The 142,413-nt window shown below is 50.1% G+C and overlaps 1 protein-coding gene and 3 long non-coding RNA genes across 8 annotated transcripts; 1 reads left to right on the forward strand and 3 right to left on the reverse strand.

The window, feature by feature from the left end:
- Positions 1–4,347: 4,347 nt before the first annotated feature.
- LOC145542236 (uncharacterized) lies at positions 4,348–10,484 on the reverse strand. Its single transcript, XR_014079701.1, has 4 exons — positions 10,357–10,484; positions 8,176–9,435; positions 5,031–5,527; positions 4,348–4,441 (listed from the first exon to the last, which is right to left on the reverse strand). It is a non-coding gene; the product is annotated as an uncharacterized LOC145542236 (long non-coding RNA).
- A 1,270-nt stretch (positions 10,485–11,754) lies between these two features.
- VWA5B1 (von Willebrand factor A domain containing 5B1) lies at positions 11,755–81,706 on the reverse strand. Of its 5 annotated transcripts, none has more exons than XM_081580652.1 (22): positions 70,184–70,361; positions 62,839–63,003; positions 60,219–60,371; positions 58,753–58,972; positions 54,326–54,471; positions 53,304–53,435; positions 52,607–52,731; positions 48,316–48,492; positions 43,704–43,814; positions 41,335–41,537; positions 40,285–40,399; positions 38,668–38,853; positions 36,294–36,477; positions 35,125–35,315; positions 30,471–30,672; positions 29,740–30,054; positions 27,292–27,429; positions 22,457–22,588; positions 20,255–20,323; positions 19,349–19,418; positions 18,326–18,443; positions 11,755–13,321 (listed from the first exon to the last, which is right to left on the reverse strand). In XM_081580652.1, the coding sequence occupies exons 2-22, from the start codon at positions 62,975–62,977 to the stop codon at positions 13,295–13,297; spliced, it is 3,153 nt and encodes a 1,050-aa protein (XP_081436778.1). In that variant the 5' UTR covers positions 62,978–63,003; positions 70,184–70,361; the 3' UTR covers positions 11,755–13,294. The 5 variants fall into 5 exon arrangements, with proteins under 5 accessions (XP_081436778.1, XP_081436775.1, XP_081436777.1 ...); XM_081580649.1 differs by lacking the exons at positions 11,755–13,321; positions 70,184–70,361 and adding exons at positions 16,246–16,849; positions 81,540–81,706; XM_081580651.1 differs by lacking the exon at positions 11,755–13,321 and adding an exon at positions 16,246–16,849 and having other exon boundaries at positions 36,294–36,408.
- Positions 81,707–91,637: 9,931 nt separating this feature from the next.
- Positions 91,638–101,727, reverse strand: LOC145540890 (uncharacterized). The gene is made up of 3 exons (XR_014078616.1): positions 97,665–101,727; positions 92,601–92,748; positions 91,638–92,103 (listed from the first exon to the last, which is right to left on the reverse strand). It is a non-coding gene; the product is annotated as an uncharacterized LOC145540890 (long non-coding RNA).
- Positions 99,773–111,394, forward strand: LOC145540891 (uncharacterized). The gene is made up of 2 exons (XR_014078617.1): positions 99,773–100,751; positions 110,417–111,394. It is a non-coding gene; the product is annotated as an uncharacterized LOC145540891 (long non-coding RNA).
- Positions 111,395–142,413: the final 31,019 nt, after the last annotated feature.

Below are 142,413 nucleotides of genomic sequence, written 5' to 3' on the forward strand. Positions count from 1 at the left end.
AGCAGTGTTGATTATTGTCCCTTCCAAGGCATCTTCTTGAAGTGCCTCCCAAGGGCAATTCAACCCAGAGGAAGAAAGGGAACTGTCCCAGGTGTTGGAGGAAGTCACTGAGTCTTCCCAGTCCCCTGGTGTGGTAGCCTCGTGCCAGTGGGGGCCTGGAACTGCTCAGGTCTTAGGGTTGACCTGGAGGAGCAGAATCAAAGATCAGCAGCTGGGGGCCCCTCCCCACTTTGTTCAGATGGCAAAATGACTTGACCCATACAGGCCAGGCGACTCGTTTCAGGCCACAGTTAGTTGGCAGCAGAACCAATGGAAAGAATCAAGTTTCCTTTCATCGTGTTGCACAGCCTCCTGGGCACAGTGCAATGAGTCCAGCTGCTGTTTCAGTCCAGAGCAAAAAAAGGAAAGACTTGAGGGGCTGTGGGTTAGTTTCTGGGAAGATGGGTTGGTTCTGCATGGTTCCCAGGGGAAGCAGTAAATCTTAAGTGTTAGGAACATAGATTTTGGCACCAGGCAGGGTGAAATATGAGTTCTGACTCTGCTATTCACGTTGCTAAGAGCTTGGCTGCCAAGAGGCTGGATTTCTTCACCTGCACAGTGGGGCTAATAGGGAACGCTGACTCAGCGATGTCGTGAGTCAATAAGACAGCTAGGAGCATTATGGACTTTGCTCCTTTTACAAAGACCACTTCAGCTCTTTGTCTCTGCACACGCTAAGATGTTGAATGAGAAAGTGAGGAGCCAGGAATAGCCAAAACTGTATGCAAAATGGAAGGTGCAGGCATCCAATGATGAAGCTACCTGTGTGATAGTGAGCTCCCCATCACCAGAGGGGAGCAAGCTCCTGGGGTGGGTGCCCCCGAGAAGATTCAGGCATCTGCTGGAGAAACGGACCAGCACCTCTGCGGTTCCATGATGCCCACTTTCCCCCTTCTCACTTCTCTGGCTCCAGCTCATCGGGGGCCTCTGTTTTCCAAAGCAGCAAGCAGCCTGCATGGTAATTACTTTTGGACTTATTAAGCATAATTATCCCCTGATCGCATACAACCAGTAATTACTGTGGCTGTTACCAGGGGCCTACCCATGCGGTACCGCCCGCAACCCTGGGGTCCAACACCCAGCTGGGGCCTGAGGTGGGGCTGGTGCTCCCTGCCACGGGGCTGGGGGCTCAGCAGAGATGGGGCCGCCGCATCCCCCATCTGTGCTTCTCCAGCCGAGGACCAGGCTGCTGAGGAAGCCGCAGACATACCAGCCCCAGGGCTTTCCGTCCAAGTGTTTCCCCATCCGGCTGTGCCTGCCCAGGCCACCCTGCCCTCACCCGTGCTGCCCCCTCCTCCAGGGGCTGTCTCTCCTCTTTTATTCCCCTTCCTTCCCTCCCACTAGCTCCACACTGTTCTGCCTTTCCTTCAAATATTTTTGAGTCTCTTTTAGGTACCTGGCCCTTTGCAAGGTACTGGAGACACAGCACGGGAGAGGGGTAAGGACCAAATCCAGGCTTTCACGGAGCTGACTTTCTACCCGGGGGAGAAAGAGAGGCAGAGAACAAGATAGTTCAGTTACGCGGCACATTAGAAGGGGCTGAGTGCTATGGAGAAATCGAGCTGAGTGTTGAGGACAGGTAGCTGTCCTTTGTGGTGGCGGGGAGAGAGAAATTCACAGTTTTAATGGAATGGTTGGCCTCATGGAGAATGGGAGATTTGAACAAAGACTTGAAGGCTTGCAAGTGATGGCTAACCTCTGATGGTGTGTGGGGAAAGAATATTCCAGGAGGAGGGACTAGGTAGTACAAGGATCCTAAGGTAGGAACAAATTTGGTGTGTCCCAGACACACCAAAGGAGGAGGCTGGGCTGGCTGGAGCAGAGGGAGTGAGGGGGGAGAAGTCGGGGAGGTCAGTGCCAGGATGGGGAGTTGGAGGGTAGATGCTTCGGGCCTGGTGGGCCGTTGAAAGGATGTTGACTTTTCCTCCGAATAAAACATTCAAGCAGAGGAGTGGCTTAATTTGACACAAACACACACTCATATACATATTTTAAAAATTTTATTTATTTTTTGATAGTTGCCATTCTGACCAGTGTGAGATGGTACCTCATTGTGGTTTTGATCAGCATTTCTCTGATAATGAGTGATGTTGAGCATCTTTTCATGTGTTTGTTACCCATCTGTATGTCTTCTTTGGAGAAATGTCTGTTTAGCTCTTTGGAGGGTGGGATGATTTGAGAAAATAGCATTGAAACATGTATATTACCATATGTGAAATAGATCGCCAGTCCAGGTTCCATGCATGAGACAGGGTGCTCAGGGCTGGTGCACTGGGATGACCCTGAGGGATGGGATGGGGAGGGAGGAGGGAGAGGGGTTAAGGATGCGGGACACATGTATGCCCATGGCTGATTCATGTCAATGTATGACAAAAACCACCACGATATTGTAAAGTAATTAGCCTCCAATTAAAGTAAATTAATAAATAATTTATTTATTTGGCTGCGCTGGGTCTTCACTGTGGCACACGAGATCTTTAACTGTGGCATGCGAACTCGCAGTTGTGGCATGTGGAGTCCAGTTCCCCAACCAGAGATCCAACCTGGACCCCTGCACCGGGAGTGTAGAATCTTAGCCCCTGGACCACTAAGGAAGCCCTGTATGTTGCTTTTAAAATCTCCATTCTGTCTGCAGAGAGGCTGTTGGGGTTGAGGGAGCCCCATAAGGAGAAGTTGTTACAACAAGTGGATGAGAAATAATGGGAGTTTGGGCTAACGGGGTGGCCGGGAGCTGGGCGGTGTGGAAAGATTCCAGAACCCTTTTCAAGGTAGAGAGGACAGGATTCCCTGATGGGCTAGATCGGAGGTGTGAGGGAGAGGCAGCCAGGGTTTTTGTCTCAACAACCTGGAAGGAGGCAGCTGCCACCGACCCACCTGGGGAGAATTTGAGGGCAAAGGGGAGGGCGGTTTGCGGTCTGGCCGTGTGACAGTTTGGACATCCAAGAGGCAGGTGAGCCAGGGGCTCAGAGGAGACAGGTCTGGCTGGAGTGTGGTGGGAGGCCTTCACCCAGGATGACAGTTAAAGCCTCCAGATCAGATGCGCTCAACTAGTGACCAGGTGAGGAAGGGTAAGAGGCCCTGGGATTGAGCGCTGGGGGCCTCCACGGTTGAGCCCTTTGAGGCCAGCAGAGGACCGAGGAGGAGCCATCAGAGGGAGGAGGAGAACCCAAAGGGAGAAGGGGCTCCCCTCTACACCCTGGGGCGCTCGATCCCGCCTCTGTGACTTCTGTCCTCACTGCCCTTTGCCTGATTTCTGTCCTTTCCCTCTCCCCTCCCTGCTCAGCCCCTGGGGCGCGGGGGTCCCCCCAGCCGCCAGCACGTGCCAATCTCCCCGCGTCTCGGAACCGCTCGTGGGCCCCCGCGCCGTGCCTCCTGCCCGCGTAATGCGCTCTAATATTTATTTACATGCCGTTCAGACTATTATTTATTAAGGTATCGCTGCCAACTGTGCGCGGGCTAATTGCTCTTAATGTGCCCCCTCCCGGTTCCCACGGCGACGCCCTTGTGGCGGAGTCAGCGCCGCAGCAGCTGGGAAACCGAGGACCGGCGCGCAGAGGGGGCGTGGGGTGGAGGCGCCCGCGCGGGGTCGGGGCGCGGGGCCGCGCGAGGCGCAGCGGGTGCTAAGGGAACGCGCGTTTGAAGGGCTGGGGACCTGGGGAGCGCGGGGTGGGGGTCCCCGAGCCAGGGCGCTAGAGGCCTGCCTGAGCGCAGTTTGGAGTCTTGGGAGTGGGGTGGGGGATGCGGGAGACCCAGCTGGGTGGTCTTGGAGCAGGTGGGTACTCTGAGCGCGAGGCTGGACGGGACTAAGGTTCGGACGGGCAGCGCTTGGACCTTGTGAGGTTCACCTGGATGTGGGCGGACTGACGGACGACCGCGGGGGCCGCGGGGGCGGGCATCGCCTCTCCGCACCCCACCTGCGTAGGCGTCCGCCTTGCCTCGCCTCGCCTGGTTCTCCAGAAGTCAGCAGCAGCCGCCGAAGCCGGAGGGAGCGGTTTAATTGGCAGGATTTTGGGTTAAGGACAGATGTGGCTTCGCTGGGTTTGGAGGCTGGGCGCGGGCGAAACGGACCGGGAGAGACCCCGGCTGGGCGGCCCTGGAGAGAGGAGATAAGACAAGGGGAGGCGACGACTGGGAGACAGAGGCAGAGGAAGGGGACAGAAGACACAGCTGGGCCCAAACTGGCGAGATGGAGGCTGGAGAGTCAGCCAGGAGAGGGGGCTGCCAGGCCGGCTTCTGCCCGGGACCACCCCCTCCCTGTATCAGCCTAACCCCACCCCAGGCAGCGGACTTAATGCGGAGGACAGCTACTTTGAGGACCTTTATTCATTTACTTGTGTTACTGGTACTGTGGGTTCTGTGCTTAGTCGGGCTTCTCTGGTAGCTCAGCTGGTAAAGAATCCACCTGCAAGGCAGGAGACCCCCGAGTGGATTCCTGGGTCGGGAAGATCCCCTGCAGAAGGGATAGGCTACCCTCTGCGGTATTCATGGGCTTCCCTGGTGGCTCAGACGGTGGAGACACCACCTGCAATGCCAGAGACCTGGGTTCCATCTCTGGGTTGGGAAGATCCCCTGGAGGAGGGCATGGCAACCCACTCCAGTATTTGTGCCTGGAGAATCCCTACGGACAGAGGAGCCTGGCGGGCTATAGTCCACGGGGGTCACAAAATGGTGTCTGCCAACTCTCAGGCCTGAAACTGTGTCTGCTGGATGGGACCTGCAGTTGAATAAAATCCAGGGTACTGTGCCCCAGCCCTACCCCAAAGACTGATTTAAAGGGGCAGTGCAGAGATCTCTCAAGTCCCTCTTCTAGGCTGCAGTGGGCCAAGTGCATTTCCCTCTGTGAACACCGCCCAGGTAGGTGTGATGCTGTTCCAGAAGCACACACAGCATCTCTTAGAGGTGACATGACTCCCACAGCTAGTGACAGGCAGAGGCTGGATGGAGTGGCTAGCCCAGAAGCTCACGTTTTTTTCCACTACCCAGGGCCAAACCTCTGATTGATGGTGGCTGTAATTTCATCAGGCTTCTGGCCCTGGGGGACGTTGCGGTGGCCGCAGAGCCTTCTGGAACCGAAGCTGGTCGATCTGCCTGGTTGGCGGTTGTGGGAGGCTCCGGGCATGCTGTGCACACTGGACATTCCCCAGGCCCCTAGAGCACGTTTCTCCATGCCTGGACCAGATGTGGACTTGCCGGGTGCTGCCACCTGAATGCTGGGGGCCTTGTGGTCCGTGGGGAGGAATTCTCATCCCCAGGAGAGCTGACCCAACCTCATAGGGGCTGAGAGTCCAGGGCTGGGGGGGAATCCCTACCACCCTTTCATCCTGGAATGTTCTGGAGTCTGGGATCAGGATGTTAAACTCACAGGCCTCAGAGGTGAAGGGAATCTTGGCGCCTATCCAGTCCTCTGTCACTGCTGTCACCGAATGATTGCTGGGAGGTGCGGATGGCCCTGGGGCTTCCCCAGTGACTCAGCGGTTAAAGAATACACCTACAGTGTAGGAGAGTAAGAGATGGGAGTTCAATCCCTGGGTCGGGAAGATCCCCTGGAGGAGGACATGGCAAGCTACTCTAGTATTCTTGCCTGTGGAGCCTGGTGGGCTATAGTCCATGGGGTCCCAGAGAGTCGGACACGCCTGAGTACACACGTGGATGGCCCCTCCCCCATCTTATTTCAGCCTCGGGGGTCTGGGTTTTACTACAGATTGGGGAGGGCCACAGAATTTCTTTCCTGTATTTCCCAGTCTTCTTTCCAGCCCTTGTTCCCCCTCACCCAGTCCTCTTGGCGGCCTAGGACCTGTCTTCACTGGCCTAGGTTTCTAGCTTGTGTGTATTGTCCCTCTGAAATCACCTGTCTCTAGCTCTGATCTACACATATATATTTTCCCACACCCAACAGGGGCAGGTTTTGCAGGACCTGAGTGACTTTGGTCCAGGCTCTATTCCTCTCTGGGCCTCAGTGTGCCCATCTGTAAAGTGGGGATGCTGTGGACATTTGGAGCTTCCTAAGCACCCTTTGCAGCTCTTCCTACTCAGGACTGACCATGGGAGGAGGAGCAGCTGGGGTCTGGGTCCCAGGCCAGGGCCTGCCTGCTGCTTCCTGTCCTTGTCAGGAGGAGACGTGGGTCATGGAGCAAAAACAGTGGAGGAAAGACAAGGGCCTCTGAGCCCCAGGAAGCAATGTGACGAGCAGGGAGAGGCAGGAGGAGCTGTTACTCATTCTGTTCCCGTGTCTTGAGCTTTCTGGCTCCTGGCTGCCGCCTGGAAACAGACAGCAAGAGCTGGGCTATGGTGGCCTTCTAGGGATGGTGTGGACAAGAGAGGAGTCAGTGGGCAAAGGAGTAGTGAGCCTGGAGTCCCAGGACCTGAATTCGGAAGGGCAGTCCTTCATCTAATGCAGAGGAAGTGAAACGCTCTGAAACAAACACTTCCCTCTCCTACTTGGCCTGGTGAGCCTAGCCTTGGGGTAGCTGGCACTCAGTAGACATGGAGGAGTGAATGAATGAATGAATATCTTAGAGTAAAGAGACCTGGCCCTAGAGTTGGGCAGACTTGGGTTTGGGTCCTGCCCCACCAGTTCCCGGTGGGTGACCTTGAGCAGATTCCTTCATGTCTCTGAGCCTCGGTTTCCTCATCTATAACATGGAAATGGTACTTCCCAGGGTTGTGAGGAGTGAACAAGATGAGTCAATGGGAAGGTCTTAGGATCAGGTCTTAGAATCCTTCTGACATTTAGGATTCCCCAAATCAGAGCTTCTATTTATTTTCACTAAAGAGACAATGACTGGGTCACCCTCTAAACTTGCACTTCAATCTGCAGTTACTGAGGCTGTATGATGTTCCAGGCACTGCAGAGGATCTAGGCGTGGCTGAGGCCCAGTCTCTGCTCTCAGATTGCTTATAGTCTGAGAAGGGAGACATCTGAACACACAGTCTTGAAATGTCCCTGAGAAGTGCACATAACAGCTGTTACCTGGAGTACAGAGGGCTCTGGGAGAGGCTGAGTCTGCTCTGGGGTGGGGGAGTGCAGGTCGGGGAAGGCTTCCTGGAGGAGGTGTGCTCTGCACTGAGCTCGGAAGGACTTTGCTTTTGGTAAACCTCCATCATAGGCAGAGAAAACATGGCAGGCATGAATGGCTTGCTTGGGGAACGCTCAGAATCCAGTCTTTGCTCTTATGTAACTTTCCCAGGAAGTCTTCTCTAATTGGGCTTGAATACATAGCATCCTCCCTTCCCCCATACTGCTTCATTTTTCTGCCTTACCTTTTGCTCCAGTATATGTTTATTTGATTTTGTGTTTCTTGTGTCTCTTGGCACTAGGACATCATCCCCAGGAGCACAGTGCTATGGATTTAATTGAGTATCCTCCCACCAAAAACATTTTCAGATATTGAATTCCTAACCCCCACTACCTAGAAATCTGACCATATTTGAAGACGGGCTCTTTACAGAGGTAATCAAGTTAAAATGAGGTCATCATGGTGGGTCCTGATCCGGTATGATGGGTGTCCTTATTCAAAGGGGAAATTTGGAGACAGGCGTGTACAGAGGGAGGATGCCGTGTGAGGATGGGGGTTATGCTCCCCAACCCGGGGAACTGCCAGACGCCGGGAAAGAGGCCTGGAACAGACCCTTCCCTTGGCCCTGAGAAGGAGTCAGCGCTGCAGACACCTTGAAGTTGGACTTCTAGCCTGCAGGGCTGTGGGACGACACTTTTCTGTTATTTAAGCTCCTGGTCTGTGCTGCCTTTAGGGCAGCCCAAGTTCTTCCCCGACTGTATCCCCAGTCTAGAGTGCTGCTGTTCAGTCGCTCAGTCGTGTCTGACTCTTTGTGACCCCATGGACTGCAGCACGCCAGGCTTCCCTGTCCATCACCAACTCCCGGAGTTTACTCAAACTCATGTCGGTTGAGTCGGTGGTGCCATCCAACCATCTCATCCTCTGTCGTCCCCTTCTCCTCCCGCCCTTGATCTTTCTCAGCATCGGGGTCTTTTCCGATGAGTCAGCTCTTCACACTGGGGGCTTCCCTGGTAGCTCAGACGGTAAAGAGTCTGCCTGAAGTGCGGGAGACCAGGATTCGATCCCTGGGTCGGGAAGATCCCCTGGAGAAGAAAATGGCAACCCACTCCAGTATTCTTGCCTGGGAAATGCCATGGATGGTGGAGCCTGGCAGGCTACAGTCCATGGGGTTGCAAAGAGTTGGACACGACTGAGCAACTTCACCTTCTTCACATCAGGTGGCCAAAGTATTGGAGTTTCAGCTTCAGCATCAGTCCTTCTAATGAATATTCAGGACTGATTTCCTTTCGGATGGACTGGTTAGACCTCCTTGCTGTCCAAGTGACTCTCAAGAGTCTTCTCCAGCGTCATACTTCTAAAGCATCAGTTCCAGTCTAGAATGGGGCCAGGATTTAATAAGTAACACATAGTTGCTCGTGGTTCTCGAATGAATGACCTTGCTTGTGACATGCGGTGAGGAGGACCAGATCCTGGATGACCATGTAGCTGGAGGAGAAGACCTGCAGGACGGGACAGAGGTGCGGTGCAGACCAGGGGGCTGGTGGCTTCAATCCCTTACAAACGTCCTCTGCCCGCTTTTTGTCGTTCTTTCCAAAGTGGCGATCTCTTACTGATCAAATTCCATCGTTCTCTTGCCCAGTGTGCCAAGCTCATGGGACTTGGGGGCAACTCAGATGCCCCCACCTTGGGGACGTGGGGGAAGAGAACTGGCCCCAGTCTGCTCAGCATCTGTGAAGAGAGTTCTGAAACGGGGGCTGCGGGCTACACAGGAGTTGCCTGAGAGAGTGCAGAATCCGAGGGCGGAGACAGAGCCCTGTTTGGGAAACCCCTGGTCTGATGGAGGAGATAGGATCTGTGCCCTTGGAGAGCCTCCCACCTGATGTGGGTGCACAGCCCCTGCCCTGGGGGAAGAGATTCTAAAGGACGATGGGGGAGACAGACACGCATACATGCACTAATAAAATAGCCCATAAGAAGCTGCTCCCGGGAAGCCTGGAAAGGCTTCCTGAGAGAAGTGGATTTGCACAGAGTTGGGGGGCAGGAGGGGGTTCTGTGCGGTGGGGAGGGGGAGGCGTGGGCAGAGCAGGGAGGGGCCAGGGTGTCGTCTCCTTTCCAGCCCCAGGTGAGCTGGTCTGCTGTCTGGACACACGGGTGAATACGTGGCCGGCACAGCCTTTCAGTGGGCTTCTTGGCCATCACGAATCACCCATTTTTAGGAGAGAAAAAAAGACTGTTGACAGGGGACAGGAATAGCTTCTAAAGCCTCTCTTCATCCCTGCTGCTCCTCTTTTCCCAGATGTCTCCACAGGCCTGGGGGTCTGGAAGGCAGTGCATGCCCACAGCACCCTCTGCTGGACAGCCAGCCTCTTGGTTTCTGGCACTGGGGGAGAAATTCTGAAGTCAGGTAGGAAGGACAGACAGGCCCTGGGTCGAGGTCTGGGAGGATCTGCAGCCTGGAGGATCTTGGGGGCTCGAGAGTAGTGAAGGGAGAGGCTAGTTTGGCTTGGGATGACTGCGGGAGCCATCAGGGTAACTTGTCCCCCAGATCCCATGGGGGGTTCAGGAGCTGGGGTGGCCACCACCCTGGGTATCCAGGACTCCTTCTCCACCCCAGATCACAAGAGGATCCCCTCCCAGCAGATCTCCTATGTCTCGTTACATCCCGGGGGACGTGTGTCCCTTTCTTCCTCCAACCTGGCATCTGGGGCGGCTGGCCTTTGGGTGGGTGGTCGGGACGCTTCCAGGAGGGATTGACGGTAGGGAGGCTCAGATGGGAATGAGAGTAAGTGTGCTGGATGGAAGAACAGGAGAGCTTGGCAGAGCCAGACTGGGACTCAGTGTTTCCTCTCCGTTTCAGGAGAATGGAGCCTAAAGGAGCTCAGGTGGCATCTTGAGGGCTTCCCAGGTGGCGCTAGTGGTAAAGAACCCTCTTGCCAATGCAGGAGGCATCAGAGATGTGGATTTGATCCCTGGTTCGGGAAGATCCCCTGGAGAGGGCATGGCAACCCACTCCAGTGCTCTTGCCTGGGGAATCCCATGGACAGAGGAGGCTGGCGGGCACAGAGTCAAACAGGACTGAGTGACTTAGCACAGGGAAGCTCAGAGTGGACCGCAGTGGACTGGCAGCCATAGGACAGAGGACTCAGAGGCTCAGAGGCCACGGGCTTCACTTCATCCTCCCCTGTAGAGCTCCTGGGGAGACCCTGAGTCCCTGCTTCCCTGCGCATGCTTTTTCCCGGTGCGAGGGGCCAGGAGACCCTGACTGTCATCCCAGCAGGATGCAGGTTTCACACACACACACCTGTCTTTCTGCAGGATGAAGAGGACAAAGCAGGCAGCTGCAAGTTTCCTACAGAGGTGAAGGTGGTGCCTGGCTCATGTTAAGTCAGTGAGGTCTGAGAGGACTCCGTGTCCTGCAGCAGCTTGGAGCTGTGGTGGGGAGCAGAGAAAAGGGTGGGTCTATCTTAGTGAAAGCCGTCAACCTGGTTGAGAAATCACCCATGGGGGCTGCCGGTGAACAGTGTTTCAGTTGACCGTTTAAGCTCAGCCTCTTGGCTCCTGGAATTGTTTCCATGAGGGGCTGTTGGCATGTTGCTTCTGGCCCATTGGGAGTTCCTGTTTTAATCAACTGTTCTCCCTGGACTCTGCAAAGCGATGACTGATTTTGAAGAAATGAGGCCAGCTGCTAGAGGATTTCCAAAGGAGCCTTAACGTTTTGATTCAGGGGGTCAGTGTGAATGGATTCCCAGACAATATGATGGCTCTCAGAGAAATATATTTTGTGGGATCACCAATGGCTGCTGAGAAAAAGCAGAAATGAAAGCAGCTCTGCAGAGATGCTGCAGCAGGTGCTGCTGTCAGCGCCTCTCAGGGTCAGTACCCTCTCTGCTCCGTTCAGCTCGGCGCACCGGGGCTGGACACCCACCGGCACCCATCCTTTGCCAGGCGGCTTTCTCCAGCTGCAGGTCAGCTTGGCCGGTGCACTGGTGCCTGGCCATGGATGCCGGGGAGTGAAGGCCCCTGGGAGGGACCCTCAAGCAGTGGCTGAGTGGAGCTGGTGCACCGGCTCCCTTTCCTTCCCTGTGAGCTCTGAGATAGGCATCCACTCTCCTTCTTAGAGAGTTTGAAACTCAAAGTCCCACATCCTGGGAGGACCCCCCCACCCCCAAGTTCCAGACAACCTGGGGGACAGTTGGCCACCCGAGAGACAACCCAGATCAAGACAAATGTAACCGTACTGAGGCAGAAAGATCACTGAACATAGTTTGAAAGCCAAGCATGAGCTCTGAGAACAAAAGAGGGTCCACACCCAGCCTCATAACCTGGTTAGTAACTGTCCCTTTATGGGTGTCCTCTGTGTTGTTATTTCAATTCCTCACTTGCTTAGGGTGTTTCCTGGGAGCACATGAATACACTGTTTGCACTGAATCCTCATCTCAGGCTCTGCATCTGGGGGAACTACTGTGACCAACTTGTCCTGATTTTCCTGGGGTTGTCCTGGTTTTGAAACGCAAAGTCCCACATCCTGGGAGCCCCCACCACCACTCCTAAGTTCCAGGATATCTGGGGGGATAGTTGGTCATCCGAGAACCTGCATTGAGAGAGATGTAACCGCACTAAATGAGGCAAAAACATCACCTGAACCTAGTCTGAAAGCCAAGCGTGAACTTCAAGAACAAACGAGCAGACTCGAGTGTAATTTTTGTCACACTGTCAACAGTTTTATGAGCTAAAAGCCTTTAAGAGAACAGTAGCCACCATGTAATATACAAAGAAGCCATTCTGCTGAGAACAGGCACACGCATACTGCTCCAGGGTGGGATGTACTAACTATTGGTGGACATTGGACACTGGTGTCCAGGATTCCACAATGTCTACATAACTGGCTACCGGGCAGAAAGGTGAGATGTGGTCCAAGAACGAGAAGTGTGAGCAGGCAAGGGGGTGGGGGTAGCGCATTGTAGGCACTTGAGGCTCTGGGGTGGGGGAGGACAAGCACCGGCCATGCCACTTGAGCTAAAGCCATCTGGGCAAGTAGTGAGACGACACGGCAGGTGCGCCCGCGTTCGGCCACAGTGAGACGAGGCGCTTTGCCTTGGGAAGCGGCTGTAGGCTCAAGACAGCTGGCTCCTAGCCAAGGAGATTTGCAGCATGAACAGGAGAAATCCCACTTTCTCAGGTCAACTGGAAGGCAGTGCTGTCGAGAGGCTGGGGGCTGGGTGAACACGTGGGTCAGGGAGCTCCATCATGGGGGCTGGAGGCCTGGCTGGGAGATGCTGCCAAGTTCCTGACCTTGGGACGGATCTCTGGATCCGACTATCCAGCTGCAAAGTGCCGCACCCGCCCCTGCCCTGGTTATTTTTACACTGGCTCTGCAGAGTGTGCCACAGCTGAGCCACGTGCCTGTTTTTGTTGTTTTCTCTAGTCCCTGCTAGATTGGTGGGGGGGGGTGCGATAAAAAAAGATGCCATGGCGATGCCATGGCAGTGAACACACAACCTACTTCCTGGGGTAGCAACTCCCTTCTCTTTCCCTCCCCAGGGCACCGTAAGGTTGCAGGATGCATTTGTGTCTGGGGACCACCTACATTCCAATACGCAAATAGCTTGAGGCAGTATTTGGGCCCCACAATGGAAGTTGCCGGGAGTGTCACGCAGGTTCCAGCTAGGCAGCTGAGCTGGGTGGCCGGTCCCCTGGGGTAGGCTGCTCTCAGAGCTCAGGAGACCCCTCCAAATAAGGGTAGGGACAAAACCCGGGGCAAGTCAGGATTTAGAGGAAACTTCCAGAGGCCTTTCTGAAAGCAGGAAGAGGAGAGGAGGAAGCTGGCTTTCTCAAACATCTGAGAAGCAGAAGAAAACCCACCAGCAGCTAGTTTGGGAATCAACTACTCTTTCCATCAGTCACAGTAGTGGAGGGCAGTTGGTGACACTGGTTTGGTCCACAGGCAAGGGGCAGGTTGGGAAACCATGAGTGCTGGCTGGAAACCTCCCAAGTCCAGTGTAAGTCTGCCTATGTGAGGGGCCCAGTTTTCCTGGGATCTGGAGTTGGTCTCCTCGGATGAGGGGTCTCAGAGGGCTCTGTCTCTGTGTGTAGCAGCAGGTTGGACCCTTGAGGCAGGGATCCTCCTGCTTCAGCGGACAAGGAGGACCCAGTTGTTACAGTCGGCTGTACCCACACACACACCAATGAGAAAGCAAGCTGAGGGACGTCTTCAGGGCCTGGAGAACCTGAAGGGAGATCTAGTAGCATGTTCCCAGCTGAATAACCTGGGGAGAGAGACCCGAATCACCTCCTGGAGACTGACAGTGCATATTTATATATTCATGGGATTGAGTTGTCCTGACTTCAAGAAATCTGTTTTCTTAGTGTTTCCCTAACATATTTGCCTGCTGGACAGTTTCTCATAAATTGCTAATTCACCTATCCACCAAGAAATAGTGCTGGAAATGCTGAGCTAGTGTCACCTCCTCCACCTACAAAAGATGAAATGGGGCCCAGAGAAAGTGGGCAACTTGCCAGAAGTTACACAGCACGCTAGTGGTGGGGTTCAGAACAACACTTAAATTCCCCAGCTTTCAGCTCCGCATTCTTTTGAGCTGTGTCATTAAGCATTTGTATTCTCCTAATTCTTGAGCCAGGTAGGACATAAACGACCTTCTGCATGACCTAGAAAGCAAGGGCCAGGTTAACAAAGAATCCAGATTAATCCACATCAATCCTGATTACAGGGGCAATGGTTCATCTACACAAGAACTTTTGTACTATTTACCTAAGGTTCTTCCCTCTTCCTTAGAACTAGTCCCTTTGATTTTTTGCTTGGCAATCCTGGGGGCAGATTTCTGAGACCCATGTCCTGTCAATACCACTGGAGTTCTTTAAACAATGTCTCTTATCCATATGTCACCCAAAGCCCTTGGATTATCTGAAGTCAAGGAGGATTTGTTCCTCTGCACCTTTGGGTGCTGGGTAGGGGAAGCAGGAAGTGCAGAGGTCAGCAACTTGCTTGTGCATCAGAGCTGTCCAGGGCTCCACAGCTGCTACTGGGGCAGGGTCTGCGGTGGCTCCCTAGAGAAGGGGGTGGTGTGCCCACCACCCTGCTGGGCTTCTCAGTTCCTCCTTCCAGGGGTCTTATAGCACTGGTTTTATACTGGGCAGGTACTGGGCCACCTGAGCCCAGGTCATCGTCCGCACTGAGCTTAGAGACCCAGAAGCAGGCTAACAGAGGAAGTTGGACAGCCCAGTCCCAAGCTGGTCATGGTAGAGGGGGAAAGAGGCCCAGAAAGCACGTGGGACTTGTTCAAGGTCACACAGACAAGCATGGCATGGTCACCATCTCAGAGGTGGAGAATCTGGGACTGTAGGAGCAGGAGAAAGCCCCTGCTTCCTGGCTCCAGGGCACCCCGAGAGGGGTAGCCACTTGCCCAAATGAGTGCCAGGCGTTTCAGCTCTCAGTCTGACAATAGTTCCATTCATGCGGGATGGCACGCCCCGTCCTCCTTCCCCTGAAGCTGGGGCTGCTGGATGCGCTGATGAGGAGGTCCGGAGCTGGCTCCCAGCCCTCATCCCCCTTCGGGTGGGTGACTGCCTGGCTGGCTTCCTCCCCAGCGGGCGGGTCTGAAGCACAACGGCCAGCCAAGGGGCAGATGGGACCTGATATGAAATCTCCAGCCCCGTCCCCGCCCTGGGGCATGGGTCACCAGTTTCTAGGGGAGAGCCCTGAAGGGTGGGTGAGGTGAGAGCCCGTGTGGGAGATGCGGCAGCTCAGCAGGAGGACAGGGAGGGCTCTGCAACCGGATGGGGCAGGCAGGGCGGGGAACCACATCCTGGGGGCGGTGCCTTTTCTCTGTGTGCGATGGCTGTCCTGAGGACCCTGCTCTCTCTCACCCCTTGAAGACTGGGCACTGAGTCTTCTTGGGGCTTCGTGAAGGTGTCTGATCCGTGGGGTCCCCCTGAAGGGGGACATCGAGCAGGGGCAGGCTTCGCAGGGTCCTGGGCCAGAAGGGACCACTTGGCGGGGAGAGGTTAAGGCCTTGGAGACGGGGTCGGGTGGGGTGGGCAAGGGTGTGGACTCAACCTGGGGTCCCAAGCTGGTGGGCTTCCCAGGTGAGGTCCAGACCCGCCCCCAAGTGAGTTTGCAGGGCAGAGGTGACTGGGCACCGGTCATGAGGGAATCCCAGGCTGGGACACACCTGTCCCCACACGGCAGGCCTGAGAGAGGGAAGTCCCCAGGGGCTCTCTGCTTTAAAGCTTCAAGAGTCTTTCATTTCATTGACTAAATCATGGCCCCCGGCTGAAGCCACCATCCCCAAATGCACTGCAGCCAAGCATGGGGCTCTGTTGCAAAGAAGGCCCCTGTCTCTCTCACCGCGTGCTACGGCAAGAGAAGGCCTCCACTATCCCAGAGTGCAGCTGACACCGGGTGCCTCTCTAGCCCATCAAGACAAGTGGATAGAGCTCGCATTACATAATTCCGGAAAGTGTATCAATTACTTAAGAAGTCCGCTGGTTTCTCCACTGACTTCTGTGGCCACGGCTCTTCTTTTGGGACTGGTTTTGGGATAGAATGTGGCTTTATGCTAAACCTCAGCTTGCAGGGAATCTTCCCTTGTCCTCTTTTTAAATAGGAAATCACAATCTGAAGACCAACACTAAAATATAGGAAGGGCTTCCAAGCCAAAATAAAAGTTCCCCGGGTGACTCTCGTACAGTGCTGGGGAGGATGGTTCTCCAGGCAGTTTGTCGGTGGGATTTAGGGTCCTGGACTGTCACCATGGAGTCAAGGGCCTGTCCCAGAATGCAGCTCGCGGCGTTGTTCTCCCCCTGCCTAGATGCAAGCTTGCAGGTCTGGTTACTTTCAGGTTTTGGGTCTGTTCATCCATCCTTTATCTGGGTTGGGGGTGGGGGGTTGTCTGCCCATGTGCTCCTCCTCCAGAGAGAACTGAGATTTAAACTGTATATAGTCTTTCCCTACCCCCCAGTGGCAGTCAATTCCACAGCTCCCCAGAAGTCCAGGCAGAAAGGAATCTGGACATTCTTGAGACGTAGTCCAACTCCCTCATCTTGCCTACTTCTTTTATGGGTGGGGACACTGAGGCCTGGAAGGGAGGCAGGGGCTGGCCTAAAGTCGTACAGGTAGGTGGTAGCAAAGTTGGCGTTGAATTCAGGCCTCCTCATCGCCAGGCTAGGACTCTTTCTAGCAACGGGTATATTGACTTCAGTTTTCACATTCACCATGCCGCTTACCAGGCCCACGGGGTCCCCTCGCTTTCCCACGCCACCCCAGCCTCCCCACCGCCCCCCTACACGTAATTCGGGTTATAGCAGAGCATATTGAACTCCAGGTTCTCGTCCCAGTGCCGCAGGAGCACAAACAGCTGGCGGGCGGCAGCCTTGAGCGTGCCCCGCGTGCGGCCCTCAGGCACCTCCTGCTGTTCCAGCCACGAGCTGGCCTTGGCGGCCACCAGCTCCCACTCGACGAAGTAGGAGGCAGAGCTGTGCTCCAGCCATGCCAGCGCTACCACGGTGGCCCACAGCTTCCCCATGTGCTCCATCACGGCCCTGGGCTCCTGGCCCGGCCTGCTCTCAGCCAGGGGCTCCGGGGAGAGGCCGTCGTGGGAGGGGTGCAGGGGTGCGGGGCTGGCACACGGCTGGGGACTCGGGGGCTGGCGGGAGGTTAGCGACACCCGGTGGCAGGTGAAGGGCGAGGTCCACTTGAGCTTTTCCATGGGGACGCGGATGGCCTCACAGAAGGCTTGGTTGAGCAGGAAGGCCCCGGAAGCCAGCTGCAGAGACACCTGTGTGTGTTGGCGGGGGGGGAGCCCCTCAGTGGGCTTCACACTTTTCAGCCCACGGAGCCCCAAGCCACAGCCAAGCCTGGGTGCACGGAGCGCACCCGTTCACCTCCCCCGGCCAGCTCACCCTGCCCAGCCGTCACACTGACGGCTGTTCCAAGTTCAGCTCAACTTCGTCGAATCCAGCTCAAACCTGCCTCTTGTCCTGGGCAGCTGGACCGACCTCAGCCCCTGGGACCAGCCACTGTGGTCCAGGCAGCTCACCACCGCTTCCTCCCTCTGCCTCCACCGGTTTCCAAGCCCCAGTGAGCCCACGCTCTAGACAGCTCTGTAGTCCGACGTCTGCCACTTCATGCTGTCCCTGACTCTCCTTATGTTCCCTGTCCGCCCCCCCACCCCATCCTTTCCGCGTCCTGAGGGGTCTCTGTAAGGCACAGGGCACATCACTCTTTGGAGGCCGTCCACTCAGTAGTTTCAATTTTCTTCCGGGATAAACCCAAGCTCTAATCCCCAGAGCTCCGGTTTGTGCTTGACTCTTTCCCCTCCCCACCGTTCTCCAGCCCCCAGGCGCCCTCTCTTGTCTGTAAACTGTCAGCCACAGCTCTGCGCCCTTCAGATGCAATGCTTCACCAAGGCATCCTGCCGGAGGTCACACCTCATGTCTCCTCATCCTCAAGCCTGGAGCCGTGTCCCCTCCTTCCCTCATGCTCCCCCACCAAACCCCTGCTCCCATCACAGCACCCAGAGATCAGAGCTGCCTGGTTCCTTTGTGGTGTCCCCCCTAGACACTGAGCGACTAGGGCTCAGAGACAATGCTCACCTGGTTCAGGGCTGTCTCCCAGGGTCTAGCACGGTGCCTGACTCAACAAATCCTTGTGACTACACGCCTCCTGCTCTGTTGTCCAGGATATTTGGAGACTCCAAGTGACCGCGGGCACTTGGGTGTGCAGGGGCTGGGATATGGGCAGGGAAGCTCCCACCCTGTCCATCCTTCCAGCACCTTCTTTCCCCAACTTTGCTGAGCCCCAGGTGTGGCAAGACCAGGCTCCCTTGCTCCTCAGTTCAGAGACACTCACTCCAGGCTGGGGCTCCTCACCCTGCCCCGCAGGCTGGCGTGTCTGCAGAGCCACTTGCTAAACACGGTACACGTCCCAGGGGTGTTCTTTTTACTCGCTGGTGACTCATTTTAAGCCTTTTTTTTTTTTACGTATTGAAAAACAGACACACAGGTGGTGGAGTAGGATGCAAGATTCCCGGGAACTTTTAAAGCCAAGATGGCAGATTGCAAAGAATGGTTGTACTGCTGACACTGGTTTTTAGCAACCCTCCTCGACCCCAGGCGGGGGACCCAGGCATACTCCCTCCGCCCTGCTGCTATGCGGGTAGGAAGGCCTAGGTCTTCTTCCCTTTGCAGAGGCAGAGGGGTGGGTGACCCCTCTGCTGAGTGTGGGGCTGAGGTCTGGGGTCTAGGGCACTCACCAGAGGGATGTAGTCAGAGTTCTGGTTCCCTGGGGCTGACTCCGGAATCTTGCTCAGCGGTTTGCCCAGGAAGCCCTTGGCCGCTCGTGTCAACAGCCTGGACTTGTTGAGACTCAGCCTGTGTGGGCAGAACCGAGGAGGAGTGACCGCTGCCGTCTTGGGGGTGTCCCTGGCCGTCCCCCCTCCCAGAGGCCCCTCGACAGCCTCTGAAAGTCCTGGCCAGAAGGGGGCTGACAGATGATCTCCTCCTTTGACAGCGAGGGAAACCGAGGCCCAGGGAGTGTGTCTCCCCAAGGCACTCACTCGAGGGGCGAGGTAGTACTCTTCTTAAGACCCTCTTTATTTAAAAAAAAAAAAAAAGTTTTTAGTTGGAGGATAATTGCTTTACGATGCTGTGCTGGTTTCTGCCATACGTCAACATGAATCAGCCACAGGTATCGATCTGTCCCCTCCTACTCGAGGGCTTCCCAGGCAGCGCAAGTGGTAGAGAACCTGCCTGCCAATGCAGGATCGTAAGAGATGTAGGTTCGATTCTTGGATGGGGAAGATCCCTTACTGGAGGAAATGGCACCCCACTCCAGTGTTCCTGCCTGGAGAATCCCAGGGACAGGGGAGCCTGGCGGGCTACAGTCCATGGGGTCGCAGAGTCAGACATGACTGAGCACAGGCACACCTCTCTCTTGAACCTCCATCTCATCCTGGGACCCTCTTTTGAGAGCATGTTCTCAGTCAGCCCAGTGGTCAGGCAGTCACATGCCAGCCCTCTCGGCGGGGGGAGTGGGGGCCTGCATTTGTAAAGAGACCGTGGAGGTGTGGGAAGTGAACTTGGGGTTGGGGGAAGGTTTCAGCAGTGTGAAGCCTGAAGACGGTGCTGTCTCTGGGCAAGGGTCCTTCTTGCCACCCTTCAAAGTGTTCACGTTTGTGCAGCTTCAGGCTGGGCCTACCTCTGGCCCCCCAAACCAGGGGCAATCCCCTGAAAATGGTTAGTGGCAGAGTGATCCCCCAGTGGAAATCCCCACGTACCTGGATCCAAAGAGAGTGTCTGAGGCCTTCAAGGAAGAAAGGGTGTTGGTGGCCAAACCTCTCAGGGGACCTGGAGAGCCACAGAATGAAAGTTAGGACCTGAGAGATGACCTTGTCCCACTGCTCACCGCCCTGCTGGGGAAACAGAGTCCCAGAGAGGGGCGGGGGCTTGCCTATATCCCTAGGGATCCAAGCTAATGATGAGGCTGCAGGGCTGTTTCTGACCCAGTGGGTGTGGGGATGGGTGAAAGATGTGGGTTCCTCGGTAAAGAAGCAGCCCTCCAAGTCCCCTTGGCTGGCGGCCCTTGCATTTTCTGGAAGTTTACCTGTGGGGACAGTGACAGCTGCAGGTCAACCCCTTCAGCCCCAAGCAGGGACACTGAGTCTCTTCTGTGGGCACACTGCTAGAAGATTCTCAGCGGAGGGATGTGGGAGATCGGTCCTTCCGGGGGAACTGGGAGGCCTGATCCCTGGCCTAGCTCTGTCACCAACTTGCTGTGTGGCCTTGGGCAAGTCATTTCACCTCCTCTGACTCTCACTTTCTTTCCTTTGAAGCTTTAATACTACCTATCATGCATGGAGCTGTCTGGAGACTAAAAGAACCACCAAGGACTTTGTTGGGTTAAGACACTCTCTCAGCCCAAAGATCAATTACTATTTTAACTCAAGGGGGAGCTGGCAGGGACTTCCCTGGTGTGGTCCAGTGGCTAAGACTCTGCACTCCCAATGCAAGGGGCCCCTGGGTTCCATCCTTGGTTGGGGAACTAGATTCCATGGGCCGCAACTAAGCGTTCACATGCCGTGACGATTGAAGATTCCAGATACTGCAACTAAGACTTGGCGCAGCCAAATAAGTAAATAAATATCAAAATAAAAACCAGGAGCGCTGGCAGACTGCGCGCTCACCTTCAGGAGTAGTGTACTTCTCGTGGGCCGTGTTCTCACTGAAGGGCGCCGGGGCGCTTTCCTCCACGTCTACAACAGAGGAAGCCGGTGAGCCCTGAGCTACCCGGCCCTCCGCTTCGCACCTCCCAGACCCCCCAGGAGGATGCTGGTCCGAATGCACGGTACCTGGGGAGGGACTGGGAGTGCAACGTCCGGTTCCCATCCCCGCTTGGATGGGTCCTCACCTCCCAGAGACACCGCCATGGCTCTACCACAAGAGTCGGACACGCCTGGGATCAAATCCTCCCAACCCTCCCAATAGGTAGCTGTGTGACCCCAGGGAAAGTTACTTTATAAGCTTCAATTGCAAACCAGGGCTAATAGTACTGCTCTGTGTGGTTGTAAGGATGAGATGAGATAATACACAGATAGTGCTCAGTGCCTGACCTGTGGTATGTAATCAATAAAGCCCCGAGCTATGGACTCAGGCGGTTAGTGGGAGCAGGGTTAGAGGCCTGATCGTGGTGGTTGGAGGTGGTGGTGGTGCGGGGGAGGTAGGTTCATGTCAGCTCTTCAGGAGGCACCAGAACATGGCATTCACTTGTCAGAGGGCCCTGAGCCTCAGTTTCCCCACCTGTAAAATGGGGATACTAATCGCACATATTGTTTATTCAAAATGTGTGTTGGGGTGATTATTCTTATGATTATTATTTAACGGCTGGAGAGTGATGGGCAATGTACTATTTGGGAATGATCCAAATTATGGGAAAAACTTCACGCACAGATATATTCTGCAGAGCCTCTGTCTCCCCTCGGAGACTGTTAGCAGCTCTTTGAGGGCAGCTCTTTACTGCTGGGTGCATGTGGGGGGTGGGGTAAGGTCAGCACAAAAGTGACCCAGTGGCTGAATGACTGAAGCAACCAGCAGGCAAAGGACATGGTGGTGAATTAATCTCATGGACTCTGGAGCCAGACAGGGCTTGTTCACATCTTGGCTCTATTGTGCCTCTGCTGTGTGCCCTTGTGTTAAGTCACTTAACCACTCCGAGCCTCAGTTTCCTCATCTCTTAACGTGGAAAAACCCATCTCTTGGATGGGTATGAAGAGTCATGGATAATTAAAGTAGTGCTGAGCACCTAGAAAAAACCCTCCATGAGTGTTAGGCATTCCCTCCTTTGGGAGGGAAAGGGGGGGACGGGTGTGGGGTAGAATAACAGTTTAGAAGCCATACACAGCGGGTATGAATTAGAAGACAATTAGAAAAGGAGGGATTTGTGATTTTGATGGAAGTCATGGGCCACCAAGAGCTGAGCTACAGAGGATGGAAAGGGTAGACCAGAAGTTTTTTCTAGACTGGGAGCCCAGCGTGACTCAGGGGTAGAGCAGGCTCCCCTTGGTTTGGGAGGCTCTGAGGGACCAAGGAGTTGGCGAAACTCCTTAAGCTCTGAGGAAATCCTCGGATTTTTCACCCCATCTCACACTATTCCTTTGTGAACCCATCAGTGTCCGTGAGTACTTTCTAATCCCTCAGGCACAACAGCGCTATTGTCTGGGTGTTGGGGCCAGTGGCCAGGTGGGAGCTCTGATGTCCTTCCCACGCGCAGAAGAAGGCAGGAGATGCTCAGGGTACTCGTGAGGGCACGGAGGAAGGGGTTAGGATGGGTGCAGCAGCTAGGCTGTTTTGAGCAGGACAGAAAGACACGCAGACCTGCAGGACCCAGGCTATCCTGTGAATGTGTGCAAGGTCGTCAAACGATCAAATCACGGATCTTCAGGGACCCAAGCTTCGGGCACAATGAAATTTGGTGACGGTCGAAAGGAAGCTTTGGGGAATCCTAGAGTCAGCAGATGGTGGGACCCGAACAGATGGAGCTGCCTTTCCCCTTGACTTTTAGGTTTCTTGGCATTCGGTGCCTGGGAGGACTCAGAGGTTGGAAGCAGGGGACAGCCACTGGGGTCGCTGGAGCTTGAAAGGGGAGAGCTGGGGTGTGGTGTGGGCATGTGGGCAGGGAGGCCAGTCTGCTTTCTGGTACCCAGAGGCATATCTGGGCCATGCTCAGCCCCTCTGCCCGTCTCAGGCCTCAGAGAATTCAGGAAGCCTGGCCTTGCTCTAGCCCCGTAAGATCCAGAGTGGAGACTCACAGAGAGTCCGTCATGGCTTTGGACACGAGAGTGCAGGGATCCGGACACCCAGACTTCAGAACACACCGAGGCAGTTCTTACTTAGATTTTGATATTTGCTGTCTCCTGAAGCCGAGTCTTCTCCAAGCATGGTCTGGGACCGCCCGAAACCTGCAGAAGTGCCCTTCCACTTTCGAGTCAGGACCCGAGAGCTGACCATCCTCAACGCAGCACCTTTGCGAGGACAAGGAGAAGGTGGTCAGGTGGGTGCAACTGTGCCAGACTTTTGCCTCGTCCCCAGGGTTTCCCTGGTGGATCAGATGGTAAAGAAACTGCCTGCAATGCAGGAGACCCGGGCTTGATCCTGGGGTCGGGAAGATCCCCTGGAGGAGGAAAGGGCAAACCACTCCAGTATTCTTGCCTGGAAAATCCCATGGACAGAAGAGCCTGGTGGGCTACAGTCCGTGGGGTCGCAAAAAGTCAGTCATGACTGAGCGACTAACATGTTCAAGGCTGGCAGGAACGGTTCTAGCTTCAGCCTGTCAATTATCTAAAACGAAGAAGGCATTGCAGAAGGCGAGACCATGAGCTTTGGAGCCAGAATGACCTTGGTTTGAACCCCAGCCCCATCTCTTACTAGCTGGATAGAGTGCTGACCACTCTGAGCCTCAGTGTCTTTACCTGGAAAATGGGGATAATAATATTCACCTTGCCAGGTAAGTACTATTGCTGAGATAATGTTCAGAAAGCAGCAGTGTTAGTTAGAAAAGGTTGGTTTTCTCAGAAGCACCCCGTTTCCCTTCCTCCCACTCTGCCATCTCAGAAACTGAGATCCCAGTTTTCCCTTCCCCAGATCATCACCAGAACATCCCAGAGCATCACCATCAGGGATGAAGCTACAACACCCAACAGTGTGTTTTGGGGAACTCCGTTCTTGGAGAACACTCATTTGTAAGTTGTTCCTTAAAAAATGAAGAGTTCTACTGAAGAACAAATTTTGAAGAAGTTTCACACTGTTAGTTGCTCAGTTGTGTCTGACTCTTTGCAACCCCACGGATTGGGGCCCACCATGCGCCTCTGTCCATGGGATTTTCCAGGCAAGACTACCGGAGTGGGTTGCCATTGCCTTCTCTAGGGGATCTTGCCAACCCAGGGATCAAATTCAGGTCTCCCACATTGGAAGCAGACTCTTTACCATCAGAGCCACTAGGGAAGCTTTACTGACTACATTAAAGCCTTTGACTGCGTGGGTCACAACAAACTGTGGAAAATTATTAAAGAGATGAGAATACCAGTTACCTTACCTGCCTCCTGAGAAATCTGTATGCAGGTCAAGAAGCAACAGTTAGAACTGGACATGGAACAATGGACTGGTTCCAAATTGGGAAAGGAGTGTGACAAGGCTGTATATTGTCATCTTGCTTATTTAACTTCTATGCAGAGTACATCATGCAAAATGACAGGATGGATGAAGCACAAGCTGGAATCAAGATTGCCAGGAAAAATATCAATAACCCCAGATACACAGATGACACCACCCTTATGGCAGAAAGCAAAGAGGAACTAAAGAGCCTTTTGGTGAAAGTGAAAGAGAAGTGAAAAAAGCTGGCTTAAAATTCAGCATTCAGAAAATGAAGATCATGGCATCCGGTCCCATCACTTCATGGCAAGTAGAAGGGGAAACAATGGCAACAGTGAGAGACTTTATTTTTTGGGGCTCCAAAATCACTGCAAATGGCGACTGCAGCCATGAAATTAAAGGATGCTTGCCCCTTGGAAGAAAAGCTATGACCAACCTAGACAGCATATTAAAGAGCAGAGACATTACATTGCCAACAAAGGTCCATCTCGTCAAAGCTATGGTTTTTCCAGCAGTCATGTATGGATGTGAGACTTGGACCATAAAGAAGGCTGAGCACCAAAAAACTGATGCTTTTGAATTGTGGTGCTGGAGAAGACTCTTGAGAGTCCCTTCGACTTCAAGGAGATCCAACCAATCCATCCTAAAGGAAATCAGTCCTGAATATTCATTGGAAGGACTGAGGCTAAAGCTGAAACTCCAATACTTTGGCCACCTGATGTGAAGAACTGATTCCTTAGAAAAGACCCTGATGCTAGGAAAGATTGAAGGTAGGAGGAGAAGGGGATGCCAGAGGATGCGATAGTTGCATGGCATCACCGAGTCAATGGATATGAGTTTGAGCAAACTCTGGGAGCTGGTGATGGACAGGGAAGCCTGGCGTGCTACAGTCCATGGGAAAGAGTTGGACATGACTGAGTGATTGAACTGAATTCATATTGTAGTCCATTCTCTGGGCCTCTTGACGTATACTAGCACCCTAAAGGCTCTGAGAATTCCTGCAGTAAAGAAAACTTTTGAGCTTTATTTAACCCAGTGGTTTGGAAATGTTTTTCCCCAATCTGCTATTTCCTATTTTATTTTTTGCGCTGAATGGCCATTAACAGGACATGAAACTGGAGTTCCAGTTTCCTGGAACACACTTTGGGAAGTGCTGATCCAGACCTCAGGGGGCTGTGAGAATTGGGTTAAGATACAGGCCTGGTCCCTAAAACTCCCACACTGTGTTTTTAGCTATAGAGGCTAAAAAATGGTCAGAGATGAGTGGGAGTGGGTGAACATCATTCAGGGTGACAGTGCCCAGTGGGTGAGAAGGCCAGGGGAGTGACAGCTTGGGTGGCTGGTCAGAAGCTGAAATCAGAGGAGGTGAGGCAGAGAGAGAGGGAGGGAGGGAATGGAATATTGAATATTTTGGTGCCATAGATTTTTAAAAAGCAGGGCAGAGGGGCAAGAGGAATGAGAAAAGGCGTATTTTATTTCCAAATTCAATTCTGTCAAGAGGTCTGCTTTAAAAAGAAAAAGCTGCTTCAAAGGACAGAAAATGAAATTTAGGAAAGAAAAAGTACATAGAGTTTATAAACCTATGAAAAGCTTTCAACAAAGAAGCGAAAGAAATTCCCCAAAGATGTTTTCTTCCCCTCTCAGATTATAGGTTTAGAAAGATAAACGATTTTCAGTGTTGGTGAGAGTGGATAACACAGGATAACCCCGGAAGGCAGGGCTAGTTTGATAGCTTACATTACAATAATTTAAGATGGGTCAGGACTTCCCTGGTGGTTCAGCAGTTAAGAATCCATGCTTCCACTGTAGGGGGCATGGGTTTGATTCCTGGTTGGGGAACTAAGATCTCACAGGCCCGTGCAGAGTGGTCAAAAGATTTTTTTTTTTAAAAGGGTCAATCCTTTGATATGCAATCTTAGTTCTGAATGTCGATTAACCCTGAGGAGATAACTAGACCATGTACAAAGATGTTCTTTGCAGCACAATTTACAATAATCAAAAGGGGGAACAAACAGAAGCTTTAATAATAACAGCGTTAGTCACTCAGTCGTGTCTGACTCTTTGTGACCCCATGGACTGTAGCCCGCCAGGCTCCTCCGTCCACGGAATTCTCCAGGCAAGAATACTGGAGTGGGTTGCCATTCCCTTCTCCAGGGGATCTTCCTGACCCAGGGATCAAAGCTGGAGGCTGGTTAAATACGCTGAGATAAACCTTAAGAGGCAGTGGAGAGGGAGAGCAGTGGGAGCAGACTCTGAAACTGGGTCGCTTTAATTCCTGACTCTGCCCTTCATGCTGTGTGACTGTGGGCACGTGCCTTACCCCCTTTGCCTCTGCTTCCGCATCTGTAAAACGAGGGTAACAGTGTCTTCTCTGCAGAGCTGTTTTGAGGATTAAATGATTATATATATAAAGTGCTGTGGACACTGTCTAATTGGCTGTTAGGATGATTGCTCCCTGCCACGTGCTCAGTCATGTCTGACTCTTTGTGACCCCATGGACTGTGGCCCACTAGGCTCCTCTGTCCATGGAATTCTCCAGGCAAGAATACTGGGGTCAGTTGCCATTTCCTACTCCAGGGGGTCTTCCTGACCCAGAGATTGAACCCACGTCTCTTGCATCTCCTGCATTAGCTGACAGGTTCTTTATCACTGTAATTGCTACAATTAAAATGAAAAGATGGAAACATATTTCCCACACCCAGAGTTTGTAAGGTATAGCACATATTGGTATGATTCAACTCATGAAAAATGATCTATCTTTTGATTTCTCTACATGTAGATACTCATAGAAGTCTGGAAGGGTGATCAGACCAAGGGGGTCATTAGTACTCATTTCGGGATGACTGTCAGTTCCAGTCACTTTTACATGTTTAATGTCTTCCTATATTTTATTTTTATTTACTTTCATTTGAAGTATAGTTGATTTACAATGTTGTGCTAGTTTCAGGTGTACAGCAAAGTGATTCAGTTATACGTATTATGTCTATTGCATTTAGGTTATTATGAAATATTGACTATAGTTCCCTATGCTATACGGTAGGTCCTTATTGTTCACCTATTTTATATACAGTAGTGTGTATCTGTTAATCCCCAACTCCTAATTTATCCTTCCCCCACTTCCCCCTTTGATAACCGTAAGTTTGTTTTCTATGTCTGTGGGTCTGTTTCTGTTTTGAAAATAAGTTCATATGCATCATTTTTTTGTAGATTCTACATATAAGTGATAGCATATGCTATTTGCCTTTCTCTGTCTGGCTTACTTCACTTAGTATAATCACCTTGAGGTCCATCCACATCTTTCTATATTTTAGAATTTTCTACAGTGACACATACTAAATGGAAAAAGAACAGTAAAGTCAAATTCATTTAGTAGAAAAAAGAGAGTGGGATGGTTTCACAGCCCTCTGCAGAGCAGTAGGATGGGGCTCGTGAGCCCCCCACCCCCTGGCAGTCAGACCCTCTGCCGGGGGCGTTTTCGCTTCTAGGCCTTTCCCTGCACCCCTTCCCACCAGTCTAGGCTCCTCTGCACCCCAGCCCCCTTCTCCGGCCCACTGGGAGGACCCTGCAGCTGGCTTACCGGAGCTGGGGTACCCCACCACGGTGGGCAGGTAACGGCTCTTGTTTATGTCCACGGGCACGAAGGCTGTGTACTTGCTGATGACGTTGCAGGCCTTGCTGGTGTGCACCGCGTTCACCTGGTAGCGGCGGCTGGACCCTGCAGACGGAGAAGCCGAGGTCACGGTGTGGACTCGGAAAGTCCTCCCTCCACAGGGAGCTAAACGGAGGGCTAGATCGGTGGTCCCATCTTTGGAATTCAATCAGGCCTTACAATTAAGGACTTACCAACTTGCCATTAAGGACATTAAGAAAAAACTCTCAAAATTATTAAAATCTGCACCATCATTTCATAAAATAAGGATATTTTAATGTAAAAGAGGTAAGATAGCTAATAAAATGACAGTTACTCTCCTTAAATAACTTTAGTGTTATTAAAAAAAACCCGAATCTTTGTGTTGGCAATATTTTCTATTTTCATTTTGCAGCTGTGTGCTGAGAATCTTTCTGCAGGGTTTCTCAGGTCCCCTGGCTGCACAGGGACCATAGATCTGCCTCATAGAGACAAACCAGAAAGGGGGAGTGGGAAGCACAGGGTCACACAGCAAGTTAGGAATGGACCTGAGATCAGGATTCAGGATGGCCTGACCCCAAAGTCAAGACTCATCCTACTGAGCAAGTGAGGAGTCTTCTTGGCATGAATGATGGACAAATGTCCTGTAAACTATCAGGAAAAGTGCTCATGGGAAGAAAAAAAATAACATATACAAAACTACAAATAATATAAGACAAAAACCATGTAGTATTATTATATAAATAAGGCATAAATTATAACAAATAATAGAAATATTTTCTATGTATATCTATATCTGTTCTCCAAATGTGCTTCATCAAGAGCTCAGTAATCACTTTCTTGAAAGTTTGCCCCAGTTCCTGGAGTAAATGAGCTCCCCCACCATCCCTGTTATACATTTGCTTGGATTTCTGTGTTTCTTCTTAATAGCATTAGGACAAATGCACTCAATTAATGGTGTGTATAATTGTTTGATTCATGTCAGCCGCCCTCCCAGCTAGTCTGTGTCAAGCACTCATAAGTAAGGACGGGGATGACGGTGGTCACTGTGCTGTTCAGCCTGACCCCCAGCTGATCCGCACTCAATAAATGGCCTCAAAGGGTGACTGGGCTGACCGATTAGGCCTAGAGGGTTCTGTGGGAGGAGAGGTGTGGTCCCAGACAAGCCAGGGAGGTGGAATAGGGCAGTCCTTATGGTAGGGTCTCCGGAGTCCTACAGTCCAGTTCAGTTCAGTTCAATCGCTCAGTCGTGTCCAACTCCATGGACTGTAGCATGCCAGACCTCCCTGTCCATCACCATCAAACTCATCAAACTTGAGTCGGTGATGCCATCCAACCATCTCATCCTCTCTTGCCTCCTCCTCCCGCCTTCAGTCTTTCCCAGCATCAGGGCCTTTTCCAGTGAGTCAGCTCTTCATATCAGGTGGCCGAAGTATTGGAGTTTCAGATTCAGCATCAGTCCTTCCTTCCTATGAATATTCAGGACTGATTTCCTTTAGGATGGACTGGTTGGATCTCCTTGCAGTCCAAGGGACTCTCAAGGGTCTTTTCCAACACCACAGTTCAAAAGCATCAATTCTTCGGTGCTCAGATTTCTTTATAGTCCAACTCTCACATCCATACATGACTACTGGAAAAACCATAGCTTTGACTAGATGGACCTTTGTTGGCAAAGTTATGTCTCTGCTTTTTAATATGCTGTCTAGGTTGGTCATAGCTTTTCTTCCAGGAAGCAAATGTCTTTTAATTTCATGGCTGCAGTCACCATCTGCAGTGATTTTGGAGCCCAAGAAAATAAAGTCTGACACTGTTTCCACTGTTTCCCCATCTAATTGCCATGAAGTGATGGGACCGGATGCCATGATCTTAGTTTTCTGAATGTTGAGTTTTAAGCCAACTTTTTCCCTCTCCTCTTTCACTTTCATCAAGAGGCGCTTTAGTTCTTCACTTTCTGCCATAAGGGTGGTGTCATCTGCATATCTGAGGTTATTGAGGGACCCATAGCAGAAGGGAAGAAGGGAGGAGAGAACAGGTCACCGGGGGCAGATCAAGCAGGGGGTGGAGCCCTCGGCCGTGTGTGTGTGTGTGTGTGTGTGTGTGTGTGTGTGTGTGTGTGTGTGCGTGTGTGTGTGTGTGTGTCGGTGTGGGTGTGTGTTGGGAGGGGGACAGTGGGGGTCAAGGGAGGCACCTGGAGGCAGCGATCGGGAGAAGTGGAGCACTAGTCTGTGGCAGGGCTGCGGAGAGAAGGAAGGGGTGTGGCCAGGAAAGAGGGCGGCCCTTGGGGGAGAGGCAGGGGGCGGGGCTTCACGGAGGGGCGGGATCGAGCGGAGGCAGCGGTGAGGGGCGTGGCTGCGCGTGGGGCGGGGCCTCGCGGAGGGGCGGGCCCGCGGCGCTCACCTTGCTCGATCTCACCCTCGCGCTCCGCCAGCTGCTCGAAATCCCGGATGATGGCGCGCGCCGCCAGGTGGTGGAAGGTCTCACTCCACAGATCGGGCTCTTGGGCGCCGCCCCTCTCGGGGCCGGGAGGCCCCAGCTCGAAACTCACTTCCCACTGCAAAGGCTGGCTGTCCCGCAGGCCCTTGACCACGGCCTTGCCCAGCACGGGGCCTGGGGTGGCGGGCCTGCTGGGGCTGGCCCGCTCCTCGGACTCGGCCGGGGGCTCCCAGTCCGAGGACGTCTCCGTCGCGAAGGCAGAGGGGTGATGGGACGGCTCTGCGGGCGGAGGGGCAAGCGGGACAGAGGGTCCACTCCAGGGGACATCACATACCTCCCCGGGATACAGACCCTCCACAAGGACAGCCCCCTGTCGTTCCTCCCGCCCCAGGGAACCCGCAGCTCTCCTTAGGAGCGTAGGGTTGGCACGAGCTTGTCCCCAAGAGTAGGGCAGACCCCTCTCCCAGGAAGCTAGTACCTGAGGGGGCCAGAGAGTGGGGAGCACTCTGCAGGGAGGACGTCTGGGAACCTCGCAGGTAGCCCAAAGGCCAGGTTGATTGGGAAAGAGGGGTTGGTGAGGTCCCTGGCAGGGATGGGCGCAGCAGACACCGCCCCCCCTCACCCCCGCCAGGCTGGGCTCCAGCCTAGGATTCCTCCCTGCCCCCAGTCAGGTCTTGGACCCTGTGGACACTTACCCAGGTCCCCAGGGCTGCGGGTCTCTGAGGCAGGCTTCAAATTGGACCCAAGATCCAACTCTTTCATGGGGCTCCAGGCCTGGGTCTCCTGGTTGGAGGGCAGGAAGGGCTGGCAGCCTTGGGGCAGCAGAGATGGCCTGCGGGCCCCTGGACCCCGGAGTTTGGGACCCTGGCTCAGGTCCGGGCCACCGTTCAGCAAGGGCTAAGAATGCAAGAGGAAGAGGAGAAGGCTGAGCTCCTGGCGGTGGGCCCCCTCCCCTCTGCCCCCAGCCACAGCTCTTTCCTTGGCACATCACAGCTCCTCCCTGGGGACTGCCCCTATAGCGCCCAAGGACACGTGACCTGCTCTCCACTACCCATGAGAAACATGGACACAAATAATCCCAAGTCGTGGATAAAGTCCAAACCACAGAAAACCATGGGAAAATCATGTACCATGGATAATATTCTAAACCCACTTTTTTTTTGTTTTGTTTTGTTTTTGGTCGTAAAGTATAAAACTTTGTGTGTGTGGTTATAATTATCAACCTTTCCCCTTATGTCTTCCCATTTGTCATGCTAAAAAGTCTTTACTAATAGAAAAAAAAATTCTAGAATTTTTGTGATTCTGTTTTTGTTTAAATCTTTGATTCACACAAAAATTATTTTGGTGTAGGGAAATAGAAAACAGCCTTTTCTTTGATTTTCTGAATAGTACAGATGTCATCACCACTTACTGATGACCGTTCATTCATCGAGTCCCTGCCGTTTAGCAATTCTCCACCTCTATCCTGACAAACCTGTCATGAACATTTGGTTTTATTTCTGGACGTCTGTTTTGTGGGTTTAATCTGTCCAATGCTAGGACAAAACACTTCAAAAGGCAAGAAATCAACTGGGAAATATATTTGCAGCATGCATGACAAAGATCATTTTCAACAAAATGCTTTTATGAGGAAAGTGTTCTATAAGCCTGTGAAAAATGCTCAGTCTCAGGAGTATTGCTCTAAATTGGAATAAGTTATGATTTTTCCATCTATGGATTAGCAAATATTTAAATGTTTGATGACACCCATAGTTGCCAAGGAGGAGACAGGAGTTTCTCATGGACTGTTGATGGGACGCTGCGCTGAAGCACTCCTTTGGGAGAACGATTTAGCAATGTGCCATCTGTCAGCACCGAAAATGCACAAGCTCCTTTGACCCAGCGATTCCACTTTTAGGAATTTAATTCTGTGGTAACACACAAGGATGAAAATATCCATGTGCATGTACTGTATATTTATTGTGGGACTGTTTGTAAAAGTGAAAATCTGGAAACTTTCTAAAAGGCCATTGATAGGGGATGGTGTGTACATCATGATTGTTGTGGTTTAGTCGCTAAGCTACGTTGGACTGTTTTGCGACCCCATGGATTGTAGCCCACCAGGCTCCTATGTCCATGAGATTTCCCAGGCAAGAATGCTTGAGTGGGTTGCCATTTCCTCCTCCAGGAAATCTCTCTGACCCAGGGATTGAACCTGAGCCTCCTGCATTGCAGGCAGATTCTGTACCACTGAGTCACCTAGGAAGCCAAAATACGTTATGGTGCATCTGTGCAATGGAACATCATACAACACTGAAATGAAAGTGGTGGATTTTTTCCATACCAATACAGGAAGATGTCCAAGATAAAATTATTTTTAAAAATTTCAACTGTTCCATATTTTGATTGTGGAGAGAGAGACATGACTACCTGTATTTGTCGAAACTCATAGAGATATTCAACAAAAAGGGTAATTTTTACTGCATATAAAAAGTGTCTTTTAAAAAGACATTTAAAAAGTAAATTGGAGAGCAGTTTGTGTATGTGATTATTCAAAGCATATACGTGTGTTGCAAATGTGTTTTCGAGTGTGTGTAGTACTTCTGGAAGGAAACGCCCCAAACCAAGTGGACACAAGGCACAAGAGGGGGTACTTTTACTTTATATTCAACCAAACTGTTTGAGGGTTGTTTTTATTGAGAACCCTAAGTATGTATTACTTTTGTAATTAAAGAATATTAAATTAGTTAAAAATAAAATTTGTACCTCTGGGAACATGTACACCTGCCTGGAAGGAGGAGGGTATGGGGGAACAGAGGCACTTAGGTGTAACAGAGAGAAAAACTGCCCCTTAGTTTTTGGGCTAATGGTTAACTACAGAGTCTTTCCCATCTCTATCAAATATTTACTGGAAAGAGGACTGTGCCTCCCCAGCAGAGGGGGCTTCTTGGGGGCAGGGGTTAGAGTTGTCCTTCCTGTTTCCTCTGGGCCTGAGGTCCTGGGGATGATACAAGGGTATGGGAGAGGAAAGAGACTGGTCCCTCTTAGGATGGCCTCAGTGGGAAGGGGTACCCAGACAAGGCTGCTGAGGCCCAGGACGTCCTTAACCCCTTTCTCCCCATCATAGACTGGGATTCCCCCACTCTTGCTCCACGATCACCACCACACTGAAAAACAGACTGCTACAGTTTCCACAGCAACAAATTAGTCTTAAGATTCAGCCCCCTTCACCCATCCATAGGCTGCAGAGTGTGTGTGTGTGTGTGTGTGTGTGTGTGCATACATGTGCATTCATATAAGGATACTAGGGATTATCACATTGTGGAAGAAATCAAGAAGGGGATAGGGAACAATGAACAAAGATGGGCCCGAAGTGAGCAGGAGAGAAGCCAAGCTGTCCAGAGCTCTCACCAAGCAGAACTGTGTTTAAAGGATACCATTTCACCCAACAATCCCACTACGGGGCATATACCCTGAGAAAACCATAACTTAAAAAGCCACATGTACCCCAAGCTTCACTGCAACACTATTTACAATAGCTAGGACATGGGAGCAACCTAGATGTCCATCGACAGATGAATGGATAAAGAACTGTGTTACATATACACAGTGGAATATTACTCAGGTGTGAAAAGGAATACATTTGAGTCAGTTCTAATGAAGTGGATGAACCTAGAGCCTATAATACACGGTGAAGTAAGTCTGAAAGAGAAAAACAAATGTTACATAGTAACATGTATATGTATGGAATCTAGAAAGATGGTACTGATGAACTTATTTGCAGGGCGGCAATGGAAATGCAGATGTAGAGAACAGACTTATTGACACAGGCAGGGAAGGAGGGGGAGGGACGAATGGAGAGAGTAGCCTGGAAATGTACCCACTACCGCATGTGAAATATACAGCCAGTGGGAATTTGCTGTGTGACTCAGGGAGCTCATACCAGTGCTCTCTGACAACCCAGCGGGTTGAGACGGGCTGAGAAGCAGGAGAGGTTCATGAGGGCGGGGACATGTGTACACCTGTGGCTGAGTCATGTTGATGCATCGGAGAAACAAACACAATATTGTAAAGCAATTACCCTTCAATTAAAAATAAACGCATTTTAAAAAAGAAACTAAAAAAAATAAAGGACACCTACTGTGTGCCAGGTGCTGCACTAGCTACTTTATCTCTTATCAGCAGATGCTGCAAGAGTCTTCCACCTACGGTTGGCTCCCAGGAAACATCTGTTGCTGAATCTTAGTCCAGTCGTCTGACAGGCTAGTCTCTCCTTTGCAGGGATGAAAAGTTGGGGCTCAGAGAGGTTAAGCAACGTGCTTAAGGAGCAGAGTCTGTCTGACTCCAAAGTCAGTGTCTTCTGACCACATCGAGTGGTTCCTGGGGAAGCACCGAGAAGCACCTTCAGCGAAAAGGCGGCAGTGTCCCCACTGCTGGGGAGCACAGAGGGCTTACGTGTATGTGGAGATGGGGAGGGATGGGGTTACTGGGGGGAACGGGAGAATGAAAGGCTACTTTGATGGAACCACAGACTCACAATGACAATGCTACGTAAAGCCCATTTTTAAGAAAGTGGGCTAAGGCATATAGATAATAGCAAGCATCCATTCGGGTTACCACGGTGTTTCTCAAACCTGGTGATTTTGCTGCCCTGCCCTGGGGACATTTGGCAGTGTCTGCAGACATGTTTGGTTGTCCTGACTGGGGATGGTAGCGTTACTGGCAACCAGTGGATAGAGGCCAGGGAAGCTGCCCAACATTCTACAATACATAGGACAGCCCCACAACAGAGAGTTACCACTTCAATAGTGTGGGGGCTGAGAAACCCTAGTCGAGCTGGACACTGGATAACTGGTCCTGCTGTGCCTCTAACTCTGAGATGATCTCTGCCCTGGATGAATGTACAACCCTTGAGGTTTGCAGAGGGTGCAGAAAGGGATGAAGAGGGGAAAGCAAGGGCTTTGCAGGCAAAAGGTCCTGGGTTGCAATCCCCTCACTGGCTGAGTGACCCTAGGTAGGTCACTTTACCTCTGTGACCCTCACTTTCCACATCTGTACAGAGTAGGAGTGGCTAGCTCCTACATTCCCTCCTTTCCAAGAGGTACTGTAAAATCAAATGAGAGTGCAAGTGGGGTGCTGTTTGACAACTGGGAAGTTCTATGAGAAGAGAATACGTGATGTCATGGACTAGTGGGTATCATTATTAGGAAGGTGTCAATTGGAGGTCAGGTAGGCAAAGATTCAGAAACAGGAGGAAGTGACTCATGTCAGTGTAAATTGCAGTCAAGCTCCATCCTTCTGACTGAAGCAGGAGACACAGCTCCTCCAATCTACGGCGACCCCTAACTCCAAAATTCCCTGCTAGGGTACCTGCAAATCAATCTGCCACCACGGAGCATCCAGGCTGGTTTGGTTGGTGAGGTCCTGCAGCTTGGTTTTCCGCAGTGGGTGTCTCCTGGTAGCCGTTGTGGGGTCACTGGCTGTGAGGGTCCTTGGGGTGGGCTTATGGTTGGTGATCTGGTTGGTGCTATATGCCCGCCGTCGCTGGGAGAGGTCTAGACCTGGGCAGGAGTGGTGACAGAGAAGCAAGCCCTCAGGGTGGAGAGAGAGAGGGGGGCTTATTGACCCCTTGCCTGCTTGGATACTTCTTGAGTTTTCCACTGCTTACCTATTGGGTTGGGAAGATCCCCCGGAGAAGAGAAAGGCTACCTACTCCAGTATTCTGGCCTGGAGAATTCTACGGACTGTATAGTCAATGGGGTCGCAAAGAGTCGGACATGTCTGAGCGACTTTCACGTTCACTTACCTATTGGAATGTGTGTGGGTGTCTCAGCCCACTTGGCGTCCAAAGCCCTGCCTAACCTGGCTCTAATCTGTCTGCTCGGCTACTCTTTCTACTCCTTTTTCAGGTATTCCGTGCTCCAAATACACCGGCTTTTCCCTAGGCGCGACACCTCGACGTCTTAGCTCAGGCAGTTCCTGCTGCCTGGAATCTCCTCTCCCCACTTCTGAGAACTGGTGCCCTCCTTATGTCTTTGCTAATATTCTCTACTGGATGTTCCTTTCCCTGGGATTCCTACAGTTTGTTAAACTTTCCTATGGTCCTTGTCACTCTGCTTTCTAACAGAAGTAAGGACAACTGTGTCTCTCTCAAAGTCGGAGGGCTTGAGGGACAGGTGCCACGTTTGAGCCATCTTTGCTTCCCATTCTGTGCTCAGGACCTAGCCTTCGTAGGTGATCAGTAAATACCCTACGAATGGAAACGAATGCCATAAAGAAGTTTTGGAGGAAGACGGATATAGGCTCTTTACCTGTACTCTCCCTCTTTCAAGTTCCACGAGCTTAGCTGAATTGCTAAAATTCTCCAAGTCTCAGTTTCCTCATCTGTAAAGTTGATGTAATAGTACCCACCTCCACAACTGCTAACCATTCACTGAGACTGGTAATAAGTACTTAGCCCATAGTAGGTGCTCAGTAAAAATGTAGCGGTCATGGCTTCCTTGGAGAAGGGCGTGAAGCACAAACAGCAGCCAACTAACCAGGATTGGGGGTGGAGTCTCCGCTGGATGGCTGGGCATATTTGGCCCGTCTCAGGTTGAACGGTGCCCCTTCGCTCTTGACACTGTCCCCGTGGTCTGGGTTGGGCTCCTCATCCTGTGAGTGGTAGAAGACAGAGCTGCCGGACTCCTGAGAGTGCAGCTTGCTGTATGGTCTTCTCTCGTCCTGGAGGGATGGAGAGAAAAGAGGACTTAGACTGAGGCTAGGTGTCAAGAGGACATCCAAAGGGCAGCAAGGGCTGTAAGAGGAGATGGTGGAGGCTCAACCTTTGAAGAACCAGAATAATAGGGAAGGGTTTTTCTTGCTTGGGGAATTTAGGCAGACTGCTGTTTAAGGGATGATGAATGGAAATGGTTTTTCATATCATTTATGCTGTTAATGTTTATAATTATATTCTTTATTAAATTAAAAATGTAATTCTAAATGCTATTGCTGTCTCCACATAGACAAACAAAAATAACAGCATGAACCTTCTGTTGCCCTCATTCCATTCCCCATGATATAAACATAAAAAAGATAAAGGTTTTTGTGGTCATCTTGTATTACAAATGGAGAAGGCAATGGCACCCCACTCCAGTACTCTGGCCTGGAAAATCCCGTGGACGGAGGAGCCTGGTAGGCTGCAGTCCATGGGGTTGCGAAGAGTCAGACATGACTGAGCGACTTCACTTTCACTTTTCACTTTCATGCATTGGAGAAGCAACAGTGTGCTTGCCTAGAGAATCCCAGGGACGGGGGAGCCTGGTGGGCTGCCATCTATGGGGTTGCACAGGGTTGGACACGACTAAAGCGACTTAGAAGCAGCAGCAGTAGTATTACAAAATCTGGACCATATTACTTACATTTTGTCAGTAGCTTGAATTTCACACTTAAAACATGTTGGAAATCTTTCACATCAACTACTCTTTTAAACATTTGACTACGATATTGTACCACCTCTTATTATGAAGCATTTGCTTTGTGGCCATTTATTTTTTTGCCACTATAAAAAATATTACAATAAATTCTTGGCCATAAATCTATTACATCACTTTTGTTTCTATGTATTTGACTCTTAGGAGGTTTTGCTGGGTTGAATAGTTATATATGTCTAATTTTATTAGTTATTTCTAGATTGCCTTTCAGGAGGGTAAATCATGATCACACTCTTTACCCAACAACTCTTCTAGTAGGAGGAGAAAGCATTGCTAGTCTCATGCGTAAGGACAAGAGAATGGATTTGATCATCCCTGCTAGGAGTAGAGTCTGTGGATGACCTACTATCTCCCAGACCTCCAAGAAGGGCCTAGTCTGTGCAAAGTCTCACCAGTGTTTGGTTTAGCATGTTTTCTCTGCAGTTGAACACCCCACTCTCCAGAATACACTTACCATTACTGACCATGGTTCTTAAGAGATTCTATAGCTTTCTAAAATCTTAAAATTTCAAATAAAATTCTAACTTTTCTTGAAAGATTAGAAACATATTTAACACAAGGTCTACACTCTTCCATGGCAACCCTTTGTTAGATCTGAGTAGGGGCTGACAATTTAGACAGGGTGTGTGTGATCCAGTTTGCTATATTCCTCACCACCACTCATTTCTTCTATCAGGAATGTCTGCTATCCTTCATGATATTTCCCCTTCAATTTTTATAACAAGTTCATTTCATTCATTTTATACCTGCCCAGTCCCTCTGGGCATTGAGTTCGTGACTCTGGTTTAAAAACAAAATAAGATGACAAATCCTTTAAAGGGGAGTTGAGAGACTTACAAAAGAGTAAAGAGGGAAGCTAAGAGAAAATAGCTGAGAAAATAGCTTCTCAGGCAATCTTATACATTTTAGCATTTAGGATTTCACCTCCCTTTGAGAAGTTCCTCACTTTTATCCCACTTCTGCCACCACATACAACAGAATTATCCATGTTAAGAAATAAAACACAAATTCTTCTAAGGACATACGGCTGGATTAAAGTGTTTGGGGGAAGGAAACGTGAGTGCTGTTCTGAACTGAATTGTTCATCAAATATACCCATAACCTACTTTGGGTCAATTATGTAAAATGCATGTTCTTGGGCCTTATTTGCTAAGTTTTATTCAGCAGACCTGGGTTGGAGCAAGGGCTCTACATGTTAAACACGTTCCCCAAGTTCTTCAGCTGCAGGGGACCTGGAGAACCACAGACTGAGACAGCAGCCTTTATCCAAGCGGTCACTTCTTGACTGAATGTCTATGGCCTAGCCACCATACCCCACAGCAGTAAACCCAAATCCAATTGGCTCCTGGCTGCCACAAATAAACAGTCTTTCCGGCCATGGATGGCTTTGTGGGCAGGGTTCTGGACCCCCACCGACTCCTGGAATTTCTAAAATACTTACAGTTCTAGGACTGGAGATGTATAAAGAGGCATCACAGACAATGCCATACCCCACCAGCCGTTCTCCGGGGAAGAGGGAACTGCTGCTGACAGGTGAGATCAGGACCTCAGCTGTCTCAGGGAAGACCCACTCCACAGTCACGTCACTCAGCACCGGGGCCATAGCCTTCTTCAGGGATTTGACCATCTGTTGGGCAAGGTCAGAACACAGGTTGGGGGGGATGTGTGAGCGCAGATATGCACACGTGAAGAGCATGAAGACCATGTGAGTGTGAGCGTGAGGAGAAGCAGCAGAGAGGAAGTGACAAGAGACCTTGGGGCGACTCATTCAGCAGTAAATACGCGTCCACACTTCTTAGACTCCTAGAATGTCAGAGCTGGGGCAGGTCTTTGCTGTCACTTCTAAGCTTAGCATTTTATAAATGAGAAAAACCCAAGACTCAAAGTAGGATTATGATGAGCCAGGGGCGTACAGAAAGTTGTGTCAAAACATGGACTGAATAGTGATTTTGAGCAAGTGAATTTGCCTTCCTGGGCCACAGACCGTCCTGGGTCCCTATCTGTTAAAGGGAGTCAGTAATTCTCCACTCTCAGGGTAGTTGAGAGGACCGCCTGGGATACTGCATTTGAAGTATCTGCCACAAGACAAATGACAGCTAGTTTAGCACTTAGTGGCTTAGCATCCCCTAGAGTGATTTCCTCAAATGTACTGCAAAGGTGGAGAAAAAATGATCTGGGGAGTATGGCAGTCGTAGAGATGCACTTTCAGTTTTCCCTTTGAGACGGACTGTGCTCTTTTGCTGCAAGGAATGCAGTTAGATGGCAGTTTCCACGTGCAATGCCTCAGCTTTCAAACCAAGACCACACCTCTCCCTGGAAGCCCCCAGGCAACAAATGAGCAGTGCCTGGCCTTTCCACCCAACACAGATGACCTAATGGGCAACTCTTGATCCAGAGATCCCTGGGGGGTTGGTTAAGACCTTGCCAGATCTGCACTGACGTCCGAGGGTCTCCCTGCTCAATTCTGTTTCCCTCCTTCCCTTTCACAAGTGCTGCATCTGCACATGGACTAAAGAGTTTTCCTCCCTGTTTCCTCTTCCCTTCTACAGATTTTAATCCCTCAAGAAACCTCTTGCTCTTGAGCTTTGTTGTTTCTTATCCCTGGAGGGTATGGACCAACACAAAGACTCTCTAAGGGCTGGATTACTTGTGCCAATTATGCGGGACCTGGAGAAAAGACTAATTGCCCTGATTTCTTCTGGGCCCTTTAGATTCTTCTGAGCCATCATTTATTATCATCAGGAGCATGGCCAGAAAGGACCCCAGACACAACTCATATCCAAGAGGCAGTGATTCCTTTGGCAGCCTCAATCCTACCCACCCAGGATGGATGGAACACATGACCCAGTGGATGGAGACAAGGGCATCTAGTGTCCTATACTATCTCCAGAAACTGCCCACTCTGTGCCTCCACCTGTGATTCTCCCTGGGGTGCAATGTGGCCTAGTGGAGAGCTCAGATTTGGGGTGAAATCCCAGTTCCACCACTGAGTTGCTGCATGGCCAGTCTGGGCTTCTGAGGTTCCAGCACCAGAAGAGACTGAGGTCCTTCTGCCTACCTTGGGTTGCAGCCGCTCCCCCTCCTCCAGGAACTCAGCACTGCCCTTGGACACAGTTGCCAGCCCTTTCACCAGTCTGTGGCAGATGTTGGGTCCAATTCCAAAGCTATAGCACCTGGGAGAGGGGGAGAAAAGAGACTGGTACTTCCCACCCTCTCTGCCATTCTTGTCCCCTGATAGGAAAGGGGCAGATCATGAGCTATCTCAGAGCTGGCCCTGGCTTCACGCAGAGGGTGAGGGAGAAGGAAGAGGGGCATCCATGGACACTCATTCACACATGGACAGCGCATCACCTCCCACCCCAGTGCAGAGCCAAAACAAGAAGGGCTTCCTCTGCTGAGGCTGCTCTTTGGGACCTGGATGCAAAGTCATGGGTGTCTTATCCCTCCTGAACCGTTGTGGGGAAAAGGCAAACTTTGAAGTCAGCCACACCACCAACAAAGGTCCATCTAGTCAAGGCTATTGTTTTTCCAGTGGTCATGTATGGATGTGAGAGTTGGATGATAAAGAAAGCTGAGTGCCAAAGAATTGATGCTTTTGAACTGTGGTGATGGAGAAGACTCTTGAGAGTCCCTTGGACTGCAAGGAGATCCAAACTGTCCACCCTAAGGGAAATCAATTCTGAATATTCGTTGGAAGGACTGATGTTGAAGTTGAAACTCCAATACTTTGGCCACCTGATGTGAAGAGCTGACTCACTGGAAAAGACCCTGATGCTGGGAAAGACTGAAGGCGGGAGGAGAAGGGGACAACAGAGGATGAGATGGTTGGATGGCATCACCGACTCCATGGACATGAGTTTGAGTAAACTCTGGGAGTTGGCGATGGACAGGGAGGCCTGGAGAGGTGCAGTCCATGGGGTCACAAAGAGTCAGACACGACTGAGCGACTAAAATGAACTGAACTGGACACTACCCCGGAAGCAAGGCACTGGAGGAATTGTGGATCCTTGCTTTTCCTTCTGGCATTTTCCACGTTACCCCAGGTCTGGCATCCCCAGCCCAGGGCAGCCCAGAAAAACCAAGCCCTAGACCTTCAGCCTGTGCCCACCTGGTGGAGAAGGCATGGTTTCGCACCAGCTCCAGCACCTTCCCAGTGTTGTTGACGGCACCATCTGTGATCAGGAAGAGAAGCCTCGGGTAGCCTCGGAGCACTGGCTGCCGGATGACCCACTTGAGCGGGGAGAGGATGTTAGTGCCACCCATGTCAGCTCGCATTTTCTGGATGTTATCACAGGCCGTGGCCAAGTTCTCCTACAGAGAAAGGTCAAGAGCAGGGAGGTCATCCCCAGGGCTGTCCTATGGCATGGAGGCACCCAGCACCCAGAGGATGAGTCCTTTGTTTCCCTGAATTTTAGTTCAGCCTCCCTGGAGTTGACTCCTCTTCTGGTTTCATCTCTGCCCCTCGTGCAGGAAGAACAGGTGGTTGTTTTCTGGTGTGAGCTGCCTAATAACACCATCTACCAATGTCCCAGCTGCCACCACTCACGATGTATTAGCTTGCTGTTGCCCTTTCTTTGTTCCTCTTTAAAAATGTAAACATCCCTGGAAAAGGTGGCACATCAGATCCTGATTGCTCAGCACAGATGAGGTTTCCTTTTCTGAGGAGTGAGGCAGGAGGTGTGGTGGAAAGACCACTAGTCTAGAAATCTCGACTCGAGTCCTGGCTCGACTGTGGCACTAAATTCCTAGGATGCTTTGAGGAAACCACTTCCCTCATCTGGGCTTCAGATTTCCTCCCTTGTGGACCAGTACTGTGAGACCCAGTTGGCCAAGGGTTTCTGGCATTGGATGGATGTCAATGAGCAAAGACAGATCCCTGCTGGATGTCACATGCCCTCCTGATCCTGACTCAGGAAGCAGCTCTTCCAACATGCACACTTGGAGCGATGGAATATATCAAAATCCCTCAAATGTAAGGTACCCTTTGAGCCAGCAAGGCTAGAAATTTATTCCAAGGGAATCACTAAGGATGGATGCAAAGCAGCAGCAAAGCCTTTGCTGCAAAGATAACTAAATAGAAAAAAATGGGGACAGCTTAAATTCTGGACTGTAGGGCTTTAGTTAAATAAGTCACAATCTATCTGTATAGTGAGATACTAGGCAACTATTGAGATTATGTTGCAGATTAATACTTACTGGCATGGACATATGCTCAGGATAGGCTGTTCTGTTAGAAAAATAGGTTATACAGACAGTATGGGAGGTCTAATCCTATCTTTATTGAAAATGTGTGCAAATGCTTAGAACAAGAAGGGATTTATACTAAGCTCTTAATAGTGGCTTTTTTTCTCTCTTTTTTCTGACTAGTGATGGGAGATTTTCAAATTTTTCTTTTCGACTATCCAGGTTTAAAAATCATGAAACAATCAATATATATTATTTCTGTTTTGAAGAAACCCATAAAGAAGTTATTTTTAATTGAAAAGTGGTTCCTATGTCCCTCTTTTCTCCTTTCCTACATCTTCTCCCCCTCTTTCTCTCTCCCTCTCTCCCTTCATTTCTTCCTTCCTTTTCTCTTCTTCCATCTATCCCTCCATCCCTCCGTTCCTTCTTCCCTGTGTCTGGACCTGTATAGGGTCGCCCCCCCTCCCCCTTTTTTTTGGCCTTGCTGCATAGCTTGTGGGATCTCAGTTCTCCAACCAGGGACGGGACCTGGGTCACGGCACTAAAAACCCAGAATCCTAACCACTAGGCCAGCAGGGAATCCCCTAGATGCTCCCGTTGTGAGCATCCTGCTGGGGCCAAGGTCTTCTTGTTCCAAACTGTACCTTGTGGTTTGGAAATCTTAAGATTTCTAGACTAGTGGTCTTTCCACCACACCTCCTGCCTCACTCATCAGAAAAGGAAACCTCATCCGTGCTAAGCAATCGGGATCTGATGTGCTACCTTTTCTAGGGATGTTTATATTTTTAAAGAGGAACAAAGAAAGGGCAGCAGTAAGTTAACACACCGTGAGTGGTGGCTGTATGGAGCTGTGTGGAGCGCCATTCTCAGCCCCCTTGCCCACCTATTCACTCCTCTGCCCCTTGCTATTCACTCCTTCGCTCAACCTTGCATGAGTCCATCATTCTAATGAGAGGGAGGCTTCAGCGAGTGGGAGGCCTAAGGTGCCCTCTCCCTCCCTCTTCCCTGCGCTCCCTCCCTGAGCACACCCATCCTTCGCCCCACGTGTTCCTTATTTTATGGAGGAGGGAGGTCAGCAGATGGCCTGCAAGGGGAGAGCCTCCCCTATGGTTCTCTGCTCCTGGCCTCACCAGCTAGGTTCTACACGGGGTAGGGTTAGGGTCCATGAGGGCACGGGGTAGGGTTAGGGTCCATGAGGGCAGGCCTTGAGGTTGCCTCCTCTTTCCTTTTCCTCTCTTGCCTCTGCTCCTCACCACCCAGCCTCTCTTGGTCCCAACCATACCCCCTCCTTACCTCACTGTAGGTCTGACTGGAAGGGAAGAGGGTTTTAAACGTGGATCCAAACCCAATGACGTTGAAGAGGCAGGTTGGCATGAGGCTCTTAAGAGCCACCAGCATGGCATCCTAATAGGGAAGGAAGGAATTTTTAGGGTTCCAGAAGGGGTTCTTCCCTCGGCCATCACACAGCAGTGTTCTCATGCCAGCACAGAGGCAGCCTCCCGGGGAACCTTTCGCCCTCTGCCTGCACCCGACATCGCTTCCTCCCCCAGAGCAAGAAATTCACTGATGCTGACCAGAGCCTGGGCCAAAGCCATCATCATAAAACTCCTCATCCGTGTAGCAAGTCTGATTTCTCAAAGCCGTTCTATTAGTTTGCCAGTTCCATTTCACCTCCTACCGACCCTGAGCGGTAAGGAGAGCCGGAAGTATGCATTCCCTTCCGCCAAAACAAAATTGACATCTAAGGGAGACACATGGCCTGGTCCCGCTGGCGATGGAGCAGGCTTCTGTCTGGCTCTCATCCAGGGCCTTTTGTATCAGAAAGCCCCTACTCTCATGAACTAGGGATACATTTCTTAGGAACAGTCTCTTTAGCTCGTATCTGGTGAATGCCCAGAATGTACTTTACATGCATTATCTCACATAATTTTCAGGATAACTCTTTGAGGCAGGCACAATAATAGCCTCATTTTATTCAAGAGAAAGCTGAGGTACAGAGAGGTTTAGTGATTTGTTTGTGAGCATCCGGATTGTAAATTAGTGGAGCCAGGACGCCAATGTGTCACTTTGACTCCAAGCCTGTGAACATTAAAGGGTCTGAATCTATTTGACTAGGCAACACCAGGAGACCTTCATCAAGGTATATTCTAAAAAATAATGACGCAGAGAGAAGGTGGAGATGACAAGTGGGAAAATGATGGTATTGATGACGATGATACAGTGCAATGATCAATGTCAAACAGTCACTATGTGCTAAGCACTTTATATTATCTCATTTCATCTCTATCATATGTATTATAGCATAGTGGTTAAGAAGATACACTTTGAAGTTAAACATATCTGGGTTTCAATCTCACCTTTGCTAACTTGACCTTGGGTTACTTACATTATTTTTCTGAACTTCAGCATGGTACACAGGAAAACATTCAGTAAATGGTTATTATTACCTGCCTTATGAAATACATATTAATAAACATGCCTCTATTTTACAGATAAGGAAACTGAGGAGCTGCACTGGGTATAAACCCTAAGACCAGGGCTGAGTCTTTCAAAGCAGAGCGCTGAGACCTTTAGTCATGTTGGCTCTGCCCTGGCACAGAACTCAGGAATGAGGGGCTTTTCCCTGCCCTCACAGGGTTTATTGATGGCATCCCAGGGATCTCGACATAGCTTCACAGAAACAAACTGTTATACTCCAAAGTCTAGAAGGAAACAGTAGCAAGTAGATCCTGGCAACTTTCACACCATATGGTCTTTCAGGCTCCACAGCCCTGCAGCCTCTCTCCCACCCCGCTTTGTAAGTATTAACATCAATGTTCTCTCCATCTCCTTTTATTACTTGCATCAATTCATTTTGTTTTTCTGCAAAAGAAGTCAATATTTGTTTATTTTTTCATTAGCTGCTCATGTGTATTGCTGCTAGCAGGAGACTCTGCTGATCCATACAGATTGTCTCTGCTCACACCTATTACAATTTTTAAAGCCATGCTTTTGGCAGCAATTGCTAGCTGAAGAAGGAGACCAGCTGCAGGAAATTAAATTGGCTGAACTTTGCCCTTTGGCGTGACTGTTTAGATTTCTATTCTCTCTTATATCCCAAAGCCTAGCTTTTCCTAAAACTTCAACCTAATGGGCCACCTAATGACTTAAACAACCCCTCAAAGGCCTCATTGTCAGTGGGGAAAGGGACCTGTGGCTTGAGTAATTTCTGTGAGTTTTTCTAAAAGGGGCACATTTAGCAGAATGGGTTGTGCCAACACAAAGCCATTTGTGAAAGGATGACCTTGAGCTCCCTGAGCTGAACTGGAAAAGAAAGCATGAGCGACTCCAAGGGGAAAGGGACTGAGATACGAGTCAGAGCTAGAGAAAGCTACTGTCAGGGAATTCTGACAACAGGCCTTTAATTGAGGAACTGGATTTCCACTCATCAACAAACTCCATTGGACTGGTAGTAACTGCCTGGAACACCAAGCTGAGAAGGATATAGAGATTGAGTCCAGGCTCAGCATTGAAAAAAATGTCATGGGCAATTATCTTTTTATTTTTAAATGAAACAGAGATGAATATTTTTTAATGATAAAAGGTACAATTCACAAAGAAGATAGACATCATAAACCACTAGATATCATGGTCAATTATTGATGTCTGTCTGGGCTTGGGAGAGGGGAATGGAATGATGTGTGACATATGCTTGCCCTCCCTGCATAAATCCTCCCCTCTCATCGAGAATAAATGAAGCCCAGAGTTGAGAATCAACATGTCCAAAGCCACATAGCAAGTCTGTGGCAGAACTGACCCTGCAACTCAGGCATCACTTTTCCCACAGAGCTATGCAGCAAGAACAACAATCAGAGGAGAGAGCTTTTCTTAGTGGAATAGTCTGTATAATTCCCTGCCAGCAACGGAAGGAAAATGAGCACTGAGTCAAGACGCAGAAGGCTCGGGTTCTTGCACCGGCTCTGTGATGTTGGGAAGAACACTTAGCCTTCTGTCACCTCAGTGTCTTTACTCGGAAATGGCGGGAAAAGGGGATTAAATGCTCTCCAAGAGATGTTTTAGGTATATGATCCCATGATACTCCAGAGTAACTGAAGAGATGTCTTACAAATTGATACAGTTGTGGAATGGAATACACACGGCCACACAGGCCTGCAGCGTGCTTCAGTACTCTAGCACTGTGGACAGCTCCTCATTTTGCTGCTTGCCTTTGATGGTGGGCAGGGGTGGGGAACAGGTACCAACCAGTCCTGCACCCGAGTGTCAAGAGGCCTCAAACAGGAACTTGGATCTGATATATGACTGCTCTGTCATACTTCAAAAGCAAACCCAGTCTTAGCAAGGCTGAGGAGACAGCTGACATCATGGATCCCACTTAACCCCATCCCTCCCTGCTGATCCTGTTGCCCTGGAAACAAGAGTTTGCTCCAAGAACAAGCTAGGGGGAGGGATAAAATTTCAGGTGACAGCAGAGCCCTCTCCTTGGTCCCTCACCCTTTGCTCTCTTGAACTATAATCCTTTACCCAGTTCAATAAACAGCGACCAAGGGCTCTTTATGCACAAACACAGAGCTAGACCCCATGGGGAGAAAGAGACGAGGAAGATCTGCTCTTTCCCCCCAATAAGGGAATAATTCCAGAGAAGGAGGCAGACATCTACACAACTGAAAATACAAGGACGAGTTGGATAATGCCATAACTGAGGTGAATGATCTCCTGAAGGAGACGGACTGCTTCTGGATGTGTGGAGGGAGGGTTTTATTCTTATTTCACCTGCACTCCTTCAGAACTCTCCAAAGCATCAAGACCACGCTCCCAGGAGCTCTTGGTTAACAGGGTTATAAGCCTCACTTGACTGTGAGCTTCTTGTTTTTTTGTTTTGTTTGGCTATGCCACATAGTGTGTAGGATCTTTGTTCCCCAACCAGGGGTTGAAACCCATACCCTCGGCAGTGTAAGGGTGGAGTCCCAACCACTGGGCCACCAGGGAATCCCACTCTGTGAGCTCCTTGAGGGCAGAACTACATTTACAACCCGCCCTGTTTCCAGACAGGAAAGAATCTGCCTGCAATGTAGGAGACCTGGGTTTGATCCCTGGGTCAGGAAGATTCCCTGGAGAAGGCAATGGCTACCTATTCTGGTATTCTTGCCTGGAGAATTCCATGGACAGAGGAGCCTGATGAGCTATGGTCCATGAGGTCGCAAAGAGCTGGACATGACTGAGCAATTAACACTTTCACTCTTTCTGGATGTCCAAGCATCGGGCTTTGCACATATTAGGCATTTGAAAAAAAGAAAAGATGAACCAAATCATTTCACTGGATTCGACACATTCCTTGATGGCAGGGGCCATATCTAATGAATCTCTGATGTCACATGGTAGAAACAGACAGACAGATAGGGGTTTACCTTTAGACGATGACCTTGGGTACATTACTGAAACTCTCAGGATGGGTTTTCCCATTTTGGAAAATTTTGACAACTGGACCAGCCTCACAGGATTACTATCTGGATTAAACACCAAGCTGTGCATTAAGTGACTGCACAGAGTCTGACTCATAGCAGGTCTTCAGCAAATGCTAATTTCCTTCCTCTCTTCTCTGTACCCTTCTCCACTGAGTACTTAGTGAGGCGTTTTAGCCAGAGCAGGCACCCAACAGAGCTGTGGAGAATTCCAAGGGAAGCTACTGATGACTTCATCCCTTGAAAATGGACAACAGTTAATAACTGCTCATATCACTGAGCAGAGAGATCTCTGTCTAAACTGATACAAAAAAAAAATTGCTCATCATGTCTCTTAGCCAGAGATAGTCACTTAAAGAAGTGGCTCAGGTGTGGAAGGAGAAAGTGCCGAGAAGCTGGTTACCCTGGAACCCTAGATCTTATGGGTGGGGTCCTCATAAATGTACCTTGACACGTTGGATGTTGGTCCCATTCATACTGCCACTCCTGTCGACGAGGAAGATAAACTCCCCACGGGTCTTCCTCAGGTTGGGCTGGACTGATTGGAGGTCGGGGCAGAAGTTGAGCATGATGACGGAATGGTGGGGGATGTCCTTGTGGAGGCGTTTCCGGATGATTTCTGTCTGGAGGAGAAAGGAAAGCTCTCTCACTTGAGCATTCAAGGGGCCCAGAGCTACTCCTGGGGCCTCACCCTGGTGGCCCCCATCACTCTCCAAGTTTGATCAGAATCCCACTCATCCTCTGCATATAAGACTTCCAGGTTAACCCTACCTGGCTCCTCTGCTAGACGTTCACAGGTTGCAATAGCAACAGGGACTTTGGAGGCAGGAAGACCCAGGTTTGAATCTCAGCTCTCACCGTCCAGCTGTGTGATGCTGGGTCAGGGTCTGTTGCTTCTTTGGAAAATGGGACAAATAAGGTCCATCTCTCAGAGTAGTTCTGAGGATGAACTGGGCTGGCATGCAGATGGGAAGGCCCTGACACATGTGCAGATCCTCAGCTGAATAGCGGTTTCTTTCTGTTTCACATCCAGGGATAAGTCACTCTCGGGCTCACCTTGGCTGTGAACTTGGCTTCTCTGGTTTACCGATTCTCTCCCACTGATAAACTTCCTACTGTCGCTTCAAGTTTTGCCTCTTTGGAAATCCTGCCTCCATCTTAGGTGGACCTGACTACTTAGTTTCCTTGCCGTTGAAACGAGGACAAGAGTTGTATGGGCTAAATGCAGCGCTTGCAGGGCGCCATGCAGCAGAGCAACTGTTGCCGAACAGCAACTATTGCCACTCTTGCTGTTTGCCGTGGGGACCCACGCATTTCTCACACTGCGAGTTTTTTTGCTCCTCTCTCTGTCTCCCCTCTAGTTTGGGGGCTACTTGAAGGCAGACCATGCTTGAGTCTCTTGCATCTCCAGGGCTCCACATAGAGCATAGAGCTTGGTATAAAGCTGGGCTCAGGAAACATTAAAGGAAGGACACCACCACAATTCTATGTCTTTTCATGGATTCTCTTAGCTGGCCTTGTCCTGCTGCTACCGAACCGTCTTTGACTCTTGCAGTCACCTCTGCACCAAATCTCATGTTCTCCATCCTCACTGCCACCCTATCTCACCACCCCATCTTTCTCTGTCTCTGTATCTGACTGTCGCTGTGTGTACACGTCTCTCTGTCTATTTCTCAGTCTGTCTGGGTCCCTTCCTCAGTTCAATAGATGACATCATTATCCGCCCAGGTGTTTAACACAAAGACCCAGCAGTCATCCTTGACTCCTCCCTCTTCCTCATCCTATCGATACCTACTCCCTCAATAGAGGACCACCAGTTCTGTAGCTCAAATACCTTCTGAACGTGCCCTCTTCTCTGTCCCCACTGTAAACACCCAAGTTGGGTTTCCCTGGGGGCTCAGATGGTAAAGAATCCACCTGCAATCCAGGATACCTGGGTCTGATTCCTGGGTCGGGAAGACCCCCTGGAGAAGGGAATGGTAACCCACCCCTATACTCTTGCCTGGGAAATCCCATGGACAGAGGAGCCTGGCAGGCTACAGTGGATGAGGTTGCATAGAGTTAGACGCGACTGAGTGACTAATATTTTCAATTCACCTTCTTTTTTCAGGACGTTTGCCTGGACCTGTGTAATAGCCCCTTGCTGGCCTCTTTCCCTTCCTTTTCTCTTCCTGTGGTCTATTGTATACAGAGCAGGCAGTGTGATCATTCTTGTTATTCTCTTGCTTAAGCACCAGTGTCCTCTCATGCCCGTACCAGGGCTCATGAAGCCCCTTATGGATTGACCCCTGCCTACCTGTCCACCTCGGGTTTGCCCCACATTTCAGGCCACAGGGGGCACATTTCTGTCTTCCAAGCACATCACCGTTATTCTGCCTGCAGTTCTTTGTACATTCTCCCAGGCTTTCACAATCCACCAGGTCTCATTCTGAGATAAGCTTCCTCTAAACACTTGGCAAAACAGCGCCCAGGACTCATCACTCATTGTCCTGTCATGCTGTTTTAGGTCTTTCACAGTCCCTAGCCCTTGCTTAACTGATCTTATCCATATGTTTGTTTCTTGTCTGTTTCCCTGTGCTAGAATCTAAGCACCAGGGGGAAAGGTCGTGACATTTTCAGTCTCCCCAGTGCCTAGAACAGAGCCTGATGCCTACTGGGCACTTCCTGTTTGCTGAATGAATAAATGAGAAGATGAATCCCTGTGGGATTTTCTGTCTGCTGCTGACCTGTGTGCATCATTTTGCTTTTTTCAGTCTGTCTGTCTCTCTCTCGTCTCTGCTTCTCTCTGCATCTCCATCTGTGTCTTCCTCTGTGTCATTTGCTCCCACTTTGTTAAATCACAGTTTTTGACAGCCCAGCCCACCCAGCTCTTCCTGATTGATGCCTCTGGGTGCTCACCTCCCTCCCTGGTGAGGGATCATCTCCTCCCTCCCACAGGGAGGTCCTTAGCCAAAAGCTACTGCCCAACAGGGCTCTCTAGATGACAGAGCCCGAGGCAGCAACGGCCACATCAGTGACAGGAGCCTGATTTTTGCCTCTCGGAGGGCTGGGGTAGGGGTCTCAGGATCAGGATTCTCTGGTGTCTCCTTGAGCTGCCATTATCCAATTACAACAAACTCATCACTTCTTAGCAGCTGCGGGTTGATGGCTGTCATCCCTGAAGCTCAGGAGAATACAGGGTATTTGCATAACCAACCCAAGGTGGCAAATTCATTCTCATTTGCTCCGGCGGTCCCAGACCTAATTGATTTAAGGCTTGGCAGGCAGGCAGGGAGGGAGGCTCACTGCTGACTCCTCCTGCCCTCACGCTGTAGTTCTCAGAGCCCAGTGGCACCCCTGCATTGCCACCCTTACTCAGGGAACCCGGCTCCAGCCTCTTCTCCCAACTGACTCATCTGGGGGCACCTCTGGGAGGGCAGATGTTTCCAGCATGGTCTCCAATGTGGGGGTGGGCACTGAGCCATCTGTACCTTCCCTTCACCATCTCCCCCACCTTCCGCCAAGCAGGGGCCTTTGGGTGGGAGCTCTACCAAAGGGAAGGATATCAGCTGTAGGTTTTCTCTGCATTCCTGTCTGTTCCTCTCCACCGTCCTCTGCCTGTCAGACCAGCAGGGGCCAGAGGGGCCCTTAAATTCGGCACAACTGCCCCACATGAGCGGGGCGAAGTCCTTAGCCTCAGCGTCACAAAAGCCAACTCTCTTTTCCCAGCTCACCAGTTATTGTGGGTGCTAAGCCGCAGTTTTCTCATCTAAAAAGGGAGATGATAAAAAGCAGTGTGCCCTGATTCTTGAGCCTACCTTGGCCCTCAGGACCCAGGGCGGTGTGCGGTGACACCAGCAGGAGGGAGACTGCGGGGGTGGCTTGTGGCTGAGGCTCAGCATCCTCTTACCCCCTTCCCCACCCCCAGCCCCTGCTGAGGACCCCCTTATCCTTTAACTTCATGGAGGAGGGATGGGCAGAGGGAGAGGGTTTCCCTGGCTTCCCTGGCTCTGCCTTTATTCTTAACCTAATAGCAAGCAATGATCCCAGAGGAAGGCAAATCAAGAGACCCATTCAGCAGGTGGGTAAAGGGAGACCCAGGAGTAGAGATGGAGCTGGGAGGGCACCCAGCCGTAGGGCCCTTGGTGCCTTTTGGGGGCAGACTATCCTGAAGAAGACCAAGGTCGTTTTTGCCAACAGCCTAGAACTTTCCTCGCTTAGGCACCTTGATGGGCTTCCCTGATAGCTCAGTTGGTAAAGAATCCGCCTGCAATGCAGGAGACCCCGGTTCAATTCCTGGGTTGGGAAGATCCGCTGGAGAAGGGATAGGCTACCCACTCCAGTATTCTTGGGCTTCCCTGGTGGCTCAGCTGGTAAAGAATCCGCCTACCATGTGGGAGACCTGGGTTCAATCCCTGGGTTGGGAAGATTCCCTGGAGAAGGGAAAGGCTACACACTCCAGTATTCGGGCCTGGAGAATTCCGTGGACTGTATAGTCCATAGGGTCCCAAAGGGTTGGACGTGACTGAGCAACTTTCACTTTCATACTTTCAGGCACCTTCATTCACTAGGAGCAGGTGACCTGGCAGGAGGAGGGATCATCAGCTTGCTGCGTGACCTCAGGCAAGTCACCCCCACCCCCACCCTGCGGCTCAGGCTTCTCACTGGTCCAGCAAAGACCCAGTGCCCAGTGCCCAGTGCCCAGTGCCCAGCGCCACCCCAGTTCTGCCACCGCTGATGCTGCTCAGTCAGCCTCACCTTTCGCTCTGCACGGCTGTCCTTCTTCATCCCTTTAATGAAATCTGCTCTTCCCTTCAGATGCTGGTCAAACTCTCCCAGGGTCATGTCCCCTTTCTCCATCAGGACATGTGGCATGTGGGGCTCTGCAGAGATGAGACAGCACTGTCCCAGCGTGAGGGCAATGCGGGGGACCTTGGTAGAGGGGTGGATCTTCACTGTGGGGAGGACTCCCAGGTGGAAGAGGGGGATGTGATCCCTGGCTGCTTGAGGCATGTGGGGCCATGAAATGACTCCTTAGCTGGGAGACAGGAGAGTGCATGACTTGACTTTACCCATCTGTAAAATGGGAGTGATCCTGGGCTCCGATCTTTTTGCATTTTGACATACTATGAATTCTTAAAGAGATAAAAGATTTGCTCCCTGGGGGTTTGGAAATGTTGGGGTCTCACCAAGCTTAGGTGTTCAGCTGGCCTGAAAGCAAAGTGCACCAATAGGTGGATGAGACACTGGGGCCTCAGGAGCTGAAATGGGGCAGGAGACAATTCTGCCAACTAGAGCTACGTTTACATGGAAGCATGTAGTTGGTCTCCTCTCTTCTGCCACGCAGCCTGCCCTCTCCCTGGCCAAGGGGGGGGGCAGGTGTCTGTGCGCTCTGGGATCAGCACCTCCTCCCTCCCACCGGCAGCCCCGGGGGTCCCTGGCAGGTGCACAGTACCGCTGGGGTGGATGAGGATCTCCACGGGCCGGTCGAAGGTGTGCCTGTTGGCCAGGGTGACGATGATGCTCTCAGCCGAGCATGCGGACGGGGCGGCGTCAGCTCGGATCTCGTGGGTGGGACTCTCTACCCCTGAGTGACACAGCAAGGTGGGATAAGTTCAGGAGTCCCCAGAGAGAGAGGGGCTTGGTGGGGGACCCGGAGACTCAGGCCGGAGATGACTGCCACTCCAGCCCCATCAGGGGCTCCTGACCTGCTGGTGTGCAAAACTGTGGACAGCCCTTCTCAGTTTCCCCGTCTGCAACATGGGAGCTCAGCTAGACAGGGTCGGATAGCCTCTCCTGCCATGACCTCGGGACCCAGTGGGGGTTGGAGGGGTGGCTTCCTCTTAGGGCACAGAGACAAAAGGAGCTGCACGCTCCATCGGAGGGCACTCTGTAAATGCCTCCCGTGTTGGGATGTCGGCTTGCTCTGGGAGAACACTCATGGACTGAAACCACTTCGTTTAAAAATTTGACTGGGAGGGGGAGGGGAACCACCAGCACAGTGTGCCTGACTCTGGCTCCCTGTTAGAATCACCTGGGAGCTTTTCAATGTTTCCGGTGCCCTGGGCTCTCACCCCAGACCAGGATCATCATCGGAAGCTCTGGGGTGGGATCCAGGTGGCGGGATTTGGAAAGTCACCCCACTGAGCGGGAGGCCCCCACCCCCACCCCAGGGGAGGACCCGGGAAGCAGCTGTGTGGCTGTGGCATCCAGAAGGGACCCTGGACCTCCAACCTCGGACTTTGGACTGCTAGGCCCTTGTGGACATTTCCCCAGGGGAGCCTTTGGCAGGGGTGGAGGGTGGGGTGGGGACTGTCTTGAAATCCGTCCTCGGGAAAGAGTCCTGTTGGGAGGCAGGTTGGCCGCAGGCTGTCGTCCACCTGGGCTGGCCAGCTTTCTCTCCCTCCCTTCCCGTCCCCACCCCGGGACCTGGAATGTTCTTTCCAGCCCCGTTGGAGTCTAGGCAGCTCCTCTCACCCGCGAGCAGGCAGGGCCCACGAATCTCCAGCTGGAAGTTGAACTCGTATTCCATGGGGTTGGACACGTCGGTGTCCAGGAGAGTCGACAGACACAGTCTGTTCCAGGAGTCCAGGGCCCGGCTGCCAAGGCAGTGCTTGTCTCTGCTGGGGAGGGGCCGGGAGGAGGGGCGAGAGGAGGAGACTCAGCAAGAGGGGAGCACTAGCCTCAGTTCCCACACTCACACTTGGCAGAGCGTACATCCTCACCCGGGTCCCTCGAGTCCCTCGGGTCCCTCAGACCGTGCGACAGTTCACATCACGTCGCGTCACATCTGGAATCCTGGCTCTGTCTCTGGGAGCTGGGGACCCTTGCCTGAGCCACTCCTCCTGTGAGTCTTGGTTTTCTCGTTGCATAGGGATCATAATGACACAGCTGTCTCTCGTGGGTGCTTAGCAAAGTGTCATCTGCTCACCCGCTGTCTCTGGCCCTCTGTCTGTGTCGTCCCTCACCCAGTCTCTCATCCGGCTCTGCTCAATTTCCCTCCCCTCCTCGGGCTTGCCCTCTGAGGTTTTTGTTATGCGTTCTGAATATGCACATAGCATTGTAAAAGACACCAGGACATTTGGTTGATAAGATGGCATTGTGTTAGGAATCTCATTCAGCTGCTTCCCCTTTTTTTCACCCAATGCTGTGTTGTAAAGGTTTTCAACCAAAGTTTTTGCTGCTGTTGTGGTTCAGCTTGTTTCCCGGGTGGCTCATTGGTAAAGAATTCGCCTGCTGATGCAGGAGACTGGGTTCGATCCCTGGGTGGGGAAAGGGCAACCCACTCTGGTATTCTTGCCTGGGAAATCCCATGGACACAGGAGCCTGGCAGGCTACAGTCCATGGGGTTGCAAAACGTCGAGCACGACTTAGCTACTAAACAACAGTATCAGCAATGGTACGACCTGAGGGCATCTGTCATACGGTCCTGGTTTCTTCCTGCCTCCACCTCTCTGCATCCACAGGCCACCCCGTGAAGATCCTCATCTGTGTTCCCTTTTTGGACTTTTGGAAGGATTTCTCTGGGATGCCTGGGTCAAAGGGCACACATCGAGTATCGCCAGATTGCTTGGCAAGGCGACTGGGCCAATGTTCACTTCCGCCACCAGGGAACGAGAGTTTCTCTCTCTCCTCATCCTCACTAACGTTTGCTACGATCTATTTTTCTGATTTTTTCTCATGTCACTCTATCTAAGCCACTTTTTCATTGGATTTGATGCAGGCAGGTGTCTGCATCCCCTGCAGTCCTAAGGATGCTTCTGTTAACTCTTTCCTGCTGGAATGGGCAGGAATCAAAAATTTATCAGGGCCACTCCAGGGGAACTGGGCCTGCCAAGCCTCTCGTTCCTTGACCCACTGAGGTCTGAATGTCCCCAGCTACGCTAGGTCCTGCCTCTCAAATGTACCAAGCCTGCATTTACAGATTATTTTGCATTTACAAATGCACTATGGCAGCATTTACACAGATGACACCCAGGAGCTGGTGCTCCCTGGCCTGAGACTGGATGGTGCCACCAGCTTCTCTGCTGTGCCAACAAGTGTCCTCACTTTAGATTTCGAGGCCCTTCGTGGTCTGACCCCAGCACTCCTCTCCCGTTCGCTATGTTCACACGAGCCTGCCTGCTGCTCTTCAAACACACCAAGCCTGGCGCTGCCTCAGGGCCTTTGCACTTCCTGCTCAGAATGTTCTTCCTCCAGATAATTTCCATGGTTGCTCCCTTCATTCAGATCAGGCCTCAGACGTTGCCTCAGTTCAGTTTAGCCACTCAGTCGTGTCTGACTCTTTGTGACCCCATGGACTGTAGCACGCCAGGCCTCCCTGTCCATCACCAACTCCCAGAGCTTACTCAAACTCATGTCCTTCAAGTCAGTGATGCCATCCAACCATCTCATTCTCTTTTGTCCCCTTCTCCTCCAACCTTCAATCCTTCCCAGCATCAGGGTCTTTTTCAATGAGTCAGTTCTTCACATCAGGTGGCCAAAGTATTGGAGTTTCAGCTTCAGCATCAGTCCTTCCAATGAATATTCAGGCCTGATCTCCTTTAGGATGAACTGGTTGGATCTTCTTGCAGTCCAAGGGACTCCCAAGAGTCTTCTCCAACACTGCAGTTCAAAAGCATCAGTTCTTCGGTGTTCAGCCTTCTTTATAGTCCAACTCTCAGATGTTGCCTAAGCCTTGTCTATTCCAAGTAGCACCCACCCCATCCTATCCCTCTCCAGCCTCAATAGCATTTATTTCCATAGAACTCATCACCTAACATATGACATAATTATGGGCTTATGTCTTTCTTGTCTGTCTCCTCCATTAGCATGCTAGCTCCATAAGGGCAGGGACCTTGCCTCTCTGGTTTACTGATGTATTCCCATCACCCAAAACAGTGCCTGGCCTATGTGTGTGCTCGGTCCTGGCCCATGTGTGTGCTCGGTCCTGGCCCATGTGTGTGCTCAGTCCTAGCCCATGGTAAGTGTTTAATTGTTATTTGTGGAATGACTGAGGAGTGCCCTCCAGGCTGGCCCCTTATGAGAGGCTGCAGTAACCCCTCCCCACCCGCCTGGCCATCAAGTCAGTTCAGTCACTCAGTCGTGTCCGACTCTTTGTGACCCCATGGACTGCAGCACGCCAGGCCTCCCTGTCCATCATTAACTCCCGGAGTCTACCCAAACTCATGTCTGTTGAGTTGGTGATGCCATCCAGCCATCTCATCCTCTGTCGTCCCCGTCTCCTCCTCCCCTTTCCCAGCCTAGTCATAGATCAGCCCTTTAACCTGCAGTGTTTAGGGGTTTGCTGGCATTGTCCTCTGTGACCCAGTGGGCACATGCTCCCAGCTGTCCCCAGAGCCCTACAGGGTATGTGTATGAAACTCCTGGATATGTACAGTGTTTACATCTTCCCAGACTTCAACTTGGCTCAAAGATTCAGGACATGAGTAGGGGAGGGGGAGTTAAGGAGTTGGTTGTTTAGTCACTAAATCATGTCTGACTCTTTGCAACCCCATTGACTGTAGCCCGCCAGGCTCCTCTGTCCATGGGATTTCCCAGGTAAGAATATTAGAGTGGGTTGCCATTTCCTCCTCCAGGGAATCTTCCTAACCCAGGGATTGAACCCATGTCTCCTGCATTGGCAGGCGGATTCTTTACCGCTGAGCCACCAGGGGAGACCAAATGATAAAATGTATCAAAAGTCATCTCCCGTATGCAGCAGGCCTCTTAAACTGGGCATCCTCTCTCCCTGTGGAGGAAACGCTGGTCCCCCTGGGTCCACAGGTGGGGAAATAGGATCCCTGATCTCAGTTGCAGGTGTCTCAGGCTGTGACCCCCTTTTCTCCCCTCCCCACCCCCGGGGAGAGTACAGAGAAACTGTGCTTCAATGTCCTACCCGACCCTGCTGAAAATCCTTGTTAATGGCTCCTTATTGCTCTGGGGAGGAATCCAGAGTTGGCCAGGACCACAGGGGCCTGTGTCTCTGCAGCCTCATCTCATGTCACCTGTGCTTCGGTTCTTCTCTGGGTCCCCATCCTTGCTGCCTCGGGGCTTTTGCCCCTGCCGTTCCCACCTATAGGAATGTTTCTCTCTGTGCCTTATCCTTCTGCCTCCTGGCTCAGCCCTCAGCTGAAATAGCACTCCTCAGAGAAGACTGACCTGGCCCTTGGACCCCAGGGGTTCGGTCCCTCTTTTATATTCTTAGCCAATGAATGTCTCTTCCATCGCAGTTTTGCATAATTAACTATGCATGCAAGTTCACAAACAGTTCACATTAGTTGTGTTATCGGCTGGATAATGATCTCTTCCACCGAGTTCCGAAAAGTTCAGGAGCCGTGTGCGTTTGTGCCTCGGTGTCCCTAACACCCACCCCAGTGTCCAGCACATAGCGGGTGCTAAGTCCTGCCAGTTGTGTCTGACGCTTTGTGACCCCATGGACTGTAGCCCGCCAGGCTCCTCTGTCCATGGGACTCTCCAAGCGAGAATACCGGAGCGGGTTGCCATTTCCTTCTCCACTAGCACATAGTAGGTGCTCCAAAAATGCCTCTTGAGCGCATTAAAGTATAAAGCCTGGAATTCTGATCCCAGTTCCAACACTTCTGGTCAGTACCAACACCAGGCATTTCAGGGAGATTCTTTTTTTTTTTCCCCCCCCCTTGGCTGCACTGCATGGCTTGTGGAATCATAGTTCCCCAACCAGGGATCAAACACACACCACCTGCATTGGAAGCTCAGAGTACAGCCTCTTGACCACCAGGGAAATCCCAGGGAGATTCTTAGGCGCTCTAAAAGTGAGCCGGGGAGGGACATTGTGAGGTGGCAGCTACAGAGCTTAGCATCCCCGCCCATCCTTTATCTCCCCCACCCTGACCCCCCTCCCCGACCCCACACGACTCTGGCCTTGTCTGGCAGGGGCTCCTCACCCATGGACCTGCTGGCCGGGGGGGCTGGTGCTCTCCGTGCAGAACTGGGGCACAGTTGGGGCACAGACAGCAGGCAGGAGGACCCGCACGGCCCCGCTGGGCAGCGTCAGGAGCTCTGAGGAGGTGCTGATGAACACGGTGACGTTCTCCATCGGGGCGATGGTCCCCAGGTTGACCACAAAGAGGATCCGCTCCAAATCCTCGTCCAGAGCCACCTTTCCTGGTTGGCAGGGAGGAGGGATAATGGAACGTTTGCAGAATGGTTCCTACATGCCAGGCCTGGAGGCAGGGGCTGTGGGCCCCTTCTCTCTCATCCCCTCTAAGCTTGCTGTGTGTTGGGTTAGAGGAGCTTGTGCACTGATGGGAAAACTGAGGCTCAGCGTGGGGGTGCAACGAGTTCAAGTTATTCAACAAATAACTAATTTATTGAACCAGGATCTGAACCTACTTGGGCCTGACGCCAGGCCTGTGTACTTTGCACTGTGCCCTGCTGGGAGTGGGAGGCTGGGACCCACTCACCCCCGATGGAAGGTCACATCTCCATCCTCAGACTCTACGTCTCCCCAGGATTTACACTGGAGTTTCTCACCTCCCCCAGAATCCGTGCTGTTTCTTTTCATCTGAAAGGCCCATCCCTCACTATTTCTTAGCCCATCCAACCCCTCCACGAAAACCTCCCTGGTCGTTTTCCTCCTCTGACATGATCTGGACCGCTTTTGGCACGGCCACTTTCAACTTCCTGTCGTGGTCACTGCCTGGCATGCCCTAGCTGTTCTTCCAGGCTCGGGCAAGTCCTAAACTCTTGGGGGACAACTTTGCGTCTTACACAGCATGGGTGTTCACAGATTCTTGAACATCGATGATCAGGTGAAGAAACTTCATTTCCATCACAGATGCAGTGGTGAGAATCTCTTATACCATATGATCCTCGGCCTCAAGCCTTGGCTCTGCCACTAACATGCTCTGTGACCTTGGGCTGGTCACCCACCCTCTCTGAGCCTCAGTATCCTCCGTAGCAGGAACCCATAGCCATTGTGTGAGTTCTGACTGCACCAGCGACAGTGATGAGCATTCTGCAGGCTCTTTGCTGAGATTCCGGTGGATTATTAGCTACATTCTACACAACAAGGCTTCATTTCTTATCTAAGCTTGCAAGAAACAGGACTGGCAGTCAAATCTTGGTATGACTCATTCCACAACCTCTGAGCTTAAGTGATATGCTTTTCTGGTTTTTAGAGATGTCTTAAATACCCTTCGGTTGCCTCCTTTGACCCTTACACTCTTTCCAAGTGAGAGGAGAAGCAATGGCCTGTTTCACAGACAGTAAGGTGAAGTTCAGAGAGGTTAATTATTGGGCCACGGTCACACAGGATTCCCGACTCTACCCGATCCCACTGCTCCCCTTTCGGTCTGCCCGAGACTCCAGCCACGCCCAGGTCCTGCCGCAGCCGCTCCAGGCCTCTTACCTGTGACCGTCGAAGCTCGAATGCCGGTAGACTCAAAGTGGCCACCCTCTATTTTGGCTTTGTCCTTGATCTGTATCGTCACGACGCGGTCCGCGATGACCGCCTCAAAGCCGATCACCGTGGTGTGCTCGTCCAGGGGGTACACGAAGAGGCCTGGCGGAGCAGGGCCCGGCGTCACGGGTGACCCAGCGCCGCTCGGCATGCCCACCTCCCCGGGACGGAACCAGAGCCCTCGGTCTGCCGTTTGAGTGCACCATGGCGTTCACAGCCGCTTAGAGGGCTCCCGAGGGGACTCGGGCTGGGCAGCCCCGGCCCGAGGGCTGGACGGGACGCATGGAGTGGCAGGCTCTGCGTCAGTGGCGGGGTAGCTAGAGGGGCAGATTCTCCCCCGTCCCAGCCACCTCTTACTCTGCGCGTGCCGCAAGCTCACCAGGACCACCCAGTACTCCGCTCACCTGCCCCGCCCCTCGCAGCTCCAGGGAGTAGAAAACAGAATGAAGAGACTGGACCTCTAAAACGGGGCAGCCTCATCCACCGGCTTTAGGGAGGAGCGGGACTCACCGCGGGACAGGTGCCAAGATTTGCCCCCCAGGGGCCCTGGCCTGGGGCTGGTCTCTGCTGAGTCTTTGGGAGAAGGGGCACTGGTGCGGATGCCTCCGTGGACTCTGGGCCTCTGAGAAATGTCCTGACCACCTCCTCCCCAGAGATTCTGCCTCCACCTTCATCCCAGGTTTTAGATTCCCCCATACTTCTGGCTCCACTGGTGTGGCCAGGGTTTCTGATTTTTCGAGAGAGAGCGGCAATCTGGATTTTTATGTGACCTGTTGTGTGGGTCTAACAAGACACCTCTGTGTGGTGGATTATCACCCGTGGTACCCAGGAGGTGGGCCTTTGAACGAAGAGGACTAAGGTTCTAATCCAAGCCCTGTCCCTTCCCCAGTCCAGTGACCTTGGATAAGACATTCAGCATCTCTAAACCTCAGAGCCCCATCTGTAAAATGGGGATGATAGAGTCAAACTCGGGGTCATTATGAAAATGGGAAAAATAACCACCATTTACTAGGCTCTGTCTCCCAGAGTGTGCGTCCTACATTTTTATGTCTCAGTGCAGTACTTCTCTGAAGAAGGCAATGGCACCCCACTCCAGTACTCTCGCCTGGAAAATCCCATGGACAGAGGAGCCTGGTGGGCTGCAGTCCATGGGGTCATGAAGAGTCGGACACGACTGAGTGACTTCACTTTCACTTTTCACTTTCATGCATTGGAGAAGGAACTGGCAACCCACTCCAGTGTTCTTGCCTGGAGAATTCCAGGGACGGGGGAGCCTGGTGGGCTGCCGTCTATGGGGTCGAACAGAGTCGGACACGACTGAAGTGACTTAGCAGCAGCAGCAGCAGTACTTCTCAAACTTTAAGAAAACATGAGTCACCTGGAGGGTCTGGCTAAAATGCAGATTCTGATTTAGTAGTTCTGGGGCAGGGCCCGAGATTCTGCGTTTCTAACCAGCTCTGGGTGATGCCGATGGCTGGGGGACCACGCGTGGAGGATCGAGGTCCCATCTCATTTAATCAGCCCACTAACACGGGGGCGGCACACTGCCAAGGACCACGGCGAGCTCTCCATAAATCCCAGTTTCCCATCCCTCTGAGCCTCAGTCTCATCTATAAAATGGGGGGACTTGTTTTTCCGCACACGGAAAGCTAAAGGACTGTCTGAAAGGTGTTCAGTAATATAGTCTCCTTGGTTCCCCGTGAGTCTCACGTTAAGCCATCCTCTGTAGGTTTCCTGAAACAGAGGGACAGGATCTTTGTTTTGCCCAGAAGATTTCTGTGGGGGGGAAAGTTTCCCTTGTGGGTTTCTTTTGGGAACTCAAAGGATTTCAGACACTCGGGTCAGGTTGGAGGGTGGGTGCCCCAAGACGTGAAGTTTGGGAGTTAGGAGGCCCCCATCACTGTGAATGAGAAGGGATGCAGAGCATATCTAGCCTTTTTACATAACCTTCCTGGCCAGGCTTCCAGTAACTCCCTTCCTTAAGTGCAAAGACAAGAGTGTAATTTACAAACAGCTCTTGCAGGGGAACGTCGGTACACATTCCTGACTGCCGCACACGGGTGACTCACATTCGCAGACTGTTTTCCATTCCACGCTGCCCTTCCTCACGCATTACCTCATCGGCCTCTCCCTCAAACCCTGGCGTCCAGACAGACACGGGAGCATCCTGACGTCGAGAAGGACTGCAGCTTCCCCAGGGTCATGGGGATGAGAGCCACGCTTAGCACTGGGAACTCCTGGCTTCCAGTGAGTCCGGAAGCCTCTCCTCCTGTGAGACTCCCTGGGGGATGTGGAGGACTGACTATCTGACAGGTGGGCGTGTCTTGTGGACATCGATAGGGCTGCGACAGCGGGCTGGGGCAGAGCCCAAACCTGGGTTCAAATCCTGACCTGACTTGCCACCAGCTTTAAGACCTGTTGGGCAGAAATGGTATTCCTACTTTGCAGGTGGGTAAACCAAGGCTCAGAAAGGCGACGTGACTTGTCTGATGTCAGCTGGCTGATGGGTATCAGGACAGGGGATTCAGCATGCAGGTGGCCCTGGGGAAGCCCCCTCAGGGACCCTTACCCTGGAAGGGCTGGGCTTCCAGGTTGCCATAGGTGAGGGAGGCGGTGAGCCCCAGGGCGTAACCGCTGACAAAGGAGGTGACGTCAGAGGCGGTGAGGGGCAGGGCTGCCCCTGTGATCTGGTTCAGCAGACCCGGCATCTCGCTGGCTACTCGGCCTTCAGGACCTGCAAGAGATGGCAAAGCAACAAGTGGGGAGAGGCCCCCCATGTCGCCCAGCTCAATTCTCCCCCTTCAGCCTCCACAGGCAAGCAGAGCGTCACTCCATTTCCCCCCAACCACTTCCCACAATGATGCTCGACCACCCCTTGGAAGAGAAGGCGTGATTATGCCCTTTGTTTACAATTCACAGGCCTGCAGACACACGACCTGGCTGGATTCACGTGTGGGTCTCCTAGCTTCCACCCCTCCCTCAGATGTGACCTGTGTGCTCTCAAACCTTTGTCCTTGCCACACTCTACCTGGAAGGCTCACCCCGTGAGCCAAAATAAACCAGCCACCTCCCATTGCCCTTAGGGGTGAACACAGAGTCCCCTTTGCAGGGAAGCCAGTCCACCTGTGCCAGGCTTCGCACAGAGCCTAGCTTCTCTCCTTCCAGTAGGTCTGTCGGGACTCATCCTGTTTCCATGAGACTACGGTATTCATGTCTATCATCCCCTTTAGGAGAAGGAAAAGGCAGCCCACTCCAGTATCCTTGCCTGGAGAATCCCATGGACAGAGGAGCCTGGCGGGCTACAGTCCGTGGGGCTGCAAAGAGTCGGACACGACTGAGTGCCTGAGCAGCAGCAGTATCATCCCCTTTGGAGAGCACGCTCCTGGTCTATTGTTGCTTTGCATGGCATCCTAAGTGCCGATTGAATAAGTAAAACCGTGGTTGGGAACTTCCCTGGTGGTCCAGTGGTTAAGAATCTGCCTGCCAATACCGGGGACGCAGGCTTGATCTCTGGGCCAGGAAGGCCCCACGTGCTGGGGAACGACCAAGCCCATGGGCCACAACTACTGATGCCCACCTGCTCGAGAGCTCGTGTTCCACAATCACAGTGAGAAGCCTGCAAACTGCACCAAAGAGGAACCCCGCCCTCGCTGCAACTAGAGAAAGCCCGTGTGCAGCAAAGAAGACCCAGCACAGAAAGAAAAAAAACAAAGAGATGACTGTCATCATTCCAACACCAATGACTTCGGAGTGCATTTCAGGGCAGGGTGCCGATTCTCTATGAGGTTCCCGAGACCCTCCCAGGCAATCACCTGCCTTCGAGAGGTGGGGGTAGGAGCGGGAAGAGAAGCTGACCAAAGGGTGCGGATTACGAACTTGAGGTCCTTTTTGGGTCTTCTTCTCGATGGATGCCCCAGGTGAAGTCGCAGCGGGCTGGTAGCCTGTTGCCGTTTATTTGTGAGGCTGCTCGGTGAGTGCGGATGACCCTGTCTTTTCTCTGAGAAGGGAACGCTGTGCTTTTACATCCTCCTTGTGTTCCCAAGCAAGGATCCTCGGGTGCTCCCACCCTCTCTGACAGCCCAGGAGTATTGTTTAAATTATGTTCTCTCTGTGGCTCCAGCCCAGACAGCTCTCAGCCCCTAGGCTTATCTGCAGCAGGCTGACTGACAGCAGGAGGCAGATAAGGAGCCAGGAGAGAGGGCTGGATTCCCAGCCGCCTTCTCCTTCTCCGGGAGTTCTCTGTCTCAAAGCCCAGGGGGAAGCCGGGGGCAGAACCAGATGGTGGAGCTCCTTTGCTGAGAGAGTCACGTCCCCGCCCTCCACCTCCTCTTCCTGGTTGCCTCCTGTCCAGAGTGTTGACCGCGAGTCAGCCTCCAGATGTGTGGGGGGCTTGGACTTAAGCTTGGGTTCATCCTGGGGTGGGGCTCCCGTGGGTAAAGAATCCGCCTGCGATGCAGGAGACACAGGAGACTTGGGTTCAGTCCCTGGGTCGGGAAGATCCCCTGGAGGAGGACATGGCAACCCACTCCAGTATTCTTGCCTGGAGAATCCCACAGACAGAGGAGCCTGGCGGGCAACAAATCCACGGGGTCGCAAAGAGTTGTACGTGACTGAGCAATGAAGCAGGCATGCTCAGCGTGGAATCTTGCTGAGGACACCTCCACCAGCCCAGTCATGCCACACTGCATTCATTCCCTTTTCCCTTCCCTCTCACCTCACCAGCCCATTTTCCAGATCCTGCATCCCCAAAGTCTGGGGAAAGACAGGTGTTCTGGCCGATCAGGAAGATGAGGAGGCTAAAGGCCTGGTGAAATACTGACCCACTGAGATCAGCCCCTGTCGCTCTCCGGACCAGTTCACACCGCTCTGTTCCTGAAGCCGAGCCTGGCTTCTCACACTGTCCAGGGGGCGCTGGTGGCTTCCTGCCCACGAGGTTGCTCCTGGGTGATGCCCACCGGAGCCCCAGACTGAGATGGTTGGAGGGATGATGCTCAGCGTTCCTGGTGCTGGTCCCCATCCCTAGCAGGAATGCCCCTGGGATCCTCCAGGAGAAAGTCCCACCCACGAACCCCTGGAACCCGTATGTCCTTGGGGGACCCCAAACTCATGTACAAAACAAACACACCTCTTTGAGGGAATGAATGGACTGGCAGAAGGAATGGGAGGGGCCCCTTGACCTTAGAGGAGCCATGAGGAGAGTAGCGGGTGGAGAGAGGGTAGCAAAGAGGGTTTCTAAGAGAGGGAGCCACTTGAATCCCTGGCTATTCATTCCCTCTTTTATAAAACCAGGTGAGGACTTCCCTGGTGGTCCTGTGGTTAAGACTCCGTGTTTCCAATACAGGGGGCGTGGGTTCGATTCCTGGTTGGGGAAGTTCCCTACGCTGTGCAGCACAGCAGAAAAAAAAAAGGGAGGGGGGAATAAACAAAAGCAAAAAATCCCAGGTGAGTGGAAGGGCCAATAGGTCCTCTCTCACTGGCACTGAAGATTAAGCTTGAGTCATGTTAAAGTACCCAGCACAGTGCCTGGCATGTAGCAGGTATACAATAAATATTTGTAAAGTGAAATGAATGAATGAATGTGGGCAGTATCCCAGGGACACCAACCTTTAGTGCTCACCTGTGTGCTGGGCAGAGGGTGGAGGACAAGGCAGATGTGGGATATGAACTAACAGAGGTCACAGATACCAAATAAAGCTGCAAGCCAACAGATTCAAAACCTGACTCCTTGTCTCTGCCACAGTTGCCACCCGCTTGTCCCCCAGGGAAGTATATTCCCAGTAAAGCAGCCAGAATGGTCCTGAGAAGTCAGGGATCCATCATGTGGTTCCAGAGGTCGACCCCCTGCCAGCTCCCCACGCCCCTGGAGGCCCCCGATCGGGGCCCCGCACCAGTTTCCTCTCTGGTTTTCCCACTGGTGACTCTGCTTGGCTTTTCTCCCACCATAGACGTTGGATTTAAATCCATCATTTAGGCTTCCCTCCCAGAGCTTATCAGTCAGGGGCCCAGATACACCCTCCTGGCCAGCACGGCGGTCCCGCCCATCTTTGACAGACCATCTGCTGGTCCACAGAGGATGCTCTGTTGTCCTGCCCTGGAACCAACCCCCGTCAGCCTCTCCCTCTCCTAATGGCCCACCACTTGGCAGCCAGCAGGCTCCTTGAGACGCTCTCTGTGTCCTTGTCCGAGGACCTGCTTCCCTCCTTCCAGCAGGGGGTGCTTACTTCTTGCACCCCCCAGGGTGGGGGGCTGACGTCTCAGCTACATCCCCCGGCTCCGTGTTGCCATCTTCAAGGCTCCAACCACGCCCTCCTTTTTAGCAAACACTTGGCCCCTGGCTCCTGGCTTCCCTGCTCCCCAAGCCCTGCCATCGCCCAGGGGGACTTCAGCACCTGTGGGAACCGTGCACACAGCTTCTCGGGCTTTCATCCTCCAAAGCCCACGTCTCAGGAGCCTCTGCTGCCACTCCAGCTCAGCCTCCCATCACCACGCAGTCCCTGAACTTGAGGCGCCGCCCGTGGTCCCTCCATCTCCAGAACCTGAGTCACTCAGCACTTAGGCTGCTCTTAGAAGTGCAGCTTCTTAACACTTCCCAGCTCTCTCTTCTTGTTTTTTCCTTTGCAGTCATCACCCTCGGATAGACTGTATCTTCTGCTTCTGTATTTGTTTAACGTGTCTCCCCAGCTCTTTAGATGATGTATAACCTCCAGTGAGGGCAAGAATTTTTAGCTTGTTTCTTGGCTCTATCTGCCACCCAAAGAATATTACGGGGTACAGTAAATGTTCAATAAATATTTGTCAAGTAGATGAAACAGCATTGCGAGTGCTTTACATATACTGCTTGGCAAAAAAATTCATTTGAGTTTTTCTGTATTAAAAACTTGAATGAACTTTCTGGTCAACCCAATACAATGTGGGCAACATTCCACAGACAGAGGGGCCTGGCCGGCTATAGTCCATGAGGGTCGCCAAGAGTTGGACATGACTGAGAGGCTAAACCACCATCACCGCTTCAGAAGCAGGTACTCTTACCATCCATGTGCTACAGATTGAAAACACCAAAGCTCAGAGAGGTGAGGTAACTTCCTCAAGGCCACTCAGCCCTGGGCTGGGAGTTAACCCAAGCAGGAGGACCACAGAGCCCAGGTCTTTAACCATGAGGCTACCCTGCCTCCTGCAGGAAGCATCTCCCGGAGTCTCGGCACGTCTGCCCACACCCTCCTGACAGCCTCTGCCCTCCATCCCCATGGGGGCTGCTTCAGCATCCTCTCCAGGACCATCTCTACCGGCTCCTTCAAACCTCCAGGCTGATTTCCTCCCAGTCCCCTCTGTCATCTTATGTGTACACGTGCAAGTGTGAACACACACACACACACACACACACACACACACACCTTCCCTTTCTCCTGAGCTTCATGGCTTCCTGTTGTGTCTGCCCTGCAGGTTAAACTCCCCGGCATTCAAGGCTCCTCCCCACCAGCTCCACCCCATCAGCTCCTCTTACGTCCCTCATGTTCCCTTTGCTTCAAACACACCGACCTTCTCACCGTGCCCTTCCCACCACTGGAGCCTTTTCCTGTAATGGTGGTGACCTTCTTCTCTGCCTTTCAAAGTCGTCTTCAGCACTCAAGACCCATTTCCACGGTCACCTCCTCCCTGAAGCCTTCCCTGACACCCCAGCCCATCAGACACGCCCTCCTCAGGGTCTCCACAGCCTCTGGGCACTTGTCTGCACCTTGCACATCATGAAGCTCTGCAAATGCCTATCTGCAGTGGCTTGTCTCCCCCTCAAGGTCGTTGGCAGGGGAAGAACAGGGGTGCCCCTCCTCCCTTTCCTGTTTCCCAGCTCCCTGCAGAGGAGGGGTTTGAAATGGAGTCATCTTCCAGGGTCAAGGGCTTTGCCATCATTGCCAATGCTCACACTCACCATCACATTACAGGTGGGGAAGCTGAGGGTTAGGGATCTGGAAGCCAGGACCACATGGCTGGTGAGGGGTCAGGATGGCTGAGATTAGGAAGTAGCCTTCCTCGAAAGTCTGTACTTTAGGACCTCCCTGGTGGTCCAGGGGCTAAAACGCCATGCTCCCAATGCAGGGGACCCGGGTTTGATCCCTGATCAGGGAACTAGATTCCACAGGCCTCAACTGAGAGTTCAAAAGTGGAAAGTCAGTATGTTAGTTGCTCAATCGTGTCCAAATTGTTGTGACCCTGTGGACTATGGCCCTCCTCCGTCCATGGGATTCTCCCAGCAAGAACACTGGAGTGGGTAGCCATTCTCTTCTCCAGGGGCTCTTCCTGATATAGGGATCGAACCCCGGGGTTCCTGCCTTGCAGGCACATTCTTTAATCTGAGCCACCACGGAAGGCCTGAGTTCGCATACTGCAACAAAAGGTCCCAAATGCCGCAATGAAGATTAAAAATCCTGCTTGCCGCAAGTAAGACCCATCACAGCTAAATAATTCAATAAATATTATATAAAAAAAATACGCCTGTGCTTTCCCTTCCCCAGCTGCTTCACGGTCCATGCTGAGCACAGGGAAGCGGAAAGGAAGGAGGGAGGGAGGGGCAGAAGGAGTGAGGCCCAAGACTCCGGTGAACTAGGGCTGTGATGTGAGCACCGGGGACCCTGGGCTTCCTCTGCTCTGACACCTCTCAAGATGCGGCCGGGACCCCAATTGCACCATGAGCCCCACCAGCCCCTGCCCATCCTCCAGGCTGCAGAGATGCCTCTGGGGAAGCCTGCGGCCCGTGGCGCCAGGTCGCCCTGGAACAATCTGGGGTGCAGGGTTCCAGGCAGAGAGCAGAGGCTGGCTGACAGATGCCTGCAGCGGGCGCGGTGTGACTTGATTTAGATGCGATGCGGGAAGGCTGCATGGGGAAGGAGCGAGGAAAAGAGTGCTGGGCCCTGCTTGGGCTCAGTCGTGATGACGGCCTGCACTGGGGTACTGGGTCAAGAAGTGTGGCTGCATGCCTTCCCTGCCGGGGAACATTTACTGTTCAGGAAGAGATTGGAAAGGGAGATGCTTGTGGGGTTGCAGTGAGGTCCCAGGAGCTAGCGTACTGCCTGAGGATAGAGTCCCTGGACAGCTACTTCTGGGAGACCTTGGACCAGTTACTCAGCTGTGCCCTGCCAAGTACCTCCTGTGTAACCTCAAGCAAGTGACTTAATAGTTTTGTGCCTTAGTTTCTACATCTGTAAAATGGGACCATGCCGGTTCCCCCGCCCCACTCCTAGAAAACTGGGACGATAAAGGAGAGAACGCCTGTCAAGTGAGTGGGTGGGAGCAGGCAGGTCCTGGTGGGGCTTCTCCCGTCTCCCCTCCTCCATCAGCCCTCCCCAAAGGGCCACTTCCTGACCCCTGTGCAGACTGTCCCACTGGAAAGGTCCTTAGGTCTCTGCCTGAGAGCTCATCTCAGTAACTCCTCTGATTCTGCCCTTGGAGCTGTTCAGTTCAGTTCAGTTCAGTTGCTCAGTCGTGTCCAACTCTTTGCAACCCCATGGACTGCAGCACGCCAGGCCTCCCTGTCCATCACCAACTCCCAGAGTTTACTCAAACTCATGTCCATGGAGTCGGTGATGCCATCCAACCACCTCATCCTCTGTCATCCCCTTCTCCTCCCACCTTCAATCTTTCCCAGCATCAGGGTCTTTTCCAGTCAGTCAGTTCTTCCCATCAGGTGACCAAAGTATTGGACTTTCAGCTTCAGCATCAGTCCTTCCAACGAAGCTGAGATTTCCCCATCTCCTTTCATCCCAGGTCATTAGAGGGAGGCCTCCTCCCTGCACCTGGAACGCCATTCTGGAGGCCTCTCACCCCTTACCCCAGTCAGATCGCTCCGGGATTATGTCCACAGAGTCGGAGGCCTCCAGCTGAGGGGGCTCAGCCAGGTGCAGATGGTGAGCTGGCCCACTCACCTTGGGCTGGGGGGCACACCTTCTCTGCCTGTGGCCGACGCCTCTCGGAAGTCCATGCTGTATCGCCCTCACTCGGAGCCTGTTCCCCAACGACCACCCCACCCACTGGCCAACACTGACACTTCCATCAAAGTGGGGGCAGAATAGATGGGTTCCTAGGATCTGATCTGGTTGTTCTAAGCTTCTAGAATTCTGGGGCTCTCAAATTCTGGTCTCCTTCATCTGAACCTCCCACCTTGGGTTCATGTCCTGCCGATGTGGGTAAACAAATTGGTGCTTCTGACGTCCCCTCTCCCCACCTTGTTCACCCCTTGCTCCAACCAGTTAAGACCCCTTGAATTCCTCCAAACGAGCCTGACTTTTCTAGCTTCCATATCTCTTCTGAGGCTGCCAGTGTCTGCCAGGAATGCTATCCCCACACCAACCCCCTCCTCCAGAGGAGATCTGACTCATCCTTTAAGACCCAGCTCAAATACCATCACCTCCATGAAGCCTTCTCGGGGGTCCTGTGCCGAACGGAACTGCCCCCCTCCCCACCCCAGCGCGGTCAGCACCTGTCGCATTAGCCTTCTCATTATCGGTGTGTTGCATGTCCTTTCAGCCAATGCGTGTCGGACACTGTGCGGGCCTAGGCAGGCAAGGGCTGCACTCCCAGGCAAAGACGCCACCCTCCCGAGCAGGGAGGCCGTCAGCTCCTAGAGCTCAGGGCAGGACTCTCTCTCCCCAGCGTGCGTCTGGCACATAGTCTGTGCTCCACGATGAACTCAGGGAAGCGAACAGCGAGCGCTCTATTTGCGGAGTCAGTGAATGAGTGGGTGAGTGAATGACAAGGGTGGATGTGGCAGGAGTGGGAAGAGGCCTTGGCGATGGGAGGAAATGCCTCTATTTCAGCCCAGCGCGGGCAAGATTCCATCCCAGACACAGCTGTGGTCTCATTGTGGGTGAGGACCCGGGGCACGGTTGGGACGGAACAGCGCCCGGCGTGCCTATGCGGCCCGAGGGAACTGCTGTGCCGCCAGGACGGGCATCCAGGGCGGCCGGCCCTGCCTGCGGGAGCCGCCCACACCTTGGGAGACTCCCAGCTAAGAGGCTGCATCCGGACCTGCTGAAGGAGGGAGAAAGGGGCACATTCGGATTTGAAACCTCCAGGTCCATGAGGGCCGGTCGGTAGGGTTACTGATGAGAATCTTGGCCGTGTGGCATTCAGGAGAAGCGAGGGTGGAAGTATGAGTCACCGGTCCTGTCTGACTCCTTGTGACCCCAGGGACTGTAGCCCCTCAGGCTCCTCTGTCCATGGGGTTTTGCAGACAAGGATACCCGAGCAGGTCGCTGTTTTCTCCTCCAGGGGATCATCCTGACCTAGGGATCAAACCTGTGTCTCCTGTGTCTCCTGCATTGGCAGGGGGGTTCTTTACCACTGAGCCTCCAGGGCAGCCCATTGTGAGGATTACAAGTGAGTTATTGCGTACACATTGCTCACCCCAGTGCCCTGCGCTTCTTAAATGCTGATGACTGCTTTCTTGTCCTTTTTCCTTTGGGATTTCCTCCTAGTCTTACTTTCCCCCTAACTCATACTGCATCTGGGCACCTATTTTTTTCTGCATTTCCCAGTTGTGGCCATGGCCACCCCCATCCCCCACCCCTGCCATCCAGCCACCCCAGGGCCCCCCTTTCCCAAGGCACCCAGTCAAGGTGTGGACTGAAGAATATATTCATTGCCTTAGTTTCCCTTTGAGGTCCAAGGTCAGTTGGTACCGAGCTGTGAGGCTGCAACCTCGCACATGAGAGGGGCTGTGTAGACTGAGGCCACAGGACAGGAGGTCACGATCAAGGCCCCCAGGCCTGAGCGCCAGCTCTGCCAACGTGGGCCCCAGATTGGAACCCTGCTGTCACACATACAGCCTGTGCCCATGTCCCAGGTCTGGCACCATGGGTGGTTGGTGGCTTAGTGTCTGTCTCTGTCCAGCACCCCTGAGGGTGGACACCCTGAGGGGAGGGACCAAAGCTCTCTGGTTCCTTGTTCTATCCCCTAGCACGCACAGCCGTGGCTGAAACACTCAAAAAGGAATAAAGATACTAAAGATACTGAGCAATGAAGAACTACCAGGCATCGTTCTAAATACTTTTCATGAATTAGCTTAGGTAACCCTTCGAACAACCCTGTGAGGTAAGGCATGGATATTATCCCCATTTTGCAGATGAGAAAACTGAGGCCCAGAGTGGTTACATCCCTTTTCCAAGGTGATATAGTCATAAGCAGAGCTGGAATTGGGACTCTAGCTTCAGAGATCGATGTCATAACCATAAGTCTGCATCACTCCCTCAGTACTTTGCAGAAGGAAATAAGAAGTCACTTCCCAACTCCACCCGAGTCTTGGCATCTTCATTTAACAGCATGAAGAGATGGGCCTGGAGAATGAATCCCATACCCCTTTCTCAGATTGACAGTCCATGGTCCACTCTAGAAGGAAGAGGCTTCTCTGCTCTTTTAAGGCAGAGAAGATTTGAAGGAATCATTTGAAGATTCCTTGTTTAAGGGGGCCGCATGTCTGATTGTTGAGTCCATGCACAGAGGCAATCCTGGGTGTTTCTCCCCTACCTGAGGGAATATCTCATTTAATCCCCATAAAGACCCTCTGGGGACTTCCCCGGTGGTCCAGTGGTTAAGAATTGGCCTTCCAGTACAGGGGACACAGGGTTGATCCTCATTGGGAAACGGATATCCCACGTGCAGCAGAGCTACTAAGCCCCAGCACCGCAAATAGAGAGAGCCTGCACCCCTCAACAAGAACCCAGCACAGCCAAAATAATAATAATAATAATAAAAGACCCTCTGAAGCGGATCGCCTTCACTTTACAGCAGAGGAAATCAACACACGGAGAGGAAGTAAATCTCAAGGTCGCACAGCCAGTCATGGGAGAGTCAGGATAGGGGGGTAGGGACGGGAGCGAGGGTGGGCGCATCCTTCCCCACGCTTCAGGCACAGACGCTGGACCCGCCCCGCGGCTCTCTTCCTGCAGCATCAGCACCACTGAGGCGACTCCCACCGGAAGTCATCTGAACCAAGAGGTAAGGTGACTCCCACAGGAAGTCATCCGAACCAAGAGGTAAATGGACCATAGAGGATGCAGGCAGCGGCCTCGCAGTGGATCTCAAGGGGCAGCTTACTTGCAGGAAAACCTCGGAAGAGGTCTGTGGTGTCACTTTTTTTGTTAGGACTCTATGTGGTAAAGTGCCAGCTGACAGTTAGCAGGGAGTGGGGAGCAGAGTGAAGAAGCTAGGTCCCTGTCAACCAGATTTACAGAGAGATGATCTGGACGTTCCCGACCCTTGTAACAAGCTGTCCCTGGGTCAGGCACTATGCTAAGTAATTCATGTCGATTACCACACTGATTCCTCCTAATCCTCTCTCTCTCTATATATATATGTATATATGTAAATATATATATACATATTTTTTTTAGCAAATGATCTGAGTGAAGCTGAAACTCCAATACTTTGGCCATCGGATAGGAAGAACTGACCCATCTGAAAAGACCCTGATGCTGGGAAAGATTGAGGGTAGGAGGAGAGGGGGACGACAGAGGAGGGGATGGTTGGATGGCATCACCAGCTCAATGGACACGAGTTTGAGTAAGCTCCGGAAGTTGGTGGTGGACAGGGAGGCCTGGCGTTCTGCAGTCCATGGGGTCGCAAAGAGTCAGACATGACTGAGCGACTGAACTGAACTGAACTAAACTGAACTGAGTAACCTAAGAGAGGTTAAAAAACTTGCCCAAAGGCACAGAGCTAGTAAGTGACACATCTGGGACTTGAACTGGCAGTCTCATTCCAGTGCCTCTGCATTTACCACACTGCTGGAGCTTAATCCACAGAAGCAAGAGAGAAGCCTTCCTGATACAGAGTGGGGCTGTCAGCAACAGAGATGAAACCAACCAGAGGCAAGTGAGCAGGAGTCCCCCAGCCTGAGGGTCAAGAGCTCAGGCTCTGCAGTCCCAACAGAGTTGGGTTGGAAGCCTGCCTCTGACTTGTATCTCTGAGTCACATGGACAAGTGACTTCACTTTGCTGAGCCTCAGGTTTCTGATCTGTAAAATGGGTACATTAGAGGCCTACCTCCTGGCATCATTATGACAAAACGAAGTGATGTGCCAAGCACAGTACCTGGCCTGGAGTAAGGGGTCCTCAAGTCTGGACAGTGTGTCTGACTCAGCAACAGGGTGTCAGGGGCCAAGCTAAAGCTGCGTGAACAAAACAGGGCTGACTGTTAAAGGTGAGTGGGCAGCTTTGGCCTGCATTGGGGAAGATGGGATGAGGAACAAAGTTGGTCAAGGCCAGACCTCTAAATAGGCTTGTGAGGAATCTCTTAGAAAGGGGATATCTTGGAAAAGGCTTCAAGGTCCAAAGAATTGAAAGGAAAGAAGTAAAAGTAGTGAGGGGTTCTGATCTCTGACCAGCTTATACTCTCAAATCCATCACTGAGCCTTGAAAGAATGATAAAGAGTATCCACACCTCGTATGAAGCAATGTATAATCAAACCATGTTCACATCCATAAATTAATTGGAGCTTTCTAAATAGGGGCAAAATAAATTATTATCCCCACTTTAAGGATCAGGAGTCTGATGCTGGGAAACATTGAAGGCAGGAGGAGAAGGGGATGACAGAGGATGAGATGGTTGGATGGCATCACCGACTCGATGGACATGAGTTTGAGTAAGCTCCGGGAGTTGGTGATGGACAGGGAGGCCTGGCGTGCTGCAGTCCATGGGGTTGCAAAGAGTTGGACACGACTGAGCGACTGAGCTGAACTGAACTGAAGGATCAGGAGACGAGGCTCAAGGGGAAAGTAACACAACAGAATTGGAGTTCCTGTAGCACAGCCTCCTCTATGCTGTGGACTGAATGTATCCCCTTTAAGTTCATATTTTGAGGCCTTGATGCCCAGTGGGATGGTGTTTGGAGGTGGGGCTTCCCAGGGATAACTAGATTTCTATGAGGTCATGATTATGGAGCCCCCATTATGGGTTTATACAAGAAGAGGAAGAAATCAGAGCTGTCTTTCTCCACCTTGCAAGCAAACAGCAAGAAGGCACCCAGCTGTCTGTAAAGCAGTAAGTAGTTCTCCCCCAAGAACTTGACCTTGCTGGCCCCCTGATCTCAGACTTCTAGCCTCTAAAGCTATGTGAAGTAAATTGTTTAAGCCATTCAATTAATGGTATTTTTGTTACAGCGGCACAGGCTGACTTCAGCTAGTTCAGCTCAGTCACTCAGTCGCGTCAGACTCTTTGCGACCTCATGAACCGCAGCACGCCAGGCCTCCCTGTCCATCACCACCTCCCGGAGTCCACCCAAACCCATGTCCATTGAGTCGGTGATGCCATCCAGCCATTTCATCCTCTGTCAGGCTCACTAAGACACTGTTAACACCTATCTATTGCTTTGCTCAGCTGGGGCTTGAGAGTTGCAGAAGCCAGCTCCATTGGCCACAGGTATTCAGATCTGCTGATCAGTTAGTGACTAGGGCTGGGGGGGAAGATGCTCAAAGGGATCCAGCCCAAGATCACCTTTTCTCTTCCCCCAGTTTTCTGTTAACATCCTCCTAGAGGCTCTGCTTCCCCTCTCTTGGGGAAACCAGAGTGTGTCCTTCGTGTTGTTGGGCAGTTCTTCCTCGTGCTCCTTCTCTGGACACAAGGAATGCTACACTTCTCCGCCCCCCTGAAGCTGTGGTTGTGTGTCTTGTTGGGCCAATGAACAGAGAGGAAGTGAAGTGGGTCACTTCCAGGTGGAAGCTGTAATATCCAGTGTGTAATTGGCCATATCTTATTCCCTGCCATGGTGATCACAGAGACACGTGTCTGCGAGGAGCCTCTGTTATCCTGGACTTGAAAGTGAGAGTGTGCATGACCCCCGGATGTGCGGCTCAAACCAGAATGAAAACATTGCTGCTTGTTATTGCACCATCACCTCATCTACTAGCGCGAGCCAGTCCATGGATGGGTCTCCGAGTAATTATGGTCCCAAGGACAGAAGCCACACTACTGAGAAGAGATTAGAGGTGGGGAAAGGGGAGATTGGACAGTGAGCCCACTAGAATACAAGCTCCATGAAGGCAGAGTCTTGCATATTTTGTAGACAGTTGTATACTCAGTGCCTGGCAATCAATAGATACTCATTAAATGTTAAATAAATGAAGGAATGCCCTAAGGTGAGGCAGGCAATGCAGAAGCAAAAGACTTGGAGAGCAAAGTGCATGGCCCTTGCAGGGACAGTCATTCACTCATTCATTCATAAACTTTACAAATATTAAACACTGACCACATAAGATCTCTGTATTTCCCCAATAATTTCACCAGAAAGAGGCCAAGTGAATCCACTTAAGACAGGGTAGAAAATGTCATAGGAAATGGTGAGTGGAAAAAAGTTTTCAACGTGGATTTCATTTTAAGAAATGAAACTAAAAAATACAAAAATAAAATCTTGCATTATTAAAATAAGATTGCAAGTGCAACATGCTAAAATTTTCAAGAATCATGGGAATTCCCTGGCGGCACAGTGTTTAACACTCTGCCCTTCCACTGCAGGGACACAAGTTTGATCCCTGGTCAGGAACTAAGATTTCACATACCATGTGGCCAAAAAAAAATTTACAAAGAATAAAACAAGTGCGGTTGGGGCGGTAACATTTTTGAACGTTATATGCTGGAATGATGTGACTTTTTTCATTTCATATTTCACTGTCTCAGCAGTGATTGAAGATTCCTATCATAACCTGAATGTGGCCAATTTTCTCTCCTTGTGTTATTAACTGGCCTGCCTCTGCCAATTTCTCATTTGTCTATGAATTTGGGTGGGATTAAAAGAGTCCTCCAACTTCTCCTTTGATTGGAGTCATTAAGAGCCACAACTTTCACAGGACGGCGGTTTTACCATGCAATCTGTGGCATCGTATGGTCAGCTGCTGACCCCACCCAACAGCCAAAGAGGACCTGGTGGACAGAGATGTTACCTGATGGGCAGGGACTGATGCTGGCGAGAGAGACGGTCATGCAGGGACTACGATTCAATTGGTTGTTTCATTAACGTTCTTCTGTTATGACTTTTTGGGTAACTAACAGCTTCACACTTGTGGGGTCTCAGATAGTGATAACTCAGATCCCTGCAAAGGGTCTGCACACACGGATCAGGAAGACCACTGCCTCCTCCAGGCTCCTTTTGTGTCTGTGCTGGAGAATCCCCTGCAGCTGCCATCCTGACCCTGCGTCTCACCATCTCCAGAGGGGCACCCATGGTAGGAACCACTTGGCCGATGTCCTACGTCCAGCAGTTTGACCCCTAGTGCGGTTAGAGGAGGAGGGAGAAGAATCCAGCTAAGAGCTTTCAAACTGGGGGCTGGAATCCCCCTCCCCTCCCCACCCAAATCCCGGGGAGGAGTCGAGCTGTGAAATTTCAACTAACAGCAGAGTCGGGTGTGACTGAGGGACTAAGCCTGCACGCACTCCCCGAGGTCCAGACCTGATCACCCTGCTCTCTGCTCCTTGACTGTCAACAGTCTTAACTGCATGTTGGATCCAGCCTCCCTGATGGTCACCCCCAAGCTGCCTCTGAAGCCTGGTCTGGTGTCATTCCTACACTCTTGCCCTATGTCCTTGAAAAGATAGAATATTTGCCCCCCGCAACCCCATGTCCTCGCCAAGTTCTTCCCTCAACCCAGAGCACCCTTGTGCCATCTACGTGTTTCTAAACCTACTGTTCCTCCCGGCCCTTTCAAGTCTCACCTCCTCCCTGAAGCCTCTCCCTATCCTGTATCTGGGGGTGGTTGCTCCTTGCTCTGAGCGCCCTGGGACGCAGGCTCGCTCAGCCACATCCTGCTGTGATCATCGCCATTGGTAGAGTGGTCCTAACATCTTCTCTGAAGGAAGCGCGAGTGCCTGCGGCTGTCACTTCCTCTCAGGACACCCAGCACCTACTCAGGAACTGTCTGCAGGATCCACCCACCTCCTCACTTCATTTCTGCTGAAATGGCTCTGCCTTTCGCTTTGTGACCTCCAACCAAGCCCTTTGAGCTCTCCAAGACTCATTTTCCTCATCTGTAAAATGAGGACGAAATAAAACCCCATGGGGAAGATACCCGGTAAGGAGACATTATAAAGCGGGAGGACGCTCAGTACTGGTCCCCTCCCTCCGGCTGCTGTTCCTCTGTTGGGAGGCTCATCGCTCAGGGCCAGGACTCAAGTGAGGCAAGGGACTGGTCAGCGGAGGCAAAAATTCCTCAGGGTCCAGTCTCTAGCCTTCTCTCTCTTCTCTCCCAAAGTGGCTAGCACCTGCCCTGCTCCAGGCTGTGAGCAGATGGCTCCCACCTGCCTCCTTGGAGTCTCCTCATGGCTAGCTCGAAGAGACCTCAAGTGGAAGAGGTCATGGGCACTGTTTTGTCTCATCCTGGGTAACTGATGCATCTTGCTCTCCACACTTGAGACTGCAATGCCCAGCACGGAGCCTGGCGTAAAGCGGGCCCCCAGTGATGAAGGATTTTCATTCCTTTCCCTCTTTCCACCCTAGGTTGTTCTGTTCATGGCGAGTGATTTACTTAATACAAGCCAACCAAGACTCCTGCTCCTCCCAGGTCTTCCTGACCTCACACCTCCAGCCACATGAAAGCTCCTCTTCATTCACCCACGTATCCACATCCCTCCGCCGCTTCCTTCAGGTCCCCACCCAAATGTCACCTCCTCCAGGAAGCCTTCTCAGCTCCACACGGAACACCCTGAGTGCCAGCCCCCTCTCTCAGAGGGTTTCATGGGCCAGCCATTCTACGGGATGAGTAACCCCAGCGAACACAGGTTAGGGAAAGGTTCCAGCTATATTTTCATCAGGCAGTGCCCCACGGACACATGCTCTTCAAGGAGTTTGAAAGTGAAAGTTGCTCACTCGTGTCCAACTCTGTGCGACCCCATGGACTGTCCATGGAATTCTCCAAGCCAGATACTGGAGTTGGTAGCTTTTCCCTTCTCCAGGGGATCTTCCCAACCCAGGAATCAACCTGGGGTCTCCTGCCTTGCAGGCGGATTCTTTACCAGCTGAGCTATCAGGGAAGCCCTTAAGGAGTTTAACGGGATGAAAAGATTTGGGCATCCCTGATGACTTGGGGCCATATTTTGTCCCCTGATCCCACTAGACTGCTCCCCATGCCCTGAGGGAAATCTGTTAACCTCTCCTTTACGGTGACCCTCTGCTGGGCCTGGCCCAAGCCACCTTCCCAGCGTGGCTGCACTGAGAACGTCCATGAGACCACAAGCAACCTATGTCAGCTTGGCCACTGGTTACTCGGGTCATGTAGTTGGAGGGGTTTGGCCAGGGGGTGCTAAGAGAGGCCTGCTCCCCCAGGAGAGGGGACAGTTTGAACCTGAGCAGGAACCCGAGGCCAGGATCCTGGAGGGCAGGGTGCCTCCCCCGGGTACCTCTCCGCTGTCCCCATTCCGGTAGAGGTGTCCTTTCCCCAGAAGAGCATCAGCACCTTCCGTCAGGTGAGGGGAGGCCAGCGAGCAAGTGAGCCCCACTCAGTGAGGGCAACGCTGCTCTTGCCTCCGGGCCGGGACCACCAGCACCCATCCACCAGGCGGCAAACCCATGGCCAATGGCTGGAGCCCCTTAGGGGGTGATCTGGCTGGGATTTGGGGCTGGTTTCCTACAGCCCTGGAGTTACCTAAGGCTGGGGAGGGAGCATCCCCTCCCCCTAAGCCCAGGACCCTTGGCCCGTCTCACGTCAGAAGAGCAGTGGGGTATGCAGGCCTGCCATCAGGGCGCAGTGCCCACCTCTCTGGGGCCCTGGATCACCACCTGTGGGGGGCGGTGGGGAGGGTTTGGTTGGAATCAGCGGAAGCTCTGTCCCTGGGGAGGGATGCTGACCAAGGCTGGGTGACAAGTACTGCCTGCAGCCAACATGTGAGGTCTTGGGAAGCCTGGAGGACAACCTCTGGGTCAAGTTCAATCCACAGCTGCCTGCACGTGTACATGTGTGGGCACACATACACACACAGATACGCCGCACACTATCCCTGCACACCAGCAGACACAGGGATCCCACACACGTGCCCCTAAACACGTCAGCACGTTTATCCCCGCACCATGCCCCCACTTACCAACCCCTGAAGCTCCCTCCCTACCCTTCACACCCTCCAGGGATGCACTGGGCCCCCACAGATCTCCAGGGCAGACATCCTGCGGACACCACGCCCACTCCACCCCCTCTCCAGGCGCTCAGGTCCCCTCCCCTCCAGCCGGGCCCCCTCCCCCAATTCCAGCTAAGCGAGGGAGCCTCGGGGGCCCTCTGCCCTCCAGGCTCGGGCAGGACCCCAGGATTCATCCAGCACCCCTGAGCCTCTGCCCAGATCCCGGGGCCGGGGAATCCAGGGAGGAGAAGACGGGGCGGGGTGGGGGGTGGGGCGGCGCTCAGGCCGCTCTTAAATCTTCAAAAAAAAAAAAGGAACAGACAGGAAGGAAGGGGAGCAGGAAGAGAGACAGGAAGGTGCCTGAGGCTCTTGGAGGAGAGGTGGGGGAGGGGAGGGTCTGCCATCCCTCCTCCCCTGCCCCCTCTCCGGTGCCCACGGAGCCTGGGTCTGCGCCGCGGGGCGGGCGGGGCGGGGGTAGCCTCGGGCTCGGACTGTTGGCGACGCCGCGGGAGATGTTATGACGGGACTTCCAGCCCCGGCTTGACGTGTTGGCAGACGCCACTGCTGCGCGAGGGTGCCAGGCTCCCCTCCCCTCCCGCAGCCCGTCGCGGACCCCTGCTCCCTCCCGGAGCCCCACTTACCTGGCAGGAGCCTGGGGGTGCGGGGCTCTGAGAAGGGCTCGCGGATCAGCTAGCGGCTGGCTCTGGGGACAGTCACACGCCCGGTGCCCGGAGGGCAGCGGGCAGGAGCCCAGCAGCCAGGGGAGGACAGCCCGCAGAGCTCCTGACGGCCCCGGGGCCCTGGAGACTGGCAGGGGGGCAGGAGGTGGTGGAACAGGTGTCAGGGCGGGTGGGGGGCGGGGAGGGGAGGGCGCAGAAACACACAGGGGGCCGGAGATGCTGAGATTCATCCACAGGGAGAAAAGAGAAGTAGACACTCACTCACACCCTGAGCGCTCCAGAAAGCAGGGGAGGAGGGGGACGGAGTGGAGGGAGGGGGGAAGGGGGGACCGGCAGCAACATGTGGTCCGGTGATCTCTCACTTCTAGCGCTGGAGCATCCTCAGCGCTGTGTCCGGCGGGTCCATCCCACAAGTGCAGGCGCACAATGTGTGTACACGCTCACACACACACTGGGGACAGCCCAGCGGCCCCGTCCTCACCCTCACACCAAATGGGCCAGCCCTTACCTCACCCCCGAAGCAACAGGTGTCTGGGTAAACACGCCCCGTTGTCCACAGCCCCAGCCGCTGCCTCTCGGAGGAGCCCAGAGCTGCTGAAGGGGGCACCCAGGGCAGGGCTCCGGTGCCAAGCCCAGCGCCCGTGGCCCCGGCTTGATCGATGCCCACATTGCAGTGGCTGTTTAGGTGGCCTGCAGGAAGCAGAGCCATTTGTTTTGTCAGAGCGTAACCATGACAATCACCCCATGCGCACACCGCCGGTGCAGCTCCCCCCTCGCCCTTTCCCTCCCCCCTTCTCCGGAGCACAGGAGAAGGCCCAGGCCACTTAGCAGCCTCTGCTAATTCCTGCTGGGACTGATGGAAAGGGCCTGGCCGGCAGTCACAGGCCTGCGGGCAGCCCCTCCCTGGGGAACAGGGCTGCCTCAGGTCAGCACTGGATGGGGCCTGTCTGGGCCCCAGGGGGCCCTCTGCCCGAGATCAGAGCCAAGCTGGCCTTGTCTGTATCTCCTTGACCCCCAGCAAGTGTCCCCCAGCATTTTAGACCCTGACTGTCTGTTTCCCCCCTCTGCCCCTGCCCTGCTGTGGCCACCATCAGCCAAGCAGATGGCTCAGGTTATCTTGCTGATCACAGGCATGTTATTGCTGAGACCTTCAGCCGTGCCCGTCCAGACTTAGAGTCCTGAGATGTTACCTCCTGCGCCTGGTCATGCCAAAGCCACAGAGGAAGTATCTAGGCTTTTAGGTGAATTCTAGGAGCCATCAGACTGGAGACCTGAGCTCTGAGTACAAAGTTGGACAGCCCAGTGAGTCAGAGGCTTATGATCAAGGACAAGCAGATCTGGAAGCCAAGAGGTCTGCTAGCTGAGACTGTGAAACCTAGCTTTGGAGTCTGGAGTTAAGTACAGGATGAAGCTAACAATCAAAAACCTATGTTGTTGCTGTTCAGTTGCTAAACTGTGTCTGACTCTTTGTGACCCCATGGACTGCAGCATGCCAGGCTCCTCTGTCCTTCACCATCTCCTGGAGTTGGCTCAAACTCATGACCATTGAGTCAATGATGCCATCCAACCATCTCGTCTTCCGCTGCCCACTTCTCCTTCTGTTCTCACGCCCAAGAACAGGGGCTTTATCCCAGTTTTATAGAGAAACAGCAGATCAGAGAGGTCTGGAGCGATTTAACCCAAGGCTGCACAGATAAGAGGTGACAGAGTAGGGATTTAAATTTCTGCCTGTCAGATTCCAACGTCTGGGAACTTCGCATTACACCCCAACGGCCTTTTGTGCTCTCATTGTGGGCCAGGCCCTGGCAAGCAAGGCCTGGAAGAGCTGCATGCTCTTGTTCTACACGAAACCCTGGGAGAAAGATGCTGTGATCTTCATTTCAGAGTGACATGACTATATTTAAAATAGATAACCAACAAGGACCTGCTGTATAGCACACAGAACTCTGCTCAATATCCTGTAATCATCTACGTGGGGAAAGAATTTTAAAAAAGAATAGATGTATGTCTGTGTATAACTGAATCACCTTCTATACATCTGAAACTAACACAACATTGTACATCAACTACAGTCCAATATAAAATGAAGATTTTAAAAAATGAGCTCAGAGAGGTGAAGCAATTTGCCCAACGCCACCGAAAAAGTAGAAGAGATGAAATGCAAGGCCAGGTCTCTCTGATTCCATCTTTGCACCCTGTCTCCTTCACTACACACCCAGGGCAGATGACCTATCCCTTTTCTAAACTCTCTGCCTAAGGAGAGAGACATCTGAGGATGGGATGGGGCCAGTGGGTGGACGCAGTGGGGTAGAAAGGTCTGAAGGGAGCAGAGACATGGTGTTGGATGCAGGAGCTCCCTGCCAGGGTGACAGATGACACATGATCTCAGCCAGGAGTCTGACAGTCAGTGATTCCACCACTAAGAAGTCATGTGATCCTTAGGATCATATCTTAGGATCCTTGAGTGCTCTAAGTCCCACCAGACGCTCATTAAATGTCTGCCTGAAACCCTGGTAGTAGGTGTCAGTGTAGGTGCCAGCCAGCTGAGAGCGCAGCCCCAGCAAGAGAATTCTGGAGAAGAGTTTGGAGGGAGGGATTTTGTGTGTGTGGTGTGTTGGGGGGGAGGTGTTGCTGGGCAGAGGGCATGGAGAAGGGGCAGAGAGGACAGGAAGCTAGCTTGTAAGCAAACAAACTTCTCCAAGTTGGTTGTTTGGCCTGCGTCACTTTTGAACGCCTGCTGGGGTGTAAGATCGGTCCTGAGTAGAAAATGATGGTTTTGGAAATGAAATGCTGCCTTCGTCCAAATGGGGACTCACCAAGACTCACTTCAGTTTGAAACTGAAACTTGAAACCCATGATGAGCTAGGCTTTGGGTTCAGAGCTTAAAGAACAGAATGATGAACAAGACTTAGATTCCAGCAACTTGGTCAGGTGGGAAGAGGCACAAGCATTCCCAACCAGCTTTTGTTCCACTCGACCGTCCCCTAAAACCTTTCCACACACACCATCTATTTCATCCCACCACTGCTGGTGCAGTAGGCAGGATCAGCCTTGCGCTAGACAGGCTGGGAGATTGAGGTGGAGAAGTGACATCACTGGTACCTGCAGTGGCTTTGAGCCGCTTTTCAGCTCAAAGAGCCCCAGTTTCCTGGAGGTTATGGACTGGGGCTTACAGAGCATCCGTTCAGTTCAGTTGCTCAGTCGTTTCCAACTCTTTGTGACCCCGTGGACTGCAGCACGTCAGGCTTCCTTGTCCATCACCAACTTCCAGAGCTTACTCAAACTCAGGTCCATTGAGTTGGTGATGCCGTCCAATCATCTCATCCTCTGTCATCCCCTTCTCCTCCTGCCTTCAATCTTTCCCAACATCAGGGTCTTTTCCAATGAGTTAGTTCTTCGCATCAGGTGGCCTAAGTATTGGAGTTTCAGCTTCAGCATCAGTCCTTCCAATGAATATTCAGGACTGATCTCCTTTATGATGGACTGGTTGGCTCTCCTTGCAGTCCAAGAGACTCTCAAGAGTCTTCTCCAACACCACAGTTCAAAAGCATCAATTCTTTGGCGCTCAGCTTTCTTTATAGTCCAACTCTCACGTCCATACATGACTACTGGAAAAAGAATTCCAAGCCTCCCCACTACTGAGGCTCCCAAAGTCCAATTCTCAGCCCCCACAAAATTCAACGTCTCTGTCCCCTACCATTCAGGTTCCATATTCTCTGGCCACCCTTTCCACTCAGCCTTCCCCAGCCTAGCGTTTGCATTTGGGGATTAAAGTTCTCTGTGAATCAAGGTCAGCCAGGTTGAGTGACTCCAGGAGAGGTGGTGGGAGACAGAAGAACTTGGATGTGCTCCAGGAGGGTAGAGAAGGTGACCAGCTTGGAGTTACTCTCTGGAGCTGCTTCTGCTTGAAACCTTCAAGACTTTACCCATTGTATTGGTTTCCCAGCACTTGCCGACCCAGGGATCAAACCTGCGTCTCTTGGGTTGACAGGTGGATTATTTACCACTGCACCACCTGGCTGAGAAATATGGTGGTTAAATGTGGATTCTGGGGTTGGGTTGCTGGGTTGAAGCCCTGACTCAGTCATTTCCTGGCTCTCTGCCCCTCAGTTTCCCATTGTAAAATAGAGATGACTTGAAGTATCATTATGATAATTAAATGAGCAAATATTTGCAAAGCACTTAAGATAGAAGGACACTTAGTAAGCACTGTATGAGTGTCTGTTAAACATTAAATGTCTGCTAAACCAATGTTACTGTTTTATAGGTGTGAAAACTAAGATCCTTGGGCTTCCTTCATGGTTCAGTGGTAAAGAACACGCCTGCCAATGCAGGAGACGCAGGTTTGATCCCTGGGCTGGGAAGATGCCCTGGAGAAGGAAATGGCAATGCATTCCAGTATTCTTGCCTGGGAAATCTCATGGACAGAGGAGCCTGGTGGGCTATCATCCATGGGGTTACAGAGAGTCAGACACGACTTAGCAAATAAACAACAACAAAAAACTAAGATCCAGAAGAGGGAAATGACATCCCTCAGGTCACCCAGGGTACAGGCCACTTCTGCTTCTTTCCTTTAGAGTTACTCTCAGGGGAGGTTAAATCTTTATCCCATTTGCTGTGCAATTGGAGAAAGCAGGTAGATGGCCTGGAGGGGCAGCCAGAGAGGAGGAGGTGAGTGCAAAGGGGAAGAGAGGACCCCAGTGAGAGGGAGAACAGAAGCAATAGATTTCTCCTGCCCCAAACACATACCTTTTTTTCCATCCACTCCTCTGTTTGCAGGATTGGAGCAGCTGTGCGACCGTTTCTGCCCACACGGAGGAAAACAAGGCTCCAGAATGTGTAACCAACACAGTCTGAGTGAGAAGGGAAGCCAGTCCTCCAGGAGGTAAGCGGGGGGCTGGTGCTCAGGGCAGGGCTGGCAGAAAGGTCAGAGAAAGTCTGGATGGGTTATGGGGCTGAGGGCTCGGTTCTTCCCCTGGAACATTCTGTGCAGGGTGGGCAGGCTGCATAGACATTGCATCTGAGACAATCCCTGTCTCACGTTTCATTCTTGATGCGGCTTTGAGGTCTAGAGGGCAACAAGTCCAAGCTTTGGAGGCTGACATGGGTCCCATTCTTGGCGAAAGAACTTATGAACTCTCTTCCTCTCTTTCTAGGTTTCATAGTGTACAGAACACAGCTCGAACGACCCAGTTCTTCACCCTTCCTTGAATCCTCTCTCTGTGCCATGTGACTTGGCAATTCTTCCTCCAGAAAGATGGAATATAGCTCCCATCCCTTCACCTTGGATTCAGCTCCATGGCTTATCCAATGGGATATTGGTGGATATAACATAACTAATGGCTTGTAAAATTCTTGCCTGGTTAGGCTTGTTCTTTCGTGCCTTGACCTCATTGCCATGTGATGAGCGTGCCCATTGGTGCCGGGAGGGTGATGAGGGACCCACAGAGCAGGACCAAACTGCCCTGAGCAAGCCCAGCTGTTATCACCCAATCACAGATGTACGCGCAAGTCCAGTCAAGCCTGGCCAAGCCTAGGCAAGATCAGCCAGCTCTCAGCTGATCTGGGATCAATATTTTTTAAGTCACTGAGTTTGGAGTGGTTGGGCTTGCAGCATTTTCTGACAGAAGTTAATTGATAAACCACCTCTTGTAGATTTCCCCTTCCCGATGTCTTTGGAACACACCCCTGCTCTCCATCCCGCCTGCTTCAGTACCAGCCTCCTCACCGCTTCCGACTTGGGCTTCCTGTCTTGAGCGTCCTGTGTTCCTTTCCATCCCCTGGCTGCAGCCAGGTCTTTGTGATAGCTGATGGTGGCTGTCCCTACCTGTTACCCTTTCTCCACCCCGCCTGAGACCCTTCAGTGACTCTGCTATGGCTTCTTAGTAAAAAGTTCCCCTTCTTGCCTTAGCATTCAAGGCTCTTTATGATCTTTCCCTTTTTCTGGCTCTGCCCCTGCCCAGTCCCCCTTGTGAACCTTTCCTCCAGCCACGTAGAACTGCTTGTGGTTCCCTGAACCTCAAGTTGCTTCATACCTCTGGGGTTTTTAACCAGTGTCGATCCCTTCATCTGGAAGATGAGTTTTCCTTTCTTCATCTAGCTGCCTTCAACTTTTCCTGAAAAGGAGAGCTGAAGCACCCTTGGAAGGCACCTCTTTGAGAAAGTCTAACCATCCCAGTTAGACAATCTGCCTGAGGGGCCACAGTTCCCATGCTGGGCACAGTAGGTGCTCAGTTAATATCACATTGGATGAATGAGTGAATGGGGAAATGAATGAATAAGGCTTTCTCAAGAGCAGTATCATGTCTAACAGATGCCTGTATTTCCAGCATCTAATGCTCATCCTGACATGTAGCAGGGCTTCATGAATATTTGTTGAATAAGTAAGTAAATGAGCACATGAACTTACATATGCGTGTCCCAAAGAGTCACATATGCTTCTCCCCTCCTCCCCAGAGAAGGTGGAGGTGGGTGAGGGGGCCTTGGCATCTGTCATTGTGGGGGCAAGTGTGGTGGGAATCATCTCCTCTGAGTCCAGCCGAGGAGAGTAAATTTGTGTGTAGAGAGTTTAAAAACAATAAAGTTAAAATCAGTGTGCATTTTATTATTGCATGCATTGGAAAGTTCAATGTCGTGATCAAAAGGTCCTCCCGCCCTGAGCAGACCCTTCCATTTGCCTCCGCCTTGATATCCTGCCATAGGGAAGATACCCTCCCTTTGTCCCTGGTGCTCTCATCCCCACGAGAGTCTGCCCCACCGGAGGATGTCCTTGGAGAGACAGGGTGGTTGTGCCTCTGGTGAGCCCAGCCCGGGTTTTCACAAAGGTTCACAGTGTTGGTCCAATGCTCTCTAGTTCTGGTCAGATGCCAGGAAGCCATTGGTAGCATCAGGGGGCGCATAGCTGGAAGGTGGCAAAAACAGGGTTGGTACACAGGTCTGCGTGCCTCCAGAGCCCGCCATCTCCACCTCCCCTGGGTCCTGTCACCAGCTGGCCCTCAAGCCTTCTCTCTTCCTGCCGCTGCGGCTGACACCCTTGGGTTTGGCTGAGGACCCAGCATTTGCTGAGGGTAGGATTGGGTCGGCCTGGATGCTGCCCTCCTCACCTTTGGCGGCAAGAACTTTGAGGCAGAGGCCAGCCCTGGCCACGGGGACCAGTCTTCCCTTAGTCGCTCAGCACTCACCTAATCACAATACCTGATACCGGTCTCCTAGAAGACTGGGAGTGAGCTTGGCCCCATCCCTTGCTATTTTGGGGATCAGTTCCCCTTTCTGAGGCTTGATTCTCCTATCTCTAAAGTGGAGATGGTAATGTGTTTCCCCCAGTAAATGGCAGCCCTATCCATCCTCACGTACCCCCACCCCTTCCCACTCCACCGCTCCCCCCAACGCCATGCAACCAGCTTCCTGGACTTTCTTTCCAACTCTGTTGCCACCATCATTACAAAACCACCCTCATCTTCCTCCAGGTTGCCTTCAACAGACTTCAGGCTCCTGCTTTCCCTCAGCAGCCCCCTCACCCTAGTCTATTCTCCACACGGCAGCCAGAGTGAACCTTGAAAGCATTAAACTTGATCTCAGGACACCCTGATGAAACCAGAAAATATTTCCCATTGCTCTCAGAATGCAGACACAATTCCTCTTTACCTCCTACAACAAGGACCACCAAGTCTGGTCCCTGCCGATTTTCCCACTTCATTTCCACTCTGCATCCCCAGAAATTGTCAGATTCCCTGAAAGCCCTCACAATCTCTGAGCTACTCCTGACCCATGTTTTTGTCCAAGCTGTCCCCTTTTCCCGGTGCATTCTTCCCTCCTTTCTTAGTTAGCATCTCTACTTCTTCAGATGTCAGTTCAAGCATCACTTCCTCAGGGGACCCTCAAGATCAAATTTTCCGATTACAGGCTCTCGTTGCCCCAAGTACCTGTCCGTTGTAGACTTTTTAGAACCTGTCACAACTGTAACTTAGCGTTTAATTATGGAAGCACTGGATGCATGCCTTTCCTCCCTGCAATGCAAGCCCAGTGAAGGCCAATACCTTATCTCTCTGGGCAACTGTATCTTCCATGCCTAGTGTAGTGCCTGGCACAGAGTGGGCACCTAGTAAATAAGTTTCACTGAAAAGTGAAATAAAAACATTAGTAGGAAAGATTTTTATAAAAAATGTAAATCCTAGGTACCCATTTGGGATTATTCCTCTACCCACTGTACAGATAAGGAAACTGACAGAGAAGTGAAGGGACTTACTCCTGTCTCCTGGCTTAGCGGTAGAGCCAAGGCTGGAACTCAGACATAGCTCCCAACACAGGGAGGGGTTTGATCCTTGCCTGCTGAGCTCAGGTGGGTTCTGCCTCCATCTCTGGTGCTTGCTGCCTGCACCTTGCTGCCTCTCTGGAAGGTGGGCTGCCTGGAGTTTGCAGCTGTTGCTGAGCAGGGGGCAGTTAGTGCTGGCGGGAGATGTCTGCTCTGCCATCAGGGTCCTATTTCTTATTCATGATCTGATACCATACAAGGAGCTTTGCTGCAAACAAACAGGCAGAGACAGATCCTTGCTTCAAAGCCATCCTGGGGGCAGGAACAGAGTCTGGTCTGGCCAGGGTCCCTGGGGTGTAGTTGAGTGGGCCAGGAAGAGGCGGGGGCTGGGCTCGATGCAGCCAGCCCGGAACAGGAGTCTACTTGGGAGCCATTGGGAGGCGGCGAGGGAGGGCCGCTCCAGGAGCAAGGAAGGGCTGACTCTCTGGAGCGATCATCTTGTAGTGCTCCTCCAGCTCTTTAAAAATAGACACACTGCAAAGAGGGAGGAGAGGCGAACAAAGCAAATAATTCCTTTCAAGTGTGGTCAGAGGCACTTTTTTATGTTTCTTGCCCTCTCATCTCTCATGCTTTCTTCCCCCTGGGAGATGAGGATAATGCATTTCTGGTGCCTGAAATCTACAGGCCAGCCTGGGACTCTGCGTGAGCCTGCGGAAGCCTGCAATGAGCCTGGCCCTGTGGCAGGGGCTTTCAGTTTCACGTAATCCTCGGAATAGCTCTGGGAAGCTTTTTGTTGCTGCTCTGTTTGGATTCAACAAATATTTGAACGTCTCTTCTGCCAGCCCTGGGGCCTCCATAGTGAATCCCTGCTGTCGTGAATCCCACATTCTACGTCCCTGAAACCACGAGACAGTTGATGCTATAAAGGGGAGAGTTTGAGTCATGGGACACAGAGTCACTAGGGTAGGGGGTGGTGTGTTGGATTGGGAAGTCAGGGGAGGCTTCTCGGAGGAGTTGATATCTGCGTTGAAGCCTGAAGGAGGAGGAGGAATCCAGCTGTTGAAAGAATGGGAAGGGGTATCGAGGACCCAAGGAAGAGAAGAGATGAGAGAGACTGGAGCAAAGTGAGAGGGACCCACGCAAAGGAGAGGGAAGGTGGGAGGTGACCAGGACCAGCGCGGATTCCTGTGGGGTTGGAATTTTACTCTGAAAGCAACGGACCATCCCTGCAAGGCGACAAGAAGATCTGCTTCTGTCTACATTTTATGAGATCAACCTAGGCCCTGTGTAACGAATGGATTCAGAGCTGAGAGAAGGTCAGTGGGAAGCTATGGTGGTAACAGAAGTCCAAGATGGCAGTAGCCGTGGCGGTGACAGTGGTGATGGGGTGCAGGGGATGGCTGGGTGTGGGGGTCCAGGGGGAGGGGAGAATCAAGGGTGCCTCCTAGATATGGGTCTGTGCAATCAGATGGGTGATGATGCCATTCACAGTGGTAGGAAAGGTGCAGGGAGAACCAGGTGGGAGTTGGCATTGGTGGGGATCTAGATTTTGTTTTGAATATAAAGGTTTCAGGGCAAATCATGTAACCAGGCAGTTTATGGTTGGATATATGAGTTTGGAGTTCAGATAACACTCAGTGGAAGATAAGATTTCAGGGGCATAAAGCTGTAGATGGTACAGTCCAACAGGACCCTCCGTGGACTGAGAGTTGGTTGATGGCCAGTGGCAAGTTCCATGATTTCGGGGACAATGCCTGTCATTGTCTCTGCTCTCTGCCCCCTCCCCACTGGACACCTGCAAACTAGCATTTGCTAAGTCATCCTGAGGACTGAAAGGTGAAAGTGCTGAGAAAGCCAAAGATGTGATCCCTTTCTTCAAGGAGCCTGTATTACAGGAGACCATTCAGAAGCAAACACAGCCTCAAAAGCACAGAACAAAAAAAGCTGCAGGACCAGTGTGGAATCTGGGGCCATTCAGATGAGCCAGGGTTGACATTTGCTTAGCCTCACAGAGCCTGCCCTGCTGGGTGGTCCAAATTAAGAGGCTAAGTGCACTTGTGCAGAAAACATTTAAGGAGCTTGAGAACAAGCAATTTCTAAGCCTTTTAGGAGAACCTGCTCTATGCTCCGTGGATTCGGGCATCACTTGTTGTTGGCTTCCTGTAGCACGTCTGTGTCTTTGCTATGCGCTTGTCTTACTGCCCTGGAGGCCTTTGCTCTGGAGACACCCTTACCGTCCCTCCCACCCAACACCCTCTCTGTCCTCAAAACCAAGGGGAGAGGGCTTTATCTGATTTTCATAACCTCAGAGGTTGGCTGGGTGCTGGCCATGTGACAGATAACCAATACTCACAATAGGTATTAGAAGCTCAGTGGGATTTATTGACAAATGGATTCTTAGCTATATATTGAAGCAAATTCTTTAAGGATCTCTCCTAGGTGATACTACCTAAAATTACTATGTAGGATCCAATGGCAACAGAACTGCATTAGGGGTTTTAAAACATATTATGTGGTAGTTGTGTGATCTGGACTAAGTCTCTGAGCCCCTCTGGGCCTTGGTTTCTTCTAAACAGCCTAGGAAGGGTCGGCAACATCTGTAGTGTGGATGAGTTTATACATGTTCATTAAAAAGCAGAGACATTACTTTGCCAACAAAGGTCCGTCTAGTCAGGCTATGGTTTTTCCAGTAGTCATGTACGGATGTAAGAGTTGGACTATAAAGAAAGCTGAGCGCCGAAGAATGGATGCTTTAAAACTGTGGTGTTGGAGAAGACTCTTGAGAGTCCCTTGGACAGCAAGGAGATCCAACCAGTCCATCCTAAAGAAAATCAACCATGAATATTCATTGGAAGGACTGATGCTGAAGCTGAAACTCCAATACTCTGGCCACCTGATGCAAAGAACTGACTCATTGGAAAAGACCCTGATGCTGGGAAATATTGAAGGCAGGAGGAAAAGGGGATGACAGAGGATGAGATGGTTGGATGGCATCACTGACTCGATGGACATGAGTTTGAGTAAACTCCGGGAGCTGGTGATGGACAGGGAGGCCTGGCGTGCTGCAGTCCATGGGGTTGCAAAGAGTCAGACATGACTGAGCAACTGATCTGAATTGACTTGGGTGGCAAGAGGCTCCTGGCTGAGGCAGGGTACTTAGGTAGTTGCAACCTCTTCTTGGGGAAGGAGACTGAGCTGTGGGTCAACGCCCAAGGTTAGAGGTAGAAACTGTTAGAAAGATTGGTAAAGTGCCTGGTGGAGAAAAACACCGAGACAAAGACTATAAGTTATTTTTACAGTAAAAAATAATCAAGGGACTTCCCTGGTGGTCCAGTGGTTATAAATCCTCCTTCCAAGGCAGGGGACGTGGATTTGATTCTCGGTTGCAGAACTAAAGTTCCACAGGCTGCAGGGCAACTAAGTCAGCATCCAATTACTGAGCCTTGCTCTCCAGAGCCCACACGCGCTGCAATGAAGACCCAGCACAGCCAAAATTAAAAAGAAAAATAATCAAGATATCCATGGACAGTCCATCAGCAAGCATAGCTGATTCTCCCTCCAAAATATCTCTCAAGTCCACCCACCTCTCCCCCTCCCCCTCTGATCCCCCAAGCCCCTCTCCCTCCCCAACCCCCTCCCCTAGCTGTCCCCCCAGACTCTGCAGCAGTCTCCTCACTGCTCTCTGCCTCCTTTCTTGCTTTGCGCAACAGGATGACATTTTAAAAATATAAATTAACTCACATCCCCGCCTTGCTTAAAACCCTCTGGGGATTGCATCATGCTCAAAATAAAATCCAAATGCCTCACTTTGGTCTTGAATGACCTGGCCCAGCCTCCCTCTCTAATCTCACCCCCACCCCTCTCTCTTCAACCGGTGTCCCACCCATTTCTCCTCTTCTCAATTCCTCAGGCCCAGCCCTCAGGGCCTCTCCCCACACTGTTCCCTCTGCCTGGAATGCTCCATCCCTCACTTTGGGCAGGATGGCTCTCAGGTCTCAGCGTAAATGTCGCCTCCTCGGAGAGGTCCTCCCTGATTACCTGATCCCAAAGTACAGCCTCCAATGAGTTTATATTATTGAACGGCACCTTGTTGATTTTGTTAGTAGCTCTCCTCCCAATTTTTCATCTGTCTGTTCATGTGTTTATCATCAGCTGCTAGACCATAAACTCCACAAAGAACAAATACCACGCCACATTTATTCCCCAGTGAATCTTCTGGCACATAGCACATGCTCAGTGAATGGTCCTTGCATGAATAAATCCTCCCCAACTGGAACGGACCCCAGCATGGCTCCAGCACAGTGAAGACAGAGGGAGGAGGAGGCTATTTGGGTATCTTGAGGCTTCGGTGTGGGGCCCATAGGACCACAGTGCTCTCGAGGACACAGCATTTCAAGCACCCACAGAAACTGCATCCAGCCCTCGGGCGACCACTGATGGTCTCACATGGAGTATGCTGGACTATGCCTTCTCCCGAGACTTCCAGAAACACTTACAGGAAGGGACTCTGTGGGGTTCTGAGGCCCCACCCAGTTGGTGGCGCCCCACACCTGTGGGTTTTGTATATTTATGTTAATGACGCTTGTTGGTTGCTCACCTTCTTGATGGCCCTTGGCTCTCCGTGGTAAATTCACTGACATCTGGATTTATTAATTGCATCTGTATTCCAACCCGAGGTGCATCCTCTACCAGGGAGTCAAGCTGAGCACGCCCTTTGAAAGCTGGCTCTTCTAGAGACCAAGGGCCTTCACGAAAAATAATGACATATTTCTGGGAAGAGGCATAAGCAGAATCATTGCTCACAGCTTGTGCCCTGTTCCTCTCTTCTGCAGGTGTAAAGTGGCCAGTGTAACATTAGCAAAAAGCACGGATTTAAACTGGCTTCTGCAGGAAGTTTCTGGCCTATGCTGAACCTGCTGTTTCAAGGTGAAAAAGGAGGGCGTGATGCTTAAGAACCAAGGGATACCCATTCACCTACATAACTCCTGGATGCCCCAGACATCCCCAGGGTGGGTGCCTGTCTGCTCCAGCTCCTAAATCCCTGCTATGGAATCAGAGGCAACAGCCCACATTGGCAAAGGTACCCAGGGTCCGGGTCCAGCTAGGAACGTGGTCCAGAAAAACAATTTCTAGTCTTCCTCCTTATCAAGAAGCATTTCTTTTTTTCTTTTAATTTATTTCATTGAAGTATAGTTTATTTACAATGTTGTGTTAATTCTCCTGGATGACAAAGTGATTCAGATATATATATATATATATACCAGATATATAAATTCTTTTTCATACTCTTTTCCATTATGGTTTATTACAGGATATGTGTGTGTATGTGTGTGTGTGTGTGTGTGTGTGTGTGTGTGTGTTAGTTGCTCAGTCGTGTCTGACTCTTTGCAACCCCGTGGACTGTAGCCCACCAGGCTCCTCTGTCCATGGGATTCTCCAGGCAAGAATGCTGGAGAGGGTTGCCAGTTCTTCTCTAGGGGATCTTCCTGACCCAGGGATTGAACCCGAGTCTCCCACATTGCAGGCAGCTTCTTTACCATCTGAGCAAGGGAATATAGGGAAGCCCTATACTGAATATATTTCTGTTCCCTGTGCTATACCGTGGGACCTTGTCGATTATCCGTTTTGTGTGTGATAGTTTGCACCTGCCAATCTCAAACCGCCAATCCATTCTTCTCCTACTCCTGCTCCCTGGCAAGCACAGGTCTGTTCTCTCTGCATAAGTTCATCTGTGTCATATTTTAGATTCCACATATAAGTAATATTTTGTCTTTCTGTTTCTGGCTTAGTTCACTTGGTATGATAATCTCTAGGTCCATCCATGTTGCTGAAACTGGCATTACTTTGTTCTTTTTTTGACTGAGTAATATTCCACTGTGTGTGTGTGTGTGTGTGTGTGTGTGTGTGTGTGTGTGTATCACACCTTCTTTACCCATTCATCTGTTGATGGACATTCAGGTTGTTTCCATGTCTTGGCTGCAGTGAATGGTGCTGCTATGAACATATGGGGTGCATGTACTTTTCGAATGGTACTTTTGTCTGGATATATGCCCAGGAGTGGGCTTGCTGGATGATATGGCAACTCGATTTTTAGTTTTCTGAAGAATCTCCATACTGTTCTCCATAGTGGCGGCACCAGCTTGCATCCCCAGCAACAGTGTCGGAAGGCTGCCTTTTCTCAAGGAGCACTTCTGTTTGGGGTGGGAAGGGGTTGGAGGAAGAGGCTGGCATGTGCGGCTTGCAGGCCAGAGGTGCCCCCAGTGGTCTTCTGTGTCCCATTGGGCTAGCAGCCGCTTCTGTTCCTTCTCAGCTTCATTTGTGAGAATCCACGAAGTCGTTCCCTGATGGGACTTGGGCAAGTTATGTAGCTCTCTGGACCCAAAAATCCCCTTCTGGAAGTGGGAGCAGTGATCCCTGCCCCACAAGTGGCTGTGAAGACAGGTGAGATCAGGTAACCAGGGATTCCGTGGGTCAAGGACTCCCCCCACCTTGGTCTCAGCCCTTGTATCAGAATCAGGACCTTGGCAGGTCACTCTCAACAGGCTGCCGACCCAATTCACTAAGCATCCACCTGAGAACACATCACACATCTTAACAGTGCTCTGCTTATAGTGTCCATGGTGATGCTAATGAAGACAGCTGTGATTTAGCGAGCGTTCTCTGTGTCCCAGGGAATTTTCTTCTCTCAGCAGATCTGGTCCTCACAGCAGCCCTGCAACGTAAGTCTTTATTATGATCCCTGCTTTGTAAGTGAGGACGCAGGGGCTCAGAGAACTGAAGGCATTTAGGAGGAAGGGCCAAGATTTGAAGCCAGGATGCTGACCTGTTTCGTCGGTGCCATGCTGGCTCCCTCCCCTGCACTAGAACTTCTCATGACCTCTCCCCCACTGCCCGCCCCAAGCTTATTTATTTTTAATTGAAGGGAAATTGTCGCACAATATTGTGTGGGCCTCTGCCATACTTCAGCATGAATCAGTCACAGGTTTACACGTGTTCCCTCCGTCTTAAGCCTCCCTCCCGCCCCCCAGTCCTTCCCAGCCCTCTAGGTGGTTACGGAGCCCTGGTGTGAGCCCCCTGGGTCATACAGCAAGTCCCCACTGGCTATCCACTGTACACAAGGTAGTGTACACGCTCTCACGTTACTCGCTCCTTTTGTCCCACCCTCCCCTTCCTCCATCACCTGCTTTAACGGTGACCCCTCCTCCCCACCAAGGAGCCTTGTCCTCATGACGACAATCACACCGCAGGCATGTGGTCAGGCCTATAGATAGGACTAATTGATCCATGGCTCCCCTGGACTCTGAGAGACAACTGATTGCAGTGATGCATCTCTGGCAAGCTTGAACATGGTTTTTCCTCCCTCAAAGACTTTGTCTCTTTCAGGTTGGACCCTGGGCTCGGTCCCCAGAGAACAGAGAAACCTGATTTGGCATCCCCAAACAGCAGTGCAGGGTCTCCTGGGAGCTAGGCGTTGCCATGGCATCTGCCTTAGCTTCTCTGAGGCTGGGCTCGGCCAGCGAGGTCCAGCTAAAGCATCTCATCATGCCAGGCTGGTGGCCACGTTGCCAAGGGAATGTCAGCCTCTGAGTGGCTCCAGGGCTGTGGACCCTGGGGAGGAGGCTGCAGGGAACAGGGACAGGATTCAGGAGGACAGCTCCCTCCTCGGGGCGGGTTCTCTGCTCCTGAACAGTCCCTGCCTGTGAGCCCGGCATGGTGATGGTGGACAGCGCATGCTCATTCCTCGGCTCCTTGGTTCAACCCATGTTTACTGAGCACACTCTGTGCCAAGTACTGGGTGTGCACGGAGGGAGTGAACACACACACAGGGCTGACCCTCGTGGAGCTTATATTTTAGTGGAAGAGGGAGCTGCTCAAGATTGTGAAAGAACAGTTGTGACAAAGGCCACTGAGAGAGTGACGCTTGCCTGACAGAGGGGAATTTAACCGCATCCTGGAGGTCAGGAAGTCTGCTTGAGGTGAGATCTGAATGAATAATTGTTAACCTGGAAGAGGAGGAGGAGGAGGAGGAAGACGGGGAGCAGAGGCAGAGAACAGAGAGGACCTGCAGACCAGGCTCTGGCTTTAACCTCAAGGGCAACAAGAAGCCACCAGGCAGCCTTAAAGCAGGGGTGATGTGATCTGATCTGCTATGAAATGATCACATAGCTGCCAATGAAGATTTGGAAGGATGGCTCCAAGCAGACATGGTGAGATCAGAGGTCATGAAAAACGTGCTCAAGAAATATTTTGAACCTGTTTTCCAAATCTGTTCCCTGTCTCCCTTCCCTACTTCCACCGCCTGGGTTCAGGCATCTTCATCTCTTTCACGCAGCTCTAACCAACCCCACCCTTGCCCTCCACTGTTTCGCACCTGTTACTCACCTTACAGGGACCGGCAAACCTCACATGCAAATTTCTAAGTCCAGTTATGCCCTTTATAGATTCCATGGTGGTTCTCTGTGTCTTCCTTCCTTCAGCCTGATATGTGTAGGGGGTGTCTCTCGTTGGAGTAATATTCCCTGCCCTCCCCCAAAGCTTCCCTCAGCTTCTGGAACATTGTTGTTGCTGTTCAGTAGCTAAGCCGTGTCCAGCTCTTTGCAACCCCATGGACTGCAGCACACCCAGCTTCCCTGTTCTTCGCTATCTCCCGGAGTTTGCTCAAATTCATATCCACTGAATCTGGAACACAGGGTGACTTTTATCCCCAGGCAGACTCTCTGCCTGGAATGTCATTTCCTCCTTCCAGTAGCATCTCTGCCTCATCCTTCAAGAGAACCCAAGAGGCCCCAGCCCAATATCTTTCCTGTACCCTGGTCCAGATTCTGATTTATTTCCATGCTGCCTCTTTAGGCAAAGGGGAGAACGGATGTCTTTTGGAGCAGTCACCTAGATCAGGCTCTCAAAACTATATACATTCATTTAATCCTGGAAACAATTGTCATGTAAAGAAGCTATTGTTATTTACATTTTTAAGGATGAGAAAACCAAGCCTCAAAGAAGGGAAAGAAATCGCCCAAGGATATACTGCAAATAAGGAGAAGAGTTGGGGGTCTGTCTGCTTTGAAGAATCCACTCTCTTTACACTGCAGTCTGGGATGAAAGGGGGGGAGGCATTGTTTGGCCTCCTGGTGTTCATTGCAGTGGGGAAGGGAAGGAATTGGGAAGTGTTGCAACTAAATGAAGGTAAATCTCCTCTCCCTCTGTATCTGCTCCCTGCTTGAGGTCCCTCTGTCTCAGACATTATTAATACTGGTGTCTTATGTTATAAACATTTGCCTTGGAAACGAACAGAGATCATTCTGTCGTTTTTGAGATTGCATCCAAGTACTGCATTTCAGACTCTTTTGTTGACTATGATGGCTACTCCATTTCTTTTAAGGGATTCCTGCCCACAGTAGTAGATATAATGGTCATCTGAGTTAAATTCACCCATTCCAGTCCATTTTCACTGATTCCTAAAATGTTGATGTTCACTCTTGCCATCTCCTGTTTGACCACTTCCAATTTGCCTTTATTCATGGACCTAACATTCCAGGTTCCTATGCAATATTGCTCCTTACAGCATTGAACCTTACTTTCATCACCAGTCACATCCACAACTGGGTGTTATTTTTGCTTTGGCTCCGTCTCTTCCTTCTTTCTGGAGTTAGTTCTCCACTGATCTTCAGTAGCATATTGGGCACCTACCGTCCTGGAGAGTTCATCATTCATTGTCCTATCTTTCGCCTTTTCTTACTGTTCATGGGGTTCCCAAGGCAAGAATACTGAAGTAGTTTGCCATTCCCTTCTCCGGTGGACCACATTCTGTCAGACCTCTCCACCATGACCCGTCCGTCTTGGGTGGCCCCACATGGCGTGGCCTAGTTTCATTGAGTTAGACAAGGCTGTGGTCCATGTGATCAGATTGGTTAGTTTTCTGTGATTGTGGTTTTCAGTCTGTCTTCCCTCCGATGGAGAAGGATAAGAGGCTTATGGAAGCTTCCTGATGGGAGAGACTGACTGAGGGGTAAACTGGGTCTTGTTCTCATGGGCATAAAAAACATGGACACACACGCAAAATAACATGAACAAGTGTGTTGCACATGTAGATGTGTCTGGCTGTATGCAGACTACTTGGTTAGTGTTATCTCAGTGAAAACTTTCCAAGAACCGGAAAAGGAGGTGCCGTGATTATGGCCTCCCCTGGAGAGGAAACTGAGGCCCATGTCCTCACCCACAGGAAGAGGGTCTGGACTGGGCCGGCCCCCAAGCCCACAGTCCCTCCCTCTATGAAATGTGCTTTGCACGTCTACAAGGAACGGTTTACCCTGGGTCTCAAGGTCGTTAGGAGCTTAACCACTTTTGTGGTCCTCCTAGCTTTTCCCAGAGCCTGAACCCCACTGCTTTCTCAGCCTCGGATCTTCTTGAGCTTCTGGAATTCTCCGGCCGGAAGGATGGAATCTTTATTTGTTGCCAGCACTCCATATACACCTCCATGCATCTATCCAGCCAATAGCATCCATTAGTGCCTGCCGTTGCCACGCCCTCCCACGTGCGGGAACTCTGCAGATCCGAAGAGCCTGGCCCTGAAGGAACTCATGGGCCAGTGCTGTTCTCTGCCCACCAAAGCTATCAGTGACACTGCAGAGACCAGTTGGAGAATCTAATTTCTGAAAGGACCTGGTGATTATTGAAGGCTGGCAGCCTGAAGGCTTGCCCAGAAAATCCTTACTTTTTCCACCGCCACTGAAGTCTGGGGCCGATGCTGCAAATCAATGGGGAAGGAATTAGCTTGGCTGCGGCTTCTCCCTCAGGAGCATCAGCGATGAGGAAGCATCTTGCAGAGTCTGGGCAACGTCGTCACGGTTGGATTTCCCCTGCCTGGGCCGCTTGCTGAGATTTTTCTTGGGGCAGATTGTCACTGCTTCTCCATCCGCATCGTGCAGGAGGCATCTCTCAACATCTTGCTCTTGCTGTTGACGTTTCTGCCAGTGGGGTGGCTGTAAGGCAAGCTCTGCCCTCCTGCAGAAGCTGCTGGAACAGTCGGCATTTTTTCTGTGCCTTCTGTATGCCAGGCTCTTTGTAGGTGATGCGACACCTACAATGTGTACACCCACCGTGACCCTGTAACGTAGCAGGTGTTGTCCCCATTTTACTGATGAAAACACTGAGGCTCACTGAGGGAGGGCAACTGGCCCAAGATCAGACAGCCAGGCAGTGCAGCACTGGGCCAGGAGCCCTTGTCCCTCTGATGCACGCCTGTGTTGACTGTATTGGTTCCTGGCCAGGTAGCCCTGCCTGTAGGGTAAGCACTGGACAAAACTAACTGTGAGGTTTTCTAAATTTTTGATCCCTTTGCTTTGGGGGATTAAGAAGGTCTGAGCACCTCAGAGAAGCCCAAGGAGGGGAAATGAGTGTCCACTAGATACACTTCTCAGCCTCCATGAAGATAGTATCTAAAAGTTGGGGATCTGCAATCCATTTGCGTAGGTAAGATGCGGGTTGGATTTCCAGACTGACCCCCAAAATCCCATTTGACCCTTAACTATTTGGAGGATTACTAGTCGAATTTCAGCTTCACCCAACTGTCACTTTCAACCCTGTTGCTGCAAGAAGACACATCCCAAGATCTCACTCATGATAATAGGAACATGTTTCAATGTCCACCCACCCCACCACCACACCCCCCCGCCCCTGAGCGACAGCCTCAGAGCTCCACCAAAAGGGCCAGTGTGTGTGCTAAGTCACTTCAGTCATGTCCGACTCTGTGCAACCCTATGGACTGTAGCCTGCCAGGTTCCTCTGTCCATGGGATTCTCCAGGCAAGAATACTGGAGTGGGTTGCCATTTCCTTCTCCAGGGGATCTTCCGGACCCTGGGATCGAACCTATGTCTCTTATGTCTCCTGCATTGGCAGGCAGGTTCTTTACCACTAGCACCACTGCAAGGAAGGGCTTAATTCCTTTACCTATAAAGGAAAGACCCCTCTGGATGCTGATGAACATGCCACATCTGTTTAAGATACGGACTAACACACAGCAGGTTCTTAGTACAAGCTGACCGAAAAAAAAAAGGCAGAAAGTGGGGCAGGGAAAGAAGGTTGGTGGGAGGGACTGTAAGAAATCAGGAAGGGGAAGAGCGATGGGCAGACGGGAAAGCAATTGCTTTGGTTGTTGTGCAGGTGTTTTGCGGATGAAGGGCAGATGCTGCAGGTAAGTCAGCCAGACACGCCTGAGCTAAACTTGGCCTCCACCTACACAATGTTACTTCTGGCCGGCTGGCCTGTCTCAAAGATAGAGTTCCTCAGTGGCAGGGAAGACGGTCCTGGCTGCCCTCCATAGGGACACCTGCCCTGTTATACAGCAGCTCCCCCAGGTCCTGGCTACCAGTGCAGGGCTGTGAGGCTGATGCTTGTGCCTCGCAAATGACTCCTTCCCATCCTGGTGTCCATTTGCCCTTTCCTGACAAAGGAGACTTTGGCAGACAAGCATCTCTGGATGTTGCCATGGTGATGACTATGATGTCACTCGGGAGTAAATCAGATTGCAAATCTCACAGTGGAACCGCTCTGCATCGGGAGGGTTGTAAGGAGTGAGGAAGGGGTTGACGTATCAAGGGGTCTGCACTAGAAACGGGATTGCTGGATCACGTGGAAACTCTACTTTTAGTTTTATAGGGAACTTCCAGACTGTCCTCCATAGTGGCTGCTCTAATTTACATTCCCGCCAATGGTTCAGAAGGGTTCCCTCTCTCCCTTCAGAGAGTCTCCCATCTCTCTTCCTGCTTTGTCACCTGAGATGGGGCTCGTCGGTTGGTTCATTCATGCAAATTATTTTTTGAGCACCTACACTGTATCAAGCACCAAGCTAGCTTCTGAGGATGGAACTGCAGAGAAGAGAACGCGGTCCCTGTGTGGCTGCACAGTTTACAGTCTAGTGGGAGACGCAGGCATGTAAGAAATTGTACCATAATGTTTAGAGGGGGCGACCCTTCTGAACTGTTGATGGGAATGTAAATTGGTGCAGCCACTATGGAGAATAGTATGAAAGCTCCTTGTAAAACTAAAAATAGAGTTGCCATATGCTCCAGCAATCCCATTTCTAGGCATATATCCAGACAAAACTATAATTCAAAAAGGTACACACATCCTTATGTTCATAGCAGCACTATTCACAACAGCCAAGACATGGAGACAACCTAAATGTCCACTGACAGGTGAATGGATAAAGAAAATGTGGTACATATACACAATGGGATATTATTCAACCATAAAAAAATGAAATAGTGCCTTTTGCAGCCACATGGATGCAGGTGGTGCTAGTGGTAAAGAATCTGCCTGTCTGTGCAGGAGATGCTTCCTGGGTGGGGAAGATGCCTTGGAGTAGGAAGTAGCAGCCACTCCAGTATTCTTGCCTGGAAAATCCCATGGACAGATGAGCCTGGTGGGCTATAGTCCATAGGGTTGCACAGAGTAGGACACTACTGAGCACACACACATGCACACACATGTACTTCCCAGCCACATGGATAGAACCCAAGAGAACTTACTAAGAGAAGGAAGTGAGAAGGAGAAAGACAAATACCATATGATATCCCTTATATGTAGAATCTAAAATGTGGCACAAATGAACCTATCCACAAAAACGGAAACAGGCTCACAGGCATAGAGACCAGATTTGTGATTGCCGAAGAGGGGGATGGTGGGTACGGAAGGGTTGGACTGGAAGTTCGGGACTAGCAGACGAAAACTACTATATATCGAATGGATAAACAACAAGGTCCTACTGTATGGCACAGGGACCTATATTCAATATCCTGTAATGAACCCTAATGGAAGAGAAAAAGAAATCACACCATAATATATCACTACCATTGTGATTCATGCTATGAAGGAACATACTGGGAATGTATTAGTTTGCTTAGGCTCCCATAACAAAGTATGGCACATACCATCCATACCATAATGGGTTGGGTGGTTTAAACAACAGAAATTTATGTTCTCAGTTCTGGAGGCTAGAAGTCCCAGATCAAGGTGTTGGGCAGCAGTTGGTTTTGTCTTTGGTCTCTCCTTGGCTTGTAGTTGGCTGTATTCTCTCTGTGTCTTAAATAAGTTTCCTTCTACATTTTTCTTATAAGGACACCAATCATATTGGATTAGGGCCCACCCCTCCCATCTCCTGTGAGCAATAGGAAGCCACCAGTGAGTTGTAAACAGAAGAGCACCCTAATCAGCACGTTCTTGTGAAAGATGGTTCTTCCAATGATTTGGGTAAGATGCCCATTACAGAGGCTGTGAGAGTAGCTTAGGTGTGGTAGACTGTATTATTTGCCTCCAATTCTTTCTCCCTTCCTGGCCCTTGCCATGGTTTCCCTTCTATGGGAGGAACATACATTTCTCCCCTATCGTCTTGGGCCTTAACTAGATAATAATTTGCTTTAACTAATAGAATGTTAGCAGATATAATGCAAACAAGGGCTTTAGAAGAAGTTGTACCGTGTGGGTTCTACTCTTACGCATCACCTGCCATGAGAAGAAAATGCCCTGGGTAGCTATTGGTCTATGAAGAGTAAGGAAACCTAGAGAGAAAACCAGAACCTGACCTATAGCCTAAAGAAGTACTCTCCCAAAGGACCCATACACCTATCCTCAAGAAATGCTGTGGCAAGTCACTGAGATTTGAAGGGGGTTGTTTGTTATGTAGCATTACCATACGAACATCTAACTGATACACTAAGCAGCAGATGGGGTTGACTTGAATTAAGGTGATGGCAATAGGGCTGGCAGAAGTGGGCAGCTTCTAGATGTATTTTGTAGTTGACCACATATTGGTGGCATTTATGACCTGGGCTGGACAATGGGAGTTAGGGTTTCAATATGTAAATTTTGAGGGGATGCTATTCAATTCATAAGAGGTACCAGGTACTGGGAACAAAAGCAAAAGTTGTACAGCCTCTTAAGATTTAGATGGAGGAATCATCATACCCACTGCATTTTATCTATTAGAGACATCAACTCATATAGCCAGCTCAGATTCAAGGGGATGGGAGAAGCAGATTCCACATATTGGTGGGAGGAGTTGCAAAGCCACATCTACAAAAGGGCATGCGGAGAGGAGGGACCATATGTCTATCGTTGGAAGCAAGCATCACAGAGGCTTTGAGGATGAGTGAATAGGCAACTTCAGAATTCTCCCTGGTCCCCACCAAATGACTTGACAGTTGTCTGGGGACAGAAGCATTTGAAGACCAACGTGTCCCCAGGAAAGTCTCTTCTCACTCCGCTTCTCAGTCTAGCTATTTATCTGAGGACATCCATTCTGGAACAATTTCATTTTACAGCTCGACAGTGGCAGGATTGCTATGAGTGTGAAAATGACGAAGCCCTCAACGTCCAGAGGCAATGGGCTGATGACATGGGAAGCTTGTGTTTTGCCGGCCGGTCCCATCCCTTCCCATCCCTCCTTCCTGCGATAAGTAAACTCTGGTGCTCCTTTTGTGAGCTGTACCCCCTCTGCCAGGGACAGGAGTGGTTGGACCGTCAATCAAGGTGTCCTGCCCATCGCCTAGCCAAGGCGTGGACCCAGGACCCAGGACCCAGGACTGCTCCCAGAATTTGCGTCTAAAGAGAAGTCGTGTGAAGACAGGGTGAACACGATTCACCCGCAGGGGCCTGGCAGGGATATTGCTTTGGTTTCCTGCCTGCTGGATTTTTGGTTTTTTGTTCTTCCTGAGACTTGGTTTGTGTGTTTATTCCAATTTTCCCTTTGATTTGTAAGCTTTCCCACATCTTCCCAAAGAACTTCATTTCTTAAGTAAGCCAGTGGATTTCTTTTTTTTAAATTAATTTTTATTGGAGTATAGCTGCTTTGACAAACCTAGACTTCATATTAAAAAGCAGAGATACCACTTTGCTGACAAAGGTCCATATAGTCAAAGATGTGGTTTTTCAAGTCGTCACGTACAGTTGTGAGAGTTGGACCATAAAGAAGACAAATGCCAAAGAATTGATGCTTCTGAATTGTGTTGCTGGAGAAGACTCTTGAAAGTCCCTTGGACTGCAAGGAGATCAAAACAGTCCATCCTAAAGAAAATCGACCATGAATATTCATTGGAAGGACTGATGCTGAAGCTGAAACTCCAATACTTTGACCACCTGATGTGAAGAACTGACTCTTTGGAAAAGACCCTGATGCTGGGAAAGATTGAGGGCAGGAGGAGAAGGGGACAACAGATGATGAGATGGTTGGATGGCATCATCAACTTAATGGACATGAGTTTGAGCAAACTTGGGGAGATAGTAAAGGACAGGGAAGCCTGGTGTGCTGCAATCCGTGGCGTCGCAAAGAGTCAGACACAACTGAGTGATTGAACAGTAACAAATACAAATGGCAAATTTTATTTTTAGTTATTGTGTGCTTATTTCTGTGGACATCAATATGGATAGTGAGCACCCCATGGCTGAAATTTTGTGGCTGTTATTTTTTATGTGGGTGGATGCTCAGTTGTGTCTGACTCTTGTAATCCCTGTGAACTGTAGCCCGCTAGGCTCCTCTGCCCGTGGAATCTTCCAGGCAAGAATACTCGAGTGGGGGGCCATTTCCTACTCCAGGGGATCTTCCCAACCGAAGGATGGAACCTGCGTCTCCTACACTGGCCAGCAGGCTTTTTACCACTGAGCCACTGGGGGAGTCCTGGATTCATGGCAAAGGATGTGGATCATCAGAGAAGCGCAGCTTTAGACACAGGGCTTCCCAAGGAGGCATCAGAAAGAGAGCTGTGGGCAGTGAGGGCGGCAGGGCAAAGGGAAGCAAGGCCGGGTGAGCTGGAGCTGGGCCCAGGAGGGTCAGAGATCCCTGCAGAACATTCTACCTCGGTCAGTGGTGAGGCAGTGTCTGAAGCACCCTCTGAGCAGGGCTCTCTGGACTGGATCTCTGTCTGCCTTGCCGTCTCCTAAGCGTGGTGCCTGCTCTGCTTTGGGAAGATGAACTCAAGCCCTACCTCCGGGGATGAGCTGTGCTGTGACCACAGGGGCAGGGGAGGGTGGCCTCTCTCTCTCCACCCTCTGCCTTGGAGTCGATCCCTTGCTAAATTCCCTCAAGTTGGGTAGTGGCAGAAGCCACAGGTTTGGGGGATTAGACAGGGCTGAACTGAAATCCTGGCTCCGAGGATTCACCAGCTTTGAGACCTCAGGTTAGTCCCCTCCTACTCTGAGCCTCATTTCCTCATCTGTAAAATGGGAGTGATAAAATTTTGGGAAAGATGTGTTCCCCATCTAATTCCCCTGAAGATTTGGAATGGCAGCAGGCAGGGATAATAATGGCCCAGTGACTCCTGCAGCTGCAGAGAGAACAGATGGGGTCTTCTGCAAGGGCACCCAGGGCAGGACTCTGTAATACGTGCTGCTTTCCTCGCTCATATGAGGCCCCACGAAACCCAGCCCCAGTCTCCGTGTGTACCTGTGGGAGGGAATGGCCAGGGGAGGGCTCTCCAAGAATCTCCCTAACTCAACACACCTGCTTCTGGGTGCCAGGCTTTGTTCTGGGAGGCAGGATGAGTTTTTACCTGTCTTCCCATTTTGCTTTCTCTCCCATGTGTCTCGGTTGGTGGGTTTAAAATCAGAAAGACCCATCCTAGGAATCTCAGCTCTATCACTAACCAGCCTGGTGACTTTCATCTCTATGGGCCTTTGTTTCCTCATCTATAAAATGGGAATGAAAATAATGACTTCTGATGGATTCTTATAAGGAATAAATAAGTGGAGAACATGAAAGGGTCTCAGAGGGTTTCCAGAACATAGCAAGGGCCCTGACACCCTTGTCCCTTCCCCTTCTGGCAGGAACTCAGTATCTCGTGTTCCAAAAACGCATTCCACAACCTCAGACCCCTCTCAGTGATGACTCCAGGTTCTTCCCCTCCCCTCTCTCTCTGTGTCTCTCTGCTATGGCTTCTTCACAAGGGGACAGAGGACAGGAAACTACTGTGGCTGCATCAGGGCTCCCGGCTGAGGGTGGAGCTGGGGCAAGGGGCCGCTGGCTGAGGGACAACCGCCTGGGTAGAGGGCCTTCGCACTGGCGAGTGCACACAGTTAGGACTGACAAGGCTCAGGGTTCCCTTTGCATGTGGGCCTATTAGCTCAGTCACTGCACTCCTCTTAATAAACACTGATGAGCAACGTTTAAGCAGGGCGCTGGTCCAAGGTGAGTGAGCGGGAAAGTAGGGGTGGGCCATAAAAATTAGCGACAATAGCAATGACAATAGCCATTCCTTACTGAGTGCTTAGCAGGGTTATTCTTTTTATTTCTATTTTATTTTTTATTGAAGTATAGTTGATTTGCAATGTTGCATAAATTACAGCAAAGTGATTCATTTATACATAAATATACATTCTTTCCACTCCAGTATTCTTGCCTGCAGAATCCCCGAGGAGAGAGGAGCCTGGCGGGCTACAGTCCATGGTGTCCCAGAGAGCTGGACATGACTGAGTGACTGAGCACCTACATTTTTTTTTATATTCTTTTCCATTATGGCTTGTTATAGGATATTGGATATGGCTTCCTGTGGTATACAGTAGGATCTTGTTGTTTATCCATTCTATATATAATAGCTTGCATCTGATAACTCCAGCCTCCTAATTCATCCCTCCCCAGCCCCTTGGAAATCCCAAATCTGTTCTCCATGTCTGTGTTTTTCTATTCCATAGATAAGTTCATTTGTGCCATATTTTAGATTCTATGTATAAGTGATATAATATGATGTTTGTCTTTCTCTTCTGACTTCTCTTAGTATTATAATCTCTAGGTCCATTCATGTGGCTGCAAACAGCATTATTTTGTTCTTTTCGTGGCTGAGTAATGCTCCACTTTATATATGCACTGCATCTTTAGCTATGCATGTGTCAATGGACATTTAGGTTGTTTCTATGTCTTGGCTCTAGTGAATAGCACTGCTGTGAACATAGGGATGCCTATATCTTTTTGAATTATGGTTTTGTCTGGATATATGCCTAGGAGTGGACTTGCTGGATCATACAGCATGGTTATTGCAAGAGCTTTATGTATGTTCCTTTATTTAATCTTGATCTTTGCTCTTTAAGAGTTTATACTAATATTAATAATGATTGTCACTACCATTATTAAGTACTTACTCGGTGGCAGGCTTCCATGATAGCTCAGTTGGTAAAGAATCCACCTGCAATGCAGGAGACCCTGGTTCAGTTCCTGGGTTGGGAAGATCTTCTGGAGAAGGAATAGGCTACCTACTCCAGTATTCTGGCCTGGAGAATTCCATGGACTGCATAGTCCATGGGGTCACAAAGAGTTGGGCACGACCAAGCAACTTTCACTTTCATTGCTCCAGGAGCTTCCCTGGTAGCTCAGCTAAGCAGATTCAGTTAAGAATCTGCCTGCAATGCGGAGACCCTGGTTGGATTCCTGGGTTGGGGAGATCAGCTGGAGAATAGGCTACTCACTCCAGTATTCTTGGGCTTCACTGGTGGCTCAGCTGGTAAAGAATCTGCCTGCAATGTGGGAGACCTGAGTTTGATACCTGGGATCAAACCAGTCAGTCCTAAAGGAAATAAGTCCTGAATATTCATTGGAAGGACTGATGCTGAAGCTGGAGCTCCAATACTTTGGCCACCTGATGCGAAGAACTGACTCATTGGAAAAGATCCTGATGCTAGGAAAGATTGAAGGCAGAAGGAGAAGGGGGCGACAGAGGATGAGATGGTTGGATGGCATCACTGACTTGATGGACATGAGTTTGAGCAAGCTCTGGGAGTTGGTGATGGACAGGGAAGCCTGGCGTGCTGCAGTCCATGGAGTTGCAGAGAGTCAGATATGACTGAGCGACTGAACTGAGCTGAACTGAACCTGCTCCAGGCACTGGGTTAAGCATTGTCCACACACATTTCCAGTTATTCCTTTGCTGCCCTATAAGCCAGGTGACTTTACTCTGCCCATTTTACAAATGAGGGAACTGAAGCTCCAGTAAATTCCTGGACTAGATCAGAGTTTCTCATGTGTTAGTATGAATGTAAAACAGCTGACGATCCTATTCAATCCCAGAAGATCTGTGTTGGGGCCTGAGATTCTGCATTTCTAACAGGCCCCTGGTGATGTTGGTGCTACTTTTCCAGGGATCATGCTGGAGGTGGGAGGTCCTAGATCACCCAGCTGAAGAAAGACCCATTCAGGAACTGAAGATGTCCCACAACACAGTTAAATCAAGTGTGGGACCAACTTTGGAAAACACTGTAATGATAGTAAAAAGAGAATGTATGAGGGGACATAGGAGGAAAGGACTGTTTCTGATTGGAGGGTTCAAGGAAGGCTGCCTGGAGGAGATGATCTGAGTAGGGCCAGAGATGGAAGGGAAGGGGCATCTCAGGTTCAGGGAACCCGTGAATAAGACCATGGAGAAGGAAAAGAGTGGGATGTGTTTGGGGGATACAACTGCTGAAGTGTAGGGTATGTTATGGACTGAATTATATCCCCCCAAATTTGTATATTGAAGCCCTAACCCCTAGTACTTCAGAATGTGACTTTGTGTGGAAATAGGGTCGATGCAGATGTTAACAGGTCAAGACAAATGAGGTCGTATTGGAGCAGAGTGGACCTCTAATCCCAGAGGACCAGAGTCCTTGCAAAAAGGGGAGATGTGGACACAGAGACACGTGGTTGCCAAGGAGATAACAGACGCTTGAGAGGCGCCTGGAACAGACCCTCCTCTAGCTCATTCCAAGGGAATGCAATGCCGCCAACACTTGATCTTGGCCTTCTCACCCCCAGAACTGTGAGACAATACATTTCTGTTGTTTAAACTGTTCAGGATGTGGCATTTTGTTGCGGCAGTCCTAACAGGGTGTCTGTTGGGTACCTAGCATGTATATGTTGGCAGATGGCCTTAAGGGAGAAAAACCCTCTTTGGTGCCTGAAAACAGCACTTTTAGCCCCAAGAAGATACCTTATTAGAGGGTAAATTGGTAAAAGAATGGCTAACTCATTCGAGAGAAGCCCTGTTCCCTGCCTGGGACCTGTGTGAAAGCAGATGTAAATGAGACATTTTTCTGCTTCTAGAGAAAAATAAACACAGCGCTAAGGCAGACATCATAGATTTCTAAGAACTGATTCAAGTTTCTCTCCTTATGTGAGAAGGTCATAGAGGAGATGGGACAAGAACTACCAGGTATCGAGTCCTGCTCGGGGTCAAAGACTGTCCTGGACGCTCCATGCTTTAATCTCATCCCACTGCACTCTGAAAAGGAAGGTCTTGTTATCCTCAGTTCACAGAAGATGAGAGGGTCAGAGAGTTTAGGTCACTTGCTTGAGGACCCACAGATAAGAAATAGCACGACAGACATTGCAACCCAGTGGTCTAATTTCTCCCATCCTTTCTGCCATTGGAGAGCACATCCTGATGGGAAAAGTGACCCAGAGCCAGGCCTCCATTCGTGGAATGAATCCAAGATCAGGAGGTTGGCAAAGAGATCCGCCTGCAGAATTCTTCCCACGTGAGAGAACAGCCCCCTTATTGTTCAGCAACTTTTAGTCGGACCGTCTGTTGTTTGCCACCAAAAGCATCCGAACAGAATCAGCCGCGTAAAATGGGCCAGGTCTTGAGATATAGCACCAGGGACGCGCGTCAAGAGGAGCTAATAAACAGTGTCCCTGCGTCTGCACCCACATTCTGATCCAACTGAGAAAGAAGAACAAGAGAAAGGCAGATGGAGCCCCCCAGCGTCACCTTTACTAAAGGCAAAGCTGCGATGGGAGAGCGTGGCTCTCTCTGCGGGGAAGTGGGCTGCCTTCTGGTGCACCCAGAATAGGCAGGCTCGCCCACCCGGCTGTAGGCAGCTTTGGGCCACGGCAGGGACTGGAAGAACCAAGCAGAACCTGGCTCCTCGTGGGCAGCTCACTCCCGAGGGAGCAGGCAGGAACATGCTGGGCTCCTCTTGCCAAGTTCCTTATCCCAGACTCACCTATGAACTAGGTCACTCAGAGGGAAGGGCATGTGACCAGGGAGAACCATCAGAGGATCTACAGAGTGTTGCTTCTAGAAGATTCACCAAGAATGAAAAAGAGATTTTTTTCCCAGAAAGATAAAATTAAAGGAGAGAAAGAGTAAGAGGCAAAGCAGAGTAATTATTGTGTATTAGTAACACATAATAGTCAACACATAATAATCTATTATGAGATAATTTTTGGTTACAAAAATGGGAAAAATCTCACACTTGTGCTGTCTATGTTTGAGCACAGGCAGGCATGGTAGTGTGTACAGCAAGGTTTCCCTGAGGGGTGAGGGTCGAGGAAGCAGGGAAGGATGGCAAAGTGTGTTTGAAGGGGTGGAGGCACTGAGGCTCAAGGTTCTTGCCCGCTAGGAGCTGCCAGTCCTGTGGGGAAGCTCAGATGACCTTTTGGATCCTACCGAGAGTATGAGGTAGTGTTGTGAGTTCAAGTTGGTATCGGACTGTGCAGACTGTCACGGGAGATGGAGGAAGTCAGAGGAGGGCTCACAGATGAGACGAACACTGATTAGCAGGCCATGCGTGCAGACCAGAGGTTCTCGAAGAGTGGCCCCCAGACCAGCAGCATCCACATCACCCTGTGACAAATACACATTCTGGGGACTTCCTGGTGGCCCAGTGGCTCCATTCTCCTGGTGCAGGGGGCCGGGGTTTGATCCCTGGTCAGGGGGGCAGATTCCTCACGCTGCATGCTACAACTGAAGATTCCGGGCCACAGCTAAGACCTGGCACAGCCAAACAAATAAGTGAATAATAAAAATATTAAAAAAAGAAACACACATTCTTGGGCCCCATCCCAGATCTGCTGAATCGGACGCTCGGGGGATGTCATGACCAGCCCTCCAGGTGACACTAATACTTGCTAAAGTTTAGAACCATGGGTGCAGAAGAGGCAACTTTGGAATCAGACCACTTGAGTTGAATCCTGGCTCTGGTTCTAAAGAACTCTGTGGCCTTGAGTAGCTCAAATAACTTCTGAGAGTCTCAGGTTCCTCTTGGGGGAAAATAAGAATAGTGTCCTGTCTTATATTGCCCCTTCTTATATTTCTGATAGTGAGGTCCAGAGTTAAGTAGCTATGACCTTTGACCTTAAGGAGCTCACAGTCAGTAGGTCATTAAAAAAGCCAATATTCATTGGCGTAATTGTGCCAGACCCTATGCTGAGTGCTTTATGAATATTATCTCATTTAGTTCTCACAATACCCCTATGAGGGAGGAACAGTTGTTATCCCCCTTTCCAGGTGAGGCTGTGTGAACAGCAAAATGCATGTGGCCCTTGAGTGTGGACAGGGGAGTTGGACACAGGTTGTCTGACTTCAGAGCCTGAAGGAGGGAGACCTCCACGCGGCTGAACAAGCAGGAGATGAGCCCAGCATGGAGACCTCCTCTCCCAGACAAGAGAGATCAGAGCTGACAGAGAGGCCCCTGGTAAAGGCGAGGGGGGTATATCAGAACCCCCTCCTTGTCTACCCACTCTGGTATTCTTGCCTGGAGAATTCCAAGGACTGCATAGTCCATGGGGTCCCAAAGAGTCGGACACGACTGAGTGACTTTCACTTCACTTTCCTCCTTGTCTGCTTAGGTATGGGGGTAAATTTGTGTACAATTTCACACCTAGGTTTCATCTCAAAGGGTCTACGTCCCAAATCTTAAAGCTTTTGGCTCAGGATCATTGCCAAGGGACTTCCCTGGTGGTTCACTGGTTAAGACTCTCTGCTGCCAATGCAGAGGCCCCGATTTGACCCCCATATGCCGTAACTGAGAGCCTGCATACTATGCAACTAAGACCTGGAACAACCAAATAAATAAATAAATATACATATTTTAAAATAGATACACATTGGACTTCCCTGGTGGCTCAGATGGTAAAGTGTGTGCCTGCAGTGTGGAAGACCCGGGTTCAATCCCTGGGTCGGGAAGATCTCCTGGACAAGGAAATGGCAACCCACTCCAGTATTCTTGCCTGGAAAATTCCATGGATGGAGGAGCCTGGTAGGCTACAGTCCATGGGGTCACAAAGAGTCAGACACAACTGAGTGACTTCACTTCATTTCATATTTTAAAAAAGATCAATTGCCAGAATTTTAGAATGAATAACAGGTACTCTGTTCTTTGCTCTCCAGAAAAGTGAAAACATTCAAGGAAGAACTGAGTTGTGGAGAACATGTGAGAATATAGCTGCACCATTTCAAGGCTAACAGCGTGATAGTATCATCACGCCAAAGGAACACGGCCATATTGAATGACTGGTGTGTTTAACTTTGGCTAATCTCTGCTTGCCTCCTCCCCACCTCAACTGCCCCTTGCTGGGTTAGCCGCTGGAGCACCAGGGAAGTCCCCTGGAATAGTAGTGGCTTTCTGTTCTTGTGGTCCCTTACCATCCTTCATGGCTTTCCTTAATCCTGCTCACATCTCATAAATAGTCTCTTCATTACAGTTTCTCCCTGGTATGAATGAATGAATTCCGTTCAGCTCTTCAGTGAGATCCTTGCTGATACAGACACCGACATCAATAATGGCTGGCCTTCACGGGGCGCTTACCGCGTGTGTGACTTTCTCCCCAAAAGTTACGTGCTTTAACTCCTTTAACCCCCCTTGTATGGTCGGCACTATTTGGCCTTATTCTTGAATGAATGCTGATTACGTTTGGCCTATGAACTTTGGTGGTGCTAGTGGTAAAGAACCTGCTTGCCAGGGTAGGAGGCATAAGAGCCGCAGGTTCGATCCCTGGGTTGGGAAGATCCCCAGAGGAGGGCATGGCAACCTACTCCTGTATTCTTGCCTGGAAAATCCCGTGGACAGAGGAGCCTGGTGGGCTATAGTCCATGGGGTCACACAGAGTTGGACACGACTGAAGCGACTTAGCACGCATGCACGCATGAACTTCAGCCTTGGCTCCAGATGAAGGAAACAGAGGCACCTGGGATGGCATCTGACTTTTCTGGCCATGCTGATGGAAACTGATGCTGCAGAGGCCTGGTGACAGTCAGTGACAGCCTCGTGGTGGGGGTTATTTCCGCTCCCCACCCAAGATCTCTGAGTACTGGAACTGCTTCCTAGACTGCGGGGTCCTCCAAGCGTCCAGCGCGGGCCGAAGGGCTGGCAGTGGATGCTCCCTGAGCTCCTGTAGACTGATTGATTGGCTGCTACTGTGTGGCTGAATGAGTAGATGCTTATAGAGCAGCTGCTGCCGGGGGAAAATTCCAAGTGCAAAATATTATTATTAATTATCACGATTGCTCATTCAGCTGCAGGCAGTGTATCTGCTTAGAGGAAAGAGATAAGGCATCCCTGCCAAAGTAAAAGGACTGATTAATGCTGGCGGATTTTGTCCTCCAAGAGGAGGCTATAGACTGTTATGATTTTCTTTTCCATGACTTCTAGACCAAATTAACAAAAACAAAACACCTGGGTTTTATTCCTGGCTAGGCCCAAGGCTGCGTGACCTTTGGTGAATTACTTAATCTCTCTGTGCCTCAGCATCTTCACTGATTAAATTGAGAAGTTAGGACTCGGTGCTAAGAGCTCTTGTAGGGACTTTCCTGGTCATCCAGTGGTTAAAGACTGCGATTCCAGTGCAGGGGGTACAGGTTCGATCTCTGGTCAGGGAACTAAGCTCTCACATGATGAATGGCCAGAAAAAAGTTTTTTTAATGTATGAAGAAGTCTTTTGAAAAGTCTATTAAAAATTAAGCTTAACAAAACAATAAGACGCCTTCTAGCAGTCCTCCAAAAATGACAGGCAATGCAACATCAAGGCCCAGCTGATCGACTCTGTGTTCATCCATTCTTTGTCCTAATGAAAGTGAAGCCACTCAGTCATGTCCGACTCTTTGTGACCCCATGGACTGTGGCCAGCCTGGCTCCTCTGTCCATGGGATTTTCCGGGACAAGAACACTGGAGTGGGGTGCCATTTCCTTCTCCAAGGGATCTTCCTAGCCCAGGGATCGAACCTGGATCTCCTGCATTGTGAGCAGACCCCTTACCATCTGAGCCACCAGGAAAGTCTTGTCCTAATGGGGCAACCTCGAATGCTATGTCTCTTGTCTCTTGGGTCCCTTAGGAAGTGAGAGTCGAATGTATTTTCCCTCTGTTGCTGAGAGCCATGGGCATAGTGGGGAAGGAAGCAGACACAGAAGCCCCTCTTCCTCCTTTTCTTCCTCTGCCTCCATCATGATCACAACGGGATAAAGAACAAGAAGGACAACCGCCACCCCCAGCTGGTGCTGCTGGAGGCTTTACATGGTGTCCAATTGCTGGCTTCCGTGATCTAAAGAAATGAATCCTTTCAGTCCTCCTAACACCTCCCAGAGGGATGTGCTGTTATTACCCTTTACTGATGAGGCAATGGAAACACAGAAGTCTCAAGTCACTTCTCTGAGGTCACACAGCTGGAAGTGAGAGCTGGAAGGATGCCGTCTAGCCCCCCGGGTCTCAACCTGACTCCACCTGAGAATCCCAGGGGAGCTTGAAACATACTGAGTTCCGTTCAAAGGTTCTGACTGTGTTGGTTTGGGGCGCAGCTGGGTGTCTGGGTTTTTTAATTTTCCCCCTGATGATTCTGACATGCGGCAAAATTTGAGAACCACTAATTTCACCTAACTACCTATTTCACAGGTGAGGGAACTGACCCTCAAAGTAGGGAGGTGGGTTTACCTGAGCTTCTCCAGCATGTGTGGCCCTGGCCCACAGCCCTCAGGGACGAGTGCCAAGGAAGGGATGCTGAAGCTTGAGGAGGTGCTTCTCCTCTTCATGGCCTCCTCACAGCGCAGCATCTCTGAATCTCCCCCAGGTAGCAATGGGACTGGTCGTTACTATACCCCCCATGCCTCTGCCCAGATTGGCATCAGTCAAGCCTTGAGGTAGCCAGGGACCCTGAGGAGGGGGCTGATGAGAGGAGATCGGAGATGGAGACCTTGCTGGGTCAGCCTTGGGGACTTGATTATCCTTCACCTTGGCCTGAGCTTGGTTCTCCCAGCACGTGATTTCCTGAGCTGAGTGCTCACGGGTTTGAACTGGCGGAGATCAACCGTGTCTGTTCTACCATGAGAGCTGACGCTGAGCACATTGGCCCCAGGCAGAAACAGCCTGGGGCCTTGGACTGAAACAAACTCCCAGCAGCAGCTTCCTAAGAAGTGCTTCCTGTGTGCCAGGCACTATGAGCATTATTTCCTTTGAGTCTAACAAATAAAAGCGGTAAATCCTATGAATCCTGTGTTTTCATTGTGGAAACAGCAACCTAGGAGGATTAAATGATTCGCCCAGGTTATGTCGACTAGTAAATGACAGGATTGAAGTTCGAATCCAGGTGACTGTGCTGTCAGCCGAAATGCCACCTCTTCCAGGAAGTCTTCCCTGAACATCAAGACCGAGTAGAACAGATCCTTGTATTATGTTTCAGCATTCACTAGTGCTACTTACCTCCTTTAATTATTAAGTATTCATCAGTGCTGTTATTCAATGAGGCTCTGTCTCTTCCACTAACTGTAAGTTCCTTGGGACGAGGGCCTGTTTTTGCTCAATCCCCACCCCCACCCCTGATATCCTCCCCTCATTTCCCCAGTTCTCCCACAGTGGCAGACCAGTTGCTCAAAAAGTGTTGAAAGAAAGAAAAAAACAAATGGTCCAACTGATTCCAAAGTCAGTGTTTATACCCATACCACAGTCTGACAAATTTCCCCCAAGTTTTCATCAACTAGTAGGCAATGGTCTCCAAAATTAGCCTCTTCTAAGAAGGGAGGGTGCTCCAGAGAAGAAAGGCCTAGGGTTCTTGTCATACTAAGGATATTGGGAATCTTTGAGAATTTTGAACCCAAGAAGAAAAAGGATTCCATAACAGTTGTACCCTCATGCAGCCAACATTGTTGGCCCAGTGGGGGCCAGGGGGCCTGGGCTGGGCAGGGACAGATGCGACCATTCGGGTGCATCATCGGAATTCACTAAACATGTGCCAGGATGTAGCCTGTAGAATTGCATTTAACCGTATGTAGCAGAATCCTGGCTTCCCACCTACCAATGCAGGAGACATAAGAGACACAGATTCGATCCCTGGGTCAGGAAGATCCCCTGGAGGAGGGCATGGCAACCCACTGCAGAGTTCTTGCCTGGAGAATCCCATGGACAGAGGAGCCTGGTGGGCTACAGTCCATAGCATCGCAAAGAGTCGGACACAACTGAAATGACTTAGCACAGCACAACAGAATCCTAGCCAATAGATCAACCAAGGTGGGCTTTAATTTCTACATCTGACAATCAGTCCTAAAGAGGAAAGTCCCAGGCTGTTGCAGCTGTTCAAGGAAGTCCTTGATGAGACTCAAGGTCCTTCCAGACGTTTGCTAAGCTTTCCCCAGTGTGATTTTTTTTTTCATCTTCTTTGTCACAAGATGGTTGCTCCACCTCATGGTGTAGAGTCTGAAGTTCCAGGTGGGAAGAGGGGATAAGGGCAGTTGAAAGTGAAGGACCAAAGGCCAACAGCCAGCTGGCACCCTTTATCAGGAAAGCAATGGCTTTTTCTAGAAACCCATCACACAGAATTCGACTTGGATCTCATTGGTCCAAGGCAAGTCACATGGCCCCTGAGCTTCAGAGGAGCCTGGGGAGGTGAATGCTTTTCAAAAATTGGGATTCTGTTAGAAAGAAAGATGGGAAGAATGAGCAAGTCCCTGGCAATGCCTGCCACACAGGTTTTGTGTTAGGCATGCAGAATACGAAGATGAATGACAGCCCCAGGGGACATATTTCCTGGTAGAGGAGCCAGACGCACAAATAACCTCTCACCGCATGATGCATATATCATTGGGAGAGTGGTGGGGGCAGAGAAAAGAGACAGTAGGTAGATGGCCTGGGAAAGCTGCAGTAGGTATCACACAGATGACATTTTGCCATTTGGGAGAGATGACAGGGGGTAATGGCAAACTCTAGGAAATAGTGGAGGACAGAGGAACCTGGCGTTCTGCAGTCCATGCAGTTGCAAAGAGCTGGACACGACTCAGCGACTGAAAAATAACAATAATTTGTCACGTAAATAACATGAGCGTCTGATCTTTCAAAAGCCGGTCGCAAACTCCCTGTTAACTCCAGCTCTTGGGACGACTCCATTCTGAATACTTCAGATTCATATATAACTAGTTCTGTTTTTCATTCTTTGGGTTGGGTCTTGGAGGATAAGTAGGAGTTTGGCAGATAAACAATGAGAGCCTGGCCATTCAAAACCAGATTCCAATCTATCTTGCAGCCTCAGCTCTTGGGTTTGCCATATTCTGCAGGCTTCAGAGCCCCTCAGACAACTTGCCCTCCTCACTTATTCCATAGTCCATTACTTCTCTTTGCTCTTCCTTCTGAACATGGGCTATTTTTTCTTCCTGGAAAGCTCTTCCATCTTTATCCTCTGAGATACAGTCTCCTCTGCCAGTGACTCATCTTTGGCCAGCTGTTTAGAGGGCAAGAAAGGACTTCATGGGAGTGAGATGTACTCAGGGAGAAGGACAGCAGTCACATGGCTGGCCCAGACCCAGAACTTGGCTTTGCTGGTCTTAGGAATGAGGGAAAAGCGGAAATGAGCCCAAATCACATAAAGGAACAAATCATTGAATCCCTGAAACAATCCTGTGTGGTAGGTAATTTTATGTTCCTTTGATAGCCTGGAACACTGAAACTCTTTGAGGTGAAGCAGTTCGTTCACTATTGTAATAAATGACACACCTGGATTTGAATCCCGCCCATCCAGTGCCACGGAGAAGGCAACGGCACCCCATTCCAGTACTCTCACCTGGAAAACCCCATGGACGGAGGAGCCTGGTGGGCTGCAGTCCGTGGGGTCACGAAGAGTCCGGCACGACTGAGTGACTTCAATTTCATGCATTGGAGAAGGAAATGGCAACCCACTCCAGTGTTCTTACCTGAAGAATCCCAGGGACGGCGCAGCCTGGTGGGGCCTGCGTCTGTGGGGTCGCACAGAGTCGGACACGACTGAAATGACTTAGCAGCAGCAGCATTCATTCCTTCCAATGAATATCCTCTAGTCTTCCTGAAAACTGAGATAACAGGTTCTTTCTCGAAGGTTCCCCGAGCAACTGTTGCCTCACCTTCCCTCCCCACTCTCACTCTGAGCAAAGCAGCAAGATTACCCTCTGCAGGTTGCAGTCTCTATGCACTGAGGGTCCTTCCTTCTCCAACCATCTCCTAAATCTTTGTGCATCAAATTCCATTATTTGTAGTTATAATTCTCATGAAGAGCTTGGCCTCCAGAGTTGAGCCTCCTGGGGTTTGGACGGTGAGCCATAATTCACCTGGGTCAGCACCTCAAAGGTCCATCTTCAACATGGAGATAACAGCACACACCTTGTGAGGGTGGTTTTGAGGATTTAACGGGATAACTCATGTGAATTGGAGCACCAGGCAGATGAGAAATAGTATGTGTCTGGCATTATTGTTATTTTGAGCTTCTTATCTCACCTCTTTGCTCTTTTTGGAGCCATTTCATTCGATTGGAAAGCATCTGGTTTAGTGGAAAGGACACAGAATATGGGGTGACCCATCCCAGAGTTCTCATCCCAGCTCTGCTGACTTGCTGGCTGTGTGACCTTGCATGAGTTACTCTTCTCAGTCTTTTTCTTCATCTGTAAAGCAGGGATGAATAACACGATTTCATAACTCTTGCAAGTAAAGTAGGGATAAATAACACTACTTTGTAAGTCTTGCAAGGATTAAGCTAGTTAACCATCTGACACCTAATAGGTGTTCAGTAAATACTAGCCACCCACTCTTTCTATTTCTGAGTCTTCCTGGGCATTGAAAAGTGAGTATTTTTGAAGCATCTTACACCAAACTTGCAGGAGAAGAATCTTGCCTGAGAAAGACTTGGGAGGACAATCTTCTCAGTGGGGAAACCAAGAAGTCTGTAGTGTAAATATTTAGGGACTCAGTTCCGTGTGATGCAGGGGCTAAGACTGTGCTGCCCTTCTTGAGGATGAGTTCTCAGGTTCTCAAGAACGTGTGGGTAAAGCTCAATATATAGACTCATTTGGGGATCTTCCACGGAATTCTATATTGAAAACATTGCTCATAAATGACATTCCTTGTATAACTGAATCATTTTGATATACAGCAGAAATTAATAAATTGTAAGTCAACATTGTAAGCCAATTGGTTCCAAATCGGGAAAGGAGTACATCAAGGCTGCATATTGTCACCCTGCTTATTTAACTTATATGCAGAGTACATCATGAGAAATGCTGGGCTGGATGAAGCACAAGCTGAAATCAAGATTGCTGGGAGAAATATCACTAACCTCAGATATGCAGATGACACCACCCTTATGGCAGAAAGTGAAGAAAAACTAAAGTGCCTCTTGATGAAAGTGAAAGAGGAGAGTGAAAAAGGCTTAAAGCTCAACATTCAGAAAACTAAGATCATGGCATCCGGTCCCATCACTTCATGGGAAATAGATGGGGAAACAGTGGAAACAGTGGCTGACTTTATTTTTTTGGGCTCCAAAATCATTGCAGATGGTGATTGCAGCCATTAAACTAAAAGACGCTTACTCCTTGGAGGGAAAGTTATGACCAACCTAGACAGCATATTAAAAAGCAGAGACATTACTTTGCCAACAAAGGTCTGTCTAGTCAAAGCTATGGTTTTTCCAGTGGTCATGTATGGATGTGAGAGTTGGACTATAAAGAAAGCTGAGCCCAGAAGAATTGATGCTTTTGAACTGTGGTGTTGGACAAAGACTCTTGAGAGTCCTTGGACAGCAAGGAGAGCCAACCAGTCCATCCTAAAGGCGATCAGTCCTGGGGGTTCATTGGAAGGACTGATGCTGAAGCTGAAACTCCAATACTTTGGTTACCTGATGCGAAGAACAGACTCATTGGAAAAGATCTTGATGCTGGGAAAGATTGAAGGCGGGAGGAGAAGGGGACAACAGAGGATGAGATGGTTGGATGGCATCACTGACTCAATGGGCATGAGTTTGAGTAAGCTCCGGGAGTTGGTGATGGACAGGGAGGCCTGGCATGTTGCAACTCAATGGGCATGAGTTTGAGTAAGCTCCGGGAGTTGGTGATGGACAGGGAGGCCTGGCATGTTGCAGTCCATAGGGTCGCAAACAGTCAGACACGACTGAGTGACGGAACTGAACTGAAGTCAACTATAATTCAATAAAAAAAAAAAAAAAGAAATGACATTCTTAGCCTGCAGGAGGTGAAGATAAGAGTGGCTTTGCTTCATTTCTCAGCAGGAGTTAATGAGTAGAAGAGGAATGTTTGACCAGCAAGAGAGGAAAGAGGGTGTGATGCTGCAATCTTCCATTTGGCGCTCCAGACCTACTCTCCACCCTTCCCTCTGTCCCAGAAGGCTGGACCACATGGACTCCTCTGTGAGTTCTGCCATTTTTGTGCCTGAGCCGACTAGGGAGGGAAGAAAGTAGAGATAGCTGTTTCCTGCCCCTTCCAGGCAGTTTCACGCCAGCTGGCTGGTCTCCAAAGGTCATAGCTTTGATTCAGACAACGTCTGCATGGAATGTTCTCTCTCTTTGGGCTCCTGCTAACTGTTCCCTGCCCTCTCCCTGACAGCCTACAGGTTCTGGCCCCAGCATAAGTCTCCCTTATGCTGCTTCCTACCCTGCCCACATCTCTACAAATAGTCCTTTAATTTTTTAAACAAGTTTTATTATTTATTTGGCTCTGCTGGGTCTTAGTTGCAGTATGTGGGATCTTTTAGTTGTGATGTATAGCATCTAGATCCCCAAGCAGGGATTGAACCCGGGGCCCCTACATTGGGAGTATGGTGTCTTAGCCATTAGACCACCAGGGAAGTCCCCAAATAGTCCTTTTCTTAAATTCACCTCCAATTATCCAATGGGAGTGTGCTGCAAATTTCCTGCTAGCAACTTAACTGATAAAAAGCAACTTGTCACAGACACTCCGTCTAGCATTTTCTTGCAAGTTCCTGGCTCTCTTTGTGGCGATATGTATTGGTGTTCTACAGCTGCTGTGACAAAGGAGCACAGACTGCGGACTGAACAATTGAAATTTTTTTTCCCACAATTTTGAAGACTAGAAGATCAGGGTGAGGTCCGGGGATTGGCAGGGTCCTTCTGGAGGCCGGGAAGGGAGGATCTGTTCCTGGCCTTTCTCCTTGGCTTGTGGGTGGCCGTCTTCTCCCCGTGTCCTCTCTGGTCTTCCCTCTGTGTGTGGCTGTGTCCTAATTTCCTCTTCTTACAAGGACATCATCCATACCGGAATGGGGCCCATCCTAATGATCTCTTCTTAATTTAATCACATTGAGGCCCTCATCTCCGATGTAGATGGTCTTACAGACTGTCATATAGCATGAAGCAAGCCAGAAAGAGAAAAACAAATATCATATATTAATGTGTATATGTGGAATCTAGAAAAATCGTATAGATGATCTTACCTGCAGAACGGAAGTAGAGTCAAGCATGTAGACAACAAATGCATGGACAGGGGGAGAAGGGAGTGGTGGGATGAACCGGGAGATTGGGATGGACATATGCACACTATTGATACCATGTATAAAGTGGATAGGGCTTCCTGACAGCTCAGTGGGTAAAGAATCTGCCTGCAATGTAGGAGACGCCAGTTCGATTCCTGGGTTGGGAAGATCCGCTGGAGAAGGGATAGGTTACCCACTGCAGTATTCTTGGGCTTCCCTGGTGGGTCAGATGGTAAAGAATCCGCCTGCAATGCAGGAGACTCCGGTTTGATCCCTGGGTTGGGAAGATCCCCTAGAGAAGGGAAAGGCTACCCACTCCAGTACTCTGGCCTGGAGAATTTCATGGACTGTATAGTCCACGGGGTCGCAAAGAGTCGGACATGACTGAGCGACTTTCACTTCACTTGCACAAAATAGGCAACTAATGAGAACCTCCTGTGCAGCTCTAACTTTACTCAGTGCTCATTAGTGGTGGTCACCTGATGCGAAGAGCTGACTCACGGGAAAAGACCCTGATGCTGGGAAGGACTGGGGGCAGGAGGAGAAGGGGACGACAGAGGGTGAGATGGCTGGATGGCATCGCCGACTCGATGGACATGAGTTTGGGTGGAATCCAGGAGTTGGTGATGGACAGGGAGGCCTGGAGTGCTGCGGTCCATGGGGTCGCAAAGAGTTAGACAAGACTGAGCGACTGAACTGAACTGAACTAAATGGGAAGGAAATCTCCAAAAGAGGGGATACATGTATATGCATAGCTGATTCACTTTGCTGTACAGTAGAAACCAGCACAACATTGTAAAGCAACTATACTCCAATCAAAATTAATTTAAAAAATAAAACCAGAGCTATTAAAAAAAAAACACCCTACCTCCAAGCGCTGTTATATTTTGAAGTACAGGGGTTAGGACTTAAACATATGAGTTTTTTGTGGGACACGGTTCATCCCATGACTTGGTGGTTGAGACAGGGGAATGTGATTAGCGGGTAAGAATAAGACTTGTTGAAGGCGTTAAGGACACAGCAGCATCCAAAAGGGATGAGGTCCCTGCTGTAAGGGGCTGGCATTCTAGTAGGGTGTGGAGAGGGGAGAGGAAGCAAGAGAGAGAGAGATCACAGGTAAATCAGCAAACAGAATTATTCCCACTGTGACAATGTTAGATATGACAGAATGACTGTGTTAAGTCAGACCAGTCAAGGGTGGTCTCTCGGAGGAGACTCGAAGTCTAATACCTGACGGAGGTACAGTGGTCACTACCTGAGTTCCCCACATGGGCAGGAGCATTCACGGCAAAGCAAACACGGGTAAAGCATAGCGATGGGGTGTTTTCATCCAGAGAGCAATTTTGTTGATGCAAAGAGAGAGAACTCTGAGGGTGGGGGGCATTTTTGTTTTCATTGGAGAGAAGTTTTATTTAATTTTATTTTTTAAGGCAGGTACTAAGGGTATTGAATAAAGTAAAATCAAATAACACTTATAAACAATGGAAATTATTGTTGTTGTTTGGTCACTAAGTCGTGTACGACTCTTTTGCAAACCCATCAACTGTAGCCTGCCAGGCTCCTCTGTTCATGGGATTTCCCAGGTGAAAATGCTGAAGTGGGTTGCCATTTCCTTCTCCAGGATATCTTCCTGACCCAGGTATCGAACCTGTGTCGCCTGCATTGGCAGGCAAATTCTTTACCACTGAGCCACCAGGGAAGCCAATGGGATATTACTGAGACATAAACAGTGGAAGTGACAAATAGATTCAAGGGATTAGATCTGGTAGACAGAGTGCCTGAAGAACTATGGACAGAGGTTCGTGACATTGTACACGAGGCAGGGATCATGACCATCCCCAAGAAAAAGGAATGCAAAAAGGCAAAATGGTTGTCTGAGGAGGCCTTACAAATAGCTGGGAAAAGAAGAGAGGTGAAAGGCAAAGGAGAAAAGGAAAGATATACCCATTTGAATGCAGAGTTCCAAAGAATAGCAAGGAGAGATAAGAAAGCCTTCCTCAGCAATCAGTGCAAAGAAATAGAGGAAAACAATAGAATAGGAAAGACTAGAGATCTCAAGAAAATTAGAGATACCAAGGGAACATTTCATGCAAAGATGGGCACAATAAAGGACAGAAATGGTATGGACCTAACAGAAGCAGAAGATATTAAGAAGAGATGCAAGAATACACAGAAGAACTATACAAAAAAAGATCTTCATGACACAGGTAACCACGATGGTGTGATCACTCACCTAGAGCCAGACATCTTGGAATGCAAAGTCAAGTGGGCCTTAGGAAGCATCACTGCGAACATAGCTAGTGGATGTGTTGGAATTCCAGTTGAGCTATTTCAAATCCTAAAAGTTGATGCTATGAAAGTGCTGCACTCAATATGCCAGCAAATTTGGAAACTTCAGCAGTGGCCACAGGACTGAAAAAGGTCATTTTCATTCCAATCCCAAAGAAAGGCAGTGCCAAAGAATGCTCAAACTACCGCACAATTGCACTCACGTCATAGGCTAGCAAAATAATACTCAAAATTCTCCAAGCCAGACTTCGACAGTACATGAACCGTGAACTTCCAGATGTTCAAGCTGGTTTTAGAAAAGGCAGAGGAACCAGAGATCAAATTGCCAATATCCGCTGGATCATCGAAAAAGCAAGAGAGTTCCAGAAAAACATCTATTTCTGCTTTATTGACTATGCCAAAACCTTTGACTGTGTGGATCACAATAAACTGTGGAAAACTCTACAAGAGATGGGAATACCAGACCACTTAACCTGCCTCTTGAGAAACCTGTATGCAGGTCAGGAAGCAACAGTTAGAACTGGACATGGAACAACAGACTGGTTCCAAATAGGGAAAGGGTTACGTCAAGACTGCATATTGTCACCCTGCTTATTTAAGTTGTATGCAGAGTACATCATGAGAAATGCTGGACTGCATGAAGCACAAGCTGGAAACAAGATTGCTGGGAGAAATATCAATAACCTCAGATATGCGGATGACACCACCCTTATGGCAGAAAGTGAAGAAGAACTAAAGAGCCTCTTGATGAAAGTGAAAGAGGAGAGTGAAAAAGCTGGCTTAAAACGCAACATTCAGAAAACTAAGATCATAGCATCTGGTCTCATTAGTTCATGCAAATGGATGGGAAAACAATGGAAACAGTGAGAGACTTTATTTTGGGGGGCTCCAGAATCACTGCAGATGGTGACTGCAGCCATGAAATTAAAAGACACTTGCTCTTTGGAAAAAAGTTATGAGCAACCTAGACAGCATATTAAAAAGCAGAGATATTACTTTGTCAACAAAGGTCCGTCTAGTCAAAGCTATGGTTTTTCCAGTAGTCATGTATGGATGTGAGAGTTGCACTATAAAGAAAGCTGAGTGCTGAAGAATTGATGCTTTTGAACTGTGGTGTTGGAGAAGACTCTTGAGAGTCCCTTGGACTGCAAGGAGATCCAATGAGTCCATCTTGAAGGAAATCAGTCCTGAATATTCATTGGAAGGACTGATGGTGAAGTTGAAGCTCCAATACTTTGGCCACCTGATGCAAAGAACTGACTCATTGGAAAAGACCCTGATACTGGGAAAGATTGAAGGTGGGAGGAGAAGGGGATGACAGAGGATGAGATGGTTGGATGGCATCACCGACTCCATGGACATGAGTTTGAGTAAACTCCAGGAGTTGGTGATGGACAGGGACGCCTGGCATGCTGCAGTCAGTGGGGTCGCAAAGAGTCGGACACAATTGAGTGACTGAACTAAACTGAAAAAGGAGGGGGCTTCCCTGGTGGCTCAGACAGTAAAAAATCTGCCTGAATGCAGAATACCCGGGCTCGGTCCCTGGGTCAGAAAGGTCCCCTGGAGAAAGGAATGGCTACCTACACCAGTATGCTTGCCTGGAGAATTCCATGGACAGAGGAGCCTGGCGGACCGCAGTCCATGGGGTCGCAGAGAGTCAGACACGACTGGGGGCGACTAACACTTTCACTTGCATAAAGAGAGAAATTTGTCAGTTGAACTGAGGTGGATGAATCTGGAGCCTGTTTTACAGGGTGAAGTAAGTCAGAAAGAGAAAAATATTGTATATTAGCACTTATATATATACATGGGATCCAGAAAAACGGTCCTGATGAACCTGCAGGGCCGGAATAGAGACGCAGATGTGGAGGATGGACTTCTGGACACCGCAGAAGGAGAGCGTGGGACACATTCAGAGAGAAGCACTGAAATCTGTGCATCAGCGTGTGCAAAAGGGGCAGCTGGCGGCAAGCGCTGCATAACACAGGGGGCTCAGCTCGGTGCCTGCGATGGCATCAAGGGATGGGATAAAGGGGAGGGGGTGGGATGGAGCTTCAAGAAGGAGGGGACCTGTGTTTCCTTATGGCTGATGCGCACTGTTGTATGGCAGAAACCAACACAGCCCTGGAAAACCTCTGTCCTCCAATGAAAGAAATAGTAACATTTAAACAAAAGTATAAGAAAAATGCTTCATGTTGGAAAACTTTGAAGTTATTGCTTGATATTCAGAGCAAAGGAAATGAAACTAGATTTTTTGGTGCCATTTTTAAAGTGCCATTTAATGTGGCACTTTTAAAAAGTTTCATTAATCACTGGCTGAGGAGATAAAACTAGAAGCCATGTGGGTTTTTTGATTCACACAGATTATTGGAGAGAATATTTTACAACTAGATGAAACCAGCCCCAAGAAGGTGGGTCATTTTCCAGGACATCCTGTCACAGAGCAGCCATCTCTGTACTTGGACAGTATCCCCTCCTTTGCCGGCCTACCCTGGAACAAAGTTCACCCTGGCTGCATCCTGTTTTAACCACCGTCAGGCAGGCAGGACACTGTGTTGCCTCTGAGAACAGACATCACTGGGCCAACCCCGCCCCAAACCAATGCCAGTTTCCCCCACCGTCTGCTCTGCAGCACAGAAGATTAATCTGCTGGAGTCAAGCTCATATTAAAATATTAATCTACATTTAAAATGTTTCCATTGTGTCCATGGGGATCTTCATTCCATATGTTTGCAAGAGCTCTGGGGCCAGCCTGTGTTTGATTTTGAGAGTTTTAAAATGAAGGCTGAAGATGATTTGTAATAAAGCAGTGCAAATCATAGCACCGTGGCTGAGTCACTCCCTTAGTAAATATTGACTTCTGAAGCTTTTCTTCCCACCAACAGCCTCAGAGGCCGTTAGGCTGTAACAGACCCCAGAGATCATCTGCTGTAACTGGTTCAATCTAGAGTTTAACCTCTTCCCTTCCCTCCTCCCTCTCTGTCTCCCTTCTTCCCTTTCTCCCAAAAACGTGTTAAGCTGACCACCCGTCACTGCTGTAACAAATGACCACAAATTTAGAGGGCTTAAAAAAAAACCCACAAATTTATTATCTTATAGTCCTGGAGGTCCAGGAATCCAAATTAGGCCTCACTGGGCTAAAATCCGGAGAAGGCAATGGCACCCCACTCCAGTACTCTTGCCTGGAAAATCCCATGGATGGAAGAGCTTGGTAGGCTACAGTCCACGGGGTCGCTAAGAGTTGGACACAACTGAGCGACTTCACTTTCACTTTTCCCTTTCATGCACTGGAGAAGGAAATGGCAACCCACTCCAGTACTCTTGCCTGGAGAATCCCAGGGGCGGCGGAGCCTGGTGAGCTGCCGTCTATGGGGTCGCACAGAGTCGGACACGACTGAAGCGACTTAGCAGCAGCAGCAGCAGGGCTAAAATCAAGGTGTTGGTTGAACCGCATTCCTTCTGGAGACTCTAGGAGAGAACCCGTTTCTTGGCCTTTTCCAGCTTCTAGAGGACGCCCATGTTCCTTAACCCGGGCCCCTGCCTCCATCTTCAGAGCTAGCAACGGACAAGCCAGGCTTTCTCATGCTGCAGCCCTCTGACCCCTGCCTCCCTTTTTCATCTATAAGAACCCTTATGATTCCGTGGGGTCCATCAGGATAATCCAGAACTAGCTCTCCATCTCAAGATTCTTAACTTAATCACATTTGTAAAGCCCTTTTTCCCATGTAAGGTAGCATACTCACAGGCTCTGGGATGAGGACCTGGACGTCTTTGGAACTCCACCTTTCTGCCTACCACATCCCACACCAGCCCTCACATAGTTTAATTTCTCTAAGGTATGTGCTTTCATATATAGGTGGGGCTAGTGGCAAAGAATCTGCCTGCCAACTGCCAATGTAGGAGACGTAAGAGACACGGGTTCGATCCCTGGGCTGGGAAGATCCCCTGGATGAGGGCATGGTAACCCACTCCAGTGTTCTCATCTGGAGAATCCCATGGACAGAGGAGCCTGGCGGGCTACAGTCCTTGGGTTGCACAGAGTCGGACACGACTGAAGCGACTTAGCATTCATGCATATGCTTTCATGGCACCTACACTCCTTATTTACCATGCCCATCAACATTGCAGTTCTCTGCTTAGCTGTGAAATTGTTGATTTAATGCCTATTCACCTAACTAGACAAAAAAAGTCCTCTAAAGGTAGAGATTATAGATGTTTGAACTATCATTATTGTTTTCTCAGAGATTCCTAGAATCCAAGGCAAGAAAGAAAGTATTTTGAGAAGCAAGGAAGAGAAAAGAAAACAATAGCCAGCACTTAATGACCACTCAGTTCTGTGCCAGCAATGTTCCAAGTGCTTTTAACCTATTTAATTCACACCTTGCGATGGGGCGGGGGGTGGGGAGGTGGGGGGGTGTTTTTTAATACAAGCAAGTGGCACAACTGGAATTTGAAATCCACAGCCTTAATCACCATGTCATATAAGCAAATACTCTCAAACAGTATTTCATGTGCTACAACAGAAATCTGAGAGGCAGAAATGAAGATGGAAGAGACCAGTGTTATAGACGCGTCAGACAAGATTCTCCAAAAGATGTAATAAATGGAAGAGGTGTGCCAAACTGGGGTCAGGGGCAACCGAGAAGGGCGGGAAGCCGGGAGGGGATGGCAGAGCAGGGTGTTCTGAGGAGGGGAGGCTATGTGAGCACCATCCCAGGCAGAAAAGGGCTTGGTGTTTTCTAGAAATTGAGGGTCACATAATACTGCTGGAGCTGAATGGCAGGGCACAGACAAAGAGACGGGGCTGAAGAGGAAGGCACGCTGCCATCTGAGGATGCTGCTGGCCATGCCTGGGCTTCAGACATTGTCCTAGGGAACATGAGAAACCAATGGAGGACTTTTGATACTGAAAGGCCTCCAATGGACTTTTTTTTAACAAAATCAATTTGCTCACCGCATGGAAGGGTTGCAGGCAAAGAGGCAAATGGAGAGTGTGTGAATGGGAAGCCTAGTGCTGGAACCTGGAGGTTTCATGGCTTTAGTCCAGGTGTTCTCAGCTCTGCCTCTGAACCCTCCCAAAAGCCTTGCCACCACCGAGAGAGGGAGTGTGGTGGGGGGGAAGAAGCAAGCCATCTGTTGTTTGGAATGAATAAATTTAAAGTCTAGTCTCTGCTTCAAAACTAGTCAGAGGGAGTGGATTAGAGAGTACTGCTTTTAACTCTTAACTCATGGTTTTTAAGACTTCCTCCAAGAAGTTTGCCTTGTTCAACTTGCTTTGTTTGTTTATTGACGTATAGTTGATTTACAAGGTTGTATGAATTTCTGCCATACAGTAAAGTGATTCAGTTATACACACACACACACACACACACGTATATTCTTTTCCATTATGTTTTATCTCAGGATATTGAGCATAGTTCCCTGTGCTATACAGTAGGACTTGTTGCTTATCCATCATATACATAATAGTTTGCATCCTTGTCCTTGTGTCCTTGTGAAGTCGTTCAGTCGTGTCCGACTCTCTGAGACCCCATGGACTGTAGCCTATCAGGCTCCTCCATTCATGGATTCTCCAGGCAAGAATACTGGAGTGGGTTGCCATTTCCTTCTCCAGGAGATCTTCCTGACCCAGGGATCGAACCTGGGTCTCCTGCACTGCAGGCAGATGCTTTACCGTCTGACCCACTAGGGAAGCCCCCATAGTTTGTATCTGCTAACCCCAAACTCCTAGCTCATCTCTCTCCCTCCCCTTTGGCAACCAAAAGTGTGCTCTCTCTGAGTCTGTTTCTGTTTTAATAGATAGATTTATTTGTGTCAAATTTTAGATTGGACATAGAACTGATATTACATGGTATCCGTCTTTCGCTTTCGACTTATTCCTTAGAGTGACAATCTCTAGTTGCATCCACGTTGCAGCAAACGGCGCTGTTTCATTCTTTTTCTTGTGGCTGAGCAGTATTTCATCGTGTCAGGTACCACCTCTTCTTTGCTCATCTGTTGATGGACGTCAGGTGGTCTCCATGTCTTGCTACTGTAAGCATACGGGCGTGTGTATCTTTTTAAACTATAGCTTTGTCCAGATATATTCCCAGGAGTGGGATTGCCCGATCATAGGGCAACTCTGTGTTCAGTCTTTTTGAGGAACCTCTGTATTATTTCCTACTGTGGCTGCACTACTTACACTCCCACCAACAATGTAGGAGGGTTTCCTTTTCTTCACACCCTCTCCAGTACTTGTTATTTGTAGACTTTTTAATGATGGCCATTCTGATCTGTGTGAAGTGATACCTCACAGAAGTTTTGATTTGAATCTCTCTAATAATTAGCAATGGTGAGCATCTTTTCATGTGCCTCTCAGCCGTTTGTGTGTCTTCTTCAAAGAAATGTCTATTTAAGTCTTCAATTATTTGATCAGGTTGTGTTTTTTGTTGTTGAGTTGTATGAGTCGTTTGTATATTTTGGCAATTAAGCCTTGGCCAGTTGCATTGTGTGTAAATATTTTCTCCCATTCCATAGGTTGTCTTTTTGTTTTGTTTGTGGTTTCCTTTGCTGTGCAAAAGCTTCTAAGTTTGATTACATCCCATTTGTCTTTGTTTTTATTGCTATAGCCTTGGGGGACTGACCTAAGGAAACACTGGTGCAATTTATGTCAGAGAGTGTTTTGCCCACGCTCTCTTCTAGTTTTATGGTGTCACATCTTACATTAAGTCTTCAAGCCATTTTGAGTTTATTTTTGTGTATGGTATGAGGGTGTGTTCTAGCTTCACTGATTTGCATGCAGCTGTCCAACTTTCCCAGCATCACTTGCTGAAGACTGTCTTTTTCTCATGCTCAGCACACCAAGAAATGATTTCTCCTCCTTGAGAACACCTCCCACTAATGTTTCTGCCACTCTCATTCATTCAGTCAACAAATATTCATCGAACACCTACTGCTGGGCATGGTGTTAGATATAGAAATGAACAGCCCTTACTTGTCCCTCGTGGAGTGTATTGTCTAGTAGGAGAATAAAGCATCAAACAAATGCATATATTGTAACATGTAAAAATCATGTAGCATGTTATAATATATGTATTTATTTTTGTGGCAAGCCCCTTGAAGAAGTCGAGGGTGGTTGGAGAGGATGTGATGGGGAATCTGGATTATTGATTATGGCTAATTGCACCAGGGGCTCCAGTGCCCTCCCTCTCTACTTGTTTCCAACCTTGTCGTTTCTTCCACAGCAGCAGAGTATATTTCCACACCCCACTCAATTTTTGTCTTGGCCATGTGACTTGCTTTGGCCAGTAAGATAACGGAGGTGACAGTGAGTTAATTGCAAGTGTAGACCTTGACAGGTTTTGGTGTGTTGTGTCCCTGCCATCACTTTGAGAACAAGCCTCAGCTGGTCTGCTGGTCCCACGAAGAGGTTGAGAGATGTGGAGCAGAGCCACCCTGGCTGAACCATTCTAGCTACGTGGAGCCTAGGCTGAAAGAAAGTGAAAGTGAGGTCGCTCAGTCGTGTCCAACTCTTTGCAACCCCATGGACTGTAGCTTACTAGGCTCCTTTGTTCCATGGGATTTTCCAGCCAAGAGTACTGGAGTGGGTGGCCATTGCCTTTTCCAGAGGATCTTCCTGACTCAGGGATGGAACCCGGGTCTCCTGCATTGTAGGCAGATGCTTTACTGTCTGAGGCACCAGGGAGCCTAGGTTACTGACCCCTTAGCCCTGAAGATGAGTGAGAGAGCCCAGCTGAGACCAACAGAGCTGCCCAGCCAATCCCAGCCACGGTCAGCTGACCTCTAGTTGATCTGCACAGTGGCAAGTTCAAGAAATATACATCGCTGTAAAAGCTGCTAAGATTTTTGTGGGTGTTTGTTTATAGCTAACTGATACATTGACTTATTCTGAGCAGGCTATGACAGGATTCCCTGAAGAAATGGCATCTCAGTGAAAGCTAAGTGGGTGAAGGAGGAAGCTCATACTAAACTGAAGGGTGAACAAAGGTCCTAAGGCAGGAAGGACATGAATACTTGAGAAACTAAAAGAAGCAGAGTGTTTTGGGTACAGAGGTCTAAGGTAACCATATATAGAGATAAAGGCAGCCAGATGCATAGAGGAGCACTGCTGAGGAGACAGACCATACTGTGCACCGACTCAATGGACATGAATTTGAGCAAACTCTGGGAGGGAGTGGAGGAAAGAGGGGCCCGGTGAGCTGCATTCTATGGGGTTGAAAAGAGTCAGACACAACTTAACAACTGAATAACAACAACAAATACACCTCCCTGCTTTTACATGGCACTAAGTAAGATTAGCAGCAGCAGCAAGTAAGATTAACATGCCATAGTATTGTGAATTTTTTGATGTTCCTAGCTATAATCTCCCCCAGGAAAGGGTTCAGTATTTCTTTACCTTTGTCTTCTCTCTCTCTGCCTGAGCAATATCCAACAGTCAACGCCCAGTATCTAAGATGAATGAGGCTCAGCTAATGAGAGAGGTGCTGAAAGAACAGCTCCTTGGCATCTCCTGAACTTTGGACAATGACTACAATTTTTCTTCCTTGGTAATTAGTTCACTTACAACAGCGTTGTGTGAAACGGGAGGCCCCTTCCTTCACCCTCCACTCTGTATTTTCACACTGAGCTTTGTGTTCCCTTGTGGCATTTATCACTAGCTGACGTTATAGTTACAGAACTATTTTGTTCTGGTATGTCTCTTCCGGTAGAGGTCAGTACCTAACACAGGTGTAGAGGCACAAAAGTATTTGTTGAACAAAAGCATGATCGGGTGTTGAAAGAGTTAATGCTAAAGAGCCCTCAAAAAGTACAACCCAGAAGTTAGTGTGTTATGTATCTGCTGCTTTAGTAAGAACTTGGGACAAAGCTTTCTTTTATGGGATGGGAAGAATCCATGGGCAAAGCAAAAAGAGTGGTTAAGTCATTTATGATTCTTATTGGAATGAGGACGGGGGACAAACACAATATGTGACAAAAAACATGAGACTTAGGTGTATCAACACCCCAATAGGCTGTGCTAAGTCGCTTCAGTCATGTCCGACTCTGTGCGACCCCATAGACAGCAGCTCACCAGGCTCCACCGTCCCTAGGATTCTCCAGGCAAGAATACCGGAGTGGGTTGCCATTTCCTTCTCCAGTGCATGAAAGGGAAAAGTGAAAGTGAAGTCGCTCAGTCATGTCCGACTCTTAGCGACCCCATGGACTGCAGCCCACCAGGCTCCTCCGTCCATGGGATTCTCCAGGCAAGAGTACTGGAGTGGGGTGCCATTGCCTTCTCCACATCCCAATATCATAGCCCTTTATTTATAAAACGTTTTTCATTTTATAAAGCCCACTTAATCTTCATTCTATTTCTAAAACAGACATGGTAGTGGGTATGAATTATTATTTCCTTTTACAGGTTAAAAAAGCCTTTTACAGATAGGTTTGTGAGATTTAACTGTTTCCTGAAATGAGCTTGGGCATTCTGTCTTCTAGCTTATCGATCTTTCCATATAGCATGGTTGTCTCATAAGATGTCTTTTGGGGAAGGCAGGTGGGGCTAGAAATGTTTTGAAGATCTTGATGCAGGTAGGTGTGTTTTAATTTCACTGTGCATATAAAGCTCTGCAGGACTGGGCTTCTGTCTGCATCTCCAGTTCATTTCCTGCTGATTTCTCCCTGGCTCTTGAACCTTGGCTCCTGTCCTTACCTCATCAAATGCCTTCCTGATCCAGGACCTTTTCACTTGCTGTTCCCACTGCCCTGAACACATTTCAACACAGTTTTACCTGGATAACTCTTCATTGGAAAAGACCCTGATGCTGGGGAAGATTGAGGGCAGGAGGAGAAGGGGGTGACAGAGGATGAGGTGGTTGGATGGCATCACCAACTCAATGGACATGAGTTTGAGTGAATTCTGGGAAGTAGCGAAGGACAGGTAAGCCTGGTGTGCTGCAGTCCACGGCATCTCAAAAAGTCGGCCGCAACTTAGTGACTGAACAACAACTCTTTGGAACTGAGTATAAATGCCCCTTCTTTTTAAAAAGACCTAATGCATATATATAGAATTTGAAGGATGGTAATGATAACCCTATGTGCGAGACAGAAAAAGAGACACAGATGCATAGAACAGTCTTGTGGACTCTGTGGGAGAAGGTGAGGGTGGGACAATCTGAGAGAATAGCATTGAAACATGCATATTATCATATGTGAAACAGAACGTCAGTCCAGGTTCGATGCATGAGACAAGTGCTCAGGGCTGGTGCACTGGGATGACCCTGAGGGATGGGATGGGGAGGGAGGTGGGAGGGAGGTTCAGGATGGGGAACACATGTAAACCCATGGCTGATTCATGTCAATGTATGGCAAAAACTACTACAATATTGTAAAGTAATTAGCCTCCAACTAAAATAAATAAATTAATAAAAAAAAAATAAAAAGACCTTGCTTTCTTATACTCTAATTTAGTCCTTTTCAAAGCACCTTGTAATTGACAATTATTCATTTAATATTTGTTTCCCAAAATAGACAAACTTATTGAGGGCAAGGTACCTATCTGTTTTGTTCACTATCTGACACTAAGCACATGGTATAGTTCCTGGTACTTAGGAAGCATTCAGTAAATATTCTTAGAATGGATAAAGAAATGGACAAGTGGTGAGAGAGGGCCACTCCTTAGAGCTAGAGTCTATTCCTTAGGTTTTTAGCATAATGCCCTATAGGTAAGGCGTTACGGTATTGATCATCTATCTGCTGCTGCCTAACAAACCACTTCGAAATTAGATGGCTTAAAACAACGACCGCTGCATTTGCTTTCAATGCTGTAGGACAGCAGTTGGGGATCAGTTCAGCTGTGTGGTTGTGCTGGTCTCATCTGATTCAACCCATGGAGCTGCTACCATCTGGCAGCTGGACTAGGGCTGGAAGAGCCAAATGCTGGTGGGGCTAGATGCTGACCAGGCCACTCTTGCCTCAGGATTTTTCATGCCTAAGGAAAAGGACAGCCTCAGGGAAGCAAGTAGAGTGGCCAGCCACATTGCCTTGCCTGGTACTCTCATGGTTTTGGCAATGAAAATCCTACATCCTGAGAAACTCCTTAGAGCTTGGAGAATCAGGATGGTTGGTCACCCTACCAGCAAGAGAGGAGTGGAAGTGATGACTAGGCTCAAAACTTCCACAGTGAGAAAGTTTCCTTCTCTTAGTCAAAGCGTGTCCCAAGGCCAGCCCAGATTTAAGGGAGTAGAGAAATGAACCCCATACCTTGATGGGAAATGCAGCAAACACATATTGCAAAGGAGAGGGCATACAGGGATGGGAAGATTTTTGTAATCCATTACAGGTAAGGAAAAGAAGACCACAGATTCAGAAGTCAAAGTAAGTTTGTTTGTTTAGTGAAAAATCTGTACAAAGGAAGGCAATACTGGGAGAACCATCATTGGCCAAATGTTAAGTGACAGCTCCACTTGAGGACCTTAGTATGTTACAGGCTTTCTTTGGTATACAAGTGCAAACTAAGATAGGCTTTTGGGGAAATGCCTTGGATTTGCACATTAGGAAGGATGCTGAAATATTCAGGTAAAGGAAAGAAGACTTCTTGGTAGTCAAGAGAATGGATGGCAGATCTCCTAATCATATGTCAACAACATCAAAAAGGCTATTTGAAGGGTAGTATTGATAGCCTGCTTGTCCAGCAAAACATGTCGGATAACAAAACTACATTTGTATAATGCTTGCTATGTCCCAAACGCTGTTCTAAGTGTAGGCAATTTACATCTATCAACACACTGAAAACTCAGGTTTACAGATGAGGAAACAGAGGCCCAAGGCCACCTAGGTAGTAAATGGTGGAGTCGCGATTTGAACCAGGCAGTCTGTCTCTTACCTTCCCAGGAGCTACCGTTTTGCTGAGGGTTTAACTTCCTCCCGATTTGCCTTGATTCATGGACCTAACATTCCAAGTTCCTATGCAATGTTGCTCTTTACAGCATCGGACTTTGCTTCTATCACCAGTCACATCCACAGCTGGGTATTGTTTTTGCTTTGGCTCCATCCCGTCATTCTTTCTGGAGTTATTTCTCCACTGATCTCCAGTAGCATATTGGGCACCTACCAACCTGGGAAGTTCATCTTTCAGTGTCCTATCTTTTTGCCTTTTCATACTGTTCATGGGGTTCTCAAGGCAAGAATACTGAAGTGGTTTGCCATGCCCTTCTCCAGTGGATCACATTCTGTCAGACCTCTCCACCATGACCCATCCGTCTTGGGTGGCTCCACACGGCATGGTTTAGTTTCATTGAGATAGACAAGGCTGTGGTCCGTATGATCAGATTGGCTGGTTTTCTGTGATTATAATTTCAGTGTGTCTGCCCTCTGATGCCCTCTCGCAACACCTACCGTCTTACTTGGGTTTCTCTTACCTTGGACGTGGGATATCTCTTCACGGCTGTTCCAGCAAAGTTCAGCCACTGCTCCTTACCTTGGACAAGGAGTATCTACTCACGATGGCCCCTCCTGACCTTGAATGTGGAGTAACTCCTCTCGGCCCTCCTGTGCCCAGGCAGCCGCCGCTCCTTGGACCTGGGGTAACTCAGATGACCACTATATCTACTACTGTGGGCAGGAATCCCTTAGAAGAAATGGAGTAGCCATCATGGTCAACAAAAGAGTCTGAAATTCAGTACTTGGATGCAATCTCAAAAACGATAGAATGATCTCTGTTTGTTTTCAAGGCAAACCATTCAATATCACGGTAATCCAAGTCTATGCCCCAACCAGTAATGCTGAAGAAGCTGAACTTGAACGGTTCTATGAAGACCTACAAGACCTTTTAGAACTAACGCCCAAAAAAGATGTCCTTTTCATTATAGGGGACTGGAATGCAAAAGTAGGAAGTCAGGAAACACCTGGAGTAACAGGAAAATTTGGCCTTGGAGTACAGAATGAAGCAGGGCAAAGGCTAATAGAGTTTTGCCAAGAGAATGCACTGGTCATAGCAAACATCCTCTTCCAGCAACACAAGAGACAACTCTACACATGGACATCACCAGACGGTCAACACCGAAATCAGATTGATTATATTCTTTGCAGCCAAAGATGGAGAAGCTCTATACAGTCAGCAAAAACAAGACTGGGAGCGGACTGTGGCTCAGATCATGAACTCCTTATTGCCAAATTCAGACTTAAACTGAAGAAAGTAGGGAAAACCACTAGACCATTCAGGTATGACCTAAATCAAATCCCTTATGATTATACAGTGGAAGTGACAAATAGATTTAAGAGGCTAGATCTGATAGACAGAGTGCCTGATGAACTATGGACAGAGGTTCATGACATTGTACAGGAGACAGGAATCAAGACCATCCTCATAGAAAAGAAATGCAAAAAAGCAAAATGGCTGTCTGAGGAGGCCTTGCAAATAGCTGGGAAAAGAAGAGAAGCATAAAGCAAAGGAGAAAAGGAAAGATATTCCCATCTGAATGCAGAGTTCCAAAGAATAGCAAGGAGAAATAAGAAAGCCCTCCTTAGCGATCAATGCAAAGAAATAGAGGAAAACAACAGAATGAGAAAGACTAGAGATCTCTTCAAGAAAATTAGAAACACCAAGTGAACATTTCATGCAAAGATGGGCTCAATAAAGGACAGAAATGGTAGGGACCTAACAGAAGCAGAAGATATTCAGAAGAGGTGGCAAGACTACACAGAAGAACTGTACAAAAAAGATCTTCATGACCCAGATAATCACGATGGTGTGATCGCTCACCTAGAGCCAGACATCCTGGAATGTGAAGTCAAGTGGGCCTTAGAAAGCATCACTACGAGCAAAGCTAGTGGAGGTGATGGAGTTCCAGTTGAGCTATTTCAAATCCTGAAAGATGATGCTGTGAAAGTGCTGCACTCGATATGCCAGCAAATCTGGAAAACTCAGCAGTGGCCACAGGACTGGAAAAGGTCAGTTTTCATTCCAATCCCAAAGAAAGGCAATGCCAAAGAATGCTCAAACTACCGCACAATTGCATTCATCTCACACGCTAGTAAAGTTATGCTCAAAATTCTCCAAGCCAGGCTTCAGCAATACGAGAACCATGAACTTCCAGATGTTCAAGCTGGTTTTAGAAAAGGCAGAGGAACCAGAGATCAAATAGCCAACATTCGATGGATCATCAAAAAAGCAAGAGAGTTCCAGAAGAAACATCTATTTCTGCTTTATTGACTATGCCAAAGCCTTTGACTGTGTGGATCACAATAAACTGTGGAAAATTCTACAAGAGATGGGAATACCAGACCATCTGACCTGCCTCTTGAGAAACCTGTATGCAGGTCAGGAAGCAACAGTTAGAACTGGACATGGAACAACAGACTGGCCCCAAATAGGAAAAGGAGTATGTCAAGGCTGTATATTGTCACCCTGCTTATTTAACTTATATGCAGAGTACATCATGAGAAACGCTGGGCTGGAAGAAACACAAGCTGGAAACAAGATTGCTGGGAGAAATATCAATAACCTCAGATATGCAGATGACACACCCCTTATGGCAGAAAGTGAAGAAGAACTAAAGAGCCTCTTGATGAAAGTGAAAGAGGAGAGTGAAAAAGTTGGCTTAAAGCTCAATGTTCAGAAAACTAAGATCATGGCATCTGGTCCCATCACTTCATGGGAAATAGATGGGGAACAGTGGAAACAGTGTCAGACTTTATTTTTGGGGGGCTCCAAAATCACTGCTGATGGTGATTGCAGCAATGAAATTAAAAGACGCTTACTCCTTGGCAGGAAGGTTATGACCAACCTAGATAGCATATTTAAAAGCAGAGACATTATTTTACCAACAAAGGTCCGTCTAGTCAAGGCTATGGTTTTTCCAGTAGTCATGTATGGATGTGAGAGTTGGATGGTGAAGAAAGCTGAGTGCCGCAGAATTGATGCTTTTGAACTGTGGTTTTGGAGAAGACTCTTGAGAGTCCCTTGGACTGCAAGGGGAGCCAACCAGTCCATCCTAAAGGCGATCAGTCCTGGGTGTTCATTGGAAGGACTGATTTTGAAGCTGAAACTCCAATACTTTGGCCACCTGATGCGAAGAGCTGACTCATTGGAAAAGACCCTAATGCTGGGAAGGATTGGGGGCAGGAGGAGAAGGGGACGACAGAGGATGAGATGATTGGATGGCATCACCAACTTGATGGACATGGGTTTGGGTAAACTCCAGGAGTTGGTGATGGACAGAGAGGCCTGGCGTGCTGCAATTCATGGGGTCGCAAAGAGTCGGACACGACTGAGCGACTGAATTGAACTGAACTAACTTCCTTTTCCTAAGTAGCAGTTTGGAATAGAATTCTGAAAGTCTGTCTGGTATGGAAGTGGCTCTTCTTCAACAGGGAGGGCGGCTGGGAGAGTCTGGCTCGGGAACAGAAGTCCAGGACTTGGGTTCCCATCCGGGAGGGAATAGAGGCTCCTCTTGCGCAGGCACAGTGGCCTAGCTGGGAAACAAGCATGGGTCGGCTCCGGCTTGGAGCCTCGGGTGAGGCCCGCCATCTGAGGGTGAGGCTGCCCTCCCCTCATCCGCTGACAAGGCCATTGAGGTGGGCAAGGGGAGGTGGCAGCTGCAAGGGCGCAGTGGACCAGCCTTTAGAGGGGGAATCACCTCAGCGCGCCTGGCTGAGAACTTCTCAGGGGCGCCGTGGACCAGCCTTTTAGAGGGGGAATCATCCCAGCGCGCCTGGCTGAGGAGAATTTCTCAGGGGCGCCGTGGACCAGCCTTTAGTGGGGGAATCACCTCAGCGCGCCTGGCTGAGAACTTCTCAGGGGCGCCGTGGACCAGCCTTTAGAGATGGAATCACCTAGCGCGCCTGGCTGAGGAGAATTTCTCAGGGGCGCCGTGGACCAGCCTTTAGAGGGGAATCACCTCAGCGTGCCTGGCTGAGGAGAATTTCTCAGGGGCGCCGTGGACCAGCCTTTAGAGGGGAATCATCCCAGCGCGCCTGGCTGAGGAGAATTTCTCAGGGGCGCCGTGGACCAGCCTTTAGAGGGGGAATCACCTCAGCTCATGGGCAAACTGAGCCCTATCCCCTCCGGGAGCCTGGGAGACAACTTTACTAACTTTGGACATCTCTGAGCCTGGCCTCCTCATGGATGAAATGGGACGAACAGTCCCCACGTGGCTGTAGTTCTGTGCATACTGGCTACGGCTCTTACCATGGCACAGAGTGCTGCTTAATCACAAGATTATTGTGAGGAAATCAAATGAGATGGTGAAAGTGAAAGCACTTGGCATGCTTTTAAGCATGTTATAAATGTGAGCTCTTAGGAACTCACATTTCTGTTTGTAGTTCGTTTTTATTAACAAAGAGGTCAAGCTTTGCTGCTCCCTGGCCTCGGGTCACCCCACTTTCCCTGGCCAGATTTCTTGCAAATGCATCCAATTACTCACTGGAAGAGTTGAGAACAGGGTTGGCTCCCTGCACAAATAGATGACTGATTCTGCCCTTCTTATGCAGTGTTTCTTTACTACTTCAAAGGGGTTAAAGTAAGTTGGTAATTTGTAACTGCTCTAAGTGTAATTCTCTGGCATGTTCAGAATATACTTCCATTTCCTGATTAATTTGGGAAGTTGAAAACCGTTGATGTTGAAATGGAACTTTTGGCTGCCGTTTCTCTCCCTTTCCCCTCTTGGTTGATTAAAAATCCACTAACAGGAAGAACACCCTTAGCATTCTCTTCGCTTCCTTTTTTTCATTCACAAGACTCAGTGTTCCATTTGTGGACATATAGTATAATTTTATTTTCAACTAGTTTAAAACATGTTTATACAAAAACTAGTTTGGACAAGGCATTGTGCCAAGCCCTCAAGACGTGAGAAAATGGTTTTCAAATGTGCCCTGCTCTCAAGGAACTTGCCTTATTGAGGGGAAAGAACATAGTGTGGAATCTCATGTGAGTAGGGTTAAATTAGGACTAAATCAAGATTTCACAGACAACCTCCATTATTTTATTTAAGCCAGTGTTGTGTCTGTTTTACTCATGATTGGCATATCTTTCTGTTAATGCTGTTTGAAGCCAAAGTTACATGCTTTCCCAGGCCCTTAGTTATCTTGAAAAAGAATTTAAGTGCTTTACCTGCTCCTGGTCCATATCCATCATCACAGAAATGCCCCTAACCCTGGGAGCATATTCTCAAAGGACCTGGGGGAGGCCCATTAAAGGAGAATTTCTGAAGCTTAGTTTTGCTTCTTGTATTAGTGCTGTCGCTTTAGAATTTGACTGTCCCATGAATGTGCATATTTGACTAAGTTCTTTTATTTCAAGGTATGTACTGTATAGCACAGAGAATTCTGCTCAATGTTAGGTAACAAACTAAATGGGAAAAGAATTTGAAAAAGAGTAGATATATGTATAACTGAATCACTTTGCT

This window comes from Giraffa tippelskirchi, chromosome 3 (assembly GCF_054371585.1).
Source record: "Giraffa tippelskirchi isolate mGirTip1 chromosome 3, T2T-mGirTip1v1.2.pri, whole genome shotgun sequence".
Classification (NCBI taxonomy): Eukaryota; Metazoa; Chordata; class Mammalia; order Artiodactyla; family Giraffidae; genus Giraffa; species Giraffa tippelskirchi.

Coding starts and splice junctions, on each gene's coding strand:
- VWA5B1 (XM_081580649.1), bottom strand. CDS start 62,977: ATGCCGGGTCTGCTGAACCAGATCACAGGGGCAGCCCTGCCCCTCACC. Junction 41,538..43,703: donor CCAGTCAGACCTACAGTGAG/GTAAGGAGGGGG, acceptor CTTTCTCTGTAG/GAGAACTTGGCCACGGCCTG. Junction 16,850..18,325: donor ACTCTGACTACATCCCTCTG/GTGAGTGCCCTA, acceptor CAACACACACAG/GTGTCTCTGCAGCTGGCTTC.